Source organism: Corylus avellana, chromosome 10 (genome assembly GCF_965113065.1).
Source record: "Corylus avellana chromosome 10, dhCorAvel1.hap1.2, whole genome shotgun sequence".
Taxonomy (NCBI): Eukaryota; Viridiplantae; Streptophyta; class Magnoliopsida; order Fagales; family Betulaceae; genus Corylus; species Corylus avellana.
Window position 1 is genome coordinate 18233052 of NC_142499.1, and position 105629 is coordinate 18338680.

The following is a 105629-nucleotide window of genomic DNA, read 5'->3' on the forward strand; positions in this document are numbered from 1 at the left end:
AACAAGAACAACCAATTGATTGATCTCTTCTTTGAATGAGCCGGCCTCACATTAATGTTTTGATCACAATATTGGCAATTGGGGAGATTTGGATACATCCAAATATCGGGTGCCCGGTCATTCATGGCGGCCTTGTTCATCGACACAAAAGATGCAACCTCGCTGAACTTTTGCAACAAATCATATTTAACCACATACTGTTTGTCACACCTTTTGCAGTAAAGCTTGCCAGTAATCCTGCTTATCCCCTTGGATAATAGATAATCAATCCTATGCACACTAGCACGCCGCGTCTTAGCCCATCGATACGGTGCAGGTAAGGCTTCCGATTTTCCAGATTTAAAAGCATGTGCGGGATGTTTCCGTGGACGACCGGAACAAGATATTGAAGCAGCTGCCGGCACTGTTGGAGGGTTTGATGTAAAGAGATAAGATGGATAAGATGGCGGTGGCGGTTCCGGTGCCTCCAATTGACAAGACAACTCCGGCACCTCCACTTGACGAGGCACAGGAGGGTTTGACAAAATATGATAAGATGGCGATAGCAATTCTGGCGCCTCCACTTGACAAGACAGCTCCGGCACCTCCACTTGAGCAGACACAGGAGGGTTTGACAAAATGTGATAAGATGGCGATAGTAGTTTCGGTGCCTCCACTTGACAAGACAGCTCTGGTGCCTCCACTTGAGGAGGCACAGGAGGGTTTGACACAATGTGATAAGATGGCAGGAGCGGCTTCGGCGCCTCCACTTGACAAGACAGCTTCGGTGCCTCCACTTGAGGAGACACAGGAGAGTTTGACACAATGTGATAAGATGGTAGTAGCGGCTCCGGCGCCTCCACTTGACAAGACAGCTCCAACGCCTCCACTTGACTTGACAGCTCCGGCATCCCCACTTGACAAGACATAGGAGGATTTGACATAAAGAGATAAGAAGGCGGTCGCGACGGCGGTTGCGGCATCCAAGAGAGAAAAGATGGCTGTGGCGACGGCGACGGCGACGGTGACAGTGGTGGTGGCCGTGGTGGCATCCAAAATATTGGTTCACTGAGTGAAGGCTGCGATGTGGTTATAAAAGTAGGTTGAAGCTGCACAATGGGTGATACGGGTGGTGGTGCCGATGACCTAGATCCGATGGAGAGAGAAAGGGTGAGCATTTGCTCATGATCATCGTTTACATCAAAAGATGTATTCATTAGACAAACAACGGGTTTGCTAAAGAAAAAGAAAGGAAGATAAGGTTTAGAGGAGAGAGAAACCTAGGAAAAATGAAGGAAGACAGACTCTTTGAAATAATACAGACTGCGAGAGTGGTCTAGGTCTCTATAAAGAGAGGTGATGAGTGTAAAAGTCTAACGATAATAGAATTCTTAATTGAAATTGCGAAAGAATAGCGGATATAATGGATTTCGGATTGACAAATAATATGAGAAAGTTGCGGGATGCTGAGACGTGGGATTCAGTTTTCTTTTTCAAAGATTTTCTGTTTTAGATAACATATTTCCGATTTCGATTCAAACATGATTTAGACGTGGGATTCAGTTTTCTATTTCCGATTCACTATTTATTATTCAACCAGAGAAAAAAAGTACTCTAACTTCTCTACCATCTAGATAGTGTTTTCTGAAAATTGGGTTGGGAAAAAAAATCTCTAATCCAGAAAAAAAAAAAAAAAAAAAAAAAAGTGAATTACATCACATATTTTTTTAGGAATAAATGCAAAATTGGTCATTGTAGTTGGCTTAAATTACAAATAAGTGCCAGTGGTATAACAAGTAATTTATAGGTCCCTGTAGTTGGCATAAATTACAAATCACTCCATGTGGAATAAAAAATAATTTATATGTGCTCCAAGTAAGCCAAATAACAATTTACTCCTTAAAATCAATTTTCGTTAAGTAACTTAACAAAATCCGTTATTTGTCAGATTATACTGCTAAAGAATCCGTGCGTAACCCTCCATCATTTTCGTCTTCATCTCTACGATTTTGGCGCATTTTGCGAGAATTTGATGGTCACATTTTGTAAAGCATTTGAGGAAGATGAAGATGATGGAGGATTACGCACGGAGTAAAATTTTGGAGATATAAGAGATTTAGGTTAATTAACTGTAACAATATGATGTGGAGTGGAGGCTGACGTGTAATCTTAACTGGCGTCGTAAAATGATGTGAAAAATCCTAATTATTATTTTTGAAAGTTATAAATTAATAATAACACGTGTCGCGTTTTTATTGGGTATAATGTCGCAAAATGATAGACTTAATTAATTTACTTAGCAAAAATTGATTTCAGTGAGTAAACTATTATTTTGACAAACCTTGAGGACCTATAAATTATTTTTTATATCATATGCAGTGATTTGTAATTTAGGTCAACTAGAGGGACCTAGGGACCTATAAATTATTTTTTGGAGAAAATTCACTTTACCCCCTTAAAGTTTCAATGGTTTCTTAATTCGAACTCTAATGTTTAAAAATTGGCAATGTACTCCCTAATGTTTCAAAAATTTTCAATTCAAACCCTTCGTTACTAATTTTCGTCTAATTGGACGGAAATCATCCCACGTGAATCTCACGTGAGATTTTAATGCACTCTATTCCAATTTTGCCCTCATTAAAACTTATGAAAGTACGTAATTATTCTCATTAAAACCTATGAAATTACGTAATTGTCCTCAATTTCATAGGTTTTAATGATGACAAAATTGGAATAGAGGGCATCAAAATTCCACGTGAGATGCACGTGGGATGATTTCCATCAAATTAGACAGAAATTAGTAATGGGAGGATCTGAATTGAAAATTTTTGAAACATTAGGAGGGTACATTGCTAATTTTTAAACATTGAGGTTTGAATTGAAAAACCCCTGAAACTTCAGGGGGGTAAAGTGAATTTAATTCTTATTTTTTATATCACATGGAGTTATTTGTAATTTAGGTCAACCATAAGGACCAATTTTGCATTTATCCCTATTTTTTAATAGCATTAACATGTATTTCTCACGTGCTATTATAAAAGTGTTTACTTTTCATTTTTTAAGAGACACGTGAAAATTTATAAATTGAATTGGAAAAAATTTCTTGAACACAATTTAGTAAAAAACTCTATCTTGACCCTATCAACCTTACCTAATATTAGAGACGGAGAGAAGAGATGGTCGGTATTGGCCATGGCCCTCCCCTTTGGAAAAAAAAAAAAAGGCTTGACTCTTGGCCATATTATAACAAAAATAATTTTATGTCCAAATCTTAAACGGCCTCTCTCATTAAAAATAAAAAATAAAAAAATAGACACAAGAAATAGGCTCGAGGAGCAACATAAAAGAGTTTTTAACACAGCAAGATAGCAATGTAAAAGCTAAAGCAGTACGACTACAACAAAACGACAGGTTCCATTTTGATAGGTATTAAGTAAAAAATTCAAATATGTTAAGAAACAATTATTTTGTTTCTTTTTCTTTTGTTTATTTGGTGTTAATAGAGTGGATACTATTTTTATATTTATATATTAATTTAATCTTTAATCTTAATATATTTTTTATTTATACTTTAACCCATTTATCTTAAGGACTAGGTTGAAGGAAATTCTTCCGACCCAATTTGAAGGAAAACTTTATCCTTACCTTAATATATTTTTCATTTATATTTTGATCATTTCTAATAAAATTTTATAGCTCCGCCCTTGCCCACCATATTATAAGAACTTCATCCCATGCTTTATGTGTGCATTTTTGTTGATAGGCCTATTCATCGAAACATTATAGATTGAGGGCCATGGCTTGGGCTAGGCCCAAACTTGCTTAGCTTGGCTCAGGCCAGCCAGAATAATTTTTATCCATTAAAAAGGGTGATGATACTAAGTATACAACTCGTGAATTTGACACGAAATTAGCGTGCTGTGATTGAGGGGTCTAATCCATTTAATTAAATGGGTTAAGTTAGGATTAGCGTATATAGTCTTATTCTCATGATTCGATATGGACCGAACTCGACATACGACATTTAAGACTGATAATTTTTTATACGACTCACAAACCTAACATGAAATTAGCAGATTATGGTTTAAGTGTCTAACTCATTTAATTAAATAGATCAGGTTATGATTGACATACATAATCTTATACTTATGCATCAACACTCGAACATGAATTGTCACCCCTAGATAAAACCTTTCTATCATAAATCATACAAATTTGTTTCTTTCTCCTCCTAGATGATAGAAGCACAAGGCAATATAAATTGGACAGAGTTTTCTTTCAAACTGGATTGGAGGAACTTCTTCCAACCTAATCTATAAAAGTAACATGTATCAATTTTTTTAATAACATATGAGATGCACATGGGTTTTTAGTAAAATTTATTTCAACTTTGTTCCTGCTATTAAAAAAAATGTGCATTCTCACATGTTTAAAGGACACATGTCATTTTTATAGATTAAGTTGAAGGAAATTCCTCCAACCTAATTTGGAGAAAAAATCTGTCCGTATAATTTTGTTTCTTCTCCTCTAGATGATAAGTGCGCAAAGCAAGCCCAAAAAGGTTGGAGTTAGGTATAGAATCAAAAATGAACCATCTAGTGTGGTGGTTCAATGCCTCAAATAAATCTCCAAAACGGTTATGTACACACCAAGACATGGGTTTCAATCCCACAATGGGAATCTCCATGCATGATTAGTGTAAATCACATTGGTTCTTATTAATGTCGTGGTAGGGCTAGTTCAGGCTATAGAACCATAGTTAGTATCCTCTGCCTACCCTTTTGAATTTAAAAAAAATTAAAAATTAAAAATTAAAAAAAAATTAAAAAAAAATCCCAAAATTAAATTTAATATTTAAACTTTTTTTTTTTTTTTTTACTTTAATATATAATTAATTTTTAGGGGTGATTACCTTTTTCCCCCCATAAACTGTCACACTCCGTCAATATATATACCCCATAAATTAAACTATCATGTTTACTACCCGAACACATCAAACTACCATTTACTTCCCCATGAACTTCAATGATTTGATATTTTTGAACATATTTGGGAGGATTCTAGTCATCCTTATATCATTATTCTATCTCTTGAGAAACTCTTGTCTTAATAAAGTTGGTTATATATGTTGATCACCTGTCCCAATATGTTTTTGTTCAGGATAATCTTTATTTTATGAAAATAATTTATTCAAGAAAATTGAATTTTAAGAATACTGAGAAAATATTGAAATGATTTAGAATTTTTTCATTATAATTTGTTTGAATAACTTATTTCCATTTTTATTATGTTAACCTTTTTCTAAATGTGTGTTTGTTCGCAATTCTCTATAATATTGTTTGGAAATAATTGATCATTCGTAGAAAAATTAGGTTGACGAATATATATCTTGCTGCAATACAGTGTATGCACGTATTGCCAATATTTTGGGATGAATATCTGATGTGGAACTTTGTGAATTGGTGTCTTGCTTAATAATATTTTTATATCGAGAAATACTACGGTTTCTTCTAGTAATCTTACATGAATATTGTTTTCTAAAAAAGCAACCAAAAAAAAAACTTACCTTCCTAATCCCTCATATTTTTTAAAAAAAACAGTATCGATCTACTTAAGATCAGAAGAACACCATAGAAACAACATGAAGAACGGTAACATTTCTCTTTCATATTTATCATGTTGGCCTTTCTCGATATTGTGATTGCTTGCAATAAAAAGAAGTTGCGCAGATAGTCCCAAGATCATAAGAGAATATGAAGGAAAATTCAAAACATCTCTTAATGAAGGAGTTGTGGTAGGACGACATTTACCTATATTTCCGGTGAAAACAAAAATAGAAAAAATGTTTAAATTAATATTGGAAAAACGTCGTTTGATCAAAAAATTTATCCGTTCCCAGACAATTGAAGTACAAAAAGAACGATTGTCACAATTTCGAGTGATTGTCAATTTTAGATTAAGATTTTATTTAATTTGATTATGATTTTATTTCCTTTTCCTTACCAGGATTAGATATACTATTATTGCTAACAATAGATTTAGTTTGTAATGTAAAACACATAATCAATTGAATTATTATTAAATCTACAAATTTATCTCGAGTAGTACTTTTAAGTCTTCCACTACATCAGAGAGCTTGGAAGCTCACAATGCAGTATTGAAGAAGATGGTGGCAACAAATAGGGGTGTCAAAAAATACCGGAAAACCGAAAAATCGAGAAACCGGGGAACCAGTTCAAGTTCGGTTGGAAAAAACCAAAAACCGGAGACCCCGGTTCTTGTCCCGGTTTTTCGCACCCGGGTGAATATATATAATAATATATTTTAATATTTTATATATATATATATATATATATATATATTTGCTTTTATTTTTACTTTTTAGTTTTAGGTTTCACAACTTCACAACACTTCCCGAGTTCCGCCTCCGCCTCTTTCTCTTCACTCCCAGTTCCAACTTCACAACACTTTGGCTTCAATCTGAAGGCTATATTGTGTATTAGCCTATTAGGTATATTATGTATGAGCCTAATAGAAAAGGCTATATTTGGTTTACAAAAAAAAAAAAAAAAATGGAAAAGGCTATATTTGTTTACATAAAAAGGCTGTTATGTATTAGCATAAAAAGGCTATATTTGTTTACATAAATTATGTATTAGCCTATTAGGTAAGCTTTTAAAATGATTTTTAGGGCATTTTTAAAAATTAGATTTTTATTTTTAAGGCCCATATAAGCAAAAATATTGAGTTTTTAGGATTTTTGGGCTTTTTTAGTTTTTTTTTTTTTTAAATTTTGGGAACAATCAAAACAAAGCCCATTTTAGAGGGACAAAAAGGCTAATAGTTTTTTTAAAACATGGGACAACCGTCTGCCAAAAAATGGGCTTATTTTAGGCCCAATACCTAAAATAAGCCCTATATATATATATATATATATATATATATATATATATATATATATATATATATATATTAAAACCGGTTACCCAATCCAGATAACCGAGTACAAACCGGAACCAGCCGGTTACCGGGACCTGGTTAACCAGTAACCGGTTACTCGATTCCAGTTTCCCAAAACCAATAACCGGAGTACCCCAATTCTGATTCTCGATTTTGACCAATAACCGAAAACCGAAACCGAGTTGATACTCCTAACAGCAAGTCAAAAGTTTTGTTTGGGCCTTGTGCTTGTACTGGTTTTTCCATAAGAGGCGAGAGTGATGGAAACATATGGGTTGGAGAATTTTGTCATCATGTATTCACAACAATAAACTTCTCTTTTCACTAAAAATGGAAAATTACTTATTTATTCAAAATAGTCTACATAGCCTTCACATGCTCGATCTTGGCATGCAACATTCGACATTTTACTAGCTTTATTTGTGATTGGTTGTTACAATGTAGTGGCTTTTTTTAATTTTTTTTAATTTTTATTTTTATTTTTTAATTTAACCGTCAAGGTGTTGGTTTAATGGCCTTAAGACAAACTTTATGTAATTAGATAAACATTATGGTATGAATTCGACTTCTTTAATAAGAATGTTTAATTTGATAAGTGCAAATTACTTTGAGTCTCATTAATGTCTTAATGAGACTGAATGGGACTAGGATCCCTTGGAATTAGAGGTGAATTCCAGATTCTGAAATTCACGGTCAGGATCTCTTGAAATAGATCCAACGCCTACCGTGATGCCACATGTCCTACTAAATAAATAATAATAAAATAATAATAATTTTTTAAAAAATAATAAAAAATAAATATAATTTTTTTTATTTATTATTATTTGGCCCTTGAGGGTGGCCGAACCACCCACCCCCAAGGGCCACCGTTTGGCCATGGGGTGGTTCGGCCACCCCCAATGGCCAAAAGTCCAAAAAAAAAAAAAAAAAAAAAAAAAAAAAAAAAAAAAAAAAGGAAAAAAACAGGTTTGGCCTTTGAGGGTGGCCGAACCACCCCCAAAGGCCACCGTTTGGCCATGAGTTGGCTTCGGCCACCCAGACCTGTTCGGTCACCCCATGGCCTTTAAGGATAGTTCAGCCACCCCTAAGGTCCAAAAGTCCAAAAAAAAAAAAAAAAGGGTTTGGCCCTTCGGCCACCCCTAATGGCCAAATAATAATATTTTTATATTATTTTGTTTTTTATTTTTTTTAAAAAAGTTAAATAATATTTTTTTATTATTTATTTAGTGGGACACGTGGCATCACGGTAGGCCTCGGATCTACTTCAAGAGATCCTGACCATGAATTCCAGAATCTGGAATTCACTCCTAATTCCAGGGGATCTTGGTCTGACTGAATCAAGCTATAGTTCAACTAGACCTGAGAGAGTGTGTAGCGTCTAGGCCGCTCATGTCTCATGTCATAAGTGCTATTATGGTCACACCCAAATAGAGTAATCACTTTGATTGTCCCCTCCCACCATTTTCTTTTTTAATTAAAAAAAAAAATTGATGATATAATATTTTTTCACAAGCTGCATCAATCATATACTTCTTTAGCCAAATATTGTCGCTTTATTTTTTTGGTCCATTAGGGCCGTTAAGAGAGCATGCCACTCGCTCAGGCTCAGCTCGCATAAGCTCACTCGTGTTCGACTCGAATATTAAATGAAGCGTTTCGTGAACACTAATCCTGGCTCGAATATTAAACGAAGCTAGCTTGGCTCGACTAAGCTCGTGAACAGCTCGTATAAGGCTCGAATTGGTAATTATTCATATAATTCCTCATACTAATATTAAAAATTGATTGATTTTTTTTTTTTTTTTCTAATAGCATCCTTTTATATAATAAAAGGATGCATATCCTCTCTCTTCGAAACCAAGTGCCTTGTTGTATTGACTCGAGCTCCATACTCCGCTAGCCAAACTAAGCAAATCCTCATATGCAAGCTGACTTCTTGAGCCGTTTAAGAGTACTTGAAGTTTAAATTTATAATAAAAAAATAAATCAATTAATTAAATTAATTAAATTAAATATAAGAGTCAGCTCGTGAACTGACTCGGCTCGGCTTGACTTATTATGAGCTCGAGCTCGAGTTTGATTTTTTGGCTCATCTTTAAGCTCGGCTCAAGCTCGAACTTGAGTAAAATTTAAACAAGCCGAGCCCAAACAAGGAAAGCTCGCTCAAGCTCGGCTCGTTTACACCCCTCATTGCCCATTAGATGGAAACAACACTATTCATTGTCCCTTATTGCACTTTTATTTTATTTTATTTTCTTTCTTTTTTTAACATAACTTTCAAACTTCATTATTATATTTTTTTAACATGTCCGCACAAGGGAAAGGAAATGATGGAGGGTGGATTCGAACTAGTAACTTTCATTTCATGAGGCGTAATCTTCAACTAATTGAATTACTCCTTAAAAACAACTTCATTAATAAACATCAACAGAGAGCAATTTGCCCCCACATGCTTACACTAAATTTATTAACGGTTTATTTGGAAGATACATTGGCAACTTCCGTAAATTCATTGCAAAATGTAAAATTGTATAATAAATACACATACAAATATGGAAACCGATTAAAGAGACTGACAAGGATTAGAGGGACATCAACTGGATAGCCCCAAAACCGAAGCTGAATATTCAAAAGATTGCCAATTATTGAAGCCTAAAATTACAGGGATGTGAGTTGCATACCCCAAAAATTAAAGCAAATATCAATGAGGCCAAAGAATAATCTCCTGTCCCTTTTAAGGGACGACTATCTATTAAAGGGGTCACAAAGGAGAGCCTGCTAGAATCAAATCGACAGAAGCACAGACAAACATGGTGATAACCGGTCGGAAATTTTTATGGGTGGCCCTTGCGGTTGCAGTAGTTTTGGGCTTTCCCTCTTGCCCTATTGAGGCTAGAAAACTTGTAATCTTGGAAGAAGAGGTTTCCTCCGACCCACCACCTTTTGGAACACTGCCGTCTGGGCCGTCTGAGGGCCCGCCCCTATATGAGACCCCACCGCCTCCATCTGTTGCTTCATTAAGGCCACATTTCAGAATGCTTCCATCTGGGCCATCTGAGGGCCCGCCACTATACAAGATCCCACCGCCGCCTCCACCTGCTATAGCATCGGGGCCACATTTTGGAACGCTACGATCTGGGCCATCAGAGGGCCCACATTTTGGAGCGCTACCACCTCCGCATGGTTCATCATCAGGTCCAGATTTTGTAATGCTCCCATCCGGGCCATACATGGGCCCGCCCAAATATAAGATGCCACCACCGCCTGTTTTTAACTAAATTGCATTAAACTTTTCTCGACTAATGGGCTGCTGTGTTGTCAATTGTCATGGCTAATAAATCATAAAAGTGGGTTCAAATATGACTCTTTGTTTTGGTATATATATATATATATATATATACACCTTTGTTTGATTTTGCTTTCCTTTAGTTTTGATCATCAATCTGATTCATCTTTGGGCGTAAAGATTTTTTATCATTTTATTCATTCTCTCATGAACTGACCATTCCATCACTTCATTTACATACCCGTAATTTCCTAGACCAAATACAGCCTTGGTTGGGGATCTCTAAGGATCCCGGGGCGCGCGCCTTCCTCTGGTCGGCCCGTCATCGAAGGATGTTAGCAAAATCAGAAGAACTAGAGGCTCGAAGGCTCGGGGTTTTGGTCAAATACCCAACATAGCCACTGCCTCTGCTACAAGCTCATCTGTCAACGATCTCCCAATTTCCCCACTTATTACATCAACTTCATCTCCCAAAGACAACCACTGTGATTCCCTTGCCAGCACCTTCCCCAGAGTGTCTTTATTACATTTCTTCTCTTGGCCTGCCAACAAGGCATAGAGACGATCTTGGAGCCGATCTCTAATCCACTTAGAACCAACCCTCGTTGCATGCCTCATCCATGGGAGCTGGTACATCTCCAGGAGTGCAGAATTTATACGATCAAACAGTAACCTCCTTTCAGACCTTGAACAAGAAGTCTGGTCGCGGTACTTCTTCTCAACTTCTTCGAATACGAGGGGGTCCACAGGGCATTCTGGAGAGTGCCATGTACTCATGAACATATCAGGATTGGCATCGTTAAAGCCGGAGCCAATTAAGACATCAACTATGTAGGAAGGCTCCCAGCCCTCTTCAGTTTTACAAACTCCCTTCTCATTCAGAATGGATCCGTCACCGTCGCAAACATCTTCATCACTTGAGACGAGCATGGGTCCCTCTGCATACACTTCTGACTCCAACTTGAGTTGCTGAAGTTGCATCCGAAGCCCTAGAAACAGACAAGTCAACGAAACATGGGTTTGTGAAAAAACTGCACGAAAGAAACTTGTGAACATATGGGATAGGAGGCTCCAAACAATAAGGATTTCTTAATTTTTAAACTACAAAGCAATCGAACTACGTTGGCAATAGGAGCACAGAGAGCACAATAATGCAGATATAACTGTAGTTCAATCTTAGAAATAGGCTGTTAATTGAGAAGATGTATGTTGGGTGATGCTTTGAAGGAATAAAGGCACATAGAGCAAAATACTGAAGAGGGGCTTGCACATGTTCTGTATTGGATGAGTAAGGCTTCTAGTTATGGTCTAGAAGCATTTGTACTCAACTTTGAATTGCACAATGGCCGACACTTTAGATGAAAATGGTGTTATTTACACAATAGTGGAGCTATATGCAACAGAAAAAATAAAAATAGCTGTCATTTTGTGAAACATACAATGTTAAATGCAACAGAGCTTCAATTTTCTATCACCACTGTAATTTTGAAATTTAAGTTGCATTATCTTATTGATTTTATCCTTTCACGCATTATGAATGAGAAATAAGCAGCTAGATAGTCAATAGAATGCAATTTGATTCATAGAGGGGTCTAAGAACTAGGAATGCCAAAACAATAACTTTGAAGTTACCATGGAGGTCAGCACTGAGACTCTCAAAGCATTCAGAACATGATGATACATCATCCGTAAAAGGAGCTTCGAGAACTGAAACTGGACTGGGCTGCTCAGCCTCCTTAGAACTAACTGGAGATTCTAGTCCAGGCGAAGGGTGAAGCGAAGGGACTGAACTGTCTTTGGATGGCCCAATCGATGTTTCCTGGAATATCATGAAATACTTAGAACCCAAAATACCCATGATGCAAAATTGAAGATGCCATACTTTTTACTGAACTGAAAATGTAAGGAATCATATATTCGGAAAAAATGTATATATATAATCCTTTTTCTATTCATAAGTTATAAACACCTCATGGGTCTTGAACCCACAACTTTACCCTTTCCCCTCTATGTTTATTACGAAAGGAAGTACCATTTGAGTTAAAACTCATTAGCAGAACTAATATACACACAGTTTGGAGGAAGTCTCTAACAAGCATCTAGATACTTGTAAGCAAATTGTGATGCTAATGCAAATGAGATTCTCCAGTAAGTTGTAAATTATGTACTAATTCATTATTTTATTTTTTTTAACAGCAACCACTTCCCAGCAGATATATTGAGAATCTACAGAAACAGAAAATCTCAAAGCAATATTTTTACAGAAAACAGTATGATTCCTGGTATCAGTCAGAAATTACTCTTCAGGGTCTGCACAGAGAACCTAACCTGCAGAAGTGTGCATATTACAGGCATCTATCCATAGTGGCATGATTAATGGTATTCCTTGAATTTCTCCTTGACAAGGAAATGAGTTGTCATAGAAAAATTTTTCTTCGAAAACAATGAAGCATTGCAACCAGTTACAAAAATGCAGTAGATAAAGGATTTCAACTTTATAATCAAAGTCCTTTTCTCACGAAAATGGCCTGCATATTTGACTCAACACATGTAGTCAATATTCAGAAAAATGCTTCCAAGCACACCAAAAGCCTACTGATTGCGTAAAGCAGATTCTCTCTGTTTTAGGTAAGGGTATATGAAGAGGATTCATTTAGGCATTGGAATTATCAATAATCTGAAATTCTTCAATAATAAATCAATCTAACTTGAAATATATGTATTTTGTAGCAGCTTGTCGCAAATTTAAGTTCCTGGTAGACTAAAATGAAACATAACAGCTTTGAAAATATCAAAGCAAAGTAAAAGCAAATCTACCATTGAAAATTGCAAAAGTATTTAAAGGAAAAAAAAAAAAAAAAAAAAAAGGAGAAGAAGAAAGTTTTAGTGAAACATACAATTCAAGATTTATGAAACTGATATTAAAGTTCAGTTGAACAAAAAGGAACAAAAACACAGCTAAAGGCCTCTCACAGGTTAGGAAAAAGACCCATATGCAACTAACTAGTAATCTGAACGACAAGGTCTAATTACAAAACGGCAAGAGAAGAATTTTAAAAAAAAAAAAAAAAAAAAAAAAAAAAAAAAAAGAACAATCAGAATATGTGATAAATCAAACCTGTGGAATTAGGATATCTGGGCCACCAGCAGATATATCCTTTAAAACCATGCAAGGTGATACATCTGGTAGCATCTCATCAGGAGGTTCAGATGGCATGATCATTTTGTCATCTCCCACATCAACCACATTTTCAGGAACTGGCGTCCTATCGTTGACATTACCAACTAATGTCTCGAAGATCATAAGATCATTTTCAGATGGATCAATCTTTTCAAGGCTAGCCTTCACTTGATTCTGGCTTGTATGAATCTCTGCTAAATACTCATTGCTTTCCCTAACTGTGCAGCTAGAAGAATGAGATTTCTTATGACTAGATCTTGAGTTTCTAGGGGCTGAATCTTCTCTCCAATCAGAATTACCCTTCACTCTCTTAATTCTTTCCTTCTTCAAGGCCTCTTTTGGCATCAGATGTCTGCCATCACAAAGAGTTTCACTATGTATGTTTATCTTAGGACTTCCAAAGGCTGTAGAAGAAGCAGGAAGAGATCTTGATCTTGATAAATTTCTGTTAGACCCATCCTTCCAGCCTTCCCTGCTGCTAATTCCCAAAGGTTCAACCCACCCCGTAGGTCCATCATCACTAGCAAATTTGTCACTGATTCCATCTGCACAACTCATGCCATCCAAGTTTGTTGGCATCATATCCTTATCAGGGATAGCAAGCATTTCAGCCAGTGTGCTGCCCCTACTACCCACTCCCAAGTCTTGAGACTTGTGAGTCATTTTCCACCTCTCTGAGAGTCTTTTCTTGGCCTCCCTACTCACAGATGATTCAGTCAAACGTGATGATGAAGGCATGTACCGGCCATTCAAGTCAAAGGAATTTCTGGAAGTCACTGTAATTGCATCTGATTCATTGCCAGATGTGTCACATGAACTTTCATCCCCAGCATAACCTTTAAATCCAGCAGATGAAAAATTCATAGAACCACTACGAAAACCATTTCTCATTTGTTTAGTTATTTCCCTAGCAATTTCTCTAGATTCTCTGGACTTATGCCTTGAAAGCCCCGCATCATGGGGAAAGTTCTTTGTTCCCCATAATTCTCCCGCCCTATTTTTGATACTCGGAAATTCAGTGTGCACCCTACAATCTGATAGAAAAGCATGCGAAGAACAAGGTGAGGAAGCAGGTTTGGTACCATTCTGGGCCTTCCCAACATTTGGTTTTAATACCACTATACTTGTAGGTAGAGTGGCCAACTCATCCTTTCCTTCAAATCGAATTTTGGATGAATTCAGAGAATTACAAGAAGCATGCCTGCTGTCAGATTGGCTTAATAGACCACCACAATATTTCTGAGGGGATCTACTGTAATTTTTTGATGGAGTTCGTCTCTGTGATTTCCCAAGTTCATTGCTTTCATGCCTCTGAGCATCTGACAACTTCATACCTGCTATGCGACCACAATGGGTCTGGGGAGGAGCACCTTGCAGATCATGCAAATGCTTTGTGAACAATGAATCTGGTTGTTGAAGAAATTTCAACAGACGATCCTTGTTGGAGTCTAGCACCTCAAGTGCGTCATGGAACTCCTTGGAATCCTGTAACTTCTGATCACTTGATAGACGTTTAGCATCCATGAACTTCTGCCGAATAAATGCCATCTCAGCATCGGTGAGCTTTGAGTTTGCAGCCCCTTGCGATGAGCAACTGCTACTCTCCATCTTCGATGTTTCAAAAACCTCAAATACATCCTTAAATTCTTGCTGCTCCTTTGAATTCCTCTTAGATGATCGACGGTCATAAAACATGCCACTCTTTTGAGCTTTCTCTACTGATGTCGTCCTTTTTATATTGTTCTCTGAGGACCTCTTTTGTTGTTTGTGAGCAGGCTGCTGAGGTGGCAGTCCATCAAGACCCATCAATTTGGCAATAACACTTGGGGACCTCCTTTTGGATTCAGTTTCTTTCGACATCTCTTCAGCTAGTAACTTCTTCATCGGAGCTCCAACAGCTTGTTTTGAAGATCTCTGACCCAATTCAAACATGAACTACAAAGTCCAAATGCATTTGATGTAAATGTCAGTTTAGTATTTTATTTTTTGATACATAGATCATTCAAAAACAGATTAAAAAAAGAAACTAAAGTAAATATAACTCAGAAAAGTTGTTCCTCTACTGATATTATGCAAACAGAAACAAACTAAACTAAAAAGGTTCAATGAACAGAAACAAGAAAATGAGCGCACCGAATCTTCGTCCGTAGTACCACTACTGCAAGAACTAGAATCGGAGGCCAATTTCGGATATGTCCTTTGTTTCTGAACCTGCCTGTTTCCTGGAGATGAATCCCTATAATAACATTAGGATGACCACCCAAGAGTAGTAAAAGTGGGGAAGGATCTTCTTGAGAACTTCCGAAGAAAGAAAAGCTACAAAACTTCTAGAATCCAAAAGCCAGGAAACAACCAAATTGCAACAGAAACGCCTACTAAGCCAAATTAGGATTAAAATCAGCATGGGAACCTTGGTATTGTTTGGTTAGCAAGTCAAAAGAACCTTCTTTGCCTTTTTTTTTTTAGCCCGATGCAAAAACTATTATTTTTAAGAGAATCAAACAAAAGAAAGAAGCAGAAAAGCAAATCATTGAATAGGAACATGGCAAAAATCCAAGGAAAGACCGAGCAGAGAACACTGGAAAATTTTCATGTTTGAGAAAAAGCGACCAAAAAAAAAAAAAAAAAACAGAACTTGAAGAGATAGAAAATAAATGAAAGAGAACGCTTAAAAGAGAACTCAGTAGTCAAGCTGGCAATGCAATGATAACCCATCATATCCCTAGAAGCAAACAAAATCATGCTGATGCCACTACAGAAAAGCCACTTGCAAATTCGACAAATTACTTTAACAAAAAGCACAAGAAAAGCCGAAACTAAACCTAGCGGATGATCTCTACATTGCCACAAACATACCGACAAAGAAGAAGAAAATGAGCTTGGATATTAAAAATTAATTAAGAAAAGCACGCAAAGAAACGAAGTTAGAATTTCCCATCTTTGTCATTTTCAACTGTTTTGTGTTTCCATTTTCGGAAAGCAAATTATAGAACGTATAACACGAAGAGTTACGATTTCGCTCTTCTTTAATTTTCTTGAGTTTTCTCAGCGACCAAACGGACGGACAGGCTGCATTTGGTAGCCAAGAAAATGCAAGAAAGAAGAACAAGTAAATAAAATATAATATAAACTTTCCACCTTCTGAGCCTAATTGAACCATCCGGTTCAGTCGCCAGCTCCTCATTTTCCGAAAGCAACAAAACAAAAAGAAAAGGTGCAAGAAAAGAAGATTTTAATTTCGAGTTAATTGCTTTTCTCCTCGGTTTTCTCGCAACCAAACAGAGGGAAAATTCAAACAACAATCATTTCGAAAAATAAATAAAATAAAATAAAAAATCTGACCTTCTCGGTTAGCTCGTTCCGTCGAGAAAAACCTTTCGCCGGAGCTCCGATCAGCAATGCTCGCAATCTTGGACCTCTTTTGCCGCAAACTCTCCATCCTCACTCATCAGAAGTATCCTCCTTCAGAATTACAAGAAAACGAACACGTAAAATGCTGAAGACACCCAGATCCGACAAGAGCGTCAGACAGAGAGAGAGAGAGGAAGGAACCGAGAAAGTCACAGAATGCAAAACCCTAGACTTCTTAGCTCATTCAAAAACAGTCTCAAAACCCAAAAGCCGGATCTTAGAGAGAGAACGGCGATCAATGCATTAAAGATGGGTCCGTTTAGAAGGGCCGAGGAGAGTCCGTGAGAGTGAGTGAGAGTGTGTGAGAGTGGGGGTTTTCTTTCGTTTTTGAACATTCAAATACCGATATACTGACACAGGCCCTGAGCCGCTGGGCGGGCAAGTGGGCTGCTACATTATTTACCCTCTTCTTACCGTGTGTCTCTGTGCATCCGCGCCCCCCTACGCTCCGCGTTTCGGCTCAATTACAATGCCACGTCCTTAATATGGCTCCCCCAATAATTACCTCTTTAAATTTGTTGTTGTCTAAACTTCTAACAATTTAGATAATTAGTTATTGTGATATTGGTAGGAGCTTTCGGCTATAGTTGGACATTAATCTAACATAAAATTTTTTTAAAAAAAAAATTAAGATCGAAGAGTCTGAATTAATTAAAGGGGTTGAGTTAAGATTGACTTATATAATTTTATATTTATACTTCGACACGACTAGAACCTAAAATGTGACATAATGGTAAGCAATTTTTGATATGATTTGCGAACTTGACACAAACACAATACAAAATAGAGGGTTAGTGTTGAGGAGTTTTATTCGTTTAATTAAATGAGTCGAGTTATGGTTAGCCTATACACTTTTACTCTTATATAGGGGTGGGTATCGGTTTGGTCGGTGGGGCATTTTTGCCTACCAATTTGTGAAAGTCAATCAAGTCATTTAATTAACTGACTTTATTCCGACAAGAATAGTTTCAACTTTTTCAGTTAAGTCAGTTACAAGTTTTTATATTAAAACTTTTCAACTTCCTTATAACTACAGAATCAATAAAGCATATACTTTATAAATGAAAAAGAAAAAGTAAATTCATGGAACAGTGACAAAAAAGACACTGCTAATCAACTAGACTAACACAATAAGGAAACTTACCAAATAAAATTCAAAATCCATTTAAAAAATTGGTTAAGTCAGTTTATTTTCAGTTAACCAACAAAATTTTTTTTTCTACCGCCTACTGAACCGAATCAATGTCGAAACAGTATTTTTATTCTGCCTACCGACTGCTAGAAGTAGATTGTCAATTTATGACGGTTCGGTAGTGGTCAGTATGCAATAAACGGTTAATTTACCCACCCCTAGTCTTATATACATACATCAACATAATCCAAACCCGACACGTAAACACGAATTAGCACCTATACGTTCACCCTCCCTTGCCACGATGGAATTTGTGATAAATTAGGGTCAATTTTGTTTATTCTAAGTTTCCACTAATCAAGTTGTATGTGTGCATTATATTCACATTAGATGTTTGATTTCCCTAACAATTGTAAAAATTTGTATTACCATATCGGTTTGTAAAAAATTTGTAGTAAATTTGTAGTAGAAGCAGTAGTTGTGCTCTTAACACCGCTCGCAAATGTTGAAACGACAAAATGGCAGGAGAAATCTGTTAAGTAATTACATCTGTTTCATGAATCATTGCATCAAATAAAATACGTGTAGCCTAGAAGCATGCAATTGATTAATCTGTAGCATATTAATATGAATTGATTGCCAACACATACACTAGACGACAGATTAATGTGTTCCCCTGTCAACATGCCTGATTTAGGTACCAGTGTTCTTTTTTAGATGACATAAACATATCTAAGTAGAGGATTAATTTTGGTGGTTGATGCGAATTATGTGGTTGTTATCAACATCATTATATATATATATATATATTAATGTCAGCATGCCGATGATTAAAAATTGTATTAAGTTACGTTATTAAGTGGACAACATATATTGTATGGGGTTTTATTTGGACTTTTTTTGTTGATTCTGCCCAAAACTAGCACCGTCCTGAGTAAGATAATTGAGACAACGACGCAGACCAAACAAAGCAAAGGAATCTTTAATTTGGAAAGCCTTCTTGTAAGGAAGCCTAGCCATGTGGTGGGTGTTTGTAAATTCTTCTGGGTCTTGTTTTATTTTGCTTGTGAAATTGACTCACCATTTCCAGAGAGGAATTTGTAGAGATCATACCCAATTTGCAAGAAAATGGGCAAATTTCACCTCAGATTCTTTTAGCTAACAAATGATAGTGTTTTTGTATGACCTATTTGTCCAAACGGGTCTCGGATAATATGACTCTATGATCGGGTAAATGGGCTTTATAAGAGTTATCTTACATAGTCACATTAGTTGTGCGGACAATTTTGACAACAAATTATTAGCTAGCAAATGAGTGTTTTTGTATGACCTATTTGTCCAAACGTGTCTCGGATAATATGACTCTGTGATTGGGTAAGTGGGCTTTATAAGAGTTATCTTACATAGTCACATTGGTTGTCCCGACAATTCAGACAACAAATTATTAGCTAGCAAATGAGAGTGTTTTTGTATGACCTATTTGCCCAAACTGGTCTGGGATAATATGACTCTATGATCGGATAAGTGGTCTTTATAAGAGTTATCTTACACAGTCACGTTGATTGTCTGGACAATTCAGACAATAAATTATTAAGGATTCAGATCCGCTGAACAGATGGCTGATCCCATGATTTATGTTTTTGGAGGAAAATCTTTTAGTACCATGCGCAATCAAAATTTGACTTGGCACTTAACCACATTTAAGTGTGTAATAGAAGCAAGCTCTATAAATCCATAATTCGGCAAATAATGTTGATGGACACGCCATCTAGCATTATGGCATTGCACAGGTTACCTTTGGGCAGTGATTTTGCAACTTTTGTTTTAAGTACTTTTTGTATTTGGTTTGAGAAAAGTGTTTTTTACGTAACATGGTGAAAATTGTATTTAATTCTTTAAAGAGTATTTTGTGTTTGAACTTTTTGTTAATGTTTTTGTTTCAAAAATAGAAAATAAAAGTTTGGGAAAACATCACAAAATTATGATAGGATCCTAACACCATTGTATGAGTTATCAATAAGAGTCATCTCTACATGAGACGTCGAGTAATTGTATTTTATTAGGATACTTAGGAGTTAAGTGATAATTTTATATTCATTATAGACATCTATCACTTTAGGACTATTTGTATTATTTAATAGCATTTGTGAGAGGAGTTGAATATTGGTATTATAATACAATTTCTCTATTTTGGGAGTACTCAGCTCACTCGAAATAGCCATTGAGGTCATAACTCCCTTGAACGAGCCTATCTATCATTTTCATGTGTTTTGAACTAATTGATTAGCATCACAAATATCTTTGCCATATTTTTGCAATTAAAACTTTATAAAATCACATATGAACTCAACAAAAATCCTGGGTCCAAAACATCAAGTAAAAAACAAAAACATTCTAGACAATGTGTCTGCTTCATGTCCTTACATTTCTTTCTTTGTGGGTTTACCATGTAATTACCCAATTTGCATGCAGAGTGAGTGAAATATGATGTGATGCCCACCACATTCCACACACAAATAATTTGCGTAATTTTTAGTTTGGGACACCTTTGTTTCCGTGAACATGGAAATTCAAAAGCAAAAGGCATCATAACAAAGAGATCATTGTTGTCTCCTATCCCTACGAGAAAGCTACTTCACTCTTCTGTTGCATCACATTTTTTATTTATTCTTTTTTTTTTTTTTTTACTTTTCATAGTCAAATGGTTTTTCATAGAAGAAGCATCTGAAAGTAAGAGGTTTAACAACCCCACCGCCCATATTGTTCATGCATAATCATGTCTGCTCACCTTATATCACGAATAATTCGATACACATTAATTATGTTTTTTTTTTTCTTTTTTCTTCTTGTCTAAGCTTACATATTTACGTTGTCTTATGTCAATAACTTGGAGACAAATTTGTCTTCATATATAGTTCATAATTTGCATCTTTTGGCAATTTCATATAGCTTTTTTTCTTTTCTGGTGATACAACAAATAAATCACCCTAGCAGCCTCTATAGGAAACAATCGGGCATTAAATTACATATTTACCCTCACAACTCGCAAGAAAAACAAGTCAATCATCTTTCCTACACTTCCTCATCAATCCCCAAATGGCCGTTAATACCATCAATAAGAAAAATTATGCCCTACAAGAAAATTACGCACAATTAACACTGATGTTATTATGTTGGACAATGAATTTTTTTCTTAAAATTTATTTTTTTATAAGATAAAATCCCCAAAATTTAATTCCCCCCACCCCAAAAAAATAGTTTTTTCATAATTTTGACACCTTACAACGAATTTTTTAGTTTCTGCTTTGCCCCCAAGGAGGTTCCTTGATGGCCCCTCCTCCGGCTAGGGTCACTCTCGTAGATTTTCTTTTGTTTTACATGTGATCTATCACTAGTCTAACTGTTTAAAAAACTGCTTCAGTAAGTACTATGTTTATTTAAAAAAAAATTGCATTTCTGTCTTTCATTTTCGGTTCTATAAACAAAAATATTAGCAAACAATCCAAAACATAAAACACGCAAAACTGTTTTCATTTTTATATTACCAAATAGAAAGGTTTCATAGGACTTTCTAAATTACATGATGAGTGAGTTTATCGCATGCAATTTTAGAACTTGAAAAGCTGCTCAGCTAGCATTTGGTTGGCAACCATATTTGGAAAAGGTACAAGAAGTGTGCAGCCTACTTCTTTATTTTCTTTCCCCTTCCCTTTACACATCAAATGTTATTCGATCATGAGCCTAAATCCCCCTAAACAAATATAAACAAATTTCTCCTGTTTTTTCATGTTGATGAAGACGCATGGATCTCTAGCTTTTCCAAACCAGCATTTATATTTTGTGAATTATAGAGGCTGATTTGTCACTGCCTCTTTAATAGTGCCTGAGCAAGTGGATGAATGTGAAGTAATTGATCTGTCATAATCTCATCATGTTTCGTTTACAAGAAGCTACCTTTTAAAAAATAATAATAATTTTATTATTATTTTTTCTTTTTTTTTTAAAAAAAAAAAAAAAAGAAAAAAAAAAGGAAGATGTTTCTACCTTGGAGATGGAGTTGGTAGAGAAAATTCGAGAAAAAGAAGCAAATTAAAGAAAAAGCTAAAGTGAGTTGCCTCAAATAAAGTGTTGTGTAGGTCTAAACCAGCAATCATGGCTTTTGAATGGCCGTGATTATCTGTCAACTTTTGACAAATTTTGGGCATGTAATACCACGTGGACATCGGCTAGAGCACCAAGATTTTAACCACAATTTTTTATTTTATTATTTTTTATTTTTAACTTGCCAACTTAGACAGAATTCGGATCGCTTGTCATTTCTTGCATAAAGAGGTAGGTCGGATAATAATAAATCACTTAAAACACTAAACATCTATTAATGTAAAATAGATGTTATAAATAATTTTGAAGAATTGCGTCACTATAATAATGAGTCGTGAGAGAAGGTTTTCTGTTCAAGCAAAAATAATCCTTTAACCTAACGGACTCTTTTCTCGGACGGAACTTTCCTATTTAGATAGAAAAACGCCTCTTATATATCCTTATCCTGAGAGATAATAATATAAATCCTAATGGTATGTCTTACATAGGATCCTGTCTTGAAGACATTTGGAACAGACAAATTGGAAGAAACCATGGGTGAAGTTGTGTTAACCATCGTTTTCTCATCCGTTAAAAACATATAAAAGTGGCTATACAAGTCAACCGGACCAAGAGAAGTCAAGGTTTAACTCTATCGGATTCTTAATACAAAGTAATTAGATGAATAATATAAGAAGTAAAAAAGGTTAAAAAAAAAGATATGCATATATATCCCCTGTTCCCCTTGGAGATTGGAATCTATCCCAACCCCAAGAAAAGGCCTAACTTTAAGAACCTGTCAACATTAAGCTATATATGTCCATGGAAGACATTGCATAAGGACAACACTTGTGTTGTGTCGATATGACAATGCCCAGCTCCTTAAAAAAAGAGAGCAAAAAAAAACATTTATTAGGTTGAATGGTTTGGTACTTGGTAGGTCTATAATGTAAATATCAGGGCTGCCTTTTCTTTAATCTCCAGGCCTTGCTTTTAAAACTTGAACTGAAATTCGGCAGCTGTTTGTGCATATTTGAGTGTTTGAATTTGACTTTTGAGAAAAAATCAGAAGCAATAATAATAATGCAAACTGCCGTTGTCCACACTGCTTGCTTCTCTTTACTTTACAAACAACCCTCTCATAAATCTTAACAATTTTGGAAACGGGAATTAATTGCATCAGGCACGAGAGCGTGTGCCTTGTTGAATAGGATGTCTCCGTTTCAAAAATTAATTGCATTTTTATATACCGATAAAGATAAATACACTAATTTTAAATTATAAATATGAATGAAGAGACGTTAGATCTCGAGAAATGATATAGTAAATGTATAAATTTACCATTGAATTTGTGTGGGATTCACATGAATCTACAAATCTAATTATTGATATATTGAATTTATATGATGAGATGAGAAAAATATGAGAAAAATATTGACGTAAATCACTCATCTTAAACCTCTAATGGGCAATTAAATCTATTATGTTTTGTTAGTGTGTTTTGGAATGTATTTTTTTTAAAAAAAATTTATTTAGAAAGTATTCTAACGATGCATAAATGTAAAAACTGCTTTTGTATTTTTAAGTGTTGATGTAGCTTTTGGTACGGCTTGACCGGTGATGAGTTACCTGTAAAATAATAAGAGTGTCAAAGGATTCACTGGTACGGAGACTAAGAAGACTCCGATGCTTAAATAAGGAATACAAATCCCAATATTTATAGGATTCATATCATCATGTGAGATACCATCTCTTCAACTACATTAAACATGAGAATGGATAATAATTGCATCCATCACAATCTCTCATAAGAAGGATGCACATTCTAAGATTTTGGGTCTCAAATATCTCACATACTCCAAATAATCTCACCCACCATATAAACATGGAGCATCAATACGGAAAGCGGCTACATAAAACCCTATAAAAGGGACACAAGGCATCAGATAAACGGGACTGAATTCCTTTAAAAAAAACCATAGCTCATTGCTATATTATCATTCTAAATAAGAATGCTAACTTAAGAATCGAAGTTTCCCCAGTCTCCCATCCGGCGAATCTTTTGACGCTCTTTCCATTTTGCAAGTAGCTCATCACTGGCCAAATCGTAGCAAAAATTGCATCAACAAAAAGTATCTTGTGTTTAGATCGTATGTTGATATTTTTATTTTGATAAGAGAAAACAGAAGACCTTTTAACAAATAAATGCACCTAAGATTTCAATATGTTTGTATCAACATGGACACGGGGTTTCCTTTTAGTCTAATTTCTTTGATTTTTAATGAATATCTTCATGTTTATAATAGGGGGATTGCTTTCGGACCCATGTCTCCTGCATCTAAACAAAACCAGGACACTCCCCTCCTCCAGTAGGCGGAGAATCTCCGTCAAGTGCGGGTGTTTGACTGGCGTCAGAACCAGAGCCCAAAAAAGAGAATCTTTGGACAGAAAAATCAATCAAAAGGTGAAAAAAAAAAAAAAAAAAGAGAAAGAAGAAGACCTAATATTGCGGACAATGCTACTCGAGGGGGAGACATGCACCAATAATATTTGAAACGAAGAATCCTCAACAGTATCTCCATTTGATGTTTTCCATTTACACCAGGTGACATGAGGAGTGTGCCCTTTTATTACTAACACCAAGCCACCTATCATCACCAATTTTTTACTATGATGTTTGTTTTCCTCTTAAATGTGAGATAATTTCTAAAATTATTATTGAATTTTAGATAATTATTATTAAATTTTGAATCAGAATTTTAAAAACCGTATCATATTTAAAAAATACAAGGAAGACTTCAGTCCTCCACTATAATCTTATTTATTAGGTAAGTATATTTCCTTTAACATGTAAAAAATCAAGGATATTCTTCTTAATTATTCCTACAGCTTGTAAGGGGTTTTTTTTATTTTTTATTTTGACATGTCCACACAAGAGGAAAGAGAGAAGATTCGAACTAATGACCTCCGCTTAATGAAGTGTGGTCCCTAGGGACTTCTATAAGAACTCTAGAGTTACTGAATAAAAAAATAAAAACAAACATTACTTACCCTAATCTATTTCAAAAATGGGTCATAAATCCTCTAACACCACCATGTCCATAGGACTCCATACCATATGTAGCTCAAAAACAAACAAAAAAGCATCAGACTATGTTTGTTTGTCTTCTTTTTTTTTCGGTTTTTGGGTTTTTTTTTTTAATTTTTTTTGGTGGTGGGGTTAAGAACATCACTGGCATATTTTCACAGCACAAGCAAATAGCAATGTACCCAGAGTAGGCTATATTAATCCCAATCTTCCGTTGCAGTTTAAGGCCAAGTAGGCCATGTTAAGCTTCTTTTACAAATAGAGGCTCAGTCTGCGGGATGTGTATATTATAAAAAAACAAAATAAATAAGAAGGTAGCTGAATGTTGCCCAATCAAATGATAATATGGTAAAAGAGTGATATATGTCAAATAGGCTGTTGATACTCTGATGCATACATATCAATCTCTTTTCAAATTTAGTGTATGACCATTATCCGGTTTGACAATCCTTTTTAAGGAACAACCCAAAATACAAAATACAAAATACTCAAAACTATTTTTACCTTTATGTCATATTACAACCAAAAAGCAAAATACACCTTCTAAAAAAGCATTGTCAAACGAAAGGCAATCTGAACTTTTGTATTCAGTTTAAATAACCAAGATGGAAAGCACCCAGAAGACATTCTCAAGCTAAATTATGGTGCATTAGGGGGGAAAAAGTGATGATAGAATGGAATTGATAAGGTGGAAAACCATCTTAGCATGCCATCATTAAGGTGGTAGGGCTCAAAAGTTGTACATTGGATAGGACTAAGTTTCAAGTCTTCCCAAGAGCTTTCTTACCAGCTTCCTCACCTAATAAACACCAATAACCACAAACCCCGCAGAATAAATATACCACAAAAGAGAAAAAAGGACAATGATATAACCACACATATCCCATGAAATCTGATTAAAATAGAAAGATAACTTTGTCTGAGATTTCTCTGTACATGCTGTGATTGTAATCTAAGCAGTAATTAGTAGATTATTGAGACTTAAACTGCAAGAAACTTTGTAGCATCAGATTAAGGGTTGTTATGCAGCCGACCTAGTGTGAGCATCAGCAATGGAACTAAGCTAGATTATTTCAGATCCAAACAGCTGCATCTAGTAAGATTAAAAATGACAGCAGGAACAAGAGATGCTCTGTAAGAGAGAGATTTCAAAAAGTTCAGAATGCTTCAACATATATGCATTCGCAAGGTATCATACATTACACCAACAAATTTGTACACATTTATTTGCATACAGTTCAACTCAACTCAACTGCGCTGCAGTATATATATGTACTAATGTGTATGCACATATTTACGTATTTAATCCTCACAGGATTTTCAAGAACCAAAACAGCTAGCTAGTCGGACGACTTAGACGTTACCCAGAAGACAGAACCTCACCAGGCCAGTACAACCTCTACCGTGGGTTTATTCAAAAGCCCAGCAGAAATGATTGGAAAACACATGAACTGGTTCAGAATGAATGTATCGTGCACATTTAGCTGATTAGAGGCCTCCTAATAGCAAAGACTTCTTTTTGCATTCTAGGTCAGGTGAAGGGGGCCAATCCAAGTGTTCCTCAACAAAGACAACAGACACTCTCAACAGCTGGTGCCACTCTCTTTCTGAGTTATTCCAGCTTCATGATTTCATGCCACGGTGAACAAATAAAACCACCAAAAACAAATAGGAGTTAAATCTAAAAAATGGCCCTTGTGGTTTTTATGTTTATCAAAATACTCTTTAGGTATTAGAAAGTGATAATGTTGTGCTTGGACTTTCTGAGTTTATTAAATATGACGGCCCGTTTGCCATATCTATAAAAAACCAAGTAAGACCGATAAAATGTTGTCACATGTATATCTCTGCCATATAAGCATATCCCCTTTAAAAAAATAATAAAAATAATAATAAGAAGAAAAGGGGGCGTTGGTAGGGTAGTCCACTTTGACCCGCACTAGGGGGAGGGGGGTGAGAAAGTCCCCCGACCCATCCTCTCCCACCTGGGGGTGGGTCACGCGGGACTTCCCAACCCTAGTAACCACCGCAGAGGTGGGGCGGCCCCCTCGTGAGCACATCTTTAGGGGTGGGGGTCCCTGCAACCCATCCTCTCCCGCTTTTGTGGGTCCTTACATTTTAAAAGGACTTTGGATATATAGAATATTCATCACACTTCATTAGAAACAGAATATTGTGGTTCTTTTGTCAATAAATTGAAGCTTGAGTCTCTTTTGTCAATAAATTGAAGCTTGAGTCTCTATAACATATTCATTAGCTGTCTCACACAATTCACTAGATATCATTCAGAAAACACCGACTCCTTTGTAAGCACCACCAAATAAGACCAGACAATCAGACACAAAGTTGAGACTCCAAAGATCCTTCAACTTGCCGTTAGATTTAACAATGGCAAGCCGATTAAGCACTAATCTTGACGAGGAACCTTGATAAGGGAGGGCTCTTCGGACCCACCCCTACAGAGTAAACCTCAAACCTGTGCATGGATTAGGGTGAATCGCTGGCTTTTTACACCAGGGGGTGTGGCCCCAAGGGGTTGGCCTAGTGGTTGAGGCTTATGGTCTTAGGGAGTATCACCCCTTAGATCCCAAGTTGCACTAATCGTATAAACTCAGATAGCCTAAAGACCAATTTTATCATTTTCTAAGACTCAAGGAGTGTTTTGATAAACATGAAAACCACAAAAGCTATTTTAGGATTTAATCCCAAAAAAAAAAAAGGAAAAAGAAAGGGTCATCTCGTTGGAAGGAGGACCTGCAATGGCAGAAACTATTGACCCTATTCTTGCTCCTAGCTATCTATTACATGTCTAGGAAGCCAGGAATCCTAAATATGAGGGATCCCTCAAAATTGAGAAGGGCAGGCAGGGCTTCTGCAAAGCCTCACCCCTCTTCCCAGTGCAGAATCAGCAGACCTCATTACTGAGATATGGGAAATCATTTTTAAATAAACAGCAAAAATAATTGTATTGAATCCACTTTCTACTACCTGTGTACATGGGTTGCGCCCCTTGCGCTTATTTAAGAATTGATATTACCTATCAAAAAAAAAAACAAAGACCAACTAACACTTTCACTTTACTTTAATTCATTAGGTTCAGTAGTAGGTTTGCTTGCTCAACAATGCCGACATGGATGACCTGAGATTTGGGGGAAGTTCTTGGTCCAATAGAAAAGAAGCTGGATCCATTCTTAGGAAGCTAGATAGATTTTCTAGCGAATTTGGAAGCTGGAAGCTGACATTTTCCATTGGAACCATTAAAAATACGGAAAACAATTTAGAATATTTCTCCATCTATGCCATGCAGACATTGCAGAAACCAAAGACTATCACCATCAGAAACTTTTAGCATCAAACTAAAGGTCCTCATGTCATGGACCTTAGGAGCAAAAGCAAGGTCAATATATCTGGTTCATATCAAGGAAAGACCCAGAATGTTTTTCACGCCAGAATAAAGGGAGTGGAGTCAAAATACCCAACACATATAAGGGGCGATCACACCCCCTAGCCTTTGCTTGTATTTGTCCTTAGTCTGTACGCATCTAAGTGTGCATAAATTACATACAGATATATGGGTTTGCATGTATATATGCACTTTACAGACAGATATACATAACCAACCAAAAATCAAATCTTTATTAACTGCAACAACGTACTTTAATCATGGCGATCCAACGGTAATTCGCTTATAAGCAATGCACATGCACACTGCAATGTAGGGTGCACACAAATTAAAACATGGAAATGCCAAGAACCTATGCTTCAACCTACTCATTTACCACTGGTGAAGGATTTGCCCTCAACCAGCCAATCTGTCAATTGAAATGGTTCCACCCATCTTATCTTACGGGCACTGACATTCTAGTGATACAGTATCTTGCAACAGAAAACTTACAGTTGCAGATCTGAAGCAACCACATTGGTGCTATATTAAACGCTGACATGCGGCTATGTCATCCTGATTAAAATGCATTGTTCCATTTTCAAATATATTAAACCACATTGGAATATGTATTTATCTGCATTGTGGATAGCCAGATAAATACAAGAAAGGCTGACTAGCAGTGGATGGATAATATGGACATTGACATGCTCCCAAAAGACTTATCACGAACATTAAGTAACTATGGATTTTTTTGGAACCTGGCTGAGGATGAGGAAATGGATATCCAGTCGCAGAACCATTCAAATATGTAGAGCAAGAGTAGTTACAGCAACTCATCATGCACCAAAACTAACACAAACACCTATAACTCTATTTTCTTATGCTTTTCTTCATTCCATTTTCAAAGACATATTTTAAACCCATTCCTCCAGAAGTAAGTCGCTTATTCAGTTACACCTAATGAAACACGTTCCAGATCCTAAATTATATATGCTGTTTTCCATTCATAACCATTCAATATAATGATGCAGTATTTGAGTAACAGTCCGACAAGCTACAACATTAGCTTCTATCGTTTACCACACAACAAACTGCAGTTTCTCAAGAAGAGTGAACATGTGGGGACTCAGATCAGGGCAAAGCCCCAGAATATTACTGATCAGTCATTCATCATTCAATTTCAAGGACAAAAGACAAAATCCACCAGTTAGAGACTCTAGATGAAAAAAAGGATATAAATTTAGAACATTAAATCGATTACCCTATGCAAGGAACAACCTTTACCATGCCTGACTATCGAAGTGACGTAAAATTGTATACCGGAGACCTATGGTAGAATTCCTTATTACCAATCAGGCTACTATTAAACTATTCAGAACACAGGTAACCTCAGTTTCCATCGAACATTCAAAACGCTCCAATTAGCTACTACATATTAAACCAATAGAAGCAACTTAATGCTATAAGAAGAAAACCAAAATGGCAACGTTACCATTCCCGCATCAAAATTGCTAGTATATCCATCTTGTTACCATCTACTAACAAAATTAGACACAGATAGCAATTCAACTAAATATTAAATTCCACCGAGCCAATGATTAATTTCCATATTGTTACACCTACTTGCCTACAATCCCCCAGCAAAAAAAAAAAAAAAATCACCACCTAAACATTAGCCCAAAAAGAAAACAAAAAGTAGAGGAGACAAGAAAAAAAGAAAAAGAAACACTCACTGGAAAACCAATTGACAATTGGCCATTTCCCTCAGCGCCTGGAACTCGCTCTCTCCCTTTCCACTTTCTGTGAGAAAATCTTCGTCGCAAACATATTATCATCGAAAAACTCCTTGTATGGGTGATTCTTCGGCACGAGCCTCCGAAACTTGTCAAAATGTTTCTCGGCCTCGTCTTTCTTACCCAGCAGAGTGTACAAAATTCCCTGACACAAATACGGCCTAAAATCCCTCGGCTCCTCCTTCTCAAGCTGCTGATAAACCTTCAAAGCCTCGAGATAATTCCCTTCCACAACCTTAATCTGCGCCACCAAGAGCTTGAAATCCCTCACATCTGACTTCCTTCCCAGCTTCTCGCACTTCTTCATTGCCTGCTCAACTCTCTTCGAAACGTCCTCCACAGAATTCTCATCCGAATTTTCGGACGACACCATCACGAGGCCGTGATAGGCCTCGACGCGAAACGGGTCTTTCTTCAGAATTTCCTCGAACTCATTTCTCGCCAGTTCCTGCTCTCCAATGTAGCTATGGACGTTGGCTTTCAACAATGGCCATTCGTTCTCTTCGGGTTCGAGCTCGATCAGACGGTCCAGGACCAGGATCGCTTCTCTGAAATTCCGGGCCTTGATTCGGACCTCCATGAGGGATCGTAGAGCTTCGATGTCGTTGGGGTCGTGGCTCAATTGCTCTTCTATGATCCTCTCCGTTTCTTCCGGCGAAGAATCCATGGCCGTCGATTCCCTGGTGGACTCCACTGTGGGCGGAGCGGTCGGGGCGGCGATGGCCGGTTTGTGGTGGAACCGCATGAAGAAGAACGCAGCGGCGGCGGCTATGGTGGCACAAGTGGTTCTAATGAGGGGGTTTAGGGTTTGGGAGAGCTGGGGTGTAGGGCTTCGGAGGGTTTGGTGATGTGGGGTCGACGAGGATGAGGCTTTGATGGACGATTGCGATGATGAAGATGGTGGGGTCTTCAAAGAGATTGAAGAAATGGGCCGTGAGAATGACGGACGGTGGTGATTGAGTGAGAGGTGAAGGGGTTGGTGACGGTAGCTCAGTCTGCCAAGGGACTCCATTTTGAGAGAAGAGAGCGAGAGAGCCTAAAACCCTCAGTCTGTGATAGAAGGGCGTGGGTTTTGATTCAAAACCCCTGGCCCTCAGAATATGCCGTTTTCTCATAATTCGATGCATCCGCTCAAATAATTGTGGTTCTACATAGACGACAGTCGTTTATTTGAGTCCCCACGACTGGTCGTTTTTTAAAATTCCAATTGATAACGACAACTATTATTCAAGAGGCCCTGTCCCTTTCTACGAATCAAATAACAACGACTTACAAAGAGGAGGATTCATTTCTTAGAAATGCGTTTGGTTACTGAGAAACCTAAAGAAATGGTGAGTAAATGTGGATATTGATTCATTCTGTTCAAATTCATGAACATACAAATTTCACACAAGCCAAAAATAGTTGTGTTGGTCTCTGTTGTTGCATTGAGCTTCCTGTTTTATTTTGTTCCAAACTCTTGAAAATATAATAGTTAGGAAATAAAATAATATATATATATATATATATATATATATATATATATATATATATAATAAAATAGTCTTTTAGAGCGTGTAGTGAAAAAATAAGTAGAGTAAAGAATGTTACTTTTTGGATAGGTAAAAATTGAAGAGCACTGTTGGAGATGCTCTTTTAAATTCACGCGATAGTCACATGAGTGCTACACTGCATAATATAAGCGAAAACAATAAGTAATAAAAATTGACAAATAAATTTAATTGATCAGCGGTTAATATGGTGAGTGACACTTGAACTAGGCTGTAAGGAATTTATAATAAAAAAAAAGAGCACGTTACACATTATTCTCGCAATCATCTTTCAATTACCATTGAACTTTAACACCTATAAGGGCAATTTAAAAGAAAAACGAATTGCCACATAAAGAAGGCAAATTAATATTGCACTATGATTATATGAGCAAAGGGTTATGCACTTTTGCAATTATTGATGAAGAATAATGCTAGAAACTGCGTTTTTATCATACAATGTTGTCGACACAATAATTTCAACCAACTATTTGATCAAATATTATTACAAAAAAAAAAAGTCTAAAAATTATTTGAAACTGTCACATTTATGTTGTGAATTAATTATGTGATAAAAATATAATAAATGACATGAATAGTCAAGAGGACAATTTTTGGATAAGATGCAATTATCCAATGCTGCTTTGGGCCAATTTCAAAAAAGCCCAATGCATCCAACTTTATTAACTGGGCCCAACATAGACCTTCGATGTGGGATTACCAAAAAAGCATGTTCTTCCGTTCTTGTGAGTACTGTGTAGGGAATAGGAAATGAACTGGAGAATATCCCGTTTATAGTTATGATTTTAAAAAAAAAATTTAGAGCCATAAATGAGACATGTTCACTAATAAAAAATAACAATAAAATATTATTTCATCTTAAAAAAATATATAAAATAAAATAATAAAATAATAATGGGTGGCCAAGGGACAAACCCGAAAAAAGAAAAAAAAAAAAAATCGTTTGGCCCTTGTGGGTGTTCAGGGTGGCTTAATGGGGACAATTTTTGGATAAGATACAATTATCCAATGCTGCTTTGGGCCAATTTCAAAAAAGCCCAATGTATCCAACATTATTAACTGGGCCCAACTTAGACCGTCGATGTGGGATGACCAAAAACATAAAAAAGCATGTTCTTCAGTTCTTGTGAGTACTGTGAAGTGGGCTTAAAAATTCTTTGCACATATTTTGCTCTGAATTTAACACTTGCCTTTTTATTTTTCCTTTTTGTCATGGGTCGAATCAATTCGATATTTAATCAAGATTTTTAGTTATTTTGGTGAGACCGCTAATAATGTTCTAAGTGAATTTTTTCCAAAAAAAATATAATCATAGTAAACTTATCGCATTGTCTAAATTTTCTTGTATAATCATAAAAATATCCAATCAGAAAAAGAAAACCAAATAATAGAATCAAAAAGTCAAAAACGTTTATTGTTTTATTAATAAAAGAATATGGATGTGATCATTCTTATCAATTAAAAGAAAGAAAACATTCTAAACGAATTCCCACCTCTCCAAAATGAAACCCACATTCTCGGAAAAAGACAACAGGGATTTAAGTGCAACCAACCGAGGTAATCTTTTAGGAACCAAACACCCCATTAAATTCACAAGAATGATGGAGACACAACTTAGAAATACAATTTTGACCTAACTTTTTTCTTATGTGGTCATTTAATAATAATAATAATAATAATAATAATAATAAATACTGAATTAATAACATCCTATATGATCCCTTTTTTTTTTTGCTTTTTTTTTTTTTTTAAAGAAAAAAAATTGTCATTATTATGAAGAAAAAGTATTTTGCATTTCATTTACGATGTTTACCCAAGAAACACCATACATGAATGCATAAATTTTTTTAGAAAAAATTATACTTTACCCCTCAAAGTTGCAGGCCAATTTTAATTTAACATCCAATGTTTCAAAAATTGCTATGCACCCAATCAAATTGTCATAATTTTTCAATGTGGCATATCCGTTAACCATTTCCGCCTCATCAAAGTGTAATTTTCCCTTTTTTTATTTATTTTTTTTTTATGATTTTCTCTCTCCCTCTCACTCTTTGTTTAGCATTTCTCACTCCTCTTTTCTTTTCTTTTTCCCTCTTTCTACCCAAACGCCTCTCTCTCTATTTATGCAAAAATAGAAAAGTGATGATTTGACTAGTTATTTTAAATAGATTTTTCATTTATTTATTTATTATTATTATTATTATTTAAATGCCCACACAAAGGAATAAGGAGGAAGATAAATTCGAACTAATGGCCTCTGTTTTATGAGGCGTGATTCACAGGCGATTGAGCTATGACTTTTTCTTTAAATTAGGGGTGTCAACCCGGTCCGGTTTCCCGGTTTTTGGCCAAAATCGGAACCGGAACCGGGGTACCCCGGTTCTCAATTTTGAGAAACCGGAACCGGAACCGGTATTACCCGGTCCGGTAACCGGTTTTTTAAAAAAATTGATTTTTGGGCTTATTTTAAGTATTGGGCCTAAAGTAAGCCTTTTTTTTTTTTTTTCATAAGTTGGCCCATTTTTTTAAAAATCTATTAGTTTCTTTGTCTAAATTAAATGGGCTTTGTTGTGATTGTTTCAAATAATTAAAAAATAAACCTTAAAAAGTCCAAAAATCCTAAAAAATCATTGTTTTTGCCTATTTGGGCCTTAGAAATAAAAATTTAATTTTTTAAAATACCCTAAACTTAAACCTAAGTGTAAAAAATATTAATATATATAATATATATATTAATATATAAATATAATAATATATAAATATTATTAAATAAAATGGAAACCCGGTTCCGGTATTCCCGGTAAAAACCGGGTACCAAAAACCGGTACCGGAACCGGGGTACCCGGTTTTTAGATTTTTCAAACCGGGACCCCGGTTTCCCGGTTTTCCGGTTCCGGTTCCGGTTCCCCGGTAATTTTTGACACCCCTACTTTAAATTGGCAAAAAGAGATGAGAGAAAACCATAAGGAAGCTTAAAGCCTCGCAGCCCACACATTTTTCATGTTTCCCCTTCATTCTTTTTTATTTGACAAAAACAGACGGAGACAGAGCCATATAATTATATAAACATTGAACAACAAAGGGTTAGGTCACTTAGGCCTAGAGCACTAGCAGTTAGATTTTCTTTGAATTAAATTATTATTTTTTCTCTATTTATATAAACTTGACAATACTCTTGTGTTTTGAAAATACCTTTAAAAGTTACAAAAATTCTCAATTAAAAATATTAAGCTTCGATTTCTTTCGATTACAGCATTCCGTTAGAATTCTGCATTAAATATGGTCAAAATTTTTTAATTATAAAAAATATGCAAAGATTCAACTGTTTATTTATTTATTTTTTTTAAGAAAACATCTTTACATTTAAAAATATATATATATTTTGACAAAATTTAACGAAAAGTCATAACGGAATACTTAATTGAAAAAAATTAAAATCTCTATTAGAATATACGAACTCGATATCCTTAATTAAGAGTTTTTTAAACTTTAAAATAGCGTCAAAAAATAGTGTCAAGCTAAGCGAAAGTTTAGGGAGATTTTTTTTAGTTTCTCCTATTTTTATTTATTTATTTATTTTATATTCTCTCTGAACACTTTTGATTTCCTTGGTGTTCCTTCGGGTTATAAAACATCAAAAAAGTACTGATAGTGCTCTTACAGCGTCGCAGCCCCCCACACGTTGATAATTCAGACGTACGTACCACACACCGTTAATGTCACCGTCCCACATCGACCAAAACCGAAAAGAGCGTGATGTGGACAACCTTCAAAAATGGTCCACCCGAAATCCATCTCAAGGAAAAACCAAAAATAACGCAATCAAAAACCAAAAAAAAAATAAAGAGATGATGGCAAAATTTAAAATTACAATCGAGTGCCCGAGGCACGCAAGTCGCATGCAATGGAATACAGCAGGGCGTCGCCACGTGTTGCGACTCTAAATTACCCTATGCCACCCGACGGCCACATGCTGTTGCCACGGACCGTCACGTTTCCCAACTACTGTTCACCATTTTTGAACATTAATTAGTTAGTCGCATAAAAAAACACACACAGATATTATATTTCAAATACACCACGACGACGACGTTTATTTGAGCTTCTTTAATTATTTCCTTGTCTCGATTCTTTCTTCTTATTCAGTCCGTATCCTTCGGTTGCCAATCTCATTACACAACAACAAGCTGGCCTTGGCCCAACGCTGTTCGCACGAATGCAACTAGTCGTTGGATTCTCTTTTGGAAGAATCCGAAAGCATCTTGGGAATCCTCTGCCTTGTTCCCATTTCCGTAGCTGCCTTCACTTCCCTGCTCTGTGTGTACGCCTCGAAAAACTCCTTGTTCTCCTTCTCCAACTCCTTCCACACTGTAATATTTTTAAAATAATCACAAAATTTTTTTTACATGGTTCGGCCTATGACTTAAAAGCTAGCTCTTACCTGTTGAAGTGATGACAGGTTTGATATTTGCATGCTTGGAGAGGGCCTCCATGCACTCTTCCTTGCTCATGTTGAATATGATGCACTCCTCGATCAGATGGTGCACCTGCATCAAGTGATCATGGTTAATCTTGATGGAATTGAAATTTGAATCAGAGAGATGGAGAAGGATTGATGATCAACAGAAACTTACCATGCGTATGTATGAAGCTGATGAGTCTTCCATGATTGATCGTATGGTGTAGAAGCTCCTATATATGGGAGAGCCAACAAATGGAAACAACTAGATTTCCAGCAAAAGTTATAGGAGATAGAAGGAAAGTTGATGATAAGACAACAAAATAAGAGAGAGAATATGATCGAGAAGGAAAGGCAAATGGTTGAATTTATAAAGAAGGCTGGGTAGGTTAAAACAGATAGTTTTAAAAAATAAAATAAAATAATAAATAAAGGGCAGATGATATGATGTCAGTAGGATTGTGGGGCCCAAAGTCCCACGTGGGACGAAGGAGATGATTGGAGGAGAGGGGATTAGAGGAGATTCCATAAGCAGCCCTTGTTTGTTTCTTACGTGGCCACTAAGGCACAATGTCCACGTGACAGTGGGGTCCCCTCACCTTGCATTTTACAGCCCTAATAATTAATAAAATCATCGTTTGCTGATGTACCAGTTTCCAAGGCACAAATATGGGCCCACATGAACCAACGGCCCGTGAAACTGCCGTAGCGTCTTCGTTTACTCTTTTATTCTACTAAGGCTGCCCTGCGGGCCTGCGGCTCCACTCCACCCTTCTACTACAGGCTCTTGCCAATGTGCATCAGTGCATGAGAAGAAAATAATAATATGATAGGAACCCCATGCTAAGGGTGATTTAGATATTAAAATTTCAATTTTTGATTTTATAAATTTGAGACATAAATTTAGGATCATTTTAAATTTGCAACTTCACCCAAAATCTTGTCAGATAAATAATAAAAATTACATTAAAACATAATTACACTCTATATACAAGATTTTTTCTTTTTTTCTTTTTTCTTTTTTTTTTTTTTTTTTTAAAACGAACCATAACAGTAGGCATGACGTACAACAACTAGGATGGAATTGACATGGCTAAAGTATAAATGATAACTATATTAAAATAGGAGGGGCCAAAAAAATGAATGATAAATATATTAATATTAAATATTAAATCAACATATAAAAAAATAAAATTAGTATCTATTTAGTGTTAAGAAAATATAAGCAAAATAAGAGATAAAAAATAATTTTTTCTTAAAATATTTCAATTTTCAATTCAATCATGTATTAAAATGGAACTTGATGTTCTCTTAAATCCCTAAAATCATCTATGATTGAAAGTTGTGTAGGCAACTAGAGGGAAACAAGAAAAAAGAAAAAGAAAAAGAAAAAAAAAAGAAGCATTTTATTTAGGTTTGAGAGGCCCAATGCATTCTTAAAAATTATGGACCGATTTTTATTAGGGGTGTCAATCCGATCCAAATTTCCGGTTATTGGCCAAAATTGGGGTACCCGGTTTTTTTATTTCGGAAAACCGGAACCGGAACCGGTTACCCGGTTATATAATAACCGGCCAATTCCAGTTGGTACCCGATTATCCGGACCAAGTAACCCATTTTTTTTTTCTAATCATTTTGAGCTTATTTTAAGTATTGAGCCTAATGTATGGGTTTATTTGAGGTATTGGGTCTAATTTTTGTGATTAATTTAACAATTTTGTGCCCATTTTTTAAAAAAAACAATTAGCATCTTTGTCCCAATAAGTTGGGTTTTTTTTTTTTTTTTTAATAGAAAGAGGGGAAAAGGGCTACATGGGTCAATAAGTTGGGTTTTGTTGTGATTGTTCAAAAAACTAAAAAAAAACACTAAAAATTCCCTAAAAAATCCTAAAAAAATCACTGCTTTTTGGGCCTAAAAAAAATAAAAATCCTGCGTTTAATAATATCCTAAAACTTCCTTGTTTACAAATGCCCTTAAAATCCAATGTTTACAAATATCATAAAAATTCAATGTTTAAAAATGCCATAAAAAAAATAAAAATAAAAAATATATTATTTTATATATATACCCGGTTACCCGGTTATAACCGGCTGCTAAAAACCGAAACTGGAACCGGGTACCCAGTTACCCCTTTTTTCCAATTGGTTTCCCGGTTGGTACCCGTTTTTTTTTTTACACCCCTAGTTTTTATGGGTCCAAGCCAAACAAAAATTTGTTGGACTACTTTCTTTTGAGCTCGAGGCCAAGCTAAAAAATTTTGTCTCAAATGCAATTTTAAAAGCATATTTAATAAAAAATTACAAAACAAGGGGTGGCCATGGCCCACCCCCATCTGTGAAAGCGTCTGTCTCTGACAACAACTATTGCTGAGCTATGGTGTCGGCTGTTAATGATAGCTCTATAACATTAGCCAACTTTACAATTTTTGTGAATAATGTTGTGAATAGTATCATGGATAGTGTTTTGAATAGTATCGTGAATTGCAAACAGTACCGTAAATAGTGCTACAATAGATCTTATTAATTGTGAAACGAATCAAACGATAATGAATCCAGCTTACATGTATGTATGCTGTAGTTTAATCAATGGTCAAGATTGAATATCTCAAAATCTCTTTTCATTTTCTCTCTCCTATTAAAAGCTTTTAAAAATAAGTAAGATTCAATCTTAACCGTTGATTAAAGTACAACATATATGCTATTATTAAAATAATAGCATGTAAAGCTAAGAAAGTACCATCTATTTCAAGAAAGTAATATACATCCTAGATCCTACTACAATGGGAAATTCATTCTATAAGATCGATCAATATATGTTGAGTTATCTGTGTAACCATTCCAATCTTTAATTTCTCATTTTGTAATTTCACATTAACTCACACCTGTCGTATATGGTGGTGTGCGTGTTTTTTGTAGATGTATTAAACATTGACTTTGTCTATAAACTAAAACACTTTCATGGTATCAGAGCTTATTGCTCACATATCTGATTGATTTTTTCGATCCTTCTATATATGACTTCCTCATCAAGCTCCTCTGCCCAATTCATACTACCAAATATTGGGCACCTTCAAACTATACTCAAATTGGAGGGGTCCTAACTACTTAATGTGGTTAAACCAATTTACTCAAATTTTTAAAAGTAAAGACTTGATTGGCTTAGTGGATATTGTTCTAAATCGTGCCCGTCCAAATTTCTCCTTAATGATCAAGGGAAAGTTACCGTTACTCTTGGCCCAGATTTTATTTTATGATATGAACCCCGTGGTAAGGGTGATTTTGATTTTAAATTTTTCAAATTTTGATTTTATAAATTTGAGACCTAAATTTAGGATCATTTTAAATTTGCAACTTCTCTCAACTCTCTTGTCAAATAAATAATAAAAATTAGGAGAAATTTTACAAAGGCTCCCTTAACTTTCATGCTTTTTGAGAAGACCTACAACTTTTAAAAACTCTCAATTAATATTGCACCAATCAAACTTTTAATTTGATGCAATCTACCCCACTCCATTAGATTTTGGAGTTAAACGGACGTTAAAATGGGTAAAATGACCTTTATACTCCTTCAACTTTTATAAAATTCCGAAACTTACCCTTAATTTCACATTAAAAAAAACGAAAAGTTGTGGGTATTTTATTTTTCATAGCCTCCGTTAAGATTTAATGCCAAATCCTAACGGAGGGGTAGATTGCACCAAATTAGAAGTTTGATGGGTGAATTTTTTTTTTTTTTGAAGTTTAGAGAATTTTCTCAATACACGTAAAAGTTCAGAGGACATTTGTGGAGTTATCCTAAAAATTACTGGAGAATATAATTAGACTCCTTATAATTTTCCAGCTCCCAAGTCCTTTCTCCTCACGCAGACCTACCCTAAAGTCTAACCAGAACCAAAACACTTTTCCTGCTCCTAAGTCCACATGCCAAATATGAGGGAAGTTGAGTCATAAAGCACCGGAATGCTTCCATAAAATGGATCATGCCAATCAAGGGTGCCACCTTCTTACTCATCAGGCAGTCATGGTAGCTCACTCAAATCCATCTACTACGGATGATCCTTGGTTCACTGACAGTACTGCCACAAACAATTTTTCTTTCTCTAAACATCACAGCCACTTCTCGGGTCTCACTCTCAACAATTTTTTTCTCAGGGAAATTAAGGAAATTTTTTTTTTTGCAATGGAGGAATAGGAGGCCCTATTGGACCATCTACGGTGTAGCCTTACAGACAGTAGGCAATGGTGGTGCAAGCTATGAGATTACATAAACAGTTTGCTTTGTTTTAATATAGGGGACCTCCTGAATTTTCACCCGATTGTACAAACCCCGCCTGAACTTTTAAATTTCTCATTTTGGACTCCTGAATTTTGAATTTCTCTCAATGTGGACCTCTCCGTCAGATTTTAAACATTACGTGACGTTTATACTCCTGACTTTTATATAAAATTTCAACTTCGAAAACGTTTTTTTATTTTTTTAAAAAATGAAAATCATGGATGTTTTGGTCTTTTTTTTGTAATTTTAACGGCTAAAATTGACAGAAGGGTCCTAATTGAAAGCAATTCAAAGTTCATGGGAGATTTAGAAGTTCATGGAGGATTTGTAAAATTGGGTGGAAGTTCAGGGGGACTAAAGTTAAGTTTCCCCTTTAATATATTAAAGAAAATATGTGTCTCCACATGTTATAGGACATTTAGAGATTTATTAGACTGGTTCAACTCAGTTCAGAGAAAATTTATGTCCATTGTAGAGTTTATTTGAATAGGAAAGAAAAAAATTGATATAATTCCTTAAATTTAAGAAAAAACTAAGAGAAATTGTTGTTTGTGCTCTTATATGTTTACTCATACTAGCTCTATTGGATTTGCGAACTTTTGCTAAGAAGTGTTTTTCTTTTTTCTTTTTTTCTTTTTGATGAGATGAAACAGGTATAATAAGAAAATTACAGAAAACAAATACATAACAAACTAACAAAAATTAATTTCCTTCACAAAAATTTAAAGCATGTCATTTCCACTGCTCTGAGAGGAATCCTCATCGAATAGGGGAATGATGCCAACATAACTGATTGTAGCGTCTCATAGCTGTTGTGACTGTTGTTGAAGACACTCATATTTACTTTAATTTCTAGCCAGCTTTTCAAGAATTTGAAGAGTGTTACCGCGAATGATAGATATGATAGGATTTTCAAAGAACTTTAAATGAGCAATTAGAGTTGCTTCTAACTTTTACAAACACATAGTTTGAATATTTACTTATAGATTATTATTCCATATATATATATATATATATATATATAGTACTTAAATAACAAAATATAATAAAAGAGTCACACAAGAAACAAAATTCAACGTGGACTATAACTCAACTACTTAAACATAATTAAATCTATTCTTATTAACACTAAAACTTAATTGACACTAAGAGTCCTACCCACACAACAATAAAACAACTAATGAACCGAATACCCTTAGAGATAGGGTGAAAATGCAGTTATAGTTAGTGGTTACTGGCTAAAATCGGTAATCGTAACCGCCTAGGCTGTAGTAAAATCCACTAGAATAATGATATAAGGAGGATTAGAGTCCTCCTAGAGTCATCTCAAATGTGATGTGGCATTGAAAATCACTATTGAATTTTAGATGATCATTATTGAATTTTGATCTATTGGTGATTTTAAATGTTACATCACATTTGGGATGACTCCAGTCCTCCTTCTATCATTACTCAATCCACTAACCGCCTAGGCGGTATTAAAATCTACTAACCACATCCGCTAACTGGCTAATAACTGCTAACGGTTATTTAAAGAGTAAAATTAAAATAATAATAATAATAATAATAATAAAAAGACGTCATTTTTATAGCAATATGATAATACCCTACTGCATAATAAAATCTAGTCAAACAATGAGTATGAAACGGATCTAGATCTGAATGTTTCCTAGCCAAAACGACACCACATATAATTAATGACCCACGTGTGAGCACGGGTAGTCGGTAGTGGAGCGTGAAATGAGGTTAAATGCTGCTTGGCTTTATTCTCCTCATTTGCTCACAAAATATATATTAGAAATATATACAAAATCACAAAAATATGATTTTATAAGTTTCGTTAAAGAAATTGATGAAATCCATATTAATAAAATGTATCTGACAACGGCTCAAAGATCGAGTAGGAAACAAAACATATTAATAAAATTAAACCACGAAGAAATTTAATAATGGTTCAAAGTATAGGATATCTATATTTTATTATTATATTTTCAGGACTCCCCATATTTGCCCATACAAGCTATGGTCTCAATAAAAACCAGACACGGTTTTATTTATCCCCCTCCATCCTTCGCTGTTTATTGTATTTTATTTTTTATATTTTTTTAGTTTGTTGTTTTCTCATAGTTTGTTATGGGTTCAAGAGGATAGAAAGATGTAAATTTAATCATTTAATCATTTATTTTAACACTCTTCCTCACCCCTTCACGTGTGGACTCAAACTCTCTTTTAATAGGTAAATGAGGGAGTGATTTAATGGAGTCAAAGTTCGAACTCAAGACGTTTGACTCTGATACCATGTTAAACTACAAGTTATCCCAAAAGTTTAAACTGATACAAAGAGGTAAATTTGATCATTTAATCATTATTTTAACACTTCTCCTCACTTGTGAGCTTTGCACTTTATCCTGTGGGCGTAGGTCATTGACCGAACTATGTAAAATCTTTATGTTATTTATTTTATTATTTTCGCATTTAATTTATCTTTCTATATCATTACAAATTTCATGTTATCAGGACTAATGAAGCCTACATTACTTACCCCGTGGTAAGGATAAAAAAAAATACTGACATGCACGCGAGGGAGGGTGTTGAGGAATTATCTCACATTGCCTGTAGACAAGATTTTGAGCATGTTTATAAGAAATGAGCAACTCTCTCTTATTGAAATGGTTTTATAAAATGAGTTAGGCTCACGAATTTCTTCATTTTTGTTTGGGTTGCCAAGCCCTTTGATGCTATAATTTTTTGTTCAGTCTATGTACTTGGAAAAAAAAAAAACAATTGATACTTTCAAGTGAAATACAACCTCTTCATCTTGAAATCATATCCTCTCGATTCAAATGAACAGAAAAGGAATCGATTCTTTGAAAAAGACATAATTGTTATAAAAAAAAAAAAAAAGGTAAAATAATAATAACTTAATTTTTTGTTCATTAACTTTATTTGAACTGGAGAGAATCTGGCTCGTTCCATCCCCGCGGCTATCCACCGTATAGAACAAGTTCACATTATTGCCGGGCCCATTTGACATTTGATGGTGCCCCGCAACTCCATACCCGTTGATTTTTTTTGTTCTTAATGCTTCATTATTCATGGTGTTTGGGTTTTTGCTGGTAAATGGGAATGTGGGGCTCATTTGTTATTCCATTGCCGTTACGCTAATATTAGCTCCCAAAAATTCATCTTTTGTTCTCTTCCTCTTTTCTTGCCAACCCATCCAATCCAACAGTACAAAAAGTTTGCGTTTCAAACAAAAGTTCCGGCCATGACCAAGAAAAATGAATACATACAAAAATAAATAAATAGCTCACCAATTTTGGCTTAATAATCAACCTATATCCGAACAAATTACATAGCCCGTGACAACATGGACCCTTTTCACTTAATCATTATTTTAACACTCTCTCGTGCGTTTAAACTCATTTTTAATAAGTGATACTCAATATGTAAAATATTTAATTGAAAGTAGAGGTAAATGACAGAGTAAAAGTTCGAACTGATTTGAATATTTTTCTTTTTAAATGTTGAGGGATTCTTTTATATATATATATATATATATATATATATATATATAATGATTATACAATTGTAAGATTATACAATTTTACAACTACTACATCAATAATGACTAATGAGAAATTACAACTTTTCATCTCCTATCTAACTATACAACTTCTAACATATGAATGGTCTCCTCATTGTCTTCATTGAGATGCTAGTCTTCAATATAGAATTCTGCCTTGAATAGACCTGCCCTTCAACACCTGCCCCCTCCCATCCATTTTATTGGTACAATTTTCATTAAATAGTGTGAATCAAGGAAATTGAATCCCTAAATTGGGCCCAAAACATTGTTACTCACAACTTGGTAGGGGATTGTAAAAAAATAAAAAAATAAAAAATCTTCTATCCTCTTTATGTGATTGATTATTCGAATAATTCTATTGATCATCACTCCATCACCTTCCATCTCTCAAAAATTATGTTGCATGGTTCCCAAAATCAAAAAGTTAATTTTTATGCGTTAAATGCTACGAAAGACCACACCACATAAACTTTGGAGGATGAGGTGATGAGGGGGAGTGACTCGAGTGAGTGGTATATATATATACACTCGGTTATGGGTGACATTATAGCATCCATGACTCTAGAAATATAATCAATATAAGATTAGCTAAAGAATCTTAGCATTATCTCTTTGTCCACTTTAATCTTAAAATATTGTTTTCTGCTAAAGCTATACTGATAAATAATATTAGCTGGTGCAATTACAGCTAGAAACGACAATGACATGGCTTGTTGTTTGTTTACTCTTATATATTGCAGTGAAGTTCAATTATAGTGATATTTACAGTACGAGAAAATGTAGTTACAAGTGTTTGTGTCTATGTCAACTAGCTTGTGTCACAGGGTTTGGTGAACCTATCTTCGTATAGTTGAGAACTGTTGTCGTTTTCTTCATTTATATGAAACTTGATTTGTTTGATTGAGTTGGTCGTTGAAGGTTGATGTTTGTCTGGTATCTCAATAGGCCCCTCAAAAGCTCAAAGGTAAGGATTGTATGTTGAGCTTGGAACACATGGACATGAGCTTGTAAGAGATGAGAACGAGAAGCTTGGTGAGGATATCCGCTACTTGATCCTGACTTGAAATGAAATGAACCTGAAGTGTACGATTTGCCGCTTCATCTTGAACAAAATTATAATTTATTTCAATATGTTTAGTACGTAAGATTAGTGGTGAGATTGTCACACCAATGGGTAGGGGCCATAGGAAGAAAGAAGCCAAGTTCACGGAGGAGTGATTAAAGCCATATCAATTAAGTAGTAGCATTAGTAACCGTGCGGTATTCGGCCTCAGTGTAAATCAAGCCACAATATGTTGTTTATGGCTCCTCCAAGTGATAAGGTTGGGCCCAAGAAAAACACAAAATCCTCAAGTGGAAAACAATGAATCCATGACTCAATAAGTAAAGAGTATTCAACCAAGTTTGTGTATGGCATGAACCCCTCTTTTTAAAATTTTTCTCTTATCGTTTTTAAAAATTGGTTCTCAAAATCAAAACGTATTTCAAAAACATATGAAAAGTTTTCTCTGTACAAACCCACTTTAGTAAAAAATGCCAGCGTAAAAACATTTCAATTTTGAGAGACTTTTCTTTCGTATTAGAATCCAAATAACAGATTCTCCTAGCATCATAGCTATACCAAAACATGAGTGTTATATCTATAGGTTAGTTAAACTCAGTTGATATATGATAATAATGGTAAACAATTAAATCAAAACATAGAGATATATTTTTACTTCTTATTTCATTATATATTGTTTCGTTAAGAGTCCCCCATTTAATACTGGGTTATCTAGCGTACTCTCTCACTAGACACGGGGTCATTGAGCGTGCTCCCTCAATAAACACTGGATCGTCAAGTGTACTTTCCCACTTGATACTCGGTGGCTAATTGTACTCCCCCTGCTAGCACTGGGTTGTCAAGCATATTCTCCCACTTAAAAGCCTGTCATTTAGGGTCCTACAAATTCAAAAATTCAATGAATGATTTGAAAAAAATTAATTGAGATAAATAAAATATGTACTGCAAAATATGAATTAGTGTCCCTTCCTTTTTTTTTTTCTTTTTTTTTTTTAATAAAAAAAAAAAACCATTATATTCACAAAATCAACAAATTCGGCTGAAACATGCCAAATTTATCAAAAAAGGCTCATGTTTGAGTTTCTTGTCCTTGTTAGTTTTCCCAGCAACCAAAAACGAGTTGCAAATAGTTGGCTTTCTTCTCTTTTCCTTAAGCATAAATGAGATGCAACCATTATATTCTAACTTTTAAAGTTTCCTGTCCTTGTTCATTTTCCCAGCAACCAAAAGATGGAAATGAAACAAATGAGGCAAATATTTGAGTTTCTTCTCTTTTCCTCTTGGCAGTCAAATACAGAAAAACAAAATTGTAAAACACAGAAAAGGGAGACTCCTTGGCCTTTGTGTTGAGTTTACTCTTCAAGTTGTGCGTAAGAAAGATCAAGAGGAAGGCATTTGGTATCCTGACTTTATTGAAGAATGGCAAACTTCATCAGAGAAGAAAAATGAAGTATAAAAGAGTGCCGCGTATGAAATGAGAATAGTGCAACAGTTTAGGTGTTTCATTCAAATCTGATCATTCATCAGCTATGCACAGCTAGTCCAGCACATTGATCCACATTGATTTCTACTAAACACGGCAGATTATCGAACCTGGGATCTACTCCGAATTGAATCGAATCTCTGCAAATTGTTCCTTTATTTCTTCACATCTGGTATGAATGGTACACTTAACAACACAGAGAGCACTCCCATACAGCAAGGTAACAAACTCTTTTTTCTTAATCAGCATCAAAAAATAAACCACATAAATTTGTAATGGGGAATTCAAGGGAAATATCAGTGGAAAAAATAAACCAGAAACTTGTGATGGGACATTCCATGGAAATCACAGGGATCCAGTTCATTTGGGATCACCATATAAAGAAGCAGTAAAACAAACAAATGGCCATACAAGGGAAAGAGAATACACTTAACTATACAGTAAGGAAGGATTGTACAATCATTGTACAATCAACTCATCCATTGCTCATGCTCAACTTTAACAAGGATGAGAACTTCCAATTACAAGGGGTAGCCACACCTTCTTGGATCTCTCACAAAGAAGGGATGTCTTAGTGCTTCCCTTGCCTTGAGTCGCTCTGCTGGGTCATAACGGAGGAGCCCTTGCAAGAGATCAATCAAGTCGCCAGCAGAGTGATCAACATGCTGCATTATTAGGTTCTGTGACAGAGAGTTTAACGTAAGATTCATCCAATTGCTCATGTAAGACAAAACGGGTATAAATAGGAACAGGTCAAACAATTGCCTGTATACAACTTTGTCCAAATATATGGTAACGCAGGCAGCAAACTAAACTAGAATTATTTGTCCAGGTAATTAAGAAAAGCACAGTTGCAAAGGGTTTTATCATCTCAGAACCAAATGGTGTGACAGAAGATAAAACAAAATATTGCACTCAGTGAAAAAACTGGTGTGAAAGTGAAGTTCAGGAGACAAATTCAGCAAGTCTATCTCAAGATGGTAGGTGAATTGATGTTTTGAGATCTTACAATACACAAAGTAGTTGGCATGGATCAGATTTATTTTAGGTTGTTGATGTTAACCATGCTAACCTTTGTAATTGTATGGAAGGTAGAGTACTAGAGTCAATTATTATGGGACAGCTCATGATGTAAAAACTAGAAATTAAAAAATAAAAAATTCCAATAAAAAGTAACCATGAATCACTACGTGCAATTTGTTGAAATATTAAATTCTCCAATGCTTATTGCAACTGAAAATCTGAGCTTTTTTACACAAAAGCTGGGTAGAGTTATCAACCATATGGCAAGGTATATGCAGCTACATCAATCTATCTAACAAAGGAAATCAAAGAAATAAATTGGAGATGTATAGTGGCAAATTTATATAAACAATATGAAGCTGCAAATTCTGAATAATTACCGGCAGACGGGGCAATTTGCAAACTGCTTTCATGCTTTCCCTTGATGTTGCACCATCAGGCCAATCTAACCTTGCACCCCTCCTGAAATATTTCTCAGCACGGCGGCTGATCATGCACAGGTACACAACATAAGAGCTTCATCCACATAAAGAAACAGAAACACATTGCAGAAAAACAATCTAGTCACTCTTACTCAGCTCTAAGCACCAAATGTTGGGGTATTGGCCCCAAAACCCTCTCCATCATGGCAAGATGCTCCAAGTTTTCATGCGTTTGGAAAAGGGCCTCTCCCTGATCATAAATGAAACAGAGGGATATATAAGGTAAACATGAATCCAGACTTTATAGCTACATGGAAATATTCAAATCTCCCAGAACCAATAGTAAATATTATTAAATTTCCCTAAGGTATTTTGTTGAGCTCCATAGTTCCAAAGTCATACGTCTTTGCAGTGAACAATCAGTTTCATGAGAAAATGAGCCTATATCTATGCAATGATGTTCTAGACAATAATTTGTCCCCAAGGTGTTCACATTATGCAAAAGTTCAATAATTAATATTTCAGTGACAGAAGGATGATTTGAATTTCAAGGGTGCCTCATGTCATAAAAGGCCAGTTTCCACATTAAATTCTCTTAATGAATCACCAAAACCAGTGTTCAGTAAAATTGGCATCACGATACATTTTGTCTTGGGCACACAGTTGTTGCAATTAACACGAAATATCCAATGCCATTAAGTTGTAAATGTTCGTGGCCATATAGACAGAAAGGCACTTACAGAGCATAGCTCAACAAGTATGCAACCCGCACTCCATAAATCACAAGGATAATTCCATCCAAGACCTGCAACATCATCCCACAGAGTATCATCCAGAAGAACCAAAGCTAAATTCTGACTACAGTAGTCTGACTGGGAATAATATTTTACCTAATATAACTTCTGGTGCACGATAATGTCGAGTTGACACCACATAGCTGTGATCCTGGTGTTCAAATGTTGTACTTCCAAAATCAATGAGTTTAATGGCGCTCGACTTAGGCAGATTCTTGAAGTAGGAACCTTCTTTTGTTGACCGTGATAGAAACTTAAATTGCCGCCAGTGCAGAATTAGAAACAATATCAGAATTTTGAATTTAACCAATAACCCAGCTCAAAAGCATGAAATTCAACCATGCTTGCGATCAAATATAAGACATGAGAAGATATAGTACCTCTTAACCAAACTTTGTGATTATTTTAAACCCTCAAAACTAATATATTGTCACTTGAAACACCAAAACAAACACAACATAAAAGCATTTAAATTAAAAAGACATGAATGCATGTGTATGCGTGTACCAAGTAATCAAATATGTGATAAGAATTGCACCATTATGACAAATCGATGATTTACTCCCATTTAAAGTCATAAAAAAGGGGGGATATGCCTAGAAACCATTAACATGAATAAGAAAACAATACCTTATAATCCGGCACTTTGACATACTCGGAGGAGACAAGAAGAATATTTTCTGGCTTCAAATCAGTGTGAATAAGGTGCAAATCATGCATAACTACAAACATAAATCAGCAAATGAGTCAATAAGAGGTGAAAATAATTATCAACAACCATCAATTCCATGCTTGTCCCAAAAAAATAAATTTAGTTGGTTTTGAAGTGGAGAAATCTTCTAGTATGGAAATGAAGTAACTAGATGCTAAAATCTCAGCTTGTTATTAAAAACATTTGAGCATCAAGTATAAAGAATTCAGATAAAATAGTGCAAGAATTGCCCACACACATGCTACAGACTCCAAAAGTTGTCTGCCAACCTCCCGAACAAGATCAATGGGAAATGAACGGTAGCTGTTTTTGCGAAGAAAATCGTATAAGCTTGGTCCAAGCTTCTCAAATACCTGTTGAAACCATTTAAATTTCATCCGCAAGTTGTTCTAACTCACAGAATATTCAGGCATGAAGGAACACACATTGCCCCTTCAAATTAATCAAATCAGAAGCACCAATAAATACTTACAATACAAATATGATTACGATAGTCAAACCAATTCCGTATTTGCACACAACTGCAAAGAATGAAACCACTTATACCAAAAACACTTTGAAGTTCTACAACCAATAAGGGGGAAAGAAAAATAACATCCATACCGGGTGCCACCAACATCATGCCTGGCAAGCCTCTGAAGGACATCGATTTCAATCATTGCAGCTTCTCGATATTTGTGAATGGAGCGAACAACTTTGATTGCCACAAATTCTTTCTTTTCATTGTCAAAACATTCTAAGACTTGCCCAAATGTCCCTGCAAAAGTTGTGTTAAAGATCACAAGAAGCAAATCAAATAAAGAAACATTACTGATTCTTAAGATCCAGTATGTTATCTTAACAGCAGAAAATTTTTTGATTAATAGGAAATGTATTCAAACTACAATCTAAGGAGGATATCACTTCATAAATGACTAATGAAATTGAAAACATATAAAAGGTGCAAGGAAGAATTTAATGAAATACTGACCTTCACCCATTTTGCTGAGAATCCTGTCTGCAAGTATAATTTTTAAATTTTTTTTTTTTTTTTTTTTTTTCAAAAAAAAAAAAAAAAAAAGTTAGTTAGTAGTGAACGAGTTGAGTACCATTACCACTCATAAATTAGAAGTATAAGATGAGGGTCAATCCTTGAATAAACAGTGACATATATGAAAGCATGAACAAATAATCGTATGAATGATTAAACATATAAATCAAACACTCCTTGTATAGATATTGGAAATGGCTTGACAAGGTGTTTAGTCATGATATAACAGATTGAGAACCCAAAATTCTTTTACATCCAAATTGGAAGCCCAAGAAGCCAGACTACAAAAGAATCTTAACTTCCAGTTAAATATGTGGGATGCCTACAAGTAGCAATTCAAGTATCTGCTGAACCACAGAAATTATGGGTGATTATAGATGTTTACGGCTCTGACAAATTTTTTGAAGGGGAAGTACAAAGCTGTTCAAGCAGCATCCTATAGTGCAATAATATATACAGAATATATCGCAACCCCAACTCACATTTCCACCCAAGGGCGACAATTCTCACATTGCAACAATCCCAAATTTTTATAATGGAATGGCATTTCACAATGAGTGGAAGATGCTTACAGCGAAGAGTTAAATTTTCTCCGATAGCAAAGACATAATGGCCGTCTTTGTCATCCGGTCTCCAAGGCGGGGAGACATTGCGAGGCACTCCACTGTAAAACACAGATGAAATATATCCACAATTGGGCATTGCTGCGTTCCCAAACTCCTGCCCGCAATAGATAGGTGCAACCACCTGCATTACAAAAGAAAACAAAAAAACAAAATTAGCATCAATAAGACCAATTCCAATTCTGAGATCTTGCAACAGTTAAAAATTATGAATATATTTTTTGATAAGTCAGTTACACATTATGAAAATTAAGGCCAAAGTTCTTCAACAATTACTTAGCATGAAAATTAGACAAAAACTTTAAAAATTACACAGTATGAAAATTAGGCAATCTTTTTTTTTTCAACAATTACATAGCATGTAAATTATAATTTTTTTCCTACGCTGAAAAAATTTATGGCAAATGAGAGATTTAAATGAAGAACCACATCAATATTTAATTTCTCTACAAATGTGTATAAAAAATTTATTAATTTAAAGCGAAAAATAAAGAAATTATCTTGCATAATCAAAGAATAATCCACATTCAAGGATCACAAAATTTACTCAATTTGTTATATCATACAAAAATACGAATAGTTAAATTACCGCGATAGAGAAAGAGAGAGAGAGATTGATACCTTGGGAGGAGGAAGAGGAGGGGGTAGATCCCAGGTTAAACGAGCTCGTTTCCTCGGACGCTTGTCCATATTTTTGTGCGGGAATTCTATAATCCTCTGCGTCTCCATTTTTCCCTTATTCTTCTCCAATTTCGCTCTTTGCGATGACACGATGAATTTGCAGAGATGGATCGAAAATCTACAAGAAGCGAGAGATTCGAATCGGCCCGATCTAGAATCAAACAAATTGACCAACAATTTCTGCTGTTTTTGTTTCCATGAAAATGAGAACGATTGGAAATCTGGAAACCCTAATCTTGAAGCAGATCTGGAAGCTAAACCTGAAGCTTTGGAAGTTAACTCGGATCGATGGTGCGCTTCTAACTATGGTTGAGACCCGAACGCTGGGCCCCGATAGTTGATTGTTTCGGGGCCTGCTAGTTTTACTCAAATTCTCTTCATTTTTTGTTAAAACTTTTTCCTCCTCCTTTACTTCTTATATCTCTATTTTTAAAACAAATGAATTAGTAAATAATATAAAACACAAAATACTTAAAAAATAAATTTTACTTTTTTATTATATCAAAACACTTAAAAAAAAAATTAAAAAAATACATTCCAAAACATATTAACAAAAAAGCGCGTGTGGAAATATTTTCGCCAATAACTTTTTAGTTTTATTAGAAAAATAATGTTAAATATCACACCCGATCCCAATTGGACCGACATTGAGGCCTATAATGATTTTCTAAATCTTTTATGAGGTAATTATTTCATAATTTCAAATCCTCAATATAGGGTTGTATCCAAGTTGAGTTGAGCCAAGTATTAAATTTAAGCTCGATTCATTTAATTTTATTTCGAATATACGCTGAGCTTAAACTTATCACCGAACTAGATAATCTGTTGAAGTTCATTTCATTTCATTTATGTCCTTAAAGGATAGTTCAATCGACTGGTAATTATAGAGGTCACTAGTTCAAATCTCCATCTCCCTTTTCCTCTCCTTATGCGAACATGTAAAAATAAATAAAAATAAAAAGTTCAATTCATTTATTTTTTGAATGAAATTGAGTTTGTTCACAAGTTGCTCAACTAACTTATTCATTCCTTACATAAAATTAAATACCATGATTTTTTATTTTTTTTTTTCCATAAATCCATACTAATCATAGTCAATTAATTATTTTTATGATTTTTTTATTTTTTCATTTGAGTTTTAAATAAATTAGCTTGAATGTTAAGCAATTAAGTCTCGAGTCTAAAGAGTCAAGAAGCTTCTCATATATTATAAGAGCCGCCCCCCTTCCATGTCCCTCTCCCTCTTCCTCCATCTGGTAGCAGTGCTCGGTATCTTATATGTAGTCTCTTCCGGTCTTTGTTTTGATGGTTTTGTTTTAGATCTAGGTTTATAAATTTAGATCTAGTTCGTCATTCTCAGATCTACTTGTCCCGGCTGGCTTCTTCACTCTCTGTTGCTTCTGCGCCAATCAACCAACAGAGCCTTGCATGTTGGGGCGTGTTTCTCACGCACTGAAGCTTGGATCTCACGTGCCAAGTCGTGTCTTCCTGAGGATGTTTACAATGCCATACTCCTCCGCTGTTGCTTCTGGTGGAGTTTTGTTGTTTTTAGCTTTTTGCTTTGATTTATTTTTTGTTCATTTTGTCTTGGCTTTTGGGTTGAGGACGTGAGTTGACTCTCGACCTTTGGGCTGAGCAAGATTAAATTGGTGTGGAAAATTATTTCTCATGGCCAGAAAATAAGTTTTGAGAATTTGGGCTATCCATGTCTTAGATCAAGTATGCCAAGAGCAAATCTATTTCATAACTGAAGTTGTACATGGGTTAACGGAAACTGATGTCATAAATATGTTTTGATTGTATCTATGATTTTGTAATTTCATTGCATTTGACCATATTTTATCAAGACTTTATCCTCTGTGATATAAGAATTTTTATGCTCTTAATCTTTTATCAATGAATTTTGAAGGATTCCTGTTCAAAAAAAAAAAAAAAAGAAAGTCTAAAGTGTATATGTATGTTTTCTAGTATGTATATAAAATTTATTACGCACATATGTGTGTGTTATCTATACATGTTTGTGTGTACATGAATGTGTTTGTATATGTATGTACATATATAGATTGTAGGTATCTATTTTAAGACCCACAGGCCACAATCACAATAATTCAAGCTAATTCGAGCAAGCCCAAGCCTACGTGTTAGTGACTTTATTTATTTACAAGCGATATTTGTGGATTCTAAACTCTTCAAAGGCAAAAATTTATTTTGAAGATAAATAATATAATAATTTTCAGCCTTTTTCGCAATGCAATCCCTATTAACATACGTTTTTATTCGTAGACAAATTATTCCTATAAAAAAATAGATTTTTTATTATTAAAAAAAAAAGAAGAAGAAGATAGAACTCACGTTCCTAATAAAGCATATTCTCGAATCACATAAATTTTGAGTTTTATTTAAATTTTTTCTCTTTACTTTTTACTAAATCGCATAGCACACAGCAATCCTAAAAGATTGAACTAAATATTTGCACCCTTTCGATTTGCAATTGGATTTTCTGTAAAGGGGGAGTGCTTAATTCTTATCATTCTTGAAGAATTATTTAGAATATTGAGTGCGATCTTAATAATTCAAGAGACAGATATTGTGAAGCACAAGTTTAAACAAGAATATAATGTTTACTACATTGGAAGAAAATTTCCATACAATAATGCCAAGATTACCAAAGGGAAAAACATTATGGGACTGAAAAACATCATTATCAAGTTAATTATTTGACAGTGATAGAAGTGTAATGTTATTTAGTAGATTTGTTGTATTACTTGATGATGTGACAGTAAAAAAATAATCAAATACTAAAAAAATAATCTCTTCTCTCCTCTCTTCAATTGTCTCTGCAGAAGTTGAAATTCTTCATTTCTAATGTAATTATCATTCGCTCAGGAATGAAAAGAAAAAAAGAAAAACAAACAAACATTCTCCGGGACTGTCCAAATGTAACATCATCTATAAACAACATATGACAAATAAAAATGCAAACCTGCAAATTGTTCCCATTTTCCCGTGATCTGTGAAGTCCAGGGTGCCAGAACTCTTCAAGCAGCTGCTTTTGAAGGGCATCCTTCTAAAACCCAACCATTAGTTGTTAAGGTTAGTATGTTGTGGAAGCAAATAAAGTCAATACGGTTGGTTTGGTAGCACACAGGTCAGTTAATAATTCACACAACACTCCTGCTCCCTCTCTTTCAGTGCAATCTATTGCAGTAGTTGATCTGATCTTTGATACTTATAGATGTTACGAGGAGGTTGAAGTAAATGAAGCCAGGCCTCCCAAATCTCAATGTTCATGACTCTAATATATAAAGCGGGAACAGAGATCTCAGTAAATTTGCTGTCCGGATTGCTAGCAAATCGAATCACTTCTTCCAAAGCTAGACTCAAGACTCTTCAAGAAGATTGGAAGGTTTGACCTCCCTTAAATGCTCCATACAAAACCGCAAGGCCATATAAATTTCATCCTTTTGGTGATGACTTCTGTCTCCAGTTAAAAAGACATGAACTTTGCTTCCGATTTCAATCCAACTGCTACCTGGAATCCTCTTCATGCCCTTCTCTTTCATCTCTCTTCTTATTGTTGACACACTCAGCCATCTACCAGCTGCAGAATGAGCATTTGACAGCATTACATATGATGAAACGTCTTCAGGATCCAGAGCTAGGATTTTTCGTGCGGCAAACTGCCCCAATTCCATATTTGAGTGAATCTGGCAGCCTCCAAGCAATGCTTTCCAAAACCCAATTCCTGGATTAAATGGCAAATCACAAAGAAACTCCTCAGCTTGTTTGAAGCGCCCTGAGCGGGAGAGTAAGTCAACAATACAAGCATAGTGCTCTGGCTTTAGCTTGCCAGGGTCTTCAAGTCTTGCTCGAGTGAAATATGAATAACCCTCATCAACAAGGCCAGCATGATTGCAAGCCCATAATAGCCCAAGAAGTGTAACACTATTAGGTTTACAACCTACTACCTGCATCCTCTCAAAGAAGCTAATGGCTTCCTCTCCTCTACCATTCTGTGCATAACCACATATCACAGCATTCCAAGAAACAATATCTCTTTCAGAAAGTTTATTAAAAACCAAGACACTGTCTTCCATGTTTCCACATTTGGCATAAAAGCTGATCAGAGAATTCCCAACAAACGCATCAAGCTTACCCAAGAACTTAACAGCACAACCATGAAAACTTTTTCCCATTCCAAGTGCTGCTATATTGGCAGCTGCACTAATAGCACAAGGAAAAGTTGAATGATTGGGCAGCAACCCTTCTCCAAGCATCTCAACAAAAAGATTCACAGCCTCTTCATTGTAGCCTGTTTGGCTACACCCGCCAATCATTACATTCCAAGAAACTACGTTTCTCTCTGGCATCTCTCGAAAGAGGCGGAAAGCGTCTTCAGTCCTCTCCTTTTTCAGGTAGCCACCTATCAAAGCCGTGTAAGATACCACATTCCGCTGACGGGTATCTTCAAAAACTCTTCGAGCTTCTTCGATGGTACTCAACTTGGCATAAAGATCTAAAAGTGCACTACCAACATAAACATTCGAGTGAAGGCCAATCTTCGTTGCGCAAGCATGAATTTGCTTGCCAATATAAAGGTCTCCCAGCACAGTTGATGAGTGAGTTACGGTCCCAAATGTGGACTCATTGGGTCTAATATTTGACGCAAGCATCCTTGAGAAGAGACACATGGCCTCTTCATGGCAGTGCTGTTGAGCAAAGCGCCCAATGATGGCAGTGGCAGACACTACGGTCAAGTCAGACGCTTTGTCGAACAGTTGAAGAGCATACGAGAATGATGTTGATTCTGAGTGAGATACAATAATATCAGGCTGAGCAGCCGAGGTTCCTAGTTTATGGGCATGTGCTTGAGCTTTCTGGGTATCAACGAGATGGCTACAAGCTAAGCTCTGGGTTTTTCTCCATGTGGGTTGAGAGATGGAGAGTCTGTAAATTATGGGTTTCATATGGGAGTTTGGGAGGGAAACTTGATGCAAATATTGGACATCTTCGATCAGTGGTCTCGGAAAAGGGTTTTTAATCTGCTAAATAGTTGAAGACTGTAAGATCAATGGCTGAAGACTACCATTTTTCTCAATTTTTTTTTTTTTTTCCCATTTGAAAAATCTGCTCAATTTTTTTTCCCCATTTTTCTCAAGCAATCTGTCATGCAGGCAAAGGAAAACAAGTGTCATGCAAGAAAAGAAAATAAAGCTCTACACAATTCAAATCTTCCAGGTATCTACAAAGGCAATGCTTTAACTCCAAGAATATTTATTACCTTTTGTAATTAACCAATCCCACAGGAAATGGGATTGTCTTGTAATGATACACGCATCAGCTTGTGTATAAACTACTGTATATATAGCTGCTTATACAATCAAGGAAATATATACCTTCTGGTCTCTCTTATTTTCAAATGGGAAAAAAAAAAATTGAGAAAAATGTTTTAGAGATATATGAGGAATTACTTTGGATGAAAAAGTACACATATTTTCTCAAATTATTACTCAATTGTTAAATTTTCACTCAAACTATTGGTGACAAAAAAAATACCTTTATAAAAAAAATTTTAAAATCTAAAAACAACTAAAAATTCTTTTTTTTTTCTTTAAAAAAAAAAAGAAAATTATAAAAAAGAAAAAAAAAATGAAAACCAAGAACTACCCCTTGGCCAAACAGGAAACGGATCCTTTCCATTTCAAAATCTCTCAATTTTCTCAATTTAGTGCATTTTGAAGGGTAGTATTGTCCAAACATTTTAATGATGGTAGTGCATTAAATGTAATACCCTTCAAAATATACTGATTGGAGGAAATTGAGGGATTTTGAAATGGAGATGATCATTTTCTGGCAAAAAATGGGGATGGGTTCGGCCACCCCCGGAAATGAGGCTGAAGCCTCCAACCTACCTCCAAATGGCCATGGGTGGTTTGGCCACTCCTTGGCTTTCATTATTTATTTTTCGTCCAAACCCCACACGATTTGGGGTTCAGCAATGAGTTGGCCGGGGGGTGGGTGGAGCCTTCGGGTTGGGCGGCGGAGACAGTAGGGTCCTCGACTCCTCACTAACGCCTGAAACTTTGTAATTTTTTATTTTATCTTATTTTTTATAATAAAAAAACAGGAGTATTATGACATTTTTTTACAAGATTTAACCAAAAAAGTTAACAAATAGGTGACATTGCTAAAAATTATTAGTTTGATACATTAAATTAGGAATTCTTGAATTTTACAGTGTAATTATAATTAAAAGTGATGAAAGTTCATGAAGGTTAAGTGAACTTTTTTCATTTTTTTTAATGCCAACAAACGTGAAGTATTTTTCAAAGCTATAAGTAATTAATTGTCCAAACTTGATATGTATGAAGACTAATTAAAGATTATGAGGTGATGAGCACTGGATCAGTCAATTGATCAATTCTTACCCCACTGGCCAAGAAAGGGAACTAAATATTATGTTAAACGAAGGGATATGCTCTTTTATAAATGAGTATAAAAAATTATGATGGAACGAATAAAATTTCAAATACTAAGGCTCCATTTGGTCCGGTCGGGTTCCGAGTGGGTTCCGGTCAACTTTCGGTTGGTCTCGATAAAGTCTCGGTAGGGTCTTGGGTGGGTCTTGGCAAGTCTGTCGATTTAAGAATGAGATGCTTAAATTCAAAAAATGGTTTACGATTTTAAAAAATGTAAACTATTTTTTGAAAATTAAAGAAGAATTTTCGGTTAAAAGGAAAATATTTTCCGTTGACTATTGTTTTACGTCGCACCAAACACCCAAAAATATAAAAATTATTTTCATAAAATTATTTTACTATGAAACAAACGGATCATAAATTAAAGGTCGATTAACATCTTGTCGTTCCTCTCATTAGAAGATGCAGTAAGAAGTAGCACTCTTTCAACTGTATGGAAGAGCCTCTCGACACCATTTCAAGTAGATATAATAGACTTCCACACAAACCCAACCAGCCATGAAGCTAGCAAAGAGGCAATGGAATTCATCATTAAGGTCTTATGACATTCCTGAGATATGGAAGTTCTGCCTTTTCTTCCCTGATCAGAGCAAGAAAGAGGAGGAAATGATTGTCTTAGCCACCAAGGGAGCAGAAAAAGAGCTTCATCTTGAGCTTCACTTCGCAGATGGCAAGTTTTTCCGCTCTGAAAACCCTCCATCTCAGCGGTGGGTTTGATGTTTAATTTGAAGGTTGGTGTAGGCCAGAATGAGTTTGATTGTGAGGAAATCTTGTAAAGGAAGTTGAAAGTCTCATAATAAGCGGCTGGCTTCTTGAGGTATATATTCTTCACATTATATATTCTTTATTTTCCTGTTTTCTTTGTTTTTTGTTGACAATTAGAACCATATATATGCCATTTCCAATTTACAAGGTGGATTGATTCTTCCATCAACAGGGCCAAGAGGTATTCCCTGGCTTGCTTCATAAACATATCTCATTTCTTGGAGAAGCTGTTTAATTATCAGAGTATGTGTTCTTCTACAACTTTAAATACGTAAAATATTTAATTGAAATGAGAGGTGAATAACGGAGACAAAGTTTGAATTCAAAACCTTTGTTCTGATACCATAATAAATCACCACTTATTTCAAAAACTTAAGCGGATAAAAATAAATAAATTTAATCATTTAATTTATATTATAGCAGCGTAAATGTTCCAACTTCTAATTCATTCTCTCAGTTCTTTCATCGTAATTTCTTTTTAAAATTCAGATTGATCACAACCACATATTAGTCTCTTGTTGCTTGCAATCCGGATAAAAAGTGTGAAAGAACCTTTACGGGGCTTAATAAAAGTATCATTTCTAGCATTATTATTCGATGTACAAGATTCTCAAATAGTTATACCGACACGAAGGCCTAGCCTCAAACCTTGGCATCTAATTCTGAGTATATTAAGTCATATACACACTTGCCAAAGAATGTAGTCACGTAAGCTAGACTCTTTGGCTTATTGAAGCAGCAAATAACATTCAGCCATGGGAACCGCACCGGAGAAGACAATCCTCAAAAGCCCAGCCCTTCAAAAGGTTTGTTTCCTCCCCTGCATTCCTTAAATTATAATAAACTAAACCAACCTCAAAATCGAAGCCTTTCATTTTTTTGTAAACTTTTTTTTTTTTTTTTGGATATTTTCCTTTTTGATTTTTTTTTTCTACTCTACCATCTTCTTTACAATTGAGGAAGTCGTTTTCTTCATACTAATGGCTTGGATCAGAAAATAATGCAAAATCTCCCCTAGATTGACATGAAGCTTCATGCACAAACTTTGATCTTTCCATAATCTTGGAAATCAAGTGTATTAGCATATTAAAGTTTGTGAATGAATTATGAAAAGAAGTTTGAGAGAAGAGTGGTGATATTACGCACGCTAGCATGAGTGCACAGTGCCTCATGCTAGTGTAAACAATAACCAAAAAAATATTAAAAAAATGTTGAAATAGTAACTTTTGGTTACTGTTCACATCAGTGTGAGGCATTGTGTACTCACGCTGGCATGCATAATATCACCACTCTTGAGAGAATCCTATTGACTAGGACCCACATTCTAAAAGGCCATTAGGAGCAAGTATTAAATTTTGATGAACAAATTTTTTTTTTTTTTTCAAGACCGAGTTGAAAAAGTTTAATTTAACTCAATATATATTAAATTGACAATGGAAGGTCCCCTATGTTAGTTAGGGGTGTCAAAAATTACCGGGAAACCAGGGACCCAATTTCGGTTCCGGTTTGAAAAATCCAAAAACCGGGTACCCCGGTTCCGGTACCCGGTTTTTGGTACCCGATTTTTACCGGGAATCGGGTTTCCATTTTATTTAATAATATTTATGTATTAATATATATATATATTATTATGCTAAGTGGAAATTTTCAGACAGTCAGTTTGGAGAGTAGGAAAAATGGAAAACAAAGAAATATATTGTTTGAATATTTATACACATATATATTTATTGTTGGTAGTTTATATTTATTGTTGTAATATTTATATATATTGTTACTTAGTGTATAATATTAACATATAAACAAGATTTGATGGAATTCTGATGTTGGGTTTATTGGGTTGATTGTAGTAGTTGTTCATTTTCTGATGTTGGGGTCTTAAGCATCTAGAAATTTGGTCAATTGGGTCACTTATTTGATGCATTTCTTTGCATAAAGTTTGGTTCTTACAATTTTTTAGGTTCACAATGAAATATACTGTTTGAATATATATAAAGTATTTATTGTTGGTAGTTTATATTTATTGTTGTAATAATTATTTGGAACAATCACAAAAAAGCTTTTAATTTAGACAAAAATACTAATAGATTTTTTTAAAAATGAGCAAAAAAAAAAAAGGGGGGCTTATTTTAGGCCCAATACCTAAAATAAGCCCAAAAAATAATTTTCTTAAAAAACCAGTTACCGAACCAGGTAAAACCGGAACCGGCCGGTAACCGGGGTCTCGGTTCCGGTTCCAGTTTCTCAAAACCGAGAATCAGGGTACTCCGGTTTTGGCCAAAAATCAGGAAATCGGACCGAATTGACACCCCTAATGTTAGTCATCTCTTAAATGAGGCAGCCTACCTGCTAGCCAAAGAAGCACTCTCTGTTTTCTTCTTGAGAAAATTTCACTAAAAATGATACTATACCTTTCATATGTTGCAGTACATTTTAGAAACATGTGCTTACCCCAGAGAGCACGAGCAATTGAAGGAACTTAGAGAGGCCTCAGTCAAGAAATATCCGTCTTTGTAAGTTAAATAATGTCTATATTATATATATATATATATATATATATTTGTATTCAGATGAATGCTATAGTTTCTCTTGGTGTTTTCTTGGTCCTAAGTAGATATTATTTTCTGTTTTTAAAAAAAACAATATCCATGTAGGACCAGAAAAACACGAGAAAGTACCGTAACATTTCTCTTTGTATTCATGTGAATAGAATTGCTTTAACATTAACATTCAAATTAAGCATTTATGTTTCTTATACATCTTTACTATATATAGTCAATTACTTTTGAAATGTTGTGTTCATATGTGGCAGGAGTGTGATGAATGTGCCCGTAGATGAAGGTATACTCCTCTCAATGCTTATAAAGATCATGAACGCGAAGAAGACAGTAGAGATTGGAGTCTTTACTGGTTACTCTCTTCTTTGTACTGCTCTAGCACTGCCAGCTGATGGCAAGGTAGTTTTCTTCTTTGTCTTGATGATCAATATTAACGTTCCGTTTGTTTCAACCTAAAATGTTTTTTGAAAAATATTTTTCCTATTTTTCAGTGTTTAGTACGGCAAAAAATCGTGTTAAAACTAAAAACATTTTTGGTTAACCAAGAAAACCTTATTTAATTTCTATAAAAAGTAAATGATTTTTCAAGTTTATGCTTCACCTTCTCAAATCGTTGAAGTTCGCCGGACCATTGCCAAAGGTTGACAGACGTCACAAGCTGTTTTGCACCGTCACTCATTTTTCGTATGAATCAACGCCAAAAAATATTGTCAAGAAAATCACTTTTCAATGAAAAACAATTTTCGTCGAAATAAATGGAGCCTAAATAGCATTTGATGGTAAGGGTGAGATTGGAATATTAAGGTTTTCATATTTGCAGATACTAGCTGTTGATCCAAATAGGGAAGCATATGAGGTTGGATTGCCATTTATTCAGAAGGCTGGAGTGGAGCAAAAGATTAACTTCATTGAGTCAGATGCCTCCTCAATTCTAAATGCTCTAATTGCTGACGTAAGTTTTTGCAATAATGTTCAATAATTCAATCTCAAGTTATATATATACACTATTTTATGTTATGTAACTACTCTCTATCAAAGGTATGCTACAATTGTTTGAAGATAAAGTAAGTTTTTAGCCAAGACTCCCATATAACATGTTAAGATTTTCCTTTGATTTTTCAAATATTTAACCTCAATTTCCATAACATAAAAATGCAGGGCAAAGAAGAAGGAGCATTTGATTTTGCATTTGTGGATGCCAATAAGGAAGACTACATAAAATATCATGAGCTACTTTTGAAACTGGTTAAGATTGGGGGAATAATTGCGTACGATAATACCTTATGGTTTGGGTCGGTTGCGGTGGCTGAGAATGATGAGATGAACGAACGAATAAGGAAAGGCAGAAAACATTTCATAGAGTTGAACAGCTTTCTAGCAATTGATCCTCGTATCGAATCATCCCTCATTTCAATTGCTGATGGCCTCACCCTCTGCAGGCGCCTCTATTAAAGAAATCAACAAACTCAAGTCCTTGTTTTAGTTTATAATTCTAACAAAGGGCGCCCTCACATTTTGTGAAAATAAATGTCACATGGTTGACCATATTTTAGCATTTAATTATGATGATTATGTATCACGGGTTAAAAATGAAAGATTGTAGCCAATTGTAAACTAGAAATAGGGAAATATTATTAATTTCTTATCCAAATAACAACCGAATAACTTAATTATCCAGAAGAAACTCTCTAAAGAGAGACAAATAACCTAAATATAAATTACAAAATAGTAATAATAATAATAATAACCTAAACATAAGCTAGTTTCCCTAGCTAACAGATAATTTCAACAGCTAGCCTATTAGTCTCTTTGCAACCAGTGGGTCCAAGATAGCTTTCCGAGACATCAATGGAACACCTTTCTTTGCCAATACACGCCTGTGATTTATGGAAAAATTGGATCAATTAATCCAAAGAATATTGGCAATAAAAAAGAGAAACTTTGCTGAAAGAATAATTAATTAAAGAGATATTTGATTACCTTTTGGATGGTCGACAAAGCACTAGGAGACTCACACTGGCCAGCACCAAAAGACCCACAAGCACCATTTGGTGAACCAAAGCTAGCAAATCTGATTTGGGACACAACATTTCCTCCTTGGCATGACAATTCCAAGGTGTTTCCCTCATAAGCATTTGCACAAGCTGAACCGACAGTGACTGTCTGAAACTTAACATTCCAAGGGTTTCCTCCAAACTCTTCAAACACAACCAAGGTGTTGTTGTTGTCATCAGCGTTGAGAAAATCTCTAGGCACATGGTACCTGAAATTCTCCGAAATTTAATTAATTAGCGAAATGTTGAAGCACTAATTAAGCATAAACAAAAGCATGAAATTAATTAATGATTAAAAAAATTGATTGATTACCATCGTTGAGAAGGCTTCCCACAATTAGTCATGCATTTGCTATTAGAGTATGTTCCACGATAGTCACATGTTGAAGAACACCCATCTTCACTTGCAAGGTAACTCAGCCAATACCTCCCAATGCTGTGGCCATTCACCCATGCATGTCCCTTCCCCAAACCCATCAAATCCACCACAACTGGATCACTCCCTGTCGGAGCCTTGAAGGTTGTCTAAAACCAGTGAAACATGTTAGATTATATTACGGGATAACTTTACTTACAAGTCCTTAACCACCCGTCATTTTGAGAATACCCTCTTAAATTTTAAAAACTCTCAATTTACTCCTTGAATTTTTAATTTTGATGCAATTAATCTCATTCTGTCAAAAACCCTAACAGAAACCACTAAAAAAACCCAAGTACCATTCAATTTGAAATTTTATAAAAATTCCAAGGGTATAGGTAATTTATCACTTTTAAAGTCCAAAAACGTGACATATGAGATATATTGCATCAAATTGAAAGTTCGGAGTGAAATTGAGAGGTTTTGAAATTTTGGAAGTCATTTCAAATCGTGTGGTAGTTCAGGGGTTCTTAATGAAGTTATCTTATATACTAATAGAAACAGTTAGTTATATTTGAGAAGTATTTTTGTCTTTTCACTTTTGAAGGGACAAAAATAGCCCTCAAATACAACTAACTGAATATTATCCAATTTAAATGAATTGGATAGATGCTAATTCATACTATTAAGGGTCGGGTTTGGTTAGAACACAAGCAATATTAATGAATGATGAAGTACCTTGTACCAAACAAACATCTTGCTTGTTGGAAGATTATCTCCAAACCACCTCCAACGATGTGAGTGGACAGGATCATGGAGTTGTTGTCGTTCACCGCGCAATCCAATCTTGTACGTCCATTTGTTGAAAGCCAATTCCTTGGTTACTTCTTGGATGATGTACTTCTCGTCACCCAATTTTTGGGTGAGGTCATCAAGCCTCTCTCTCCCGACCACATTAACCGGACCAGAAATACCAGTTTGCACCAAATCAAAGTTTCCACCATAGTTCTACCAAAATTGAATAATAATAAATAAAAAATGTTAGATTTATGAAAAAAAGAATATTGTTATTATTATTATTATATGAAATAATTCACACTTACGGGCAGTCCAACAGTGACACTAAGCAAAGCTATTTCATTCCTCCCAATGCTCAACTTGATTTTCCTCTCAAAAGTGAAGTTGTATTTTCCATTTTGAGCATATTGGGATCCTGAGATAGTGAGATATACATACAAAATTAGTGAATTACGATGGATTAAAGAAAAGATTAACAAAAACCAATTGCTCAAAATCATGAATTAGAGAAATTTAAATGAAAATTACCAACATGTCTTCCATTGACGAATGCATGAATTATATGTCCAGCAGTATTCACTTGAAGAGTTGTATCTTTGCCCAAAATTGGATCATTATTCTTGACATTGAAACTAAACACAAATACATTAAAATAAGTTAAAAAAAAAAAAAATTTAGAAGAAACTTCACTTTAAACGACTCCTGAACTACTGTGCGTTTTGAGAAGACTCCCTCAAAATTCAAAAACTCCCAAGTTACAACCTTGAACTTTCAATTTGAATCAATTGACCCCTTCATCAAATTTTTAAAAGTGATAATATGACATTTATATCTCTAATTTTTTTTATAAAATTCTAAATTTACCCTTAACTTCAAATTAAAAATTATAAAAAAACGAAAATCAAAGGGTAATTTAGTTTTTTTATGTATTGCCGTTAGAAGTTAATGGCTAAAACTAACCGTAAATTGATTGAAATTGAAAGTTTAGGTGTGTAAAGTGAAGTTTCTTTAAAAAATTAAAAAGAAAAAAGAATTTAAAATCCTAAACATGCATTACCTGGTAATATACCAAAGGTAGTCACTTGTATCGTTTGTGACAGCCTTTTGCTCTAAGAGTTGTTCAACTGTCATTAGACTATCTTCAACAAGGCCATTTTTATTGCTGTGCTCAAAGCCTTCATCTCTCCATTGCCATTTCAACACGTAAGGTTCTTCAAAATCATCTGCTGCATTTCCCTTCTTCACCATTACTGATGTTTGACTGTTAACCTGCAAAAATTTGTACAAAATAATAATAAATAAACATTTTTTCCCTTAACCAACAAGAATAATAAACATACGTTTTTTTTTTTTTTTTTGTAAATAATAAACATACTTGTAAACATTAATGAAAGATTATTCTGCAAAAAACTATTTACCTTAGCAGTGTTGTAGACTTCAGTAAAGCAATCAGGAAGGATGGAGACAGACCAAGCTGGAACAGTGTACATGGTGTTCTCGAAGTTGATTGTTGCATCGTTTTCTGCATTTCCATTTCCAAAGAAACAGCTTGATTTTCCTTCATAACTGTAAATTGTGGCCTGTACAAATATATTCAGCATTATTATTATTGTTCATTTTCTCGAATATATTAGAAAATAAAGTAAATAAAAAATAAAAACTCACCGTCGTCATATTCCCATATTCAATACTTCTCACAGAACCGTGAGTTAGAACCTTCTCCATCGATCTTAGAAGCAAATGAAGTTGCTTTAGATGTCCCCACTTTGGTTGGTTCAAATTACCTAAACATGTCACAACGTTATATATATATATATATATATATATAAAAACCCTTCAAAATAAGAGTTTTAAATTATTATTTTTTTTAAAAAAAAAAAAGGTTTTTTTTTTTTTTCCTCTTACCATATTCATCCAATGGTGCATCGTAATCATATGATGTGGTAATGTATGGACCCCCTGATGAGCGGCCAAAATTGGTACCACCATGGTACTAGCAAAATGGAAAAACCCACATTAGTATGAAATTATTAGTAAACAACATAATTGAAACCAGTTTAAGTTGGAATTAGACTTGTTAGAGCGGGACAATATTGCTTTTAAAACCGAGCCAAACCCTAGCTGGACTAGTATTAGTGAAAAGTGCATACCATGTAATAGTTTTGAAAAGTGCCACCGTATTGAAAAAACCGAGCAACCGCATAAGCAAGATCTTCAGCAGTTCTGTGTGGATCTTGCAAACCCCAACCTTTGTACCTAATGAAGTTCATATAATTTTATTAATATCCCGTATATAAAGTAAAATGCATGCTACATAAAAACAAAAAAAACAATATATACCAGCCAGTCCAATTCTCAGTCCACATTTTAGGACTATTGGGATTGTTAGGGGTGAATTGATCACAATACCATCCATTGCAAGTATTAATCTGTATATATATATTAAAAAAAAAAAAGTAAACAAAATTAAAAAAAAAAAAAGAAATATTATTATTATTATTATTATTATTTTAAAAAAGGGCATTATTATATGTATATATACCATTGGGGATGGAGCATCCGATTGTTGACACATAACCCAGGGAACACCAGTTTGGTAAGATTGAGCCAAATTAGCACACCACTGAACATATTCTTTTCCATCATTTCCATACGATCCAATAACATTCCCATACTCATTTTCAATCTTTTGATCATGCCAAGAAAATAAATATAATTAATTAATTAATTAAAATTGGTAAAGGCAGAAAAAAAAAAAATAATTATAACTCACAAACCTGAGAAATAATTATCGGTCCGCCTTGTGAAGCAAAGAGATTCTCATGTTTCATCATGTCGACAATCACCGTCGTAAAATTTGACATCTCGTTCTAATTATATATTTGAGAATTGAGAGGGATATTTAAATTATTGTAATTATAAGAGAATTGAATTTAATTATAATTTAAGTATCAAAGTTTTTTAATTAATTACCATAAACACATCATTTTTTGTCCTGAACTTGATGCCTGGGATGTTGTGCAACCACACTGGAAACCCTCTGGCAATAATTAAAAAATAAAAGTAAGAGAAAAATAAATAAAATAAAAAATTGACAATTATAACGTTAATTACCCATAATTCCATTCTGCACACACATATGGCCCAATCCTAAGAACGGCATAAAGCCCTTCATCTTGTACGGTTTTGAGAAATCTTACAAGGTCAAGATTTCCCGAAAAGTCATACTAACAAATAGAAAATAAAAATTGTCAATTACCATTATTTATATTTATAAAACCAATTATTTGGAAATAAAATAAATAAAAAGAGGGAAGAAATAGAGAAAACCTGACGACGTTGAGCTTCATGAGCATTCCAAAACACGTAGGTCTCAATTGTGTTTAGTCCACCCTCTTTTGCTTTTTTAATCAACGATGGCCACATCTATAAGTAAATATTAGAAAAATAAATAAATAAATAAAAGTCCGGAATTAGAAAATAATTATAACAAAACATAAAATCCGAACCGGCTGAGAGAGTATAGGTTTCCCGATTCTAAAATTTGTGCATAATTTGAGACGGAATAAGGAATAAGGGTAAGCGTTAGAGGGTACCTTAGTCTTTGCTTATGGTGAAAGTAAAAGGAAACAATATTTTATAAAATAATACATTAAATAAAAAAAAAAAAAATTAACACTCTAATTATGATTAGAACTTACTCCAGGAGTACTACGGGGATAATGAATTGAACCAGACAAAAGAATTCTCCTTTCTCCATCAATGGTAATTGCTCTTCCATCATGTGAAACATTTAGGGCAAATGAAGGCAAAGTGATGAATAAAAAGAAAGCAGAGATCAATAAGAAAATAGAGGACGCCATGAATATTACAGATGATCAAGTAAACAATGGGATCACGAAAAAGAAAGATGGAAATAGAATTCATGCTCATGACTTATTTATACAAGAGTTGAAGTAATTGAATTGGACTAAGATTATGGAATTACAGTTCATCCAAAAAACATGTTATTAATTCATTTTTATCTATAATGCGATATCTTTCAGCATTATTAATCGATATAATTAACCGATAATCCATTTCATTAATGTCCATCTAGAATGAGATAAAACAATAGATTGATGATAGAGTTCCACGTACAATTAAAGAAAGTACTACTATTCTATTACAAATTGTTATGAGAATGGAGTTATATATGGAATAATGATTTAATATTAGAATATATGTTATAATAAGAATAATTACCTTTTAGAGGAATGGTAATTCAGAGTCCTAATAGCATTCACGTAACGTAAAAGGTAATTATTCTCTGTAAGGTAAATATCCTATTATAACATATTTTCTAACATAAATAAAATATCCTACTATAAAATGAGTAATGCTACATGTCCCTCTTGTGTTTCTCTTGAGTCTTTACAAAAATGATGTTGCTATTAAAATCACTATTAGACTTGTAATTGGTTATTATTGGATTTTGATCAGATGGTAATTTTAATAGCCACATCATTCTTGGAGGGACTCAAGAATGACTTCTAGAATTACTCACTATAACATATATTCTAATATTAATTACAGTTTCACATAAAACTTCATTCCCGTAATAGAACTTGTATTTATCTTCTTATCTACCTTCTTAGCCGTAGTATAAGGGTGCGTTTGGGATTGCAATTTCATTGGCTAAAAGTGTAATTTTAAACCAAATTGTAGAAACTGAATTGTTTGATGTTGCATTTTAAAAAAATTGTGCTTTGAAAACGTTAAAATCTGCGTTTTAAAATCGTAGGTAAAGAGTTGCTTTTTTTAAAAAAAAAAAAAAAAAAAAAGAAAAGAAAAAGGCACAATTTTAAAACTAAACTACAATTTTAAAGATCAAATCACAATTTTGCCAAACACTTAACTATGTTTTTAAAAATCATGCTTTCAAATCATGTATTTTTAAGTCACACATTTTGAAATTACAAACCCAAACAGACCATAAGACTTATTATTCGTAGAAATCCTATTGTAGTATTGTTCCTTTAGTCTTAAGTCTTCAATTATCCGTAGGAGTATGAGTAGTTTTACTGTAATTCTAGGTGGCTTATTTGTGTCATAAAAAATGATGTGGCTATAAAAATCACCATTGGACTTTTGATTGATTATTATTGAATTTTGATTAAAAAGTAATTTTAATAGTCACATTATTCTTAGTAGGACACAATGTTATTGCAATAGCATGAATCTAGTCATAGTTGTCTTTCTTTTACCTAGTTTTTCCTTGTGTTCGTACTTCTTTTTCTAGGACAAGTGTAAAGAATGAAAAATGCAAAATTATTAAAAATTGTGGTTTGTTTTCAATCCTAATTGGATTTGTTTATGGTTTCTCTACCCCCGAAATGAGCTATCGTGGTTTGCTGTAATTTAGTAGGATACTGATGACGAGGAGAAATGCTATTATTATTATTATTATTTTCTTGGGGAAAGTCCACGTAACCCCCTCAAACTACCACTCAATTGACAATGTCTCCCCTAAACTTTCAATTGTGATAATGTCCCTCCCAAACTACCAAAAATTGTCAATGTTCCTTCCAATGACGAAATTACCTTTAGTAAAATATAAACAAAAATACTAAAACTTCTAGAAAAAACCTAAAACTAACAAAAAAAAAAAAAAAAATTCCAAACTTGGCCAATTTTTTCCTTTTTAAAATCAATTTTATAAGAATTTTTTTTTAAAAATTTCGATTTTTTTTCTAAAAAAAAAAATTGAAAATTTTCGTTTTTTTATTTTATTTTTGTTTTATAATTTTATTTAAATAAAAATTTAAGTTTAAAAAAAATAAAATTTTCGCTAAATAAAATGAAATTATTTGTTTTTTAAAACTATATATATATATATATTAAAAAAAATTACGTTTAAAAGAAAAAAATTTGTTTAAAATTTTTTTTTTTAAATTAAAATTTTTCGTTTTTTTTAAAAATCAATTTTTTTTTTTAATTTATAGGGATATTTTTGTCTTATTGAAAAATCTATAGGGGCATTTTTGTCTTATTGCTAGCCTTGGGGGGAACATTGACAATGTTTTGGTAGTTTGGAGGGGACATTGTCACAATTAAAAGTTTGGGGGGGACATTGTCAATTGGGTGGTAGTTTGAGGGGGGTATGTGGACTTTACCCTATTTTCTTCCATTTATTAGAATTTATATTTTTTAAAAATTTCACCTTTAAATTTATATAACAGAAATAGAAATAAAGGAATAGCATGTATCGATAAATAATTGTATAAAATAAATAAAGATTTTGAATAATCCCGCTCCCATATATGGTATTAGGCTACAAATGTTTGATCAATAATTAAGCAGGTGACCAAAGGATAGCTCAATCAGCTGGAGATCACGCCTTATGAAGCGGAGATTACTAGTTCGAATCCCTCATCTCTCTCTTGTGTGGACATGTCAATAATAATAATAATAATAATAATAATTAAGTAGGTGAGTTTATGAGCATGGTAAAATAATTTTCTGGTTGGTTTTAAAAGCATAATACACACCCAAATCCCCAGTTAATTTATTAGATTATTTTATCTTGAGGAGCTAATGACTCACGTTTCTTTCTGAATTGAACAAACTTTTCTGTTTGAGCAACTCATAGATAGAGTATAATATTGACTAAAATTGAAATTCTCTTTCATAATTAGATTATTCAGAAATTCTACAAACTCATTTCTTACACAATTTTTATACAACTGGAATGACGTGAAATGCTCATAAATCATTAAATCAACATTTGTTAAAAAAGGCCCATAAATCTTATGGTTTATTGACACTCCATATCAGCCCAGTTGTACATTAATTATAAAAGAGTTGAGTTTTTAAATTTACTCTAGATTATTATATCAAATTTTAAAAAAATTCCACTCCTTTTTTTAATTTTTTAGTTTTAGTTTTTTTTTTTAAAAATATATATATATTTTTTATAAAGTTTTTTTTCGTCGTTAAAGAAGATTTTGGCAATTTTTAGTAGCTGGAAAACATTAGAAAGACATTAGGCAGCGGTCTAAGCCCAAGTCATACCAAAAGGCCCAAAAAGCTTAGCCTTGTTCCTTGACTTGGCCCCAATAAATTGATACGGAAGCCCAATTTCGGAATTAAAAATTTGCATGGGCGGCCCACATACTTCCGCCAAATCGGAAAACACCATTGGTGATGTCACTTTTTTGGTCGGACACCAACGGCAGCACTCAGCTTCCCTTCTCCCAGTTAGCGAGAGATTGAAACTACTTGCTGGTCAAAGCCATGGCCATAGCCGCCGCCATTTCTCTACCTCTCACATCCCCGACTCGCTGTTATCTCAACATCACCGATCAACTTCGATCTCTTTCTTCTTCTTACTCCTCTTTCTCTACTTGTCAATTCAATTTCTTCAAGAAAGATAGCACTCGGATATGCCCTAGTGTTCGCGTTTCGGCGTCTGCCTCCATGAGCATCCAAACTCCCGAGAAAGCCTCCCCTCCGACATCGTTTCTGGACCGACGAGAGAGTGGGTTCCTTCACTTCGTCAAGTACCACGGCCTCGGCAACGACTTTATCTTGGTAATTTGTCAATAATCGGATTTCAAAAAAATTTAAAAATGAAAATTTAGAGCAATGTTTGAATAGAAAGATTTAGTTTTTAAAGAAAATGATATTGATTATTGATTTTGCAAATGAATTTGAATAGGTGGATAATAGGAATTCATCAGAGCCTAAGATCACACCGGAACAAGCCGTGAAGCTGTGTGATCGGAACTTTGGGATTGGTGCTGATGGGGTGATATTCGTGATGCCGGGCATCAATGGCACTGACTATACCATGAGGATTTTCAATTCCGATGGTAGCGAACCAGAGGTAATTTTCCTTTTTCACTATTAGTTCAATCTTACATATGATACTTGCTCTGCACTTGGGAGTTGGAATATCATACACCGAAAATTCTATTCTTTCTGAATATGTAAAATTTCTAGCTCTTTGTGTTTACTGTGTATACGTCAGACTCTTAGTGAAGTTTGTGTTTGTTTTTCTAGATGTGTGGTAATGGTGTGAGATGCTTCGCCAGATTCATTGCCGAGCTTGAGAATTTGCAGGGGAAGCAAAGGTGTGGTTTTGAGTTTACTTTGTCTTGATAATTTTCTTACTTAACAACTCTTGCCAGGTTACGGCTTACTGAAGCAATATATTAAAGGTTTCTTCTTTTCTTTTCTTGTGTGCGTGTGTATGTGGCTTCATCGGTGTGTGAAAACTTTGATTCAAATACAGTGTTTCAGTTATTGAAAACCTGGCCTACTTTAACTTTTATTGACAATGCTTGTTTCTTCATATTTCTGCAGTTTCACTGTACATACAGGTGCCGGTCTAATTGTGCCAGAAATTCAAGATGATGGGCAGGTATATCATTGTGGACATTATGTGTTGCAATTTACATGATCTTGGGCATGGGAGGTGCTTTCTGGGCATTAAATATATGATGCTTGCATACCATATGACTAGTCAGAACTACTTAAACTTGCTACAGCACTGATTGGATCCCCTGTAGCATTTTTATGACCATGTTTTTATATAGAAAAGTTTTTCTACTTATGAACTAATAACCAACTCTATGGTATTTGGTGCTTATTTTTTATTTTTCCAACATTGGTCTTTACAATTTCAGGTTAAAGTTGATATGGGAGAACCCATACTTAAAGCATCTGATGTACCTACAAGATTACCTGCAAATAAAGATCAATCTGTTGTCAAGGCAGGGCTAAATGTAGACGGAGTAACCTGGAATGCGACCTGTGTTAGTATGGGAAATCCTCACTGTGTAATTTTTGGTTCAGAAGAAGCCCAGGTATGTATTGTGGACAACTAAGAGAATAAGTTGTGATTTTCAGTTACTTTGATGTAGAAGTTCTATGCTGCCTTTGCTTTGAAACTCTGTGTGCTTTTTGGCACTTCTTTTATCATGATCTTATTGAAATGTATATGACATGGGGTTTTTGCTTGCTTTAGTTAGGTGTTTCCTGTTGTATACTTCCTTGTGTACGTAGAGGCGCGTTACGCTTTTAATAATATTTTCGATTACTTATCAAAAAAAGAAATGTATATGACATGGCGAAAGAAAGGACACCTGTAATCGATGAGCTTAAATATTTTTGAACAATGAGGAACGCTTTGACTGTGATATGTTGGTAATTCAATCAATTGATAGTATCTAAGCTCTCCATGATGTGAATGTCAAGTATTAATGTATCTCTGTATATTTTCTGGTCTGACATTTGGCATTGTCAAACAATAGTTGGACATTGTAAATTATATAGTTAGTCTACCTATTCCCTTGTTGAGATGTTTTTTCTCTGAATGAATTACCTCTGCTGATTTTAAATCTTTTGCTTTATGCTTTTGATCAAACAGAATTTGCAGGTTGATGAATTAAAGTTAGCTGAAATTGGTCCAAAGTTTGAGCATCATGAGATGTTCCCAGCACGAACTAACACAGGTCAGATTTTTCAATCTTTGGAGATGATTGGGTTTTATGGTTTATTGTCCTTGTTTCTTTCTATGCAAGTTTAAAACTAATAGATGGATTGGTGCTGGCAAATGACCACTGAGAGGCCTGTTGCCTTTCCCTGTTTATCTGTGTTTCAAATTCTGGCCCCATGTTCCTTTAGGACATAGGTGGATGGAGTAGTATCTCAATTTCTTAGCTGTTTTGAGCCATATTGATCCAGTATATGCATTGGTGCAGAACATAGTTTTGCTTCTTAAACCTAAATGAGCTAGTGAAGCAAATGCAGGGAGATCTGTGCATTATTGTCATGGTACTTTTCAAGAGTCTCATAGAAGCTTACCCCCAGGAAGCCATCTAAATTCCAAATTATGTTGACTGTTAATGAAGTGATAAAATAAATCCTATAACAAACAGCATGGTTCATCTGGAAAGCTTCATTAAATCAATCTTTTGATGTAGCCATTTATCGGTATTCGGGGTTTAGGTGAGCGTTCTAGAATTGTCGTCATTAAAGCTTCTTGATCCACTTTATGGCATTGAAAGAGACATCAACAGATCCAGTTTACTTTTAGGAGTCTGGTACCGTTTCCCTTTATGTCATGTATTTCATGTATTTGGTACTTAAGTTTTTGGATTTCCTTTTTGCAAACATACGGAGTATCAAATGTTTCATCCTTTCCATTTTAAATAATTGTTTATTCAAAAGATTAAATGTAATGCTTGATATGGTGGTTTGAGAGAAATCATAATGCATCTGCAATAATGAAGTCAAAATTAAAAATAAAATAAAAATTATCTGTATCGAATGAGATTAAAGGCATTTATGATTTAAACATGGTATAGACATATATTCTTGTGGAATGAGAAAAAATTATATGTATATTCCTAAAATAAATAAAGAGAAAAAATGTATGCAGGAAATTTTCCTCTGCTTGCTTAACTGGGTGCTAATCTGAATTACACGACTATTTAAAGGTCATTCATGTTCTTTTTATAGAAATCAAAAAAGTTTGAGTCCTTCACTGTTTTCTTCTTAATTATTATATTGTTGCAACATTTGATTTTGTAATCACAATCCATCTAATTTGATTGGCAGAATTTGTTCAAGTTTTCTCTCCTTCACACCTGAAAATGCGTGTCTGGGAGCGTGGGGCAGGTTAGTTCTTATTATGATATGTTGGGAAATTGAATCTAGTGATGCAATTCACCATGTCCTTCCTTGGTTGTTTGATTGGAAAGCTAAACTCGGTCACTGTAAATTTTAGGAGCAACGCTAGCCTGTGGAACTGGAGCTTGTGCAACTGTTGTTGCAGCAGTTCTTGAAGGTCGTGCTGGAAGGGTATGTATAGCATTTACGCAAGCAATCTTTAAACTCACACACATGATAATTGCATTGCTGGTATATTTACACTACATGATAATTGTTTAAACTCACACGCATGATTTAAAGACTAAGTTATAATTTTAAATCGTATTTTCAAATTGCACTATGTTTTTAAGTGTTGTTTTATTATAATGATGGGTCTCTGGTTTCATATGCTACAACTAAAAAGGGTACTGTATTTTCAGTTTCCAAATTACCTCCCCACTTTCTCTCTGTATGCTGTTGTCCCCAACAATTCACTTCTAATTTTTGTTTTTCTTCAACATAGAATTGCACGGTTGAGCTACCTGGAGGGCCATTGCAGATTGAATGGAGGGAGAAAGACAATCATGTGTACATGACTGGCCCGGCCGAAGCAGTGTTTTATGGATCTGTTCCCCTATAATATCGTCTTGCCTAAATTATTTTCCATCAGGGGAGACAAATTTTCTAGAATTCCAGAGTTAGCCGTGCAGAAGTTAGAACAATTTATTTATTTATTTTTTTTTGGGTGCATTTCTATGCCTTTGTGAACCTTTAAGTCCCCCAAAGGTTGAGATGTTTGTGTATCAGACTTGATGAGGGATCAAGACCTGCTGTTTTAATAGTGCCAACATTGAGTCATTAGGCAATGGTGATATTTGCTGCGGTTCATATTGGTAAGATATGAATCATTCTGTGTTTTTTTATGCGAAATTCTTTCCTTTGGAAATTCAGAGATTACAAGGGAAATTACACTTATTCTGCTCAAACTACCATTCTAGTTACAATGTAAGGATCTCTTCTGCTGGCCCCTTTCAGTTACCCATCCTTTATTAGGACTTTTTTGTTAAATCTTGAGGAAGTAAAAATGACAAAAATACTTAAAAAAAAAAAAAATTAGTAAGACCCATAGCATCAGGACCCACGGACATCCTTATATTGTAACTTCTCGAAGTTTGGAAATTGCAAGTAAGGTGATAGTCTGTGAAGTTAAGTGTAATTTTCCTTTGATAATAAATATATGTTGATATAGAAAAAGTTATTTTTTGGCAAGTGATATTTAGATAATAAATATATGTTGATATAGAAAAAGTTATTTTTTGGCAAGTGATATTTAGATGGTTTAGTTTCTTTCAATGAAAGGGGATTGGATTCTTAGATTGTTCATGTTACGAGCATGCATCGTTCATGCAGCACACCCATGTTCATGCAAATTTCGTGTTAATAATAGTATGTATTATTCATGCAGTGCACTCATGAGTAGTTCATGCAAATTTCATGTTTATACTATCGCTTAGTAACATTCATTCTTCAATAAAATGGCGTCCAAACTTGTCTATAAATAAGTATGGTTTATGATTTGTGTTAAAACCAATTCCCTTCTTCCTCCCCACTCCTTCTCCCCTCTGGCAAATGAAGACTTTTGTTTTAAAAATCAAAACATACATGGAATACATAAAAAATAAAAAATAAAAAATAAAAGCTTTAGGAAGAAATAGTGTTTATTTATTTATTATTATTATTATTATTTTTTGGGTTGAATGTGACAAATGCTATAATGTGGTCTCTATGAAAGGTTCGGTAGTGTACACAATCAAAGAGAAGGTTTGTTTTCTTTTATTTATGTTGGTTTTCTATGATCTATTTTTCTACTTACTCGTTTATTTGATTTGTATTTACTTCATTTTATTCCCCATTATACCCACAAACACAAAAATGGAAATGACGCCATCTAAAATAGATGATGATAATGATGAAGATTCAGGACATTACTTAATCGTGTTTGCTGGAAGAGTGATAGCCCAACACTCTTGAGCATTTCAAATAACAAAGGAACGATTAAATTGACACTATAATTCATTTTCTATCTTATATGGAGTTATTCTCCATTTTTGTTTTTTGGGGACAAAATGGGCACGAAAATTCAGAAATTACAAAACAAATAAAATGAGTAGTAGAAAAATAAATCATAGAAAACCAAAATAATTAAAGAAAATAAACATTCTCCTTGATTGTGGGCACTAACAAACCATTCATTGATACAACATTATAGTATTTGTCGCATTCAACTTTAAAAAACTCTTTCGCCAAGAAACTCCTTGAAAGACAATGGAGTGCTCTCACTGGAAGATTGTGTTGTGACCTTGTTCTGACTTCTAACCGACATCAGTAAGTTTATTCCAAGGAACTGTTTGAGACGTGAGAGTTGGTTGGCAGCAGCACGAAAACGACAAATCTGAACAAAATAAAAGATGGAAAATCAGGCAAGTAAACTCACAAAGCCATTTATATATTTCCTAAACATATTCAATTATAAAGGTCCCATTTATCACTTTCTCGCTTTTTTTTTTTTCTTATTTCTTAGCAAATATTGGAAGAAAGGAAATGAGCTACAAACAAGAAAAAAGATAAAAACACAAAGGAGAGTTAGCAGCAACCAGCAACCCATTTTGCAGCCATATATAAGCTCTCTAATTGGCTTGCCTTTGGATTTTCAAAGCTTTCCCAAGAAGGAATGCAGGCAAGATTTAGAAGGACATCGCATATTAAGGCCTAGTGATTGCCTTCCAAAATGAGAGACATTGGATTTGGACCAACAAAATTGGCCTTCCTCAGGCGACGCGCCCCATTTTGAAAATTTCCCCAACGGGCCCCACTATTTCAAAAAAGGCCATGGCTACCTGTGTGCCTCAACGGCTATCTTTATCTACAAATAACCCAAGTAGCCGTTAAATTCATTTTGAAAACACACTCCAAAATCGCAAAAGACGAAAAAGTTTCCGATCTCAGAAAGAGAGAACACACAAACGCAGAAACTAAAAGCTCTTTTTGGTTCGCTCTTTCATCAGATTCTCCGATCGGTCTACGGTTTTGATGTGATAAGAATCCTTTTTCTCAGCCAAACACTGTGTAAGTCCAATTTTTCTTTTGAGTAACTCAGATCTGTCCTCGAATTACATTCTGATTGGTTTCTGAGAAAAACAAAAGAAGTTACGAGAAAATAAGATCTTGTTTTTGAAACAAAAGGAAAGAAAAAAAAAAAAAAGATCCCTCTCATGAACTAGGCCAAACGGGAGGGCTGAGTGACTGGTTTTTCCCGTGAAATGTCGATTTGCGTTTCTGTTATCTGGATGATTTTTTGCATTTATCGCTTTGATACATGGAAATGTTTCATAATTAAAATTTTGTTTCCCTTATAACACACTGATTAGGGTTTCTTTGTGCTTCTGATCATTTTTAGATCCAAATTAGTCCGGAAAATGTCACTCACTCCTGATTTATCAAAGAAAGTGGGATTAGGGATTGCACCGTCTCCAAATCCTTTTCTGACGCCTCGTCCAGAACGGCGGCGTACAGATCCGAGAATGGTGGACTGGAACTCAAACCGTCAGGACAGGGATAAAGAGACAAATGTGCAAGTTCTGCTTAGATGCAGGTGGGTGTTTAATGTTTTTTTTTTGTGGCTCTCTGTGTGGGTTTTATTTGATAAGGTCAAGCTCTGCAGTTTAGGGTTCTTCGCTGATTTTCTGTGTCTCAACGATGGTTGTTGTTTGCTTGTGGTGCCCTCTAAAAATATGACTGGTGAAATTGCTAATGCGAATGGGTGAGGGCTAGTTGAACTGCATTACCTAGAGTATCTCTATTTCGCCTATTATTAATTATCTGATAGAATGCAACTTACATGGCTGACAATCTTCAATTGCAGGTTTTTGTGTGGATAATATTGGAGGAGAACTTAATGGGATTTTGTTTATTTGTGAAAAATTGGTTTTGAGAATATTGACAAGTCATAGGGTTGAAGATAATCAATGACTGCTTTCCACTAGGTGATTTTTGCAATGAATTAGGATAATTTTGCACTTGGAAATTCTTGCAGTGGATTCTCACATATTATTTGCAATCAAGACAAGGTTTCTAGCATGTGAGACAATGTATTTGTTTGTCTTTGCATTCGTGAAAATTATATCCTGTCACAGTGATGTAAACGTGTCATAGAATTTATAGTTTGACTTTGTGTTGGAAATCATGTTTATCATTTTCTGGGGACTAGATTATATACCGAGAAATACAGTTTAAAAAAACAAAAGATAACTCAGGAGCCAGGCTAATAAATAACCTTAAACTGGTTAGCTGGAATTTGATAGGTTTTCTTGACTATTCTAAGTATTAGTTTAAGAGAATTCAAGTGTATGCGAACACATTGTGTACTTAATTTAGCACTATTTCATTTGATTCCCATGTCAGGCCATTAAGTGATGATGAACAAAGGTTGAATGTGCCGAAGGTGATATCATGTAATGAACATAAAAGAGAAGTGTCTGTTTCGCAAAATCTAGCTAACAAGCAAGTAGATAGAATTTTCACCTTTGACAAGGTATGCTTCTACCCCTATTATGATATATGTTGCCTCCATGGGTTTTACAGATCATTAGGATTTTAAATATACACTTCCTATTTTGTAACATATGCTAGGTTTTTGGGCCCAAAGCACAGCAAAGATCTATATATGACCAAGCCATTGCCCCAATTGTTAATGAAGTTCTCGATGGATTCAACTGTACAGTCTTTGCATATGGACAGACAGGGACTGGTAAAACATATACTATGGAGGGTGGGAGGAGAAACAAGGTATAGATTGGTCATTTAAAAACATATCCTTTCCTTTTTAAATGATAGCAGAATATCACAGTCATACTATGATTTGCAGGGTGGGGATTTGCCTGCTGAGGCTGGAGTTATTCCTCGGGCTGTTCGTCAAATTTTTGATATGCTTGAGGCACAAAATGCTGACTATAGTCTGAAAGTAACATTTTTGGAGCTGTACAATGAAGAAATAACTGATTTACTGGCTCCAGAAGACAATTCAAGATCAACTGAAGATAGACAAAAGAAACCTATTTCCTTGATGGAGGATGGAAAGGGTTGTGTGGTTCTAAGAGGCCTTGAAGAAGAAGCAGTATACAGTGTAAATGAAATTCATAGTCTCTTGGAACAAGGGGCGGCCAAAAGGCGTACAGCGGATACCTTGTTAAACAAGCACAGTAGGTAATTTTTTTCTTTATTTCGTTTCAAAATTGTATGTATCTATTTATTCATTTGTTACTCATTTACCAAAGATGTTAGATCTAAAGAAACCATGATTTACCAAAACATACATATTTCTTTTTGGTTTCAGCCGTTCTCATTCTATCTTTACCATCACCGTCCATATAAAGGAAGCAGCTGTTGGTGATGAGGAGCTAATTAAGTGCGGCAAGCTTAATCTTGTTGATTTGGCAGGATCAGAGAATATATCTCGGTCAGGTGCACGGGAGGTATGATAATATCTTTACTCGGTAATGAATTCCATTTCTTATGATATCTAATACTGATAGTTTGGCTTCTTTACAATCATGTAAATGATTGAATCTCTTACCAAAACAAAAATAAGCTTTAAATTTTTAAGCTAATACCTTTTCTTTCAATTAGAACAAGTTAAGTTGATGGCAAGGGGGGTTTGCTGGCAACTTTTAGATCACTTAAAATAAGGCATATTGTCATCATGGACGCCATCATGTTTTTTGTTTCCTTAAAACACCTTTTTTCTTTTATATGTTTTAAAGTTGTTCTGACTTTAGAAGCATGTCCATGGCTACAGCAGTATATATACATTTGAATCTGAATTTCTCAATTCTACCCTTTTGAGTGACTACATTTACAAGAAGAATCTGAATTTCTTAATTCTACCCTTTTGAGTGCTATTAATGTTCAATCAAGCGTGCAATTTAATTGCAGGGTCGAGCAAGAGAAGCAGGGGAGATAAACAAAAGCTTACTCACCTTAGGCCGCGTTATAAATGCCCTTGTGGAACATTCTGCTCATATACCTTACAGGTCCATCTCGATCTCTTATCTACTCTCTTTACAATGTTGGGTTCCTTATAATTATTTTCCAGCACATCTTCCATGTTTTACCAGTTCCTTATAATTATAATTCAGGGATAGCAAGCTTACGAGGCTATTAAGGGACTCTTTAGGAGGGAAAACAAAAACTTGCATCATTGCTACTGTTTCTCCCTCTGTTCATTGTTTGGAAGAAACTCTAAGCACATTAGATTATGCCTGTCGTGCCAAAAACATAAAAAACAAACCTGAGGTTTGTTGCTACTTCTTTTGCCTCCAATTTATGTACTTTTATTTTCTTTATTTATTTCTTTATGTTTTGGTGCTGATTATGAAGCTTGTCTTTTCAGGCCAATCAGAAAATGTCCAAAGCTGTGTTGCTCAAGGATTTGTATTTGGAAATTGAGAGAATGAAACAAGGTCTGATGATTGATTCACTTGCGTTTTTAGATTGTTTTGTGCAACAAAAGACTCATAGTCATATTTTTGAATATCGATGCAGATGTTCGAGCAGCAAGGGAAAAGAATGGTGTTTATATTCCGCTTGAAAGATTTGCCAAGGAAGAAGCTGAAAGGAAGGTGGACTGTTGTTATTCATACATTTAAATTGAAAACATATATCTGAGGACAATATAAAAGAGCGAGACACAGTTAATAGTCCAACTTTAATTGGATTGAGATTTTGGATCTATTGCATTTTATGTAGTATTTAAAAATTACAGATTTGGATGATATCAGGTCAAGCCGACCCCAATTAGTTAGGACTAAAGTCGTTAAGTATCACTTGTTTAGGCCATTCTCAAACTATACCATTGCCTACTTTAAATTGACCCTATGTGCCGCTATTCACAGTTCAAGGAAAGCTGTAACTGGCAATTGTTTTCTTCAGTCCTATGAAGTTTGATTTCTTTTGAACTCCTGCAGGCAAGTAAAGAGAAGATAGAGCAATTGGAGAATGATCTCAACCTCAGTGAGAAGGTATGATTCACTTGCTCTTTGGTTAATTGTATTATCTTCCTATTATATAACTTCTCCTTCCTGCAGCAAGTGGATAGGTTTCGAGAGCTCTATTTGACTGAGCAAGAACAGAAACTGGATGTGGAAAGTGAGCTCAAGGACTGCAAGGTAAAAAAATTCCTTTTTTTTTTTTCCTTCTTTGCTTTGTTTCCTCAGTGCATATATCTGATATATCAAGTGAAATTATATTCTTTCAGGTAAATCTGGAAAAAAGTAACAAGACATTGCTTGATCTTCAAGAAAGTTACAGGTTAGCCATCACAATGTTGAAGGAAAAGGAGTCTATCATTTCCAAACTGCAACGCTCAGGTAAGTGAACTGAAAGATCAACACAAAATTTTGTGCTCCGTGCTGTACACTTTTTCCATTGACAAACTTCTATTTATTTATCAATCCATAAACAGAAAATTCTTTAATTCAATGTGCAAAGGAGTTGCGCACCAATTTGCAGAGTGCATCAGAGGATATAGCTTCATTATTTGCAAAATTAGGTACGATAAGTTTTTTGTTTCCTCTCTAATGTTTTGCAGCGACTGTTAATCTTATTATTTTAAGAAGCTCTTTTCCTTATAACTTTCATTTCTAAAAGTAACACTTTTAGAAATGAACTTCAGCATGTCTTTTGCATAACAGAAAACATTCCAGAATCATTGTATATTTATATGGTTATGATGTAGGAAATATGTCACATTCTACTTTTTTTTAAAATAAAAGATCTTAATTTAGTCATTCATGTGCCTTCTAAAAAGCAATCTTCATGGGCTATTGCATTATTCTCATACCTACGTATGAATGTTGTTGCTCTGCAGATCAGAAAGACAGGATGGAAGCAGAAAACCAGAGCATGGTTTTGACTTTTGGTTCTCATCTTGATCAGCGCTTAAAAGACCTGCACAGGACTGTCCTGGGGTCAGTTTCTCAACAACAGCAGTACTTAAGATGTATGGAAGAACATGTCTGCTCATATCTTGCTAGTAAATGTGATGTAAGGAAAGATACTTTTTATGTCATCTTTTGCCTTGCGTTATTTCAACTAGTTCTCTGGTTCATTATTTCCGTCGCTATTACCAGGCAACACAGGCTCTTGAATCAAGGATTACGAAAATGACAGAGACTTATACTTCTGGAGTAGCAACCTTGAAGGACCTTGCCAATGCATTGCAAAGGAAAGCTTCCTCAGACCTGGAGCAGATAAATTCTACAATCTCATTGCAAGCAACGGCAGTTGAGAATGTATGAAGTCAAAGAAGAAGATTTTTTTTTTCTTCTACTTTTGTTCTCCCTAGGTTGCTTATGTAAGTACTAGATCAATATTTGATAATAAAACTATGTTTTCTTTACAGTTTCTTGTCACTGCTGTTTTGGAGGCCAAGGAGGTTATTTGCGACATCCAAAATTCTCTTGATGAGCAAAAACAGTTACTGGCTTTCTTCACTCGACAACAGGAAGAGGTAGATTACAAGTGTACTTTTATTTGGTTGATGAAAGAAAATACTTTTATCTTGATAACTTACGAATATAATAATAATCTTTGTGGACTGTAGGGGTTACAACGTAGTTTGGTTTCAGCACAAGTAATTTCAAAGGAAACCGTGAGCTTCTTTAATAATCTGCACCATCATGCTTCTAAAGTGATGACAGTTCTTGATGAAAGCCAAATTCAGAGATCCAACCAATTAATAAAATTTGAGAAGATGTTTAAGGTAAGATAATTTTGAGGTGTTCCCCATGTATGACTGACAGATTAAAAGCTGATACATGTCTACTGCTGTGAAACAGGATGAGGCTGCTATAGAGGAAAAGCAGGCTTTGGAGAAAATTGCAGGAATATTAGCAAGATTGACATCTAAGAAAGCTGCTATGGTGGGTTGATCACTTTTTGTTCTTTCAATGTTACTTAACATTGAACTGTCAGTACAACACTTGACAACTTTAAAATGTTATATTAGGTCTCAAAGGCATCAAGGAGAATCCAGGACTCAAGTATACAAGAGAGCACAAAATTGAAGCAAGAGATGTCCGAGATGCAGCAAGTTTCAACTGTTGCTAAGAAGAAATTGAGTGAGTACATGGAAAAGTTGGAAAGTCATTTCATGGAAGACACATTCTCAGCTGCCGAGTCTAGGGCTATCATGGAAGATTGTTTCCATGAGTGGTAAGCTTTTACTTTTATGGCTTAAATTTCAAAAGTAACAAAAACCTAAGCTACATACTGAGAAATGACTCTGGAAAGAATCCAAAAAAGCAAATGGTAAAACATAACTATAAAAAGTAAAATGAGAGCAGCAATTTTTAATGAATGAACAATATCATAGGAGGTGCAATTATTCTCATTGTCTGCATAAGAAAGAAAATCACAGAAGCATGTTCCAATACATATATACACACTAGCAATTACACAAACATCTAATAAGTTAGGAAGTGCGTTGAGGTTTAAACTAAATTTCTTTTAGGTGTTTGCAGAATACTTCTGCTCAAGTATCTTGGTGTGATTTTTGTTATATTTAAAACTTCATTTCGTTGGTCAGGGTGCATTGCTTCAGCTATCAAAAGTTAATGCCCAATTAACCATAACATTTGATTCTTTATCTTTTAAATTATTATTATTATTTGTCTTGGTATGGTTAAGGAAATACAAATCTGAGTAGTATTAGTGATATTAGAGAAGAATGTTTACTTCTTTGGACTTGTCTTTGTGTTGAATGTTGTTGACAGATTCATGTTATTCAAGTCTTTTGATACTTAAAACATCCTTATTCTGATTAGCCTTATGTGTAATCTTATTAAAGTTACTCGCATATGATTTTATCTTTTTGTGGTATGCAGCTCAAAGAGGGTGGATTATTCTGGGCAGCAGTGGGAAATTGCCCAGTCATCCATTAAAGGTCTTAACAAGATTGGCATTGCAGATATAGGATCTACTATTATGTAAGTTTCCCTGTTCCTCGCTTTGTTGAATTTTTTTTGCTTCTTATATATCTTAGTTTTCTTCTTAAACACCTCTTTGTTCAACAGGGAAAATATATACGCAAATCATTTTGCATATGAGGAATTTGTATCTACATCTTCCTCTGTAAGTGCAGATTTCAATGCTGGAGCCTGTGACATGCTTGCCACTGTTGAAGGTAATTAAACTTCATTACATGTTGATTTGGGTTTCTTTTTCCTTATTATTATTATGTACTCTCTTAAAACCTAACTGGACTGATGAGCAGATTCTCTAATGCTGGACCGTGAAAATAAGAAGGAAATAGACTCCACAACAGCCTTGTGCTTGGATCAGCTCAAATCTATACAAGAGAAGCACGGTGAAAGCATATCAAATATCCGAAGCCAAGCAGAAAAGTGCCTGATAAAAGATTATTTGGTAGGCCCTCTTACTTGAAGCTCCTTTCTTTCTCCATTATAGGATATATAGGAAGAGATTTGAAAGGATTTGAGTGCCCAATGCATTTTATATATGTCAATTGTACTGAATACCTCTCAATTGAGGGTTGCTCGTATTATATAGGAAAATTGTCTAGGTAATTACAGGCTGTATCTCAGTGATTACAGTAATTTAGGGAAACCAATAAGGCAACTAAAATCTATCTATTAATTACAATATACTATTGCTATAATACAAGAACATGCCATAACTAGAAAGACTAATTATGGCTAAATATATATATGGACTGTATCTGATTGACATCCCCCCTCAAATTGATGCTGGTCGATCAAGAAGCATCAATTTGCCCACAAGAAACTGATGACGTTGTCGTGTCATAGCCTTCGTGAAGACGTCAGCTATCTGGAGATTCGTGGAAACATGAGGAAGAGAGATAACACGAGTGTCCAAGGCTTCCCGAATAGAATGACAGTCTACCTCAATATGCTTCGTACGTTCATGGTAAACAGGATTAGCAGCTATTTGAATGGCACTAGTATTATCAGCATGAAGAGGAGTAGAATCAGTTTGAGAAAAACCAAGCTCAGCCAAAAGCCCACGAAGCCAGACAATCTCAGAACAAGCAGCAGACATTGCTCGGTATTCGGATTCAGTAGATGATTTAGAAACACGAGCTTGCTTCTTACTCTTCCAAGAAATCAATGAATCACCAAGAAACATGCACCAACCTGTGACAGACCGTCGAGTGTCAGGACATCCTGCCCAATCCGCATCACTATAAGCAACAAGGCGAAGAGCAGAGCCAGTTGGAAAGAACAACCCACGACCAGAAGAGCCCCGAAGATATCGAATGATACGCCGAACAGCAGCTAAATGAAGATGGCGGGGAGTTTGCATAAACTGGCTAACCTGCTGGACAGCGAAGGAAATATCGGGCCGAGTAATAGTCAAATAATTCAAGCTGCCTACCAACTGTCGGAACACAGTAGGATCAGAAAGAAGCTCACCCTCCTCACTTCGATATTTCACATTAACCTCCATAGGAGTATCCACCGAAGAAGAATCTTGAAGGCCAGCTAGACTAATCAAGTCCTGGGTGTATTTGTTTTGATTCAAGAATATACCAGAAGAACCAGTGTGCACCTCCAACCCCAAAAAATACGTAAGAGGACCAAGGTCTTTCATATGAAAAGAGTCTTGAAGATTTCGCTTGAGATGCGCAATCAAACTAGAGTCAGTTCCTGTAATGACAATATCATCCACATACACAAGTAAAAGAACAAGACCAGTCGGAGTCTTGCAAAGGAACAAAGAAGAATCATATTGGCTTTGGACAAAGGAGAAGCGAAGCAAAGTAGACCTGAATTTTTCAAACCATGCCCGGGGAGCCTGTTTTAAGCCATAGAGAGACCGTTTCAACTTACACACAACGGCAGATGGAGAAGAAAACAACCCCGGAGGAGGAGTCATGTAAATATCTTCTTTGAGATCACCGTGAAGAAAAGCATTTTTGACATCCATCTGGTGAAGTGGCCAGCCTTGGGAGGCGGCAATAGAAATAATTGTACGCACTGTAGTCATCTTTGCGACCGGAGCAAATGTCTCCTCATAGTCCACCCCATATTCTTGCCTGTTCCCAAGAGCAACTAATCGAGCCTTATACCGATCTAGAGTCCCATCAGAGCGAAGCTTAATTGAGTAAACCCATTTACAACCAATGGCTTTAACATGAGAGGGGCAAGGAACCATGTCCCATGTATGATTGTCCTGGAGAGCCCGAAGTTCCTCATCCATCGCTTTCCGCCAACATTCATATTTAACAGCCTCGGAAAAACATGTAGGGATGGAAATAGAAGATAAAGTGGCATTAAAGGAAGTGTGGGGAAAACCATACCTATCAGGAGGACGTGATACCCTAGCAGATCGTCGAGGACCAGACTCATGAACTGTCTCAGCTGGCGGGTCAATCGGAGGAGTTGTCGGAACAGTTTCAGATGAAGGATCAGTCTCGGGAAGGGGCAAAGTTGGTGGACGTCGAGTATACACAATTCCAGGTTTGAACCGCTCAGGCAGAAGAGGCAATTCGTCAAAACAAGGTAGAATACTAATCTCAGGCAATGATTCAACATGTGTAGAAAAGAAACATTGATGCTCAAAGAACACAACATTACGAGATATACGAAATTTGTCAGAACAAGGATCATAGCAAACATAACCTTTGTGAGAAACACTATAACCCATAAAGGCACATTTAACAGACTGAGCAGAAAGTTTGTTACGTTCATGAGCAGGTAAATGAACAAAACAAACACATCCAAAAGTATGCAGATTAAGATAGCTAGGATGCTGATGATACAAACGATAATAAGGAGAATCAAAATGCAAGACCTGAGAGGGCAGTCGATTAATTAAGTAAACTGCAGTAGATAATGCCTCGACCCAGAATTTAGAAGGAACATAGGACTCAAGTAATAAAGTGCGAACAACATCCAAGAGATGGCGGTTCTTTCGTTCCGCCACCCCATTTTGCTGAGGAGTATAAGGACAAGAGCGCTGAGAGACAATTCCTTTATGACGTAAGAAATCATGAAACTCGTGGGACATGTATTCTCCACCAGAATCAGACCTCAAAATCTTAATGCCTGTAGAAAATTGATTCTCAATATATGCTACAAAGGTTTGAAAAACAGACAGAACCTCAGATTTGGCCCGAAGAAAATAGACCCAAGTATATCGACTGAAATCATCTATGAATGTGACAAAATATTTATATCGAGCATGAGAAATTACAGGAGAAATGCCCCATACATCACTATGCACAACATCAAAGCATTTTGTAGCATGACTACCATGAGAAGAAAACGAAAGAGTTTTACTCTTACCAAGTTTGCATACAGAACAATCAAATGACAAATTTTGAGAAACTCGTTCTTTATTGCCTAACAAACCAGAATTTAACATATGAGATAAAATAACAGAATTTGGATGACCCAAACGGTTGTGCCATACTTCGTTCGAAGTGTTAACTGTCCTACAAGCTAAAGATAAACAACTAGGAATGGAAAAGTGCAGTGGAAATAGTCTGCCAACTTTAGGCCCCTTCGCGAGTATCTTCCCCGACACCTGATCCTGCACAAGACAACCATCACGAGAGAAATGGACATCACAGTTTTTTTCAACTAACTGGCCAACTGAAATAAGACTATTAGAAAGGCCAGGAGAGACATAAACATCTCTGAATGAAGGATTAATATCTCCTACTTCATTAATAGCTAAATGACTCCCATTAGCTACTTGAATATGAGATGAACCATGATATGGACGAACATTGCAAAGAGTATCAGACGATCTGGTCATATGATTGGATGCTGCAGAATCAATAAGCCAAGACTTAGACGAAACAGTACCATTACCTTGGAGCCCTAAGGCAGAGAAGGCTGACATAATCATCTGCTGGACCATTTCAGGCGTAAGAACAGTTGATCCGGCCGCAGAAGAAGAGGCTGAGGACATCACTGGAGCAGAAGAGGTGTGTACTGCAGCCTGATAGGCAGTAGCTTGACGATTCTGAGGCCGAGTGGGACATTCTTTGATAAAGTGGCCCGGTTTCTTACAGTAATTGCAAGATTTCTTGGCACAATTGGCGGCAATATGACCATACTCCTTACAGCTGAAACACTGGACCTTGCGCATATCCTTACCCTTCCCTTTCCCATAGGCTACTGGATTTGGGTTGGAATCGTGCTGGAACGTAGCCTGCGTGAGAAGACGCTGCTCCTCACGAAGTAATTCTCCAAAACAAACATCCAAAGATGGCGAAGGATCCCGATTCATTAAATTTGAGCGAGTAATCTCAAATTCAGGGCGTAATTTCATCAGGAATTGATCTCTCTTGCTCTGCTCATGAACAGCCTGAACAGCAGTGAGAGATGCAGCAGGTACCTTCGCATAAACCATATCAGAAAATTCTCCCCACAAATTCTGAAAACCAGAAAAATACTCCGGAATGGAGAGATTGCCTTGAGTGTAATTAGCAATCTCATATTCCAGCTGAAAACGGCGTGCGGTATTGTCCTGATGATAAACCTTCAGCAAATACTCCCACATAGTCTTCGCAGTCTTATAGGGCCTCAGATTGAGCACAATAAGAGGATCAACAGACCCTAAGATCCAAGACATCACACGTGCATCCTTAACCTTCCACTTAGCCAAATCCTTAGCTTCCGTAGGAGCTGGATCACTACCGTCAATATGGCCCCACAACTCTTTTCCCGTAACAAATAATTGAAATTGGAATTCCCAAGCAGAATAATTTTTTCCAGTAAAACGAACCCCAAAAGTCTCACTAGAAGACATAATGAAATCAAAAAATTAGAAATTAGACAACCTGATAAAGAAGTAACAGGCCCACCAAATCTGTTGGACAGCAAATCCAAGTCCACTCAAGTCAAACAGCAATCTGCAACCCTAAATAGCAACAAAGCCCAAGCCCAGCAAGCCCAAAATTACCAGCAACTCAGCAAGTCTAATCCCAGCAATCAGCAAGTCCAAACCCAACAAAGCCCAAGCCCAAAAAACACAATTTCAGCAACTCAAATCAACAGCACCACAAACGAAAATCCCGATAGCCCAACTCACACGATTTCAGCAACTCAAATCGATAGCCCAACTCGCCGGAAACACCGCGCCAACCGCACCACGCCGACAGCCCAAATCGCCGGCCGACAGCCCAACTTCGCCGGAAACACTACGCCGACTGCACCACGCCGACAGCCCACGTCGCCGATAGCCCAACTCGCCGGAAATACCACGCCGACTGCACCACACCTGCACAGCCCACGTCGCCGATAGCCCAACTCGCCGGAAATACCACGCCGACTGCACCACAGATCGCCGGAATGCTCCAAGGCTGCACAGAACCTGCCGACAACCACCACAGACCTTGCCGACAGCTACCAAGGATCCTCCACAAACCAAGAAACTGCCGAACAGCAGTTTAGAACCCACCAGAATGATCGACAATTCCCTTGAAATTATCGACCGCCACAAAAAACAACGACCCAGTCCCAACCCAAGCTTGACAATTCCTACGGCCCTCAACAGGTAACTGAAAACAACCCTAATTTAGATGATGGCTCTGATACCATGTCAATTGTACTGAATACCTCTCAATTGAGGGTTGCTCGTATTATATAGGAAAATTGTCTAGGTAATTACAGGCTGTATCTCAGTGATTACAGTAATTTAGGGAAACCAATAAGGCAACTAAAATCTATCTATTAATTACAATATACTATTGCTATAATACAAGAACATGCCATAACTAGAAAGACTAATTATGGCTAAATATATATATGGACTGTATCTGATTGACAATATATATATATGGGTCCTGCATTATTCTTGATTTTTTTTATGATCTCAAAAAAATAAAGGCAAAAAGCTCTGGAGAATTTCTAAGTTGGGTATTAATTAATGTTGCCATGAACAGGTCGATGAGCATAGTCGTACACCTAAGAAACGAGTTATAGTAGTGCCAAGTTTGGCATTCATTGAAGAGATGAGAGAACTTGACTTTGAAATGGACAAAGAAGCCAATACTTCAGAGAATAGATTGAAATGGACTCCCACAGAAAGCAAGATCCCACATCCAACAGTCTCACCTATACTTCAGAGAACTCCTTTTGCAGATGTCAATTGATATTGACTAGAAAAATGTTTAGTTAGAACTCTTAATTCAGGATGGGAAGGTAATCTAAGCAAATAGATAGATCAAGGTATGCTTCTTTGTATGTTAATCAAAACTTTTCGTTTCAACCCAGAACCTGCTCATCAACTGATGAGTATGAGTCTGAATATCATGTCAAGATATGTATCTTATATAGAAGTTTAATAGTTCGTAATGGCATTAAATAAGTCTTTCTTTTTTCTTTTTAAGCATGCTGTGAGCAATTTTCAATTCAATAGCACGTGCTTAAATAGATATATCAATTGATTAATATATGAACCCTAGTTTTCCTGTCAAAACCAGAAGTTGAAGAATCAAGCTTTTTTTGATGGCTAGCTGTCTTTCCATGAATAATTCTCACATGCTATTGTCCATGCATGTATCTTTGCGTTTCCTTTGGAGGTGTGAAAGCATGCATCAAGGTGTTTGAAAATTCAAACGAGAAGTTAAATTTTGACTTGTGAAATGGTGAATCAAAGTTGGCCACTATTTCGATTTCTTAACCCTTTTTTAGTTGCCTGCGGTGTGCTCTGCATGAATATGCGCTGAATGTTTCTGATCTTCACGTGAAAGTTGGTCCAACCAACTTTACTGCTCTATACGTCATTTATCACAGTAATTTCATGTAACCTGTTTTTTCAATGTCGACATTTTCTATGTTTAAAAGTCTCTTTTAGCAGAAAATTCTAACGAAAAATGTCAAAATATCCTAAATATCTTTATTTTTTTTAAAAAAAAAAAAAAAAAAAAAAAAACCTAGGAGTCCATCCATGGCCAGTCGTAGATCACTAGCTCTTTTTTTTTTCTTTTTTTTTTTTTTTTTTTAATATGGGTGAAATTAAAAAGGACTAGAATATGAGATTTTGACATTGCAAAACCTCAAAGTTATAGTTACAAAACCATTTAATCTTTAGGGGTAAATAAAGTTTCTCCAAAGAGAAATGATAGAATTCATTTATTTATTTTTGTCCGCAAGAGGTAGCTCAGTCGGCTGAGAACACGCATAATGAAGTGGAGGTCACTTGTGTAAACATGTCAAAAAAAAAAAAAATTCATTTATTTTTCAATTCTCTTCATATATAATGAATTTATTTAGAGTTCACAAATCTAATGGTTGATTTATTGAATTTGTAGAAAAATTCAAATGAGAACTTAAAAGTTTGACTTATGAGTTGTGTATCAAAGTTGGCTACTATGTCAATTTCTTAACCCGCAAGTAGTGGATGTGCTCCAAATGAATGTGCTGAATTTTTCTCAACTTCACCTCAAAGTTGGCCAACTTTGTGCAAGTTGTAGTGTGCTCAAAACGTCGAGGGATTCTAGAAGCATCTGTTAGCAGAGGTTTTTTTTTTTTTTTTTTTTTTTTTTTTTTTTTTACACAGTTTTTGGCTTTTTTCTTAAAAAAAATAAAAAAAGTAAAAATTAAGTTTTTTTTATCAAACATATTCATTTTTGTTTTGCATAAATTTTTACTTACTAAAAGCATTTTTTAAACTCCAAGTTAAGTAATGTTACTCCACACTCATTTATTATACTAATTTCACGTAGTGTAGTGAATTTTACGTAAATTTTTTTTAAAAAAATTATTTCAAATAAGTGATATGAAAAGTCATTGTGTTTTATTTCAACTTTTGTGCTAGTCAAAACATAGAGGCATTTTAGACTTTAGTGACTTCTGTCCTTAACTGAGTTAGTAGGTTTTTCTCTACAATAATCATACTCTTCACACTCATATATTAAACTATAGTGCGTTTTTTTAAGTTCTGACATGAGAAATCTCTTAAAACACATTATTTCAATTAACATAGGAGAAACTTCACAAAAGACTCTTGAATTACGATGCAATTTGAAAACTGATGAAATGACCTTTACACCCATGAAACTTTTATAAAATTCTAAATTTATCCTTAATTTCAAATTGAAAATAAAAATAAATAATTAAAGGATAATTTGGTATTTTTAGTGGTTTCCGTTAGGGTTTAACATCAAAAATTGACGAATGGGGTCCAATTACATCAAATTAAAAGTTCAATAAGTGAAATTGAAAATTTTTTAAATTTGAAAAAAAAAAAATCTTTTCAAAATACATGATAATTCACATATGCCGAGTGAAATGTGAACGAATGTTTGGGGTGAAGCTTCTCGGTAAACCTAAGCGAAAGTGTGACATGTGTGGACCCCAGTGATTGGGTTTTGTGTTTAAATAGATGCGGCGCGTAAGAACAGTCGCACTATGTGAAAGGAAACTGTATTACCTGCCAAAGAAGGAAACGGAAAATAATAGTCATCAAAACTAAACCGCGTAAAAGGGTGTATTCTATTATACTGGGGAAAGAAAGATACAAAAAAACGGAAACATTCTGGAAACCACGTTGGACTTTCTTGGTGGAAACGCAAGAGAGCACCCAATGTTTGCAACAACATAGTATAGATAATAGTACAAGGCAGGATCCTGCTCACTTTATGACTAGCATTTTCCCTTTTTCTTTCATTTGTATTTTATCCGAAAGACACTTCCGGTGACTTCGAGACTTCAAACGAACATTCCTCGAAGCTTCAAACGAACATTCCTTCACTCACACCCATTAAAAAAAAAAAAAAAAAATAGAAATTCAAATTACCAATCACTTTATAATCTTTTCAAAACCCAAAAATTGCATTAATATATTTAAAACTATTAAAATTTGCAATGTATTTCTTTTATCCCACAAAAAAAACAAAAATATCCCTAAAAAATTGAAACAAAAACAAAAAGAAAAGAAAAGAAAAAAAAAAATAGTGGGTCTGGTCTATCACCACTTCTTCAAAAAGGAATTTGAACTCTTTTATTAATATTTTGGATAACTTTACTTTAAACTCTTGAACTATCATGCGATTTGACATAACTCTTCTGAACTTTGAAATATTTTAATTTGGACTTCCTGAACTTTCAATTTCAGTTATTTTGAATCTTTGTGTCAGATTTTAAACTTTAAAAGTGAGACAATGACGTTTATACCCTTACCTTTTTTATAAAATCTTAAATTTACACTTAATTAAAAATTAAAAAATATATATTATAAAAAAAAAAAATTCACAAGGTGACCCATGGTTGGACCACCTTGTGACCTTTTTTTTTCAATTTTTTTTAATAAAAAGAAAATTGATGGGTAATTTTGTATTTTTAGGGATTTTAACAACAAAAATTGACGGATGAGGTGAATTGACTGCAATTGAAAGTTCAAGGGTCCAAATTGAAAGGTTTCAAAGTTCAAGAGTATGTCAAATCATGTGGTAGTTCAGAAATCTAAAGTGAAGTTACCCCTTAATATTTTTATCATTTGTAATACATTACAAATTTTTAATAATTTGTAAAATATTGACTTAATTTTTAGTTTAAAAGAACCTTGTATAAGCAAACGATCGCCGACACGGTAGGAAGAGTCATTGGCCAGCGAAAATTAATCATCACGTGGGCATAATATTAGCATTTATTACGGAAAACGAAAAACCCCATTACTTTTCTTTATAACATATAAAAGTCTCGGCGTTTCCAGTCAAAGAAATAGTCCAAGTTGTGTATTGCCGGGAACCCCACGCCGCGCGTACATCACTCTGGTCAAATAAAACATTCTAGTACCCAAACGGGCCAAACCCCAACGTCTATAAATACCCACAATCTCCCACCTCTGTCCATACAATTTACGTCAACAAACAAATTTGCTAAAACCGCAGAGAAATTATAATGAAGAGAAATTTTGAAGATGCAGGAGTGAAGGACCAGAGCTTCGACGACATGGCAAAATGTCTGATGCTTCTGTCTCACGGCATCGAGACCGACCCGAAAAAGGGCTCCCGGGTTCCTGTCTTTGAATGCAAGACTTGTAACCGCCAATTCTCCTCGTTCCAAGCGCTGGGCGGCCACCGAGCCAGCCACAAGCGGCCGAGATTAACGGGGGACGAGCAGAGGGACCGGGCCAAACTCCAAAGCTCCGTAGGGAGCAAACCGAAGATGCACGAGTGCTCGATCTGTGGTTTGGAGTTTGCTATGGGGCAAGCTTTGGGCGGGCACATGAGGCGGCATAGAGCGACGATGAACGAAGGGTTTTCTCCGCCCATTACTCTCGATTCCAAAGTGCCTGTGGCTGTGCTGAAAAGGTCCAACAGTAAAAGGGTTATGTGCTTGGACTTGAATTTGACGCCATTGGAGAACGATTTGAAGTTATTGTTTGGAAAGAAGGCTCCTGATGTCGATCTTCGGTTGATGATTTGATTTTGCAATTTGTAGTGGAATTATTTATTATTATTATTTTTTTTTTTTTTGTAAGTTGTTAATTGTAGTCAATCTTTGTAATTTTTTTTTTTTTTTTCATATTCATTCATTTATTTTGTGAAGAATAATATCATTCAATTCTTTTCCAATTTTTGTTTATTGAATTACATTTTTTCTTCTTATTCGTACACTTCTTATGCGAATTCCTATATTACGTTCAATTAAGTTATCTGGTTTTTTTAAAAAAAGGTTATCTGGTTATAATATTATATACGATTTGTTCATATTAGTTCTAATATATATCGTTTTCTTATAGATATTTAACATAATTTTCTATATGATAGGATTTGATTATCTTTTTTAGCCTAACTCATTTACCATATTTTTTTTTCTATAAATATAGATAATGTAGTCCTATATTTTTCTTCATAGTAGTGGACAGTAATAGGCCTTTAATTAAGACTAAACCGTCCCAAATCTTTATGCTCTTCTTTTTTTTTTCTTTGCTTTCGCTTCTCTCTTAAATTTCATTTAATTTTATTATTTTAACATGATATAAGAGTCACTTTTCTTTGGCCTTGTCTAGCAAGTTAGGAAAATGCCATACAATTTTTCTCAAAAATTTAGGGTTGTTAATTCACTTTTCCCACGCACTTCACTCGCCGCCAACCAACTTGCCTAGGTTGGATGTGTGAGGTTACTATTTGCACATCCAGCCATCAGTTATGGTCACCTCTAGTATTCCACCAATGGCCAATCCGTCCACCATCGACCACCTCTCAACCCAACCCACTGTTTGACACAACCCATCGTCAACTACCGTTTAGCCTAGTCTATAGTTGTTCTCAACCTAACTTGCGAATCTCCACCCAACCTTGCCACCATTCGGCTCAACCCGTTGCCGAACATTATTAGGCCTAGCCTCCGGCCATACATGACCTAGCTCGTGACCATCACCCGAATCTATCTTTGGCCACCATTCAGCCTACCATTATTGACCACTGTCCAAGTTTAAGTCAATCCATCGAGGCAATACAAATAATAATAATAATAATAATTAATTAAAAATAAAAGTAAAGACGACTCATTGTGCCAGTTGGGTATAAGCTGTCTTAGTCCGAGAAAAAAAAAAAAAAACTATTATGCCGAAAAATTGCTAATTATTTTCTTCAAACTCAAGCTTCCACATTGAGTTTAAGGGTAGGTTAGAACATAAAGGATATTTTCCATATTAGCCTTGATATATATCATATATTCATTCATATGGATTTGATTACATTCATTTTCTACCACATTTTACCTATAAATAGAGAAAATTATATATATTAAGTCATTTAATAAAAATATAGTCCTATCCTATATGGCCTTTTTTGGTGGTGCCTAAAGCTAAACCATCCCAAATTTCTATTTCTCAATCTCTCTCCGCATTAACACATCTAATTGTATTTTATCGTTTGAACACACCTTTTTCTCCCACCATTATACATTGGATATTAGTCCATCATAATGACATCTTTTTTAGAGAGAGAAAGAAAAAAGATGTGGGAGGGGTCGAGTTCAAACAAGTTTTCGTATAGAGACTGGTCAGCTAAGCAAACTCAAGACACTATTTTCAAATTTGAATTTAGTTTTATTCAACTACGCTAAGAATTGAATTGCCTAATCTCATTAATTCACAAATGCTTGATCACCACGCAAAGGGGGATTTCATTTTGATCTTAAACAAAGAAGAATTTTTTTTTAAAAAAAAAAGGACAAAAAAGGAAGAGCTCCAATTTGACTTCTCTTGTCATGAATCACGGTCGGGGTGGTAAACATAAAACACTCCTTTGCACAAGTTACGCGGAATGGGGGACTCTTGTCGCATGTTAGGTTCGTCTCACTTTAGTAGCTTCTAAAAGATAGAATTTCATTCAAATATAAGAAGTAAATTGACTACATCATAAATTCCAAGTTGAGAAAAGGAGTCTCTTCTTTTTATTTTATTTTTAATAAATAAAAAATATACAACCAACCAAGTGCATGTTCAGACGACTAACTAGAAAAACAGAACTAGACCAACAATATTAAGTAGGTTTGATTCACAGTTTAAAATTGATTTATCTTTTAAAATTACCCTTAATTTTAAAAATCATATAAAAACTTCCTAATGCCAAAAGGGTATACCACGTGTAAAGATTTAGATGCACAGAAGAGGTTGGGATTTAGCGTAGAACAACAAATGTGCACGTGTGGAGGGAAACAATGGAGAAGAAAAGCTAACAGGAAATAGAGAAAGGGAGAAAGAGAGAGTGTGTTTTTCTTTTTGGTGATGTAAGCACCCACGTAGTGACGTACGTCAAGTCTGATGTAAGCCCCTACGTCCACGTACTTCAAATCCAGCATTGTTGGGGTTGGGGGCTTCTTCCCCGCACCATATCCACGCGTTTTTTTTTTTTTTTTGGTGATGTAAGCCCCCACGTCCACGTACGCCAAATATTGTAGCATTAAAGAGTTGAGGCTCTTTGCCACGAGCCCAATACAATTCGGGAAGGTATGATCTCATGTTAAATTCAATTGGAGAAAAATTATACCTTCATTTAAAATGGTAGAATTGTTATTTTATAATTTTTTTTTTTTTGACAATTCTGCCATTCATTTAGAATAAACCAACTCATTTCTAATTAAATCCAATTGAAGATGATTCTTCTCCATATGATCCTAATTGGCCGGGCCTAACCTATCAAATTGACAATTCTAACTAGCCCAACATAACAGGTTAGAAATACAATGCCCTCATGACCAACTCTCAATTTACTTTGATACACTTATCACATGAGTTTGTAAAAGGATTTAAGAGTAGCAATTTGTATTCACAAGTCGGATTTGGGTTGTGTTAACATATGGGTAAAAGGCTATATAGGTTAAACCTATTAACCTCAACTCTCTAATTTTCTACTAGGTTTGCAAGTTATGTAAAAAATTGTTAGTCATTACGTTGGGTATTGTGTTTGGGTCGTGTTAAAGCATAGATATAAACTATATAGGCCAATCATAACCCGACCCATTTAATTAAATAGGTTAAACTCCTCAACCTAAAACTTTTAATTTTGTATTGAGTTTATGTTAAATTTGCGAGTCGTGCCAAAAATACATTGCCCTAAAAGGGACTAGGATAAAATATGTAATTAATACCCAAAACATTTTTCTATTGCATGACACTTAATTTGTTTTTTCGCCAAATAAAATATGCTTTTATGGGGAAATCAAATTACATAAGCAGCATCATAACCTGCATATTCTATTCTAAAGAAACTAAATATGGAAAGGACCTGGTCCATCGTTTAAAAAGAAAATTGAAAAATCAAAAAATAGAATAAAAAAATATTAAAAACCAATTATCTTGCTTGTAAGAAATGCTTTCAATGAAAATGACCCAATCACCTTTCCAATAATGTCAATAAAACTAATGTTTCCATTAATTTATCAAAAAAATTTCTTTCAAACCTATGTCACTGAAACTAACCCATTTTTTTAATATATAGTAAAAAATTAGTCATTGGAGAATCACTGATTATGGTTTTTTTCCCCTACTACTGACTTATTATACAAATCGAGTTTTATTAGATTCTAGCATACATGATTTCTTGGATGTTCTTAAGAAATATATATATATAAAGGACCCTCGTAAATTTATTTTATTGCCGAGAGATAATAATGATTATTGTCTAAATTAGTTACTTTATAAGATTATATTTTATATTTAAAAAAAAAAAAAAAAAAAAAAAAAAAATTGCTTCAAATGGACAACCAATAGAGTGTTATTTATTTGGTTTCTTCCACCTTAAAACAAGCACGTACATGTGCTACAACAAGTATTTCGTGACACACAACAAGCCAAGCCGTCACCATGAGAGTCAATTGGTCAAAAGATACCGCCTTCACAACCCAGTGTTATCTTAACCAGTAAATCCATCGACCATAAATAATTAGATGCACATATTAATCTATAGAGCATAACTTCTGCACGGAGGTTGTAAAAACAAGGGGTTTTATACCCTCCAATGGAAGAGAGACACGTTAGCTTGAGCACAAAAATTACACAGAAATTATCTAGCTAAAATGTGAACACTAAATTATTAAATTCAACTGATCCATAAAATTTCACGGCTGGGTCTACAGTGAGAGAGAAGGTCACCCACGGCGGCTCGCAAGCTGTGAGCCTGCCTGGGTCAGTAGTCTTTCCCCTCTCCTTCTCTCTCACCGCAGATCCACCGCGGGTCGTAGGGTCGCGACCCGCGTGGGCATCCACACAGGTGGCAGGGCGGCGACCTTGCCGTGGGCCACAACTCCAATTTTGAATATATGGAATTTCTTGTTGATTACACGTCCCAATCGTTACACCTTATGAAGAAAAAAAAAACAATGGATGAATGCTTCAATAAAAGAAAGCTCCACCATTAAATGCAGTTTCTCCGTCTGATTTTGACAAAAGATTGATTTGGAAAATGGTAACCGAGTTTGACATTGATCGCACAAGCAGCATCCTTGCTTTCCAATTCTGCTATAACCACGGAAATTGTTTTAGTGCAAGCAGAATCAATCGTGATGAACACAAAACTTTGTAAATCTCAATGGAACAAAAAGGTGAAGAAATCCAGAAACAAAAGAAGAGGCAAAAAAGAAAACCAAGAAAAAACGATTCTATTATCAAAGCTTACATCTATATTAGATTGAAGCAGAATCATCTCTTGGATTCTCTTCACCACCACCTTCACCTTCAGCAGACCCACAACGGGACTTAGGTCGTGAGCCTGCAGACCCATGTTGGGTCGCGGGTCTCAGGCCGTGGGTCTACTCATGCCACCGTTGGTTCCGCCGCTGCCCACACCATCGCCGTTCCGCCTCTGCTCCTCTATCGGTAATGTCTCTTCGGCCTACTTGTCTACCTGTGATCCGGTGGGTTGAGTTTTTTTATCCGATGAGTTTATAACAATTTGGCTATTATATGGAGTTTTGATCTTATTTTGTTAACTTGTACCGAGTGAGGTGTCAGCCTTCTATTGGAAGGCAGAAAACTAAGTTTTCTGCCACGACCGAATAGAAGCACCTCTCTTGAGGTTATTGCACGCAATAGGGCATTGGGAATATCTTCCATTCGGTCATGGCGTAAATGACCCAATTTACGCCCACCAACCAGAAGATGACAAATCAACTTATTTCAACTTGCAAAATGTAAGTGAGTGCTATTGCTATACGGTCCAAGCAGAAAACATGAGTTTTCTACCTTCCACTCAAATGCTGCTACCTTATATTATTTCAACATACAAAATAAGCTAGGTTTCACAGGATAATAACACAAATAGCAAACTTCATCCGATAATATCCCTAACAAAACTTACCAAATAGTTTGAACCTAAAAAATTTCTCAAACTCCACTACCCAGACCACGCCACCCCCTCCCCGGCAGAGATGCTGCCACCTCTCGCGAAGCCCACGCCGCCCAGCTTTGCACTGACCAACCGCCCAGCTCCGCCCACACCCTGCTCCACCAAGCCCACGCCGCTAGGCTACTCCGACGGTTCACCACCGCTGCTCCGGTCGAGGGAATTAGAAAAAAATCATCCCTCCACCGGTGAGTTCTGAGAAATTTTGTGATTACTACATATGTTTTGAGTTGGGGTTTTAACTATGTTTTAATGTTAGTGAAATGTAGAAAATTTGTTTTATAGGGCTGTAAAACCATCCTTTGATTGGTCTGTAATTGATGATGTAGAAATTTTTTTGTAAGAGAGTCGATAAGCAGGGTTTTTTTTGTAAGAGAACTTTTGGGTTTCATTTTACGGTGGGGTGGTTTATTCTGGTGTGGGTACTTACATTGGGAATATCTTCCGTTCGGTCATGGCGTAAATGAACCAATTTACGCCCACCAACCAAAAGATGACAAATCAGCTTATTTCAACTTCCAAAATGTAAGTACCCACACCATAATATACCACCGCACCATAAAATGAAACCCAAAAGTTTTCTCTTACAAAAAAAAACCCCGCCCACCGGCTCTCTTACAAAAAAATTTCTACATCATCAGTTACAGACCAATTGAAGGATGGTTTTACAGCCCTATAAAACAAATTTTCTACATTTCACTAACTTTACAACACAGTTACAGCCCCAACTCAAAACACATATAGTAATCACAAAATTTTTCAGAATTCATCGGTGGATGAACGATTTTTTCTAATTCCCTCGGTCGGAGCAGCGGTGGTGAATCGTCGGAGTAGCCCGGGGGCATGGGCTTGGCGGAGCAGGGCGTGGGTGGAGCTGGGCGGCATGGGCTTCGCGGGAGGTGGTGGTGTCTCTGCCGGGGAGGGGGTGGCTTGGTCTGGGTAGTGGAATTTGAAGAAAAAAAATTTAGGTTCAAACTATTTGGTAAGCTTTTGTTAGGGATATTATCCGATGAAGTTTGTTGTTTGGGTTATTATCTTGTGAAACCAAGCTTATTTTGTATGTTGAAAAAATATGAGGTTGCAGCATTTGAGTAGAAGGCAGAAAACTCATGTTTTCTGCATTGACCATATAGCAACAGCACTCTAGGGCATTTGGATGTCAACCCCATGCACCCTTTGGGTGTCACTTTCTTGGTCCTAGCTATTGTATGGGTACACATATTTATAGTGGGCTGCAATACAAAAAAAAAAAAAAAAAAAAAAAGGAGATATCTTCAATCAAATTTAATAAGGTATTATCAGATGTATTAGATCAATGATGTTCATCACAACCATATGTGTTTTCTCGTGTAAGTCACTTAAAACATGTCGTGTCAACCAAGAATATCTTATGGGTACACATCTTAATGGGTTGCAATAAAAATTGAGATATGTTCAACCAAATTTAATTAAGTACTACAAAAAGTGTGAGATCAATGTTGTTCTTAATGTATAATCGCTCATCTTAAACCTGATGTATTTTACGCCAACTAATAGTATTATTGTATGGGCACACGTACTAATGGGTTTCAATAAAAAATGAGATATGTTCAATCAAATTTAATAAAAATGAAATATGTTCGCATCTGGCTTAAGAAAAAAAAGTAATAAAATAATATAAAGAGTGTTACATTAATATTACTCTTAACATTCATTTTACACGTAACATATCATGTCGTTTATAACTCATTTAATAGCTTGAGTTTGTTAGGCCTTATAAATGCCAACAAAATCTTCACACTTTAAGACACAAAATAATATATATAATAATAATAATAATTAATACGACACCGGATCTCTAAGCCCAAAATAACAAAAACTGTTTCCTCTTATTCATTTATAATAAATCCTAACCACAAGGGATCTACTGTAAACAACCCATCGCACGCCGGTCACTACCCAACCCATTCTTCGCCAGCCACTGCCCAACGTCGCCACCGTAGTTTGGGTTGCAATTTGTTATCGTTTTGTCTGTTTGGTTTGTTCCACTACCCAAGCTCTGTTTTTGCAATTTTTGCGGAATCATTATGTTTGATATTGATAGAGTAAATTTAGTGGGCCAATTTTTTCACTGATTCACCTTGCAATTTGAGTTTGTTCCACTGCCCAAGAGAATGGATGAATAGAGTTATATGGGAATCAAACCGGAAAAGTCTTAATGAGAACTTAAAATACCCAAAAAAGTTTGATACTGATAGAGTAAATTTAGTGGCCAATTTTTTCACTGATTCACCTTACTTGGCCTTGCAATTTATGTTTGTTCCATTGCCCTAGAGAATGGATGAATAGAGTTATATGGTAATTAAACCGGAAAAGTCTTAATGAGAACTTAAAATACAAAAAAAAAAAAAAAAATTACAAGAAAAAATTGGAAAAGTAAAAACCGACTTGAATCACACGCTATGTAAACTGCATATAGCATCTAGGCCTGGGTATCGGTCAAAACGGTCCAGTTTTGGCCCTTATCGGTTATTAACTGATAATTTTCGGTTAAACGGTTTACTAACCGATACCGGACCAATAAGAATTTTAACCGAAATTATCGCTTATAACGGTACACGGTTAAACGATTCGATTAAACCGCCGTGGGCTTTATATTGATTTATTTTGTTGGGCCAAAAATGAGTTTTTTTTTTTTTACTTTTGAGAGCCCAAATACTTTTTGTTGGGCTAAAATAACTTATTAAAAATGAGTTGTTTTAGGGTCCAAATACTTTTTGTTGGGAACCAAATATTTGTTTTTTTGGGCTAAAAATAGAAGCTTTTTTATATTGATCCACCACAATTTTTATTTTTTTTTAATTTTTATATTATAAAATACATTTTTCCAAAGCAAATGGACTAATTAACATAATGAAGCTAATTAGACTAACAAAATTAGTTAATGAAAAATGCTTTCACCGAAGGCAAAGAAATCTCATCCAATGCCATCACTAAAAAAAAAAATTAAACCTACCCAAACCCAAATTTAGATAAGGTTATATATATATATATAATCCCAAAACTACATCGTTTTGGCATCCCTACTTAGCGGTTTATATCGGTTAAACAGTTAACCGATATGAAATTTCTAACCGGACCGATAAGCATACCAGTATAAAAAATTTAACCGATAAGGATATTGGTATATCAGTTACAGTTAATATCGGTTCGGTCGAAACCAGCACATAGCCAGTAATCGGTAACCGGTTAATTTGCCTACCCTTAATAGTAACTTTATTTGCTTTTCAGCTCAAATGGAAGATGCTAGAGAAGATACGACCCAAGCACCGCCCAAGAACGCACTGCCAAAGCCGTGGGGAGATTAGACAATACTGTGGAGGAGCCGAGCGCGTCTTCTTCAAATCCAAAGGAGAAAGCCGCCTTGGAGCTCAACGTCGAGGCCATGACCTTCAATGACGACGAGACCAAAATCCATAAGTTCCTCGATGAGCCCTAGGACACTAACATCACAACGGTACGATATCTCTCTTGGCTTTAGGTATAAGAAGTTTGATCGGTTGAGGAGTATCAGTCGATGAAAAGATGATATTTTTGGGCCATAATCACCCACCCAAGAGAAAATATTAGGAAAATATAAGAGCAGAAAGAAATTTGTCCGAAATGAGAATTAGGGTTTCGATCAACTAAATACGTCGGCTACATTTGATTTTGGGTTGTTTGGTTGTTGAGAATGTATGCATGAAAATATTAGAAAGGGAAACTTGAATCTGAATATCTTATTTCTGTTTAGCTTGAGAGGTTATATGACAATTGGGGTTTTGCCAACTAAGAAAAAGAAGAAGAATATATGATTGAGAAGTTATAAATATTGTATGTTTCATATTTGTCCTATACGAAAATTAGGGTTTTGACCAACTAATCACCTTTGCTATCGTTGATTTTGGAGGTTTGGTTCTTGAGAATTGCAAGAAATTAAAAAAGTGAATGTTGAGCCTCAATCTCTTGTTTTTGCTTTGTTTTGATGTAATACAAGGAAGATACGTGTTTGCTGTGTTTGATTTTGGGGGATTGGTTATTGAAAATATGCAGGA

General features: G+C 35.2%; 10 protein-coding genes and 1 pseudogene across 15 annotated transcripts; 5 read left to right on the forward strand and 6 right to left on the reverse strand.

Annotated features, from left to right (window-relative positions):
* Positions 1 to 10373: 10373 nt before the first annotated feature.
* Positions 10374 to 17195, reverse strand: TRM19 (afadin). 2 transcript variants are annotated; one of them, XM_059607160.2, is made up of 5 exons: positions 16749 to 17195; positions 15540 to 15628; positions 13344 to 15341; positions 11858 to 12044; positions 10374 to 11214 (listed from the first exon to the last, which is right to left on the reverse strand). In XM_059607160.2, exons 1-5 carry the CDS (start codon positions 16843 to 16845, stop codon positions 10607 to 10609), a joined length of 2979 nt encoding a protein of 992 aa, XP_059463143.1. In that variant the 5' UTR covers positions 16846 to 17195; the 3' UTR covers positions 10374 to 10606. The 2 variants fall into 2 exon arrangements, with proteins under 2 accessions (XP_059463143.1, XP_059463145.1); XM_059607162.2 differs by lacking the exon at positions 15540 to 15628 and having other exon boundaries at positions 16749 to 16832.
* Positions 17196 to 23572: 6377 nt separating this feature from the next.
* LOC132162520 (protein SLOW GREEN 1, chloroplastic) lies at positions 23573 to 31381 on the reverse strand. 3 transcript variants are annotated; one of them, XM_059572751.2, is made up of 2 exons: positions 30236 to 31381; positions 23573 to 23658 (listed from the first exon to the last, which is right to left on the reverse strand). In XM_059572751.2, the coding sequence occupies exon 1, from the start codon at positions 31305 to 31307 to the stop codon at positions 30267 to 30269; it is 1041 nt and encodes a 346-aa protein (XP_059428734.1). In that variant the 5' UTR covers positions 31308 to 31381; the 3' UTR covers positions 23573 to 23658; positions 30236 to 30266. The 3 variants fall into 3 exon arrangements, with proteins under 3 accessions (XP_059428734.1, XP_059428735.1, XP_059428733.1); XM_059572752.2 differs by lacking the exon at positions 23573 to 23658 and adding an exon at positions 24037 to 24125; XM_059572750.2 differs by lacking the exon at positions 23573 to 23658 and adding an exon at positions 25480 to 25916.
* A 4295-nt stretch (positions 31382 to 35676) lies between these two features.
* Positions 35677 to 36645, reverse strand: LOC132161972 (uncharacterized). Its single transcript, XM_059572201.2, has 3 exons — positions 36480 to 36645; positions 36287 to 36392; positions 35677 to 36213 (listed from the first exon to the last, which is right to left on the reverse strand). The coding sequence occupies exons 1-3, from the start codon at positions 36510 to 36512 to the stop codon at positions 36068 to 36070; spliced, it is 285 nt and encodes a 94-aa protein (XP_059428184.2). The 5' UTR covers positions 36513 to 36645; the 3' UTR covers positions 35677 to 36067.
* A 10285-nt stretch (positions 36646 to 46930) lies between these two features.
* Positions 46931 to 52370, reverse strand: LOC132191480 (serine/threonine-protein kinase AFC1). The gene is made up of 12 exons (XM_059606512.2): positions 51941 to 52370; positions 51269 to 51443; positions 50637 to 50663; positions 50270 to 50423; positions 50139 to 50187; positions 49905 to 50019; positions 49585 to 49676; positions 49051 to 49207; positions 48901 to 48965; positions 48313 to 48410; positions 48119 to 48224; positions 46931 to 47395 (listed from the first exon to the last, which is right to left on the reverse strand). Exons 1-12 carry the CDS (start codon positions 52046 to 52048, stop codon positions 47237 to 47239), a joined length of 1305 nt encoding a protein of 434 aa, XP_059462495.1. The 5' UTR covers positions 52049 to 52370; the 3' UTR covers positions 46931 to 47236.
* A 2452-nt stretch (positions 52371 to 54822) lies between these two features.
* On the reverse strand, positions 54823 to 57295 carry LOC132192082 (Pentatricopeptide repeat (PPR) superfamily protein). Its single transcript, XM_059607286.2, has one exon. It carries the CDS (start codon positions 56965 to 56967, stop codon positions 55381 to 55383), a length of 1587 nt encoding a protein of 528 aa, XP_059463269.2. The 5' UTR covers positions 56968 to 57295; the 3' UTR covers positions 54823 to 55380.
* A 565-nt stretch (positions 57296 to 57860) lies between these two features.
* Positions 57861 to 59519, forward strand: LOC148583438 (uncharacterized; annotated as a pseudogene).
* A 445-nt stretch (positions 59520 to 59964) lies between these two features.
* LOC132192083 (flavonoid 3',5'-methyltransferase-like) lies at positions 59965 to 63251 on the forward strand. 3 transcript variants are annotated; one of them, XM_059607287.2, is made up of 5 exons: positions 59965 to 60050; positions 61669 to 61754; positions 62054 to 62198; positions 62620 to 62751; positions 62958 to 63251. In XM_059607287.2, the coding sequence occupies exons 1-5, from the start codon at positions 60000 to 60002 to the stop codon at positions 63249 to 63251; spliced, it is 708 nt and encodes a 235-aa protein (XP_059463270.2). In that variant the 5' UTR covers positions 59965 to 59999. The 3 variants fall into 3 exon arrangements, with proteins under 3 accessions (XP_059463270.2, XP_088367263.1, XP_088367265.1); XM_088511137.1 differs by having other exon boundaries at positions 62620 to 62742; positions 62946 to 63251; XM_088511139.1 differs by having other exon boundaries at positions 61669 to 61748.
* A 320-nt stretch (positions 63252 to 63571) lies between these two features.
* On the reverse strand, positions 63572 to 68872 carry LOC132191484 (beta-galactosidase 15-like). Its single transcript, XM_059606520.2, has 18 exons — positions 68711 to 68872; positions 68340 to 68435; positions 68124 to 68236; positions 67983 to 68049; positions 67787 to 67879; positions 67552 to 67695; positions 67350 to 67438; positions 67160 to 67265; positions 66915 to 67002; positions 66675 to 66793; positions 66428 to 66589; positions 66067 to 66278; positions 65538 to 65641; positions 65315 to 65424; positions 64950 to 65219; positions 64167 to 64378; positions 63780 to 64062; positions 63572 to 63676 (listed from the first exon to the last, which is right to left on the reverse strand). The coding sequence occupies exons 1-18, from the start codon at positions 68870 to 68872 to the stop codon at positions 63572 to 63574; spliced, it is 2535 nt and encodes an 844-aa protein (XP_059462503.2).
* A 3336-nt stretch (positions 68873 to 72208) lies between these two features.
* Positions 72209 to 76570, forward strand: LOC132191485 (diaminopimelate epimerase family protein). The gene is made up of 9 exons (XM_059606521.2): positions 72209 to 72581; positions 72709 to 72876; positions 73053 to 73123; positions 73356 to 73413; positions 73679 to 73858; positions 74422 to 74506; positions 75615 to 75674; positions 75784 to 75857; positions 76171 to 76570. Exons 1-9 carry the CDS (start codon positions 72285 to 72287, stop codon positions 76285 to 76287), a joined length of 1110 nt encoding a protein of 369 aa, XP_059462504.1. The 5' UTR covers positions 72209 to 72284; the 3' UTR covers positions 76288 to 76570.
* A 2052-nt stretch (positions 76571 to 78622) lies between these two features.
* Positions 78623 to 92150, forward strand: LOC132191875 (ATP binding microtubule motor family protein). Its single transcript, XM_059606995.2, has 24 exons — positions 78623 to 78773; positions 79105 to 79299; positions 80109 to 80238; positions 80337 to 80492; positions 80572 to 80909; positions 81040 to 81178; positions 81639 to 81736; positions 81842 to 81998; positions 82096 to 82165; positions 82248 to 82324; positions 82670 to 82723; positions 82790 to 82870; positions 82960 to 83071; positions 83167 to 83253; positions 83572 to 83747; positions 83834 to 83995; positions 84106 to 84213; positions 84307 to 84465; positions 84542 to 84625; positions 84712 to 84917; positions 85589 to 85690; positions 85778 to 85887; positions 85978 to 86129; positions 91642 to 92150. Exons 2-24 carry the CDS (start codon positions 79124 to 79126, stop codon positions 91849 to 91851), a joined length of 3144 nt encoding a protein of 1047 aa, XP_059462978.2. The 5' UTR covers positions 78623 to 78773; positions 79105 to 79123; the 3' UTR covers positions 91852 to 92150.
* Positions 92151 to 95571: 3421 nt separating this feature from the next.
* Positions 95572 to 96185, forward strand: LOC132161996 (zinc finger protein ZAT11). The gene has a single exon (XM_059572234.2). The coding sequence runs from the start codon at positions 95603 to 95605 to the stop codon at positions 96128 to 96130; it is 528 nt and encodes a 175-aa protein (XP_059428217.1). The 5' UTR covers positions 95572 to 95602; the 3' UTR covers positions 96131 to 96185.
* Positions 96186 to 105629: the final 9444 nt, after the last annotated feature.

Coding starts and splice junctions, on each gene's coding strand:
- TRM19 (XM_059607160.2), bottom strand. CDS start 16,845: ATGGAGAGTTTGCGGCAAAAGAGGTCCAAGATTGCGAGCATTGCTGAT. Junction 12,045..13,343: donor CAGATATCCTAATTCCACAG/GTTTGATTTATC, acceptor ATGATATTCCAG/GAAACATCGATTGGGCCATC. Junction 11,215..11,857: donor TCTCAGTGCTGACCTCCATG/GTAACTTCAAAG, acceptor GTCTGTTTCTAG/GGCTTCGGATGCAACTTCAG.
- LOC132162520 (XM_059572751.2), bottom strand. CDS start 31,307: ATGGAGTCCCTTGGCAGACTGAGCTACCGTCACCAACCCCTTCACCTC.
- LOC132161972 (XM_059572201.2), bottom strand. CDS start 36,512: ATGGAAGACTCATCAGCTTCATACATACGCATG. Junction 36,393..36,479: donor CAGCTTCATACATACGCATG/GTAAGTTTCTGT, acceptor CACTTGATGCAG/GTGCACCATCTGATCGAGGA. Junction 36,214..36,286: donor ACCTGTCATCACTTCAACAG/GTAAGAGCTAGC, acceptor AAAATATTACAG/TGTGGAAGGAGTTGGAGAAG.
- LOC132191480 (XM_059606512.2), bottom strand. CDS start 52,048: ATGGAGACGCAGAGGATTATAGAATTCCCGCACAAAAATATGGACAAG. Junction 49,208..49,584: donor TCAAAGTGCCGGATTATAAG/GTATTGTTTTCT, acceptor CGGCAATTTAAG/TTTCTATCACGGTCAACAAA. Junction 48,225..48,312: donor CATTTGGTGCTTAGAGCTGA/GTAAGAGTGACT, acceptor GTGCATGATCAG/CCGCCGTGCTGAGAAATATT.
- LOC132192082 (XM_059607286.2), bottom strand. CDS start 56,967: ATGAAACCCATAATTTACAGACTCTCCATCTCTCAACCCACATGGAGA.
- LOC132192083 (XM_088511137.1), top strand. CDS start 60,000: ATGGGAACCGCACCGGAGAAGACAATCCTCAAAAGCCCAGCCCTTCAA. Junction 60,051..61,668: donor AAAGCCCAGCCCTTCAAAAG/GTTTGTTTCCTC, acceptor CATATGTTGCAG/TACATTTTAGAAACATGTGC. Junction 61,755..62,053: donor GTCAAGAAATATCCGTCTTT/GTAAGTTAAATA, acceptor CATATGTGGCAG/GAGTGTGATGAATGTGCCCG.
- LOC132191484 (XM_059606520.2), bottom strand. CDS start 68,872: ATGGCGTCCTCTATTTTCTTATTGATCTCTGCTTTCTTTTTATTCATC. Junction 68,436..68,710: donor ATCCCCGTAGTACTCCTGGA/GTAAGTTCTAAT, acceptor ATTTACTTATAG/ATGTGGCCATCGTTGATTAA. Junction 66,590..66,674: donor AATATGGGAATATGACGACG/GTGAGTTTTTAT, acceptor ATATTTGTACAG/GCCACAATTTACAGTTATGA.
- LOC132191485 (XM_059606521.2), top strand. CDS start 72,285: ATGGCCATAGCCGCCGCCATTTCTCTACCTCTCACATCCCCGACTCGC. Junction 72,877..73,052: donor CCGATGGTAGCGAACCAGAG/GTAATTTTCCTT, acceptor TTGTTTTTCTAG/ATGTGTGGTAATGGTGTGAG. Junction 73,414..73,678: donor AAATTCAAGATGATGGGCAG/GTATATCATTGT, acceptor TTACAATTTCAG/GTTAAAGTTGATATGGGAGA.
- LOC132191875 (XM_059606995.2), top strand. CDS start 79,124: ATGTCACTCACTCCTGATTTATCAAAGAAAGTGGGATTAGGGATTGCA. Junction 83,254..83,571: donor TTCATTATTTGCAAAATTAG/GTACGATAAGTT, acceptor GTTGCTCTGCAG/ATCAGAAAGACAGGATGGAA. Junction 83,748..83,833: donor ATCTTGCTAGTAAATGTGAT/GTAAGGAAAGAT, acceptor CGCTATTACCAG/GCAACACAGGCTCTTGAATC.
- LOC132161996 (XM_059572234.2), top strand. CDS start 95,603: ATGAAGAGAAATTTTGAAGATGCAGGAGTGAAGGACCAGAGCTTCGAC.